At 44.6% G+C, this 144,179-nt stretch overlaps 1 protein-coding gene, 2 long non-coding RNA genes and 3 pseudogenes across 10 annotated transcripts; 1 reads left to right on the forward strand and 5 right to left on the reverse strand.

The window, feature by feature from the left end:
• Window positions 1-4,414: 4,414 nt before the first annotated feature.
• Gm42245 lies at window positions 4,415-19,427 on the reverse strand. 2 transcript variants are annotated; one of them, XR_880916.3, is made up of 3 exons: window positions 19,284-19,427; window positions 15,694-15,810; window positions 4,415-7,872 (listed from the first exon to the last, which is right to left on the reverse strand). It is a non-coding gene; the product is annotated as a predicted gene, 42245 (long non-coding RNA). The 2 variants fall into 2 exon arrangements; XR_880917.2 differs by lacking the exon at window positions 19,284-19,427 and adding an exon at window positions 10,851-10,961 and having other exon boundaries at window positions 15,694-16,090.
• A 19,392-nt stretch (window positions 19,428-38,819) lies between these two features.
• Gm43117 lies at window positions 38,820-39,352 on the reverse strand (annotated as a pseudogene).
• A 15,547-nt stretch (window positions 39,353-54,899) lies between these two features.
• Gm5129 (predicted gene 5129) lies at window positions 54,900-55,502 on the reverse strand. The gene has a single exon (NR_028426.1). It is a non-coding gene; the product is annotated as a predicted gene 5129 (long non-coding RNA).
• Window positions 55,464-106,044, forward strand: Dnajb6 (DnaJ heat shock protein family (Hsp40) member B6). 7 transcript variants are annotated; one of them, NM_001037940.4, is made up of 10 exons: window positions 55,464-55,682; window positions 67,911-68,001; window positions 70,504-70,613; window positions 71,963-72,025; window positions 73,108-73,218; window positions 83,965-84,096; window positions 85,072-85,213; window positions 85,891-85,961; window positions 100,696-101,016; window positions 104,597-106,044. In NM_001037940.4, the coding sequence occupies exons 2-10, from the start codon at window positions 67,937-67,939 to the stop codon at window positions 104,677-104,679; spliced, it is 1,098 nt and encodes a 365-aa protein (NP_001033029.1). In that variant the 5' UTR covers window positions 55,464-55,682; window positions 67,911-67,936; the 3' UTR covers window positions 104,680-106,044. The 7 variants fall into 7 exon arrangements, 6 of the variants coding, with proteins under 6 accessions (NP_001033029.1, NP_001346127.1, NP_035977.2 ...); NM_001359198.1 differs by lacking the exon at window positions 100,696-101,016; NM_001378835.1 differs by lacking the exon at window positions 104,597-106,044 and having other exon boundaries at window positions 55,545-55,682; window positions 100,696-101,270.
• Gm5552 (predicted gene 5552) lies at window positions 113,728-114,780 on the reverse strand (annotated as a pseudogene).
• On the reverse strand, window positions 126,025-127,726 carry Gm2213 (predicted gene 2213; annotated as a pseudogene).

The following is a 144,179-nucleotide window of genomic DNA, read 5'->3' on the forward strand; positions in this document are numbered from 1 at the left end:
AGGACATCATACACATAAAATATACATTTAAAAACTAGGGGGCTGGGGCAATGGTGGCTCACACTTTTAATTGCACTTGGGAGGCAGAGAATGGATTTCTGAGTTCGAGGCCAGCTCTAAAGAGTTCCAGGACAGCTAGGGCTATACAGAGAAATCCTGTCTTGAAAAACAAAAAAAATAAAAATAACAGGGGGCGGGGGGCAACTTTTTTTTTCCATTCGGGTTTTTTGTTTTTGTTTTGTTTTTCGAGACAGGGTTTTTCTGTATAGCCCTGGCTGTCCTGGAACTCATTCTGTAGACCAGGCTGGCCTCGAACTCAGATATCTCACCTGCCTCTGCCTCCCAAGTGCTGGGATTAAAGGCGTGCACCACTACACCCGGCGATCTTTTTATTTATTTTTTATGTGAGTGTTTTGTCTGAATGTATATCTTTGAGGGTGTAGGATCACCTGGAATTGAAATATAGACCCCTGTGAGCCACCATGTTGGGTGCTGGGAACTGAACCCAGGTACTTTGGAAGGGCAGCCAAAGTTCTTAGCCACTGAGCCATCCAGACCCCAATATTTGTTTGTATATGTATATATGTGATATGTTCCATGTATGGGGGGGGGGGTGTCAGGACAACTTCTTAAGAGTCAATTCTTCTACCTTTATTTGGGTTCCAAGGATCAAATTCATATTATTAGGCCATGTGGGAAGCACTTACCTATTGAACCATCTGACAAGCCTTGTTTGCTTTTTTCTTGCAGTGCTGGAACTAGAACACAGGACTTTAGTTACGGTAGGCAAGTACCCTACCATTGAGCTAGCTACACCCCCAGCCCTTTCTTGTTTGAAATAGTTCAGGCTGGCCCCAAACTCAAAATCCTCCTTCCTCACCATCTCAAGGGTTGTGTTTACAGGTATAACTTACCATGCCTGAGTATTTTTGTCCTTTTTATTATTATTCATTTGCCTATTTTCTGTATGTGTGTGACATATGTAATATAGCCATGTGTAGAGATCCGAGGTCAACATGCAAGAGCCAGGTCTCTTTTTGAATGAGAAAAAGAAAAAGGAAAGGGAAAACATGACTGGTCCAAGGCACCAGATGGATGAAAAAAATAAATAAAAAAGAAAGAATATGGTTAGCTGACCAAGCCTGATCAGTCAGTCAACAGGTTCTCCAGCATGGGAGTGAGAATTAAAAAGAAAAAAGACAGACAACATTGTAGCATGACTCCAGTCAATTCAGAGACTGAAGGCAAATTTTATTTTCCAATCCACTTTTTATACCATTTTAATTACATGCAAGTATTTTGGGTGAGCAGTACAATAACTAACAAAGCAGTAAGCAAAGTCCTGTGATTACTCCCATGACAGTTGTTTAAAAGGCCTTGTCATAATGACCAAAATACTTGAGCCCACTTCCTTGTTCAAGCCCAAAATCTTGCCTGAAGCCTAGTTCTTCTGTTCCTCCCTAAGACTAAACTTCCTGCCTTAACCTACTTCCCTATTATAGCCTAAAGTTAGATTCTTGCCCTGAGCTTACTTCCTTGTCATGGCCAATGTCAGATTCCTGTCTGAAGCCCATTTCTTTGTTCTTGGCCAATATCAGACTCCTGCCAAGTGGTACCCCAAAAGGCTTTCCACAGTTAGCCCCAAGTTTTGAGAGAGAGAGGGGGAGAGGGAGAGGGAGGGAGGGAGGGAGGGAGGGAGGGAGGAAGAAAGGAAAAGAACATGACTATTCATTCCTAGGTATGGTAAAGGAGAAAGTTTATTCTAGACCTGAAAGACCTCCGAAGTGGAGAGACACTCACTCAAGTCTCGGATGACGCAGACACCCAAGAACTCATGAGAGACCAATCTTGATGCAAACAGCAAGAGGTTTATTCGGGAAAGGCCATTGCACTGGGTACTACTCATATCCCATGCAGGGGTAGAGAGTCGACCCTGAGCTCAAGGGGTAGGGGGTTTATAAAGGCAGAAACCACAAACACCTGGCATTTGGGCTATATAGCATTTGGCAAGCTAGCAAGTTTGCATAATGGGTTCAAGGAATGGTTAGAGTATTCTGTACAAACATCCTGAAACAATGGGGCAAGTTAAACTTCCACTTTGTGGTTAGTACATCCTGGAACAATGGGGCGAGTTAAACTTTTACTCCCCGCCATTAGTGAGGTCTATTTTGGACACAAGTCTAGGGGCTTAAATAATTTTTCACTCTCTCTCAGGATCTTTCAGACCTATGGGAAAGCATAGCCCAAGGCAGGGACATCTGAGAGTCCAGAGTAGACATGACTAGACTGGGCTGTGCCATGGGGATGCGTTCCAGATGCAGCGGCTCAAAGGTACAAAGAGTGGGGTAAGCAAAATGGCTGGATTATATATAGGGAAGAGCACCCTAGCTGGCTAACACCCCCCTAGGCTAAAGACTTAAGGGTAGGGCCTAGGGTGTGTTAGCCAGGTGGACCCTGTAACAGGTTGGGACTAAGGGATGCAGGAAGAACCAGGGGGCCAGACCCACTTTAATATGTTAAATAGGCACCTCAGATATTTGTCCAAGGTTTGAAACCTAACACTTCTACCATATAGGTCCCAGAGGTTGAACTCAGGTTGTCAGGCATGGCAGAAGTGCCTTTACCTCCTATGCATTCTTGCCTACTTTTGTTCTTAAAAGACTAATGCATATTGTGGTTCAGAGATTACTCCCCAGGTATGGACACACATTACTTGCCCACTTTCAGATGACATGAGTGGCAGGATCTATTAAACTAACCATCCTCAGCTGGTCAGTAATTAGCAAATGTCTGCCATCCAGGAAACTGAAATCTAATACTAGTGTGAGTCTCCTGCCTCACTTTCCTGATCCAAACCTGGGCTGGGCAAACAAAAGAGACCATAGAAGAATGCAGCAAGGGCTGGTGAGATGGCTCAGTGGTTAAGAGCGCCGACTGTTCTTCCAAAGGTCCCGAGTTCAAATCCCAGCAACCACATGGTGGCTCACAACCATCCGTAACAAAATCTGATACCCTCTTCTGGAGTGTCTGAAGACAGCTACAGTGTACTTACATATAATAAATAAATGAAAAAAAAAGTTATCTTTAAAAAAAAAAAAAAAAAAAAGAAGAATGCAGCAAGTATCTGTGGCCACCTGGTGATAGAGACCAACATACTAGAAGTCAATAGGTTCTCCAGTCCAAAATGAATGACAGCTACTGTTTTTAAGAAGTGGCCTTCTTGAGCCAGATGGTGAATTCAAGCAGCAAGTTCCCCCAGGCTCTCTCGGCACAGCAAAACTGCAGGGGTCCATGCCCTCCAGAGGTTCCACATTCAGCACTTGGTCAGGTGAGGGCACAGTACTAACTGATAGAGTGATACTTGAACACCTTGCAGAGTGAGGTAGGAAGAAAATGTGGATCACAGTTACAATGGGCTAAGCCTATGGCTGTTTGTCCTTGTGGCCTTGGGTGGAACATTTTGAAAGCAGTAGTATGCAGAAGAGGCTGTTCACTGACTTGCAGACAGGAAGGATAGAGGAGAAGCCCAGGGAGCTGGTTCATCCCTGGAGATACTCCCCCAGAAACCTGCTTCCCACAGATCTCACCTTGTAAAGTTCCAAATCCTACTAGGATAGCCCAGTAGCAAAGGGTCATGCATTGAAATTGGAGAGCATTTCATATTCTAGTGCTCAGAGTTAGAACCACAGGCAGCAGGACCAAGACATGGAGTACTTTTTAAAGTGTGGGAAATGTGTGCCTCACCAGAATTCACACTCTGATGTTACTAGCTGACTGTGGTGCAACAACAAAAGGGGCAAATAGTGTAGGTTAGAGCAGGGTGTGGTGGCACCCAATTTTTACCCCAGCACTTGGGAGGCAGAGGCAAGTGGATCTCTGAGTCCAAAGCCAGCTGGTCTGCATAGTGAGTTTCAGGACAACCAAGACTATAGAGAGGGGCCCTGACTCAAACAACAACAAAAGTAGTATTGTTTAGTTGGTAGAGAGAGTACTTGTCTAGCATGTATGATCCCCAGCACTATATAAACTGGAGACCTTTGGAAGTGAAGAGGAACAGGAGTTCGAGGTCATCCACGGCCACACAGTGAGTTCAAAGTTAGCTTAACCTCAAAGAGCTTATCTTAAAAGGAAGAACGTTATTTTCTCACATTTCAGAGGCAAGAAGTTGGAGGCCTAGGTGTCTGTGGGCCACAATCCCTCTGTGGCTGAGAAGAGTTTGCATTTTGTCAGCTTCTAGTGGCTACTATATACTTCGATTTGAGGCCATATCACCCCAATACCTGCCTCCATTGCCTCGTGTGTGTGTGTGTGTGTGTGTGTGCGCGCGCGTGCGCGGGAGGGGGGGCGGGGGGGGTTAGAGAACTCCTGTCTCAGTCTTCCCATAAACTATGATGACAGACATACATCTCCGTGCCTGTCCCCCTCTTAACTTTGTATTGATTCTTTGAATTTCATATCATGCACTCCAATTCCATTCATCTCTCTGTCCTCTGCCCTTGCAACCTCCTCCTCAAGGTGGGGAAAAACCAAAAAAAAAGAAAGAAAGAAAGAAAGAAAGAAAGAAAGAAAGAAAGAAAGAAAGAAAGAAAGAAAGATAGATAGATAGATATAGATATAAACAAAAACAAAAAAAGAAGAACAAACCATCTCATCATGGAAGCCGTCATGTTCATGAATCTTGCAAATATTCATTGCAATGAGTCATTGGTCTGGTTCGAGGCCCCTGGTTTCTGTTATGCTGTCAATACTGGATCCTCACCAGGACTCCTCGTGGATATCCTGTTGTTGCTCTGTGTCATAGAGATCTTGCTGCTTTAGTTCTGAAGAACCAGTCTCTTCACATGCTCCAGGAGTTCACAGATAAGAGTGGATGTTGGAGTGGGCCGTCTCCAAGCCCTGGGTGGCAGCTGAGTTGATGAGTCTGAGAGTTGCCCAGCCCAGCCCAGTAGATGGGTGGTCCCTGGCCTCACTCTTAGGAAGTCAGGCATCCACCTGAATTAGCTCTCCCATCCACATTCTAATCCAGAATGGTCTCTCAAAATCATCAATGACATACACAAACTTCCACCCACCAAACACAGCCTCCTTCACAGAGCTTAAGATGTGGCCTTAAACTCCATCTGAAAACCAAAGCATGTGGCACCTGGGATATGAAAACTTGATTCCAAGCTTAGACTGAGGGAAGGGGGTAGTTTCCCACCATGTAGTTTTCAGTAAACCCTTGATAATCCTACCCAGGTCATTTCTAGAAAACAAATTTCTTTATAAGCTGGGTGTGATGGTACATACCTGGGGAGGCTGAAGCTCCTATTTGTACCTAGAAGTTTGAACCCAATCTAGGCAACCTGGCGAGACCTCATCTCAAAAAGAAAAAAGAAAGAGATCTTTTCAGTACTAAGCCCTTCTAAGGCAAAGTTACAAAGTGTTCTAACTGAGGGAATAGAGTAGGCTTCCAGTATTACTTCTGCCATCACACACTGGACCAGTCACCTACCAGGTCAGATGCCCAGGGTTCCTGGGAAGTTGCCAGACACAGTCTCTCATGGCCTCTGCTGCTGCTTAGGCAGCACTCCTGGTTTTCTCCTCCTCCTCTTTTTTAGAATTATTTATTTTATGTTTATGAGTATATGGTAGCTGTCTTTAGACACACCAGAAGAGGGCATCAGATCTCATTACAGATGGTTTTGAGCCACTATGTGGTTGCTGGGATTTGAACTCAGGACCTTCAGAAGAGCAGTCAGTGCTCTTAATCATTGAGCCATCTTTCCAGCACACTCCTGGTTTTCTAGCTTCTCAGAAGCATGCTGACTTGTATACTGGGCCATTCTTGCCTTCCATATAAGTTCCCTTTCTTATTGCTGTGACCAAATCCCTGCCCAAATCAAGGGGAAGAGGAATTTGTTTTGGCTCATAAAGAGTTCAGTCAGTAGTCACTTGCCCACCCATGCAGATTGTCAGAGAATCATTGTAGAATGTGATGCCATGAAGAACTCAGGAGAGGCAGCAAAGCGCCAGGACAGGATTGCTACCGGTAAGCTTCCAGTGACCACTTCACTGGACTGGCGCTCATGTCCCCACCCACAATGTTAGGAGCCCATCCAAGCATTCATCCATTTAGGGCTCCTGCATCATCCTCACGAACATTCAAAAGTTATGTTCTACTAATCCAGTGTTATATCTCAGTCCATGAGATTCATCACCACAATCTTCAGTTCCCACATTCAGTAACCACCCTGATGAGCCTGTCCTGTCCTAGAGATACAAGAGGCAAAGGGCTCTGTGCTCTGTCTACTCTGGGAAATCCTCTTGATGTCTGTCTCAGCCAGAACTGAGGCATACAGTGGCACTGAGTGTGACTTGTTTGTTTGCTTGTTTGTTTGAGACAAGATCTCAATATGCAGCCCCGGCTGTCCTGGAACTCTATGTAGATCAGGCTGGCCTAAAACTCAGAGATCCACCCACCTCTGCCTCTCAAGTGCTGAGATAAAGGTGTGTGCCATTACACCTGACCTCAAGCATGGTCTTAATTTGTCCTCAGCCTCCACTGCTGTGGCATTTCTGGTGGATTCTATGAAATTCCTGCCAGCTGTGCACTCTCTGGGTGGGAAAGACACCCAGATCCTCTGGAGACTGGGGTGAGAGATGCTTGAAGCTAACTTGACAACAGACTCTAGCTGAAAAGAAACATGAAACTCCACAGTTCTTTGGAGGGTTTTGTTGTTTGTTTCCTATATAACAGGACCATCTTCCTTCACTTCTTTTTATTTGTTTTTTCAAGACAGGATTTCACTGCATAACCTGGCTGTCCTGGAACTCACTCTGTAGACTAGGCTGTCCTTGAACTCACAGAGCTCCATCTACCTCTGTCTCCTAAGTGCTGGGATTAAAGACATTCACCACCATCACCCAGCTTCTTTCACTTCTCTAGCACTATTTCCTGCATGGTATATTACACCGTGTCACTCATCTCTTTCTTCCTCGTCCCACTAATATAAGTTTTATTGTGTCTGTTTGATACATTGCCAAGTTCTCAACACATAGAATAATATCTAGTGCACAATAGGTGCTCAGAAATATTTGGTGAGTGATTGATCTGTTCAAAGATGAAAGGCTTTGCTGGGCCCTGTAGATGCTTCTATTCAGGCTATCCCTTGGATCCCAGGATCCCACAAGGTGGCAGAAAAGAATCTACTGACCTCCATATGCAGGTTGTGGCATGTGCTCACCTGCACACACATTGACACACCGAATTTAAAGAAAGGCTTAGCTGAGTTCTTTTCAAGTTAAGACTTACTTACGTGCATTCATGTTCTCACTGATGGATGCTGTTTCCCACCCATCTCCAAGAGTGTGCCTCCAGGTCTGGCCTGCACAGATGAGTGCAGGGATGGGTGCACGCACCAAGGACCCCTGCTTGATATCTAAATGGGAATTTTGCCACCTAGTGGCCAAAGTCAGTTAGGCTTAGACTGAACAGGGAGCATGCCCCACTTAGTGGTCAGTGAGACTCTGCAACTTGACAGGCACAATGTCCACTCTCCATGCAGCCCCCTATCCAGCTACTGCTCAGCAGCAACTGATGAATCATAGCATTTTAATCTATTTACAAGCTGATCAGGCTTGTCTTTCTTGTGTCTCTTCATCACGTTGTGACAACCCGGTGGTAGGAATACAAGGCTGAGCAGCTCTCCAGGTCAGAAGTGGGAACATCACATCACACAGCATCCACATTAGAGAGCACACCGATGTCCTCAGCAGCATTAGTGAATTCACCGGGTGAGCCATGAGGACAGCACTAAGTGGAAAGCAATGGTGCTAACCAACAAATCCTGGCTGTTTCCCTTCAGTGAGATATGCAGAGTGGGCAGGCTCCTAGAGAAGATAAAGGTAGGTGGTTACAGGGCTGTCAGAGAGTGACAAAAGGTGACAACCTGTGAGAATGTTCTGGGATTCCGTAGTAGATCTGGTTGTACAACCTTATGAGTATTACTCAACGTAAAAATTGTTTACTTTTTGAAATGTTATTTATATTGATTTGTTAGAACAAAAACGTATGTACATGTGGCAGAGGACTTACGGAGATCAGCTCTTTCCTGCCACCTTGTGGGATCCTGGGATCCAACTCAGTTTGTCAGTCTTTGTGGCCAGAACATTAACAGTGAGTCATCTCACCAACCTCCCCATTCCGCCCCCACGCCCCCCCCACACACACACGCTTTTTTAAAGATAGGATCTTAGTAGGGTATGCCATTAATCCAAGCACTCAAGAAGCTGGGTTAGGTAAATCTCTGTGAGTTCAAGGCCAGCCCAGTCCAGCACATCCAGGGCTGTTACACAGAGAAACCCATTCTTAAAAAACAAACACACAAAAAGTCAGGGTCTCATTCTGTAGCTCGGGCTATCCTGGAACTCATTATTAGACCAGATTGGCCTGCCTCTGCTTTCCAAGTACTGAGATCAAAGGCATGTACCACTATATATGACAGCCCTTTAAATTTTTTTAAATTATGTTTATTCATTTACTTCGTGAGTGTGTGATGTATGTGTACACACTTGTGGAAGTCAAGGGACAAATTTCAGGAGTTGGTTCTCTCCTCCCCTGGTGGATCCCAGGGATGAAACTCAGGTTGTCAGACTTAGCAGCAAGATGTCCATCTCACCATCCCTAATGTTTTTAAAGACTTGTTTTTATTTTGTATATGTGTGGGTGTTTTGTCTGCATGTGTATCTGTTTCTGACCACGTATATAGTGCCTATGGAGGCCAGAAAAGGGCACTGAACCCTCAAGAATTGGAGTTACAAATGGTTGTTAGCTGCCAGCTGGGTGCTAAGAACCAAACTTGGGTCCTTTGGAAGAGCATTGAGTACTGCTAAGTATGGTGATATATGCTTTTAATCCCAGCAGTTGGAAGACATAGGTAGGTAGACAGATCTCTAAATTCAAGGCCAGCATGGCCTACAGGGTAAGTTCCCCAGCCAGCCAGGGCTACACAGTAAGACCCTGTCTCAAACATTATATATCATTTTCAATGTGTATAAATCTTTTTTGTATGTGTATATGTGCACTGTGTGTGTGTGCTTAGTGTCTGTGGAGGCCAGAAGAGGCACTCCATCATCTGGAATTGGAGTTATGAGAAGCTTGTGAGCCACCATATAAGAGAACTGAACCTAGTTTCTCTGCAAATGCACCAAGTGTTCTTAACCACTGAGCCCACATTTTTTTATGTTGATGTATTGATTTACTTCTGAGACAAGATTCTTTGCACATGAGACTGGCCTCAAGCTCACTGTGTAACCAAGGGTAACTTCTGATCCTCATTTCACAACCTGCCCTGTTCTGGAATTCCAAGTGTGCACCATAGCCAGTTTATGTGGTGTTGGGGATCAAACCTAGGTTTTCATCACAGGTAGGTATCGTTCCAATTGAACCATAGCTCCAGCCTCCAAAAAAACAGTATATTTTATTTTATTACTCTTTTTTTATTAGATATTTGTATTAGTTAGGGTTCTCTAGAGTCACAGAACTTATGAATAGTCTCTATATAGTAAAGGAATTTATTGATGACTTACAGTCTGCAGTCCAATTCCCAACAATGGTTCAGTAGTAGCTGCGAATGGAAGTCCAAGTATCTAGAAGTTACTCAGTCCCACTTGGCAAGCAGGCGAGGGAGCAAGAGCTTTGATCTGGGATTAAAGGTATGTTCCACCACACCTTTAATCCCAGATGACCTTGAATTTGGAGATTTAATCTGGAATCCATAGCCACTATGCCTCAAGGTCTCCATACCAAGATCCAGATCAGAAACTTCTATCTCCCAGCCTCCAGATAAGGGTCACTGGTGAGCCTTCCAATTGTGGATTGTAGTTCATTCCAAATATAGTCAAGTTGACAACCAGGAATAGCCACTACAATATTTTCTTCATTTACATTTCAAATGCTATCCTGAAAGTCCCCTATACCCTCCACCGCCCTGCTCCCCAACCCACCCACTCCCTCTTCCTGGCCCAGGCATTCCCCTATACTGGGGCATATGATCTTCACAAGACCAAGGGCCTCTCCTCCCAGTGATGACTGACTAGGCCATCCTCTGCTACATATGCAACTAGAGACACAGTTCTGGTTAGTTCATATTATTTTATTACTCTTACTACATTTTATTTACTGATTGTGTGTATGTGGGGCAGTGGTTGTGGGGCATCTTCAGGGCTCACTTGGGAGGTTAAGGAACAATTTTCCAGAATCTGTTTTTTCTTTTTTTTGGTTTTTCGAGACAGGGTTTCTCTGTGTAGCCCTGGCTGTCCTGGAACTCACTCTGTAGACCTGGCTGGCCTCGAACTCAGAAATCCGCCTGCCTCTGCCTCCCAAGTGCTGGGATTAAAGGCGTGCGCCACGACGCCCGGCCTGTTTTTTTCTTTCTATTATGTGGTTCCCAGGAATCAAACACAGGACATCAACCTTGGCAGCAAGCACCTTTATATGCAAAGTCATCTCACGGACCCAAAACTGTATATTTCTGAATTTTTATATCTTAATAAAACTGATTTTTTTACTTATTTATTTATTTATTTATTTTAAGTAAATGAGTACACTGTTGCTGTCTTCAGACACACCAGAAGAAGACATCGGATCCCATTACAGATGGTTGTGAGCCACCATGTGGTTGCTGGGATTTGAACTCAGGACCTTTGGAAGAACAGTCAGTGCTCTTAACTGCTGAGCCATCTCTCCAGCCTGATAAAACTAATTTTTAAATCCCATTTGTGAGCTGAAGAAATGGCTCAGCATAATAGTTCTTCTTGATCTTCCAGAGAGCCTAGGGTCAATTCACAGCACCTACATAGCTGCTTACCATAGTTTGTAACTCTAGTTCCAGGGTATCCAATATACCCTTCTGGTCTCCATGAATACTAGGCATGCACATGCTGTGCAGACATACAAACAAACAACCAGGTTTCCGTTGCTGCAAAGAAACACAAAGACCCAAGATGGTTGAAGTGAAACAGAAGAAGAAACAGATCTTCAATAAGTTCACCACCACAGCATTAACCTGGATCAACTGGTAGACATGTCCTACGAGCAGCTGATGCAATTATACTGCACTTGCCATGGGCAGTGCCTGAACCATGGCCTGAGGTAGAAGCAACACTTACTACTTAAGTGCCTGAGAAAAGCCAAGAAGGCACCACCCATGGAGAAGCTGGGATTGAGGGACAATGCTCATGCTGCCTGAGACAGTAGGTAGCTTGCCGGGTATGTACAACAGAAAGGCCTTCAACCCAATGCAGCAAACCAGAGGTCATGGGCCTAGGCAAGTTTTCCAATAAAGAAAGAAAAACAAAAAACAAAAAGCAAGCTGGGGAGATGTGGGACAATGGGCTACACACAGACAGCCTGGTATCCAGTCAAGCTTAGGTCTTGAAACCCGGTGGGCCCCGGTGGGTGGTAGATGGTTGGGGGTAAGGGACTATGGAGTTAGGCAGGGCTTCATCTGTGAGTTTACAGCTTGGAGAAGGGGGAGGACAGATACCTCTCTCTGGTTGGATGTAGATAGGAGAGTCTTTTTCCTGTAGGAGGGTAGAGACTTGTATGAGTAGAGGGGAAAGTGGGTTGGCATCTAATTTGATGAAGGATCTTGACAACCAGGGGAGCAAATTGACAGCATATACACTGTCTGAAAAGAGGTTAAGGGGGCCCTTGACTTCTTTTAGAGCTAAATAGATGGCATATAATTCTTTATATTGGGGGAGAGTGACTGGGTAGCTCTTTGAATCAGAGGATAGGGGTTCATCTTCAGGGAAGTAGTATATTACTGCTGCAGCCTCCCTCTTGGTAAATATTGAGGGGGCTCCTGCTATGGGCCCTTTTGAGAATAGTTTGGGAGATCCCTTATTTGTGTGTGGGAAGGCTTGGTGCTGCTCCTACATGACTGATAGCCACACAACCTCCTGTGGGGGCTGTGGGGTGGTAACTTCAACAGGAGCTAGGGGGTCAGGAGACATGATTAAATGCCTTCAGTCCCATGTAGGTGGAAATTACCACACACTGGGTCCCACCAGGTTTCAAGACCTAAGCTTGAGTGGAGACCAACCAGGCTGTCTGTGCATAGCCCTAGCCCGTTGCCCCACAGGGAGGAAAGGCAAGGGTTTATTTGGCTTACACTACAGTATAATGTGTATCACCAAAGGACTTCAGGACAGGAACTCAAGCAGGAAAGTATCCTGGAGATGGGAGCTGATGGAGGGATGCTGCTTACTAGTTTGCTTCCCCTTTCTTGCTCAGCCTGCTTTCTTATAGAACCAAGAACCACCAGCCCAGGGATGGAACCACCCACCATAGACTGGTCCCTCCCATATCAATAACTAGTTAAGAAAATGCCTTACATGGGCTGGTGAGATGGTTCAGTGGTTAAGAGCCTGGACTGCTCTTCCATAGGTCCTGAGTTTAGTTCCCAGCACCCACATGATGGCTCACAAGCATCTGTAAGGAGATCTAAATGCCCACTTCTGGTGTGTCTGAAGACAGCTATAGTATATACATTAGTATATACATATACATTTACACACACACACACATAAAATCAGAGAAGGTAGCCATTATGATGGAGACTGAGAGGGATGATGGGTGGCCAGCCAGACCTCACCACAACAAGGGTAAGGACAGGAACCATCAGGGGAAGCCACAGAATTCTCAAAGCCAGAGAAACTTATCCATGTTCCCTGAGTGTGGCAGGAATATAATCCCAAGAGCCCTAATCTACCCTCTCAGCAGACCCAAGAAAGGACATCAGAGTTTCTCTCATCCCCTCAGTGGGCTGGTATTATGTGAGTCTTAGGCTCAAAGCTGGCCATGAGTATAGAGATAATGAGAGCTGTCTGCAGGAAGAGTGTGTGTGTGTGTGTGTGTGTGTGTGTGTGTGTGTAGGTCAGAGGACAACTTTCAAAGTTAATTCTCTCCTACCATGTAGGTTCTGTCAGATCCAAAGGAAACTCCAGTTTCCCAAAGGCAGTCCAAATACTCAGAAATGACATTTCTTTATTATTTCTTTTTTGTTTGTTTGTTTGTTTGTTTTTGTTTTTTTTTTTTCGAGACGGGGTTTCTCTGTATAGCCCTGGCTGTCCTGGAACTCACTTTGTAGACCAGGCTGGCCTCTAACTCAGAAATTCACCTGCCTCTGCCTCCTGAGTGCTGGGATTAAAGGCCTGTGCCACCACGCCCAGCCAGAAATGACATTTCTGAGCTCAATCTTGACTATAGAAGGATTTCTGGTGGTTAGATAAAAGCCAGCATTCAGGAACTTGTGAAACTAGTTCCCCTCTGCCAAAAGGAGTAATTTCCCTTCCCTCTGACAGTGTCTTCTCAACATATCAAAGCACATTCTGTTATTACGGGTGCCTGCTACACATTTCAAAATCTCTGAAGAGCTAGCATTCCAGAGAACTGTGTCTCCTCTGCTCCCCTGTCCTTATGGGCTTGCCAACCCCCAGCTGCCCACTCTTTCTGTAGCCCCGCTGTTATCAATGTGCTCTCTCTGCCCTGCTCCCGCTTCTCTCACTATCTGCTCTATTCTATCCCCTGCTCACAGAGAGCCCTGGCCAGATCCACTCTGCTGACCATGTTCAGTCTACATCTTTCTCTCTCTACTCTGGACTCTCAGATTTCTTTGGCTGTTTTCTCTCACATATCTACAATAAAAACTTTCCCCTTAGGGCTGGAGAGATGGCTCAGCTGTTGAGAGCACTGGCTGCTGATCTGGCAGAGGACCCAGGTTCAGTTCCCAGAACCCACAGAGTAGCTCACAACCACCCATTGCTCCAGTTTCAGGTGTCTGATGCCCTCTTCTCCATGGGCTCTGTGCACACAGCACACAGACACACACAGAGAGAGAGAGACAGACAGAGAGAGAGAGACAGAGACACAGAGACAGAGAGAGAAAAGGGGCGTATGGGGAAAGGGAGAGGGAGGGAGAGGGAGAGAGAAAGAGAGAAAACAGAAACAAACAAAACTTCTCCTTAACCACACCAAGGAGTGGTCATGCCATCAGTTTATACAGGTCCCAGAGATCAAACTCAGGTTATCAAACCTGACAGCTAATGTCTTTTCTCCCTGACTCACCTTGTCTGCCCAAAATACTATTTAAAAGATGAAAGGTGAGTAATACCAGCCCTAGGATTGAGGCTGTAATCCATGCTAAGTGGGAAGACCACCTTACCCAACTGGGCCCTCAGTGAAGCAAGGGTCCAGAAACAACTCAAACAGCCCTCTCAAGAACCAGAGACAGAGACTGGAGAGATGGCTCAGTGGTTAAGAACACTAACTTGTACTTCCAGAGGTCCTGAGTTCAATACCCAACAACCACATGGTTGCTCTCAACCATCTGTAATGGGATCCAATGCCCTCTTCTGGTATGTCTGAAGACAGCTACGGTGTTACTCATGTACATAAAATAAATAAATAATTCTAACCCCCCCCCCCAAACAATTGAAAAAAAAAAAAAGAAAGAACAGAGACAACCACAAGGTGGTGGCACACACCTTTAATACCGGTATAGGACATAAAAACCGTGCCAGGTTGAGACCCAGAGACTCAGTGGGCACACACCTGAGACTTAGGCAAGTCCTCACTCCCTGACACTCTAGCCTGGAAACATGTCCTCCAAAACAGAGTTCTCCGTGCTAAAGATGTACCTAGCAGTCCAGAGGGTTTAGCCAATAAGCTTCCCTTCCCAGACATTCCTCCTTGCAAAACGTATTTAATCTCAGGTCCACCCGGAGAAATGAGTATAAATTATGCACCTGTTTTCCACATGAACAACCAATAACCTGTTTAGAACCATGGACTGTGTCTTTCATCAAGATCCGCTGTAGGGAGCCACGGAGAAGGCATTTGACTACAGAACAACCTGTAGAAGGCTCTCTGCACTACCAGTCACAACCATCACCAACAACTAAGGACAATCACCACTGGGACAAGCAGGAACTCCCATTTCCCCCTGCCCTAGACTAGACTCTATCCCCAGCCCAAGGGCCCATGACTCTGTTCTCAGCTCTTCCAGAACTCCCAGAGGCACCTGGATGTCCAAGAGTCTGAGAACCCCATGGCCCTGGTCTCATCGAACCCCCGAATCAGCTCCGGCTTTCCTGTATCTTAGACTGCACTTTCCCACCTTCAAAGTGATGTCTCAGAGCTTCCCTACAGCCTGGCACCCACCCTTGTGACAACAGCATGGGATAAGCACAGTCAAACTCCCCTCCCCAAGTGGCCATGCCCTGCGGTGGGATGGACATCGTCCAACATCCCAGTGTCTGGGAAACAGAGGCAGGCAGATCTCTATGAGTTCAAGACTAGCTTGGTCTACCAGAGATAAGACAGGCAAGGTGAAGCCAGGCGTTGGTGGTGCACACCTTTAATCCCAGCACTCGGGAGTCAGAGGCAGGCGGGTTTTTTAGTTCGAGGCCAGCCTGGTCTACAAAGTGAGTTCCAGGACAGCCAGGGAGAAACCCTGTCTCTAAAAACAAACAAACAAACAAACAAACAGACATGGTGGCTTTAGGAGCCAGCTAAAGTTACATAGAGAGACTATGGAGAGAGAGAGAGAGAGAGAGAGAGAGAGAGAGAATTCACCATACTTGCCCCCAGGGGTAGGAGGAAATAGAGAGGCCAGAGGGAGAAGGGAAGGCCAGCAGCAGCCCCACCTTGCATTTCTTCACCTTGGTTGCAGGCAAGAAGAACAAGACAGCTGTGTCCTGGCAGAGCTTCCGGCAAAGTTCCTGGCTGTCTTGGTCTCCAGGGCAGTGCCACACCACAGGGTTCTGAGGAAAAGGGAACCAGGACATTTGGAACCTGTTCAATAGTGCTGAGCTGCCCTGGCTCTGAACCTGTTCATCTTGTTTTGCTCTGCTTCTTCACGCCAACTCTTCTCAAACACCTTGGGTTTGGCTTTCTTGGACTTCCTTATGTCTCCATCTTGGAGCCCTTGCACTTCCTTCCTTCCTGAGGCTCCTCACCTGTCTTCTATTAGAGGTGGTAGAACAGGAGGGAGGAGATTCCACAACCCCAACCCAGTGCCTCACAGCTTATTATTCCAATCAACCTTGCTGCTACAACCTCTCATGTCCTTGGAAGCTACCAAAGGTAGCACTGGGAATTTGGCCTCTTGCCCAGGCTCAAACTTCAGATAGATAGGGAAGACTCTACAGTACAAAACACACCCCATGTGGGCTGAATATAAACTACATTTCCTTTGACCCCTTGAATGTAGTGTTTCACTTGTTAACCTGTATGTGGCACCCCTCTCAGGCTGTCTGCTTTCCTTTTAAGACAAACCTTTTTCACCAGCTTGGGATCCCATCAGGCACAGAGCTTGCTGTGAAACCCACAAAGGTGTTGGTTGTTTAGCTTTCACATCCTACCAGGGTCAACAACCACAGACACTACAAACATATAGATGGCATATGCTAAGCACCAGCTGTTTACATTGGCCATACAGGCATATAATGGTATATGTTATGTACCAACTGTTTACATTGGCTATCTGTATATAAGCTTCGACCAACCTGAGGAACCTATGTTATTTCCGAATTTGTGTGTCATACTAAGACTAAATCCTGTAGGAGGATATATTCTAGGGCTGAGCCTCTTCACAGGTTTTGGATTCCATCAGGGAAGTCAAGTACAGCTGGATGTCAGTCTAGGTGGGCACCCAAGGGAGGAGATTACTATTTTATTGGGTTCTTATACTTCTAACTTATTCTACCCTAATCCCTTCCAAGCCTCCAACACTGGGTAGGAAAGAAGGAAGGTTAGAGGAGAAAAGTGGCATAGACTGCTTAAGACTACTTCCTGCTAGTTAGGGACAATGAGTTCCTTGGCGCAAGTCCAATCTTTTTTGTTTGTTTGTTTGTTTGTTTGTTTTTTGCTTTTCGAGACAGGGTTTCTCTGTGTAGCCCTGGCTGTCCTGGAACTCACTCTGTAGACCAGGCTGGCCTCGAACTCAGAAATCCGCCTGCCTCTGCCTCCCGAGTGCTTGAGATTGAAGGCGTGCGCCACCACACCCAGTGGGGCAAGTCCAATCTTTGTTGTCAGGGTATCTCCAACTTCTTGTCAAACCACAAGAGCAACAACCAGGAGCAGCAGAAACCACATCAGTAGCCTCCCTACCCCTCTCTGGGCTCTGGCATTTGTTCCCTCTCCAGAGTCCCCAGAATTAAACTATCAGCACCTGGCAAAAAACACACCTCTGCTAGTGCATGAGGCAAATCATAATCACTTGCTGTAAAGCAGCCGCTCATCCCACACCTGGGATTAAAACAAAAATACAGGGGGCTGGTGAGATGGCTCAGTGGGTAAGAGCACCCGACTGCTCTTCAGAAGATCCAGAGTTCAAATCCCAGCAACCACATGGTGGCTCACAACCATCCGTAATGAGATCTGACTCCCTCTTCTGGTGTGTCTGAAGACAGCTACAGTGTACTTACATACAATAATAAATAAATCTTTAAAAAAAAAAATACAGCCAGGCATGGTGGCGCACGCCTTTAATCCCAAGCACTCAGGAGGCAGAGGCAGGCAGATTTCTGAGTTTGAGGCCAGCCTGGTCTACAGAGTGAGTTCCAGGACAGCCAGGGCTACACAGAGAAACCCTGTCTCGAAAAGCAAATAAATAAATAAATAAATAAATAAATAAATAATAAAACAAATATATATTCACATAACATAACTGGGTTTTTAAAGATTTATTTATTTTTATTTATATGAGTACACTGCAGCTGTCTTCAGACACACACCAAAAGAGGGCATCAGATCCCATTACAGATGGTTGTAAGCCACCATGTAGTTGCTGGGAATTGAACTCAGAACCTCCGGAAGAGTAGTTAGTGCTCTTAACCACTGAGCCATCTCTCCAACCCCCATAACTGAGTTTTTTAAAGAAACCAAAATTTTCACTACGTAGGACTGACCATGTAAAAAAGAGGAAGATGGAAGGGAAAGTGGCCTTGCAAAGGCTTTTGGGAATTATTCAGGTAATCCAAAGAGCTATTGAAGGACTGGGAGAAGGGTAGAGCTTCCAGGATCAGGTGTCCATTTACAGTGCAGGCTGGGAAAGATGAGAGGTGCAAAGTACATCAGGAGCCACACATTCCAGGGCACGGAGGTCACACGCCAAGCTCTGGGTGGAGCAGGAATGACTCAAGGAGCCACGCCCCATAAGGCAGGGACCATTGAGCTCAGTGTAGACAGATGAGCAGAGCTGAGTAGCTGGCCAGGCTACTCCTACCTTCAAGGAATTCAAAGAAATGGGAACTGCTTCCACAGCACCACACAATGCTAGCTCAGCTGCCAGCCCCACCCTGGCCATGTGGCATGGAGCTGCCCAATCCGTGAATGTTCTCATACAGGGAGGACCAAAGAACTCTAAGCAGCCAAGGTCCTTCACTCAGCTAGTGAAGGGTGTATACTGGGACAGGGCAAGTCCCACAGCATGGATAAGAAAGAATGTGCCAGCCTCAAAATGCCCCAGGTGCTTTTATTGCAGGAGGGAGAACGGAGGTCTTGGGATATGGGAAGGAAAATGGAGGAAGCAAGATGCAGCATGGAGGGGCTGAAGTAATGGCTCAGCGGTTAAGAGCACCGACTGCTCTTCCAAAGGTCCTGAGTTCAATTCCCAGCAACCACATGGTGGCTCACAACCATCTGTAACAATATCTGACTCCATCTCCTGGAGTGTCTGAAGACAGCTACAGTGTAACTTATATATAATAAATAAATAAATAAATCTTTAAAAAAAAGATGCAGCATGGAGGATAAAGGATACAGGATCCATGATGGAGAATAGAAGACATAGTATGAAAGGAGAATGCAGGATACGAGATGCAAGATGCAGGGTAGATGGAACAGGACACAGGAGGCAGGTTGCAAGATGGAAGATGAACACAGAGCAGAAGATGCAGGATGAAGGACAGAGGTGTTGCATGGGAGATGAAGAACACAGGACACAAGATGCAGGAAGGAGGATACAGGGAAGTAAGAGATAGTCCTGCTTGCCCATAGCTGCCATCTAATAGCCTCAGCATAAAAAATGAACAAATTATCCCTGCTCACTGGTTCAAACCCTGAACTGAGCAGTTGTCAGGCAGGACTGAGTCCATCCAGGGAGCAGGGATTTCCTGTGGAAGGCTGTGTGCCTGTGGGCACCAGTACCTTAAGGTAGTGCCCTAGAAAACCTCAGGGCTCCTGCCTGGGTGCCCTGCCCAGACCTGCTTTCCTGAAAACACTCAGAACTTACCTTTCCCCTGGAAAGGCCTCTGTCTCTGAAATGGCAGAGTTGGTTTGTTCTGGCTATCATGTAAATGACTGAGTGACTAGGAGCCTAGCTGAGAGCAGAGGAGGACCCAGAGAGCTCACAATCTGTAGGAACATCGTCAGGACTTTCTCAGGGTTGTTTGGAGGATGTTTCTTAAGGGTATCACTGGGCGGAGGCTGCTGCCCAGTCCCAGCTTGTCCTGGAGGAAGTGGATGGGAGGAATTAATGCAATGTAAGTGTGAAAGGTAGAGGAGTGTGGTGGGAATGAGTCATAGGTGGGTAGAGCAGACAGGTCTGCCTGACTGTGCTGGGAAGCAGGTCTCAGGAACAGCTGGTTGAGTGGCCTTGGAGTTCAGATCTGACTACTTGCCTTGAAAGGGCTGCTGTCCTAGTTATTTCTTTATCTGTCAGTCAGTATCTGAAAACAGCCACACAGCACACTGCATTCAGCATCAACAGTCTTAGAGAAAGACCCATGTTCCCAGGTGGGTGCACAAGCTATATGGCTCACCTGCAATACCTATGACCAGAGAAAGGCTGGACAGGTGCCACTGCCAGATGCCCAGGAGCGTGGGGAGAGAGAAGACACCACCTCATATAACAGGGACAGAGCTGGGTGAAGGAATAGAGGGGGTGTAACTACCATGACCCCTGGGGAGCCAGGGCCTTGACCTCCTACTCTGAGCTAAGTCACTATGAGGTTTCACAATCCTCAGGACTGCCCTCCTGGTGACTGGCATATGACCTCAACATATGGTCAGTTCTGCCCCTCTCAGTTCAGAGGTTACATCCCAGAAAAATAACAGCAAAATGATATAAAGACAGACTCCCAGGTCTCCTAGCCTTGCTGAGGAAGGACATTCTGAACAGGCTGCATGCAGATGGTTGCGTCCAAAGGAAACTCTAATTCCCCAAGCCCCAAAAGACAATCCAAACATCCAGAAATGGGCTCAACCTAGGCTATAGGAGGATTTCTGGCAGTTAGATAAAAGCCAGCATTCCGTGCTGGAGAGATGGCTCTGTGGTTAAGAACACTGACTGCTCTTCCAGAGGTCCTGAGTTCAAGTCCAGCAACCACATGGTGGCTCTGAAAGATCCTGACAGAATGTAAAAGGTCACAGAAGCCCTGAAATTGGCAAAATAGATTCCACTGTTAGCAGAACTAGCTTCATTGATTTAGAAACATAGAGGTGCACAATGCTCTGGTCACTCCTTGAACCTGTGTGTCTGCCAATGTTTTGACAGTTCCTTGAACCCAGGTGTGTGCCCACTGCTGCACCTCACAATACTGGTTTCTGGGAAAGAGTCAGAAAATCTCCCCAGCAACCACATCCGGGCCAATCCTGAGTTGCTACACCTGCACCAGACTCTTTCCTTGTACCCCTCCCATACCCATTTCTTGAGAATAGACATTGTTTAGATCTGGAAATCCCCTACTCTCCCTTCTCCTCCCCCCCCTTCCCCCCGAGGGCCTATAAAAACTGAGACCCCTTTCCCCTCGAGGTCGACTCCTCTACCCCTGCGTGGGATATGAGTCGTCCCCAGAGCTCTGGCTTTCCCCAAATAAAGCCTCATGTGGTTTGCATCAAGCTTGGTCTCTCGTGAGTTCTTAGGTGTCCACTATTGTCCCGAGACCTGAGCGAGGGGCTCCTCTAGGAGTCTTTCAGCTCACAATCATCTGTAATGGGATCTGATGCCCTCTTCTCTTCTGGTATGTGTCTGAAGACAGGGACAGTGTACTCATACAAATAAAATAAATAAATCTTTAAAAAAAAAAAAAAGCCAGCGCTCCTCAGAAATTGTGAAGCTGTTCTCCACTGAAAGGAGTCATTTCCCTTACCTCTGGCTGAAGGTACACAGGGCTACTCATGTTGCCTTTGGCATTTCAAAACTTATGATGGTCTCCAGGCTCCTCAATATCATAAGTACCTGTTATACATTTCAAAATCCACACTAGTACCCTGGCCCTTTTCACAGTACATTACCACTGTCTTCAGCTATAACAGGAGAGGGCATCAGATCCCATTATAGATGGTTGTGTGCCCATTTCATGTGACTGCTGGGAATTGAACTTAGGACCTTTAGAAGAGCAGTCAGTGCTCTTAGCCACTGACCCACCTCTCCAGCCCCCAGTCTACTAATCTCTTCCTCTATTCTGGATTCTTCCAGACGCCTCCAACTGTGCTCTTTTTCATATCTACAATAAAACACTCCCCCTTACCCAGGGAGTGGTGGGTCATACCTTTAATCCCAGCACTCAGGCAGCAGAAGCAGGTGAATCTCTAAGTTCAAGGATAGCCTGGGACACACAGAAAAACCCTGTCTCTAAATAAATTAATAAATAATCCTTCCCCTTTACTATATTGATTTATACAGAGATGAGTCTTGAGGACCCTGCAGTACTGCACCAGTGCAGTGCGTCAGTCAGAGAGGACAGGTCATAGAGGAGCTTAGGGGAAAAGTTAAGACTGTAATTTTACTGCCTGGTACAGTGTCTCATGCCTATAATCCCAACAGTTCTGGGGTGACATTTACCCAATAGAGAGAAAGGAGAGAGCAGCTGAGGCTTTTGGGGAAATGAAAACAGTGTCTTTAGTAGAAAGATGTGCCACATGGGTGTAGAGAGATACCCAGTGCAGCAAGTCAGAGCCAAGAGATACAAGAGGATGTCTAGGCACGTACTATTAGAAACCAGATGCTCCCCTGGCCCCTGCCCACCATTAGCAGCTCAGTGGAAGCAGCCAAAACCAAATGCAACACATCTCCACTATCATCAGGAGTTTCATATTCTCTGTATATGCATGAGATAGACCCTTTTAAAAGGGTCTGGCCACCACAGCCTGCTCTCTGTTTCCTGGTCTCTCTGTCTCTCAAGTCTTGGTCTCTCTGTTTCTGCCCCCCCCCCCACACACACACACCCTCATCCAGAGGCATCCTTTGCATACAGACTACCCTCAATAAATCTCTCCTGTGAGATCTGCTGCCTTGAGTGACTTTTCAGTATATCCTGGCCCAGACCTGCAAAGGTACTCCAAGGTTTTCATGTTTTTATACTTGATATTTCTTACATGTGAATGGGCAGGTATGCACAGGCATGAGTGTGGGGATATAAGTGTGTGTGTGTGTTCAGGCATGATAGTGATAAGGATATGTATATGTATGTCCTGTTGTGGGTTCACAGGGCTCTACAGCACAGCTGACCAGTCCATACATGGGGAAGCCATTTGCAGGTCCCAGAGGGAACATAAGGCTCCCATGTCTACACTGGTGTTAAAGCTTCCACGGTTAACCCTTAAGTCCATCATCTGTCTTTCCAGGTGTCCTCAGAAGGGCCATTGGCAGCATAGATGGCAATGTCATGAGGAAGTGCTAAGGGCATAGATGGCTGCTGGGGACAGAGCTGTAGCTCACTGGGGCTGTGAGAGTTCAAGAAGTGCTCTGCCTTGCCTGGTACACATGCTAGCTAGTCCAGGCTGGAGGCTATACAGGGCTCTATTTGACTCATCCTTCACAGGCAGGCAGGGTGTGGTTGCTCATAAGGATTCTCAGACCTACCCCACAAAGCCATTCTAGGCTGACGGAGGTGCCTCAGGGTATTTACCTAGACTGACATCAGCCAAGATGATCCATAAAGAATGAATCTCTTCTAGGAAGGTCAAGGGCCTCAAAGTTGGCCTTCTTTCCTCATGGGTTGTAAGTCCTTAAGCCTACTAACCCTTGATTAGGCACAGAAGGGTACCACACGTACTATATTCTGACTGTTTGAGTGCACTGCATCAAGGCCAAGTGGATTCTGGGAGAAGTGGCTGCTGGGCAAAGGAAAGCAAATACCCCATCCTGCCTAGCAATCTATTTGAAGCTCATATTCTATGGCTATATGTGATGTCTCCTCACATAAGCATTGGCCCTCATGGACCCTCAGTCCAATTCAGGAAATCTCTAGGGAGGCTCTCCTTTAGGAGAAGAAACTTCTTTTTGTTTTTTTGTTTTTTTCGAGACAGGGTTTCTCTGTGTAGCCCTGGCTGTCCTCGAACTCAGAAATCTGCCTGCCTCTGCCTCCCAAGTGCTGGGATTAAAGGCGTGCACCACCACGCCTGGCAGAGAAGAAACTTCTTAAGAATGCAGGGCTTTCTGGTCCTCAGGGTGAATATGCTACTCACAATGGGGAAGGCCTAGGTAGAAGCTGAAATCAGCCCTGTATCTGACAGATGTGCCTTTATGTGACTTGGTCACCCATTCATTTATTTACCACTGATCCATGTGCTGGGCATCTAATTGTGTACAGTACAGTGCCTACTGACAGCCAAGATCAGATTTAGCCTCTGGTACAGGAGACAGTGTTAGTATAGGTGATTCCCCTGGCTTGATCTCAGAGACCTAGCAACTGCTTATATTATCACCTACCATGGCCAGGTGTGTGCTGGGGATGAAAGAACCACCAGCTACCCCCGCTCTCCCTGCTCCCAGCTGTATGTCTGTCTGCACGTCCACTTACATGCCTCTATCTCTGTCCTAGATCCCCCTTCCCTCAATAAATCACCTTTACACACGATCTGTTGCACGGTGTAACTTTTTAGCAGTACAAGTTGTCATGGGCCCATGGGGCATATTTTTTTTTGTCATAACAGTGCTGAGCCAAGCTCCACAGGACACCTCAGTCATTCCACAAAGAGTGCCACAAAAGCCAGGTGTGATTGCACATGCCATTGGTCTCAGCACTCTGGCTAGCCAGTCAGACGTTCAAGGATAAGCTCGCTAGTAAGAATTAGCAAGTCTGGGGTTTATAAACTCTTGTTTCAAAAACCAAAATATTTATTTTTTAAAAATATGATTTGAGGGCTGGTGAGATGGCTCAGCAGGTAAGAGCACCCGACTGCTCTTCTGAAGGTCCAGAGTTCAAATCCCAGCAACCACATGGTGGCTCACAACCATCGGTAACGGTAACGAGATCCCTCTTCTGGAGTGTCTGAAGACAGCTACAGTGTACTTACATATAATAAATAATAAATCTTTAAAAAAAAATATGATTTGAGGCCGGGCAGTGGTGGTGCACGCCTTTAATCCCAGCACATGGGGGGCAGAGAAAGGCGGATTTCTGAGTTCGAGGCCAGCCTGGTCCACAAAGTGAGTTCAGGACAGCCAGGGCTACACAGAGAAACCCTGTCTCGAAAAAAAACAAAAACAAAAAAAATATGATTTGAGCTGGGCATGGTAGTGCACACCTTTAATCCCAGCACTTGGAAGGCAGAGGCAGGCAAATTTCTGAGTTCGAGGCCAGCCTGGTCTACAAAGTGAGTTCCAGGACAGCCAGGGCTATACAGAGAAAACCTGTCTTGGAAAAACCAAATATATATATATGATTTGGGGGCTGGAGAGATGGCTCAGTGTTTAAGAGCACTGACTGCTCTTTCAGAGGTCCTGAGTTCAGTTCCCAGCAACCATATGGTGGCTCACAACCATCTGTAATGGGATCTGATGCCCTCTTCTCCTGTGTGTCTGAAGATAGCTACAGTGTACTTATATACATAAAATAAATAAATGATTCTTTTAAAAATATATATGATTTGAGCCAAGCATTGGTGGCACAAACCTTTAATCCCAGCATTTTAATCCCACAGTTAGAGAGATAGAGAGATAGATGGATAGGTAGATAGATGGATGGATAGGTAGATAGATAGATAGATAGATAGATAGATAGATAGATAGATAGATAGATAGGGCTGGAGATGGAGAGATGGCTGAGCAGTTTAGAGCACTAGCTGTTAGCTGTTCTGGTAGAGGATCAAAGTTCAGTTTACAGTATCCACATTGAATCTGGCACCTTTTTCTCACCATCTTGAGCACTGACTGTATATGGTAAACAGATAGATAAAAGCACCTATACATATTAAGTAAAATGAAATAATAAAAAATAAAATATGAGCTAAAGAGATGGCTGAGCAGTTAAGAACACTGGTTGCTCTTCCATCTGCTCTGGATTGATTCCCAACACTAAGATACCATCAGACAATCATTAGTAACTCCAGTTCCCAGGGAATCAGACACCTTCTTTTGTCCTCCAGTGGCCACTGCATGGATATACATACAGGCAAAAACACCCACACACATAAAATAAAATAATGGTGACTCACAAACATCTGTAATGGGATCTGATGCCCTCTTCTGGGGTGTCTGAAGACAGCTACAGTGTACTCATATAAATAAAATAAATAAATCTTTAAAAAAATACAATAAAAAATGAATAGAGTCAGTATAGTGCTGCACGCCTTTAGTCCTAGCGCTTGAAAGGAAGAAATTATTGCATCTCTGTGAGTTTGAAACCAGCCTAGTCTACATAGAGAGTTTTGGGACAGATAGAGCTACACAGAGAAACCCTGTCTCAAACAACAAACAAACAAACGAACAAACAAATAATATTTGGGGTAAACTCTGAAAAAAGAGGGGAAGCTAACTAGTGGTGGGTCAGATAGGGAGGGGTCCCAGATGACAGACACACTTGTCCCAAGGAACAGACACTCAGAAAGAAGGACAGGAGGCCTGGGTGGGTGAGCAAGGCATCTGCTTGCTTTGAGGTTGACTGCCTGACAAAGTAGAATGTGGTATTTTAAGCCGGAGATTTCTGGGGCTGGAAATACAGCTTGGTAGAACATTTGCCTAGCATACACGAACCCTGGCATCATTCTCCAGCACTGTATAAACCAGGCATAGTGGCTCAGACCTGTAATGCAGTATAGACCCTACCTCAAAAAAAGAAAGAATAGAAAAGTGGGGCCCAGTCTTGCATTATGGTAACCCCTCTTTCAGAGTCCAGCTCCAGACAAAGCCCACCTACAGCACCACGAGCTAGGGAGCCACATCCCAGTTCACAAAGGGAGAGGCCCAGGCAACAGGAGCCTCTCACCCTGGACATGTTCAGCCAGGAACTGTCAAAAGTCACATGATCCTGTCTTCAGGCTAACAGCTAGAACCTTTCCAGCTCTGAGACCCACGGTGGGTGTTCAGATGTTAGCTTTCCTGTATACAGAGGAACCCTTGGCAGGAACCCTTCCCAGGCCTGATAGACTCCGAGTCACCAGGGCCCAGTCACTCTGGAGGCTGATGTCATCGGATCCAGGACTTGCTGGATCCCAATCCCAGCAATAGAGGCCCCCATCATGAAGTTGTTCTGACATTGCTGTTGGTCACTCAAAACTGTCCTTGCATCTCACTCCCCCTTGGAAGAACCTGGAGATGTGCGATTCTTTCTATCCCTCCTCTGGATGAGTTACTTATCACGAGGCTGCACTCCATTTCCAGCCTTCATGCTGGTAGCAAGACTTCCTCCACCTCACCCCCATTCCACTCACCTACCAGCATGCACTACCACCCCAGGGCCTAGCTCCAGACTCTCCAGAGATTTCAGGAGAAATTTGCTGGTCTGAAAACAAAGGTGCCAGCTCCTGGAGAAACCCCCAAAGGCTTGGCTGATGAAACTCTTCCCAGTAGTCCCACTGTGGCAACAAGCAGTCTGCTAAGATCATCAGATTCCAGGGCAAGAATGGGTTGCCATTAGGAGATACCTAGCCAGCAGAGGCCACATGGCAGGATGGGTGGCTACATGTGGTCTATGACCCAGTTGGCCTTGCGAGGTCATTGATTCACAATTGTTAGTCTATGTAAATCTCCCATCATTTGAGTATGAAAACCATGTTTTAACATTTGTCATAGTTAGCCTTGTCAACTTGGCACAGCCTCAAGTCATCTGAGAGAAGTCTTAGCCGAAGAATTACTTAGATCAGACTGGCCTGTGGCCACGTTGAGAAACTATTTTGATTAGTAAATGATATAAGAGGACCCAGCGCATTGTGGGAAGTATCAACCCTAGGCAAGAGGTCCTGGGCTATGTAAGAAAGCCTATAAGTGATTAAGCCAGAAAACTATTCCTCCATGATTTCTGCTTCAGGTTTCCGCCTTGAGTTCCTGCTCTGAATTCCCTCAGAGGTAGACTATCACCTGGACCTGTAGGTCAGGTGAAACCTTTTCTCCTCTAAGTAGCTTTGTGTTACAGTATGTTTTATTACAGTAACAGAGATGAAACTAGAATAACATTAAAAATTATTAAAAGGAGCTGGAAAGATGTCTCATTGGTTAAGAGCACTGGCTGTTCTTTCAGAGGACCTCTCCACTTACCCTAAACTTCAGTGACTAGACCCACCTAGACCCTGCCAAACATCCTTGGCCACCTGCCTATAGTGGAGGCCACAGGCCTCGGCTCCCACTGAGACCTCACACGGTTGCTGCATTCTTCTTCCTCCAAAGCATGGCAGAAAGACTTCTCTCCTTCCTCAGATCTGCCTTTTTCTCTTGGGACCTGAAAATCCTGCCTGTACCTCCTGCCCAACAATTATTCCCTGGCTTTTATTACTGACAAATCAAGAACCAATTATGGAACAAGACCTTAGCATCAGAACCACTCCCTTCACTAAACATTCCATGTCATACATTTGGAGACACTTATTATTCACCCACAGTCAAAGTTTGCGATGTGTGTGAGTCTGCAAAGCCAAGGTGAGTCAGCTGTGGGTCTTGGAGACTGCTGTTCCAGTGAGGGGGGTCTATCTTCCTGGTACTGCTGTGCGTGCTGAACCCAGACAGCCCAGGGGGGCAGCAGAGTCTTCGTTAGCTGTAAACAAGCCTCTGAAACCGGATCCTCTAAAAGTTATATTGATGTTCCAGTCCCACGTGGGAAATAGGGCTGTTGCAGAGTAGGCAGTTAAGATGAGGTCATGCTGGATTAGGGTGGCCCTGAGTACAATGACTGCTTTTCTTCTAAGCAGAGGGAAAGCTGAGGTGTGGCCCATCCGTGGAATGTTTGTCCAGCACACTTGAGGGCTCTGACCCTAGCTGTATCAATGTGTTAGTTACTTTCTATTGCTGTGATAAAATACCAGGACCAGGGCTGGAGAGGTCCTGAAACACCATGACCAGGCTCACAATGGTTAAAAGCACTTACTATTTGTTCAAGTAACCTGAGTTCAGTTCCCGGCACCCATGCTCACAGTTCACAGTCCCCTATAAATCTAGCTCAAGGGGATGGGATAGCCTTTTCTGGTTTCTGTGGGTATATGAACACAGATACACACATACATACTTACATACATACATACATACATACATACATACATACATACAGTGGTGGTGCACACCTTTAATCCCAGCACTTGGGAGGCAGAGGCAGGCAGATTTCTGGGTTTGAGGCCAGCCTGGTCTACAGAGTGAGTTCTAGAACAGCCAGGGCTACACAGAGAAACCCTGTCTCAAAAAACAAAACAAAACAAAACAAAACAAAACAAAAAGACCAACAACAAAAATTTTTGTCTTAAATGACCAGAACCAATTTAAGGAAGAAGAAATTTATCTGAGATGGAGAGTTCATGATGGTGGGGGACATATGGGAGCTGACAGCTAAAGCATGAAGCTAAGAGGTAACACCTAGGGGCTGGAGAGATGGCTCAGCACTGGCTGTTTTTCCAGAGGTCCTGAGTTCAATTCCCAGCAACCACATGATGGTTCACAACCATCTGTAATAGGATCTGATGCCCTCTTATTGTGTGTCTGGAGACATCTATAGTGTATGCATTCATATACATTAAATTAATTAATTAATTAAAAAAAAAGAGGTAACACCTAAACCCACACACAGAAGACAGAGAAAGCAAACTGGAGTAGGGCTGGCTATGAACTCTCAAAACTGACCACCAGTGACTGACTTCCTCTGATAAGGCTCCAACTCCTAAGGTTTCATAATCTCCCAAAATAGTGTCACCAATGGAGGACCAACCATTTAAATACGTGAGCCTATGAGGGACATTTCTTGTTAAACACCTGAATGAATGACTGAATGACTATGATAGGAAAAGAAGCTGTGAGGGCCATCTGGCTGTCATCTGTCATTCTATTGATGGTGAGAGGCGATTTGCTGATTTGACTGGCTAGACCTGTCTCCCTAGCTCACTTCATTTAGGTCCCCCTCAAAGCTGTTGATTAGTGGAAGATGGTGACCTTCCTCAATAAGGGAGAAGTAATCTTTGGTCAAGAGCGGTCAAAAGTATGTGATTGGCTGCACCTCCCTGATAGAACATCCAGACCAGCTCTCAAGGAAACAGGCTGTGTGACAAGTTGTTTGGAGAGAGGTATGTTTACTCCAGGGACATCAGTACTTATGCCTGAAGCAGGCCTGAGACAGACCGTCCTCTGGAAGGAATCGCCTGATGATACTTGGTTTCAAATGTCACCTTCTGAAGTGATGACAGACCATATTTCTTTACGGTAAGCCTCATGAGTGGGTCTTTTGCAGCCCAAGAAAACTAAAACAATTTTGTGCATTTTTAAAAAATAATTATGGGCAAATACACCCACTCTCCTTTCTTGAAAACAACAGGATTATTACAAGGAAGAACAGCCCCCACTGGAATCAGTACCCAGACACCAAATTCTCAGCACAAAGGAGATGTATTACCCTGGATAAGCCAGCAGAGTGTGTGTGTGTGTGTGTGTGTGTGTGTGTGTGTGTGTTGGGGGAGGGGTGCAGCAGAAGCAAGCAAGAAAAGTAAGAGAGAAGGTGTTTCTGCAGGATGGGTTTTTAAGGGGAAAAGAGGGAGTCTATAATAGGATGAATTGGCAAATTCCGACTGGACATATTAGTCAAACAATGAATTTCGATTGTTGGACGCCGATGTTTTGTCTCAGAAATGAGTAAGTAGCCAAATAAGGGAATAGACCTGAGGAGCTAGCTTAAGGAATGTAGCAGTTTGCAAGATGGAAGAGGGAAAGGAGTTAAAGGGCAACACCTATAGCATTGTTTGCTGTTCTCCAGCCAGCTAGAGCCCTTCAGGCATGTCATAGCCAGGTCTATGGACCCCCGAGGCTCACTTCCAACTCCCTAGTTATTACTATAGTTTGTTGGCTTGTTTGCCTTGAATGCACAACGTGCTAGGACAGATCCCCATCACTGCATAAACCAGATGTGGGATGGTACATGCCTATAATCCCAGTACCAGAGAAAGAGAGGAAAAAGAACTGAAAGCTGAAGGCCATTCTCAGCTCTATAGCAGGCTTGAGGCCAGCCTCAGCTACTTGAAATCTTGACTCACAAAAAACCCAGTCAAGATGGATAAATGAAAATATAACAAAGTGATTCGTCATCTAGTCAAGTGACTAGAGAAAAACACCAGGTACTATGGCAATGTTTGGATAGTTAACAAAACCACAAGAAACAAAACCCAGGGGCTGGAGAGATGGCTCAGAGGCTAAGAGCATTGACTGCTCTTCCTGAATTCAATTCCCAGCAACCACATGGTGGCTCACAACCATCTGTAATGTGATCTGGTACCCTCTTCTGGCATGCAGGCTTATATGTAGGCAGAACACTGTATACATAATAAATAAATAAATGTTTAAGAAAGAAAGAGGGGGCTGGTGAGATGGCTCAGTGGGTAAGAGCACCCAACTGCTCTTCTGAAGGTCAGGAGTTCAAATCCCAGCAACCACATGGTGGCTCACAACCATCCATAAGGAGATCTGACTCCTCTTCTGGAGTGTCTGAAGACAGCTACAGTGTACTTACATGTAATAAATAAATAAATCGAAAGAAAGAAAGAAAGAAAGAAAGAAAGAAAGAAAGAAAGAAAGAAAGAAAGAAAGAAAGAGGGCTGGAGAGATGGCTCAGCAGTTAAGAGCACGGGCACTGACTGCTCTTCTAGAGGTCCTGAGTTCAAATCTCAGCAACCACGTGGTGGCTCACAACCATAATGTAATGGGATCCGATGCTCTCTTCTGGTGTGTCTGAAAATAGCTATAGTGTACTCACATACATAAAATAGTAAATAAATCAAAGGGAGAGAGAGAGAGAGAGAGAGAGAGAGAGAGAGAGAGAGAGAGAGAGAAAGGACATGGTGCCCCACACTCCCACACCTTTAATCCCAAAACTGTAGAGGCAGAGATAGAACAATCTCTGTGAGTTTGAGACCACCTTGGTCTACATAGTAAGTTCCTGGCCAACCAGAGTTATATGATGAGACCCTATCTTTAGAGCAGGGTGGGAAGGGATGAGTCAGAGGCCACAGCTGAATATCTTACAGAGAAGAGAGCTAAGACTGTTAGTCAGTGAAAGAATCCTCACATGTGCTAAGTCATACCCAGCACAAAAAATAAAAGGGGATGGGAAGAGAGAATTCAAAATCCTTGAGGCTTTTAATTCCATGCAGCATCTAAAGTGTATTTTTTAGATTTATGGCAAGTATTTTTTTATGAGTGTTTTGCCTGCATGCATGTATGGGTACCATGTGTGAAATGCTCATAGAGCCCAGAAGAGGGAGTTGGGTCCCTGGTGTGGGCTGGGGGGGTGAAGGTGGGGATGGCGAGGGCAGAGTGTCTCTGTGTTTTTCCAAAAGGAAGCAAGAAGACAGTTTGTTACAACACAACTTAATAGTGTTGCTTCGAACACTTCTTTGTCTTCCAGGTGCCTAAAGTCTGACACTGAGTGATTTCTTTTAGGCATATTTAAGTACAGCACTATTTGGTGAAAACCATCTGGTGATAATTAACTCAATCTCATGTGCACAACAAAACATAGATTCTATAGATCGACGGAGAAAAACAAGTTCATGATAAGAGTCTGAAGCTAGAATGTCTCCAGGCCACACAGCACTAGAAAGCAAGTCCACTCCAGCTTTCTGGGTAGAAAACAAGTTTTACATTCTTTCCCTTGAAGGAACAACCCCTTGTGCTCAATATTCCAGGTTTCCATAGTGGCTGCCTGTTTGTAAGCACAAAGACCTCTGTGCCCCCTACACTCTGGAACTGGAGTTGCATATGGTTAACTGCCCTGTGGGTGTTGGGAACCAAACGTGGATCCACTGCAAAAGCTGCCAGTATTTTTAACTGCCAAGCCATCGCTCCAACCCCAGCTTAGAGCATCTATTCTGCTCTTCCACCGAGCCTAGATTGTCTAGCACACATGAGGGTATATAACCTGACCACATGACCACTTCAAGGTAGGGTTAAGGGTAAGGTTTGTGTAAATATGAGAAAGTAGACTTTAACAGCAGACTAGACATAGCCAGTAATATCCAAAAGAGAGGAGAGAATAGCAAGAAATAGAAAACAGAGGCAATAAAGTGAAAGACGCAGGAGGAGAGAACAGAGAGAAAAACATGGGAATAGCAGCATTGTAAGGATGATAGCTGAGGAGAGGGAAGCCCGTGAGCATGAGGGAGTATAAGGTAGTGGAGGAGGTGAAAAGAGACAGGGTGCTAGCATGGACTTTGAAATGTATAACAGGTATCTGTGATACTGAGGGAACCTAGAGAGCAGCCTGGCCTTTGACATGCTAATAGGCATCAGAGGTCACCAATTGTGGTAGTTTGAATAGGCATGGTCTAAATAGGCTCATGGATTTGAATGCTTGCTAATTATGAAGTGGCACTATTAAAGAGAGATTAGAAGGTGTGGCTTTTTTGGAGGAAGTATGTCACTGGGGGTAGGCTTTGGGGCTTTTTTTTAATCTTTTTTTTTAAGATTTATTTATTATTATATGTAAAAATACACTGTAGCTGTCTTCAGACACTCCAGAAGAGGGAGTCAGATCTTGTTACGGATGGTTGTGAGCCACCATGTGGTTGCTGGGATTTGAACTCTGGACCTTTGGAAGAACAGTCGGGTGCTCTTACCCACTGAGCCATCTCACCAGCCCAGGGCTTCTTTTTTTTAGAGGAAGTTGAGACAGGGTTTCTCTGTGTAACCCTGGCTGTTCTGGAACTCGATCTGTAGATCAAGCTGGCCTTGAACTTAGAGATCACCCTGCCTCTGTCTTGTGTCTTGTGACCACCATCGCCCATACCACCATGGCCCAGTTTCTTTTTTTCTTTTTTTTTTTTTTTTTTTTTTTGGGTTTTCGAGACAGGGTTTCTCTGTATAGTCTTGGCTGTCCTGGAACTCACTTTGTAGACCAGGCTGGCCTCGAACTCAGAAATCCGCCTGTCTCTGCCTCCCAAGTGCTGGGATTAAAGGCGTGCGCCACCACCGCCCGGCTCATGGCCCAGTTTCTAAGGCTCAAGCCAGGCTCAGACTCTCTCTTTTCTCTGCTGCCTGCAGATAGATCTGGATGTAGAATTCCATGTCTGCCTAAGTGCTGCCATGCTCCCTGCCACGAGGATTGTGGGTCTCCTTCTGCCCAGGGTCATTGGCCACCAGCCCACAAGGACAAAGGGAGCACACTCAACTAACGGGGTTTAGAAAAGCTAGACAGGGTTTAGTGAGCTTGAATGGAAATAATGACATTTCAGGATCAGCTTTCAAGAGACAGATCAACTTTATACAGGTGACTCAAGGGTAATATTGAAGGGCTATCAATATCCAGGGTAAGCAAACGTCACTGGTGAAAGGCTAGAGTACCTAGATGCCTCATTAGCATGGGGAGGCAGTCCCAGAATTCAGGTGCTTCCAATACAATCTCACCTAGGTTATGTGACATTCTGCTGGTAGCGGTTGGAAAGATTTCAGGCTTCTCACATAATTTCAGAGAAAGAGAAGTCCCACTGGTAAAAGTAGTCCGTCATTTTGCACCAAGCTCAGGGATTCTGGGTAGTGGCAGACTCAGATCTTAGTTAGCAGGGCTCAGCATAGGATAATGAACTTAACCTCTGAAACCGTGAGCAAGCCCCAATTAAACGCTTTCTTTATAAGTTACTATGATTGTGGCTTCTTTTCCCAGCAATAGAAGAGACTGAGGCACCACATGTCCCTTCTCTTCTGCTAGGGGTAAGGGAAATGATTCTTTTTTTTCTAAAGACTTTCTTATTTATTATATATAGGTACATGGTAGCTGTCTTCAGACACTCCAGAAAAGGGCATCAGATCTTATTACGGGTGGTTGTGAGCCACTGCTTTTATGTGGTGTGTGTAAGGGGCCTTCTGTTTTTCTGGGGCCTTAGGTGGATTTATAGGTCTGGTTTCTTTTTCCTTTTTCCTTATATATATATATATCCATGTGTCCCTGTGTTCCAGATATACTTTGGTAAGTATGTATGTGATAAAACTTTGCATGAAGCCCGGCAGTGGTAGCGCACGCCTTTAGTCCCAGCACTTGGGAGACAGAGGCAGGCAGATATCTGAGTTCGAGGCCAGCCTGGTCTACAGAGTGAGTTCCAGGACAGCCCGGGCTACACAGAGAAACCCTGTGTCTTAGTCAGGGTTTCTATCTCTGCACAAGCATCATGACCAAGAAGCAGTTGGGGAGGAAAGGGTTTATTCAGCTTATACTTCCATATTGCTATTCATCACCAAGGAAGTCAGGACTGGAACTCAAGCAGGTCAGAAAGCAGGAGCTGATGCAGAAGCCATGGAGGGATGTTCTTTACTGGCTTGCCTCCCCTGGCTTGCTCAGCCTGCTCTCTTATAGAACCAAGACTACCAGCCCAGAGATGGTACCACCCACAAGGGGACCTCCCACCTGGATCACTAATTGAGAATATGCCTTACAGCTGGACCTCATGGAGGCATTTCCTCAACTGAAGCTCCTTTCTCTGTGATAACTCCAGCTGTGTCAAGTTGACACAAAACTAGCCAGTACACCAAGTATTAAGAGATTGAAGCAACAGATGAGAAGAACTGGATAAGGAAGCCTCTGCTTGTATCCTCTTGAGGAGAAAAGGCCTGGTAGAGCCTACAGGCTTACCCTAAGGTCTTCACACCACTGTACTTCTAAAGCAAACTCTGCCCTGATCTGCTCACCAGGCACCTTACTAAGTCTTAAATTAAGAGGAGCCAGGCTTCGGGGGAATCCTAACAACAGCCAGTTTCAGGGCTGGTGTAGCCCAGCAGAACCCCTTGTCTATCATTCAGGGAACCCTTGAATGTGTCTTCAGTCTGACCAAAACAAAAGTGACTGCAGGCATGTACCTACTAGCCACTTCTGAGTCCAGAATTGTGGGATTGAGGACATGGGGCTGTGTTCCCTAAGGGTCCTTCCTGCTTGCCTGCAGATAGGCATGTGACAGTTCTGGGTGTTCTTCAAAGTGCAAATGCCTAGCTTCAAAGACTTCATATTGATCCAGGACTACCCCTGTCTCCACTTGTCTTTTGGGAGACACCATTCAGCCTTTGTTACCAGCCTGTGGAATGTCCTGAAGATGTCTCTGACTACCAGACAGAGGGACTTCCAGAAGACTTCTCATACTGGCTGGGGGAGTACTGCCCATGAAAGAAAGATGAAATTTCAATACCTGTAAGTCATATAAAGTACTCAGAAATTGCTGGTTGTTTGTGAGCTAGAGGCTGCCTGGGGCTGAGAAAAAAGAAAAACAAACCTGGGTATGCCCTGTTGTTAAAACATTCCTGGGAACATCTTGACCATAAGATAAAGAGGAATGTGAGGACATAACATATCTGAACTGAGTCAACAACTCACAGAACTCTGACACCCTGCACATACATGTAAATTTTCTGCTGATGTTTGAATAAGCCAATAGTGTGTCGCTATGCTGAATTCCACACCCCTAAGCCCCTTACCCCATAAAACCCCCTAGCTTTCGAGCCTCGTGGCCGACATCCGTTATCTCCTGTGTGGGATGCATGTCGGTCCGGAGCTCCCTAATTAAACGTTCTCATGTAATTACATCAAAAGATGGTCCTTTGTGATTTTTTGGGTGTACACCGAATAGGGAATTGGGTGGCGGTTTCCCCACTAGGTCACTCACTGCTCCTTGAATCTTGGGCTTAGGCTAAAGGAGGTGTCTGTAGCTGTTATTCACCTTCTGGGGGCAGATGAGTCCTATATCAGGCCAGAACAGTCTTGGGATCAGCAGTATGTCCTTTCACCTACTCTATCCCCCTCTCGTGTGTGTGTTTGTGTGTGCGTGTGTGTGCACATGTGTATGTGTGTGTTCTGCTGCACCCACATGAACACCCAAGAACAAGCATCCCCTCACTCCTTTCGTCTAGACCACACTTCAACCTTGCTCCTCAGGTTGACACTCAGTCTCATGTTGCCTTATGTTATGCCTCATGTTGCCTTATGGAACCTTCCTTCAATCCAGCCGCACCCTGCACTGTTTCATCGGCCAGGGCTCTCAGTCATGGCTATTTCATCAAGCTTACTTCTCTGCGTTGCTGGTCACTGTCTGAGTAGCATGGAAGGGTCTCCAGAACCTCTTCCATCTCCTCACACCCCTTCTCTACCTACTTCTGTTTGTTTGTTTGTTTTGAGACATGGTTTCTCTGTGTAGCCCTGACTGTCCTGGAACTCACACTGTAGACCAGGCTGGCCTCGAACTCAGAAATCTGCCTCCCTCTAGTATTGACTTGTTTGTTTGGTTGGTTTTTAGATTTATTTATTATTATACATAAATTCACTGTAGCTGACTTCAGACACACCAGAAGAGGGCATCAGATCCTCCCTAGTGCTGGGATTAAAGGGTTGTGCCACCACTGTGTGGTTTTTTGTTTGTTTGGTTTTTGTTTTTTTGAGACAGGGTTTCTCTATGTAGCCCTGGCTGTCCTGGAACTCATTTTGTAGACCAGGCTGGCCTTGAACTCAGAAATCTGCCTGCCTCTGCCTCCCAAGTGTGCGCCACCATGACCGGCTTCACTGTGTGTTTTTTTTTTCTTTTCTTTTTTTTTTGATTTATTATATGTAAGTACACTGTAGCTGTCTTCAGACACACCAGAAGAGGACGTCAGATCTTGTTACGGATGGTTGTAAGCCACCATGTGGTTGCTGGGACTTGAACACTGGACCTTTGGAAGAGCAGTCGGGTACTCTTACCCACTGAGCCATCTCACCAGCCCGCAAGAGGACTTTTTATTCCAAGTGCACTCTGGAGCCCACAGTCATACACCACACAAGGGTAAAGGACTGTGGCGCCCCAAGTAGCTGGTTAAGAGGGTATTTAAAGGAAGAAACCACAACTCAAGGGGGTAGGGAGGGCGTTGTTGGAAAATACCAAAAATACCAGTTAAGAGTCACGAAAAAGTTGAAAGTCTAGACAGTTTTCTATGAGCCTCTAACAGTAGCACACTTGCATAGCGGGTTCCAGTGATGGTCAGGGTGACTTTCTTTGAACGAACACTCCCCGAACCCAGGAATCAGGTGGGTGGAGGAATGTTGCTATCTGTTTTATGATAGCATGCCTTGCAGCATTGAGTCACAAAGGTCACATTCTCAAGCCTGGGCCTAAGGGCCTAGAATTTTGTTTTTACACTTTTTCAGGAGGCAGAGGCAGGCAAATTTCTGAGTTTGAGGCCAGCCTGGTCTACAGAGTGAGTTCCAGGACAGCCAGTGCTATACAGAGAAACCCTGTCTCAAAAAACAACAACAACAACAACAACAACAACAAAAAACCCATAAAATTAAGTTAAATGTAAAAAATCTTTTTGATTTTGGTGTGGATAATACATATTTGATATATTTTATACTGAAAGTATAAACTGTAAGGTGTAGCCCCACAGCTTCTGCTCTAATTAATTCTAACTGTAGAGAAGTTCATTGAGTTGTATAAACTTTAGGTCTGGTTAATTTTGGTGTGTGAATTTTTTTTATGTACCTGCAAGTTTTGCATAATAAAATTTATACAATTAAAATTATAGGGGCTGGAGAGATGGCGCAGCGGTTAAGAGCACTGACTGCTCTTCTGAAGGTCCTGAGTTCAAATCCCAGCAACCTCATGGTGGCTCACAACTATCCATAATGAGATCTGATGCCCTCTTCAGGAGTGTCTGAAGACAGCTACAGTGTACTCACATACTCACATATAATAAATAAATAAATCTTTAAAAAAATTTAAAAATTTTATATATATATATATACATATTTATAATACATACAATTCAATGAACATCTCAACAGAGTAAGCATACAGAGTAAAATGGAGCTAGATATTAAATTTTACATAATAATTTTCCTTTTTATTTTTTTAAGACAGATTTCTCTGTGCAGCCCTGGCTGTCCTAGAACTAGCTCTGTAGATGAGAACTCACAAAGATCCCTCTGTCTTGGCCTCTCAAGTGCTGGGATTAAAAGCATGTGCCACCACTGCCCAATTACACAAACTTTCCTTATCTTAATAAACTAGCCAATGCCAGGAACATAGCTCAGCCGTAGAGTGCTTACTTGTATATACTAGGTCTTTGTAAAGTTAACCTGAAAACCCAACCTGCACAAGGACCAGGTAACTTCCTGGAATACTGATAGCTGTTCTTGGAAAATAAGAAAGCTATATGGGAAATACAGTGATCATATGTTTTTGGATTTATGTCTCCTTGCCACTCACTTAGAAACTAGGGGTAGACCTGACCAGAGTCCATTTATTTGGTTAGTATTTAATTAAAACTTGCTTCAAATTTAGCTCAAAATTGTGGAACCAGTTTTTCTCTTATGAATCTCAGGATTAACACCCTGAGTTCAATCCCCAGGATTGCCAAAATTTGAAGAAAAGAAATAAAGTAGGCAATGTTGCTTCACTCTGCTTTGTCCTGAAGACTCTTCTTTTTTTCCCAGTTGATGGAAGGGGACTTTATTTGATCTCAGGGTCACTCCAGCTATGACCTCAGCTTTATTTGACCTTGTTTTGGGGGCGCAGGTTATTGGTATGGCCCCATTTCTTGCTGCAGTCGAATACACGAGGGTGCAGGCATGTGTAGTACTCGCAGCAGATCATCTTGTCACTTGTACTTCTGGGCAAGCTGACACAGGGAGGGCTCAATGATGCCACCGCGCAGTTGCAGCACCAGGTACAAGGTGGAATGGTTCTGGATGTAGTAGTCGGAAAGGGTGCGGCCATCCTCCAGTGGTTTGCCTGCGAATACCAGCCTCTGCTGGTCAAGTGGGATGCCTTCCTTGTCTTGGATCTTGACCTTGACATTCTTGATGGTGTCACTGGGCTGGACCTCAAAAGTGATGGTCTTGCCTGTCAGGGTCTTCATGAAGATCTGCATGTTGGCGTCTGCCAATTGGCCTCAGTCAGCAGTCAACTCCCAACAATGGTCAGCTGCAGATGTGAATGGAAGTCCAAGGATCTAGCAGTTGCTCAGTTCAACAAGGCAGCAGGTGAACGAGAGAGAGAGAGAGAGAGAGAGAGAGAGAGAGACAGAGAGACAGAGAGAGACAGAGACAGAGACAGAGACAGAGAGACAGAGAGACAGAGAGACAGAGAGACAGAGAGACAGAGAGACAGAGAGACAGAGAGACAGAGAGACAGAGAGACAGAGAGACAGAGAGCCAGCCTCTTTCTTCTTCTTAATCAAAGATCCAGATTTATTGAGTAGAGATCCTGGAGTGGGAGGGATGGCTCCTAGGTTCTTGTTGGCAGAGCTGGGACTGAGTCTTACCAGCAGCCATTGGCCATCTATGGATAGAGGCCTTCTCTTTCTTCCTCTTTCAAAATAACCAACATCCTTTCCAAGATATGAACACACATCTAGGGCCAAGAATCAAGAGGGCTGCTCAGCTGCTAGGGAATCTGTCTTTGAAACAAATCAACAAATGAATTATGGCAGGCTCTTGAAGCACACACTTTCAGTCCCTCAGGAGGCAGAGGCAGGTGGATCTCTGGGTTTAAAGGCAGCCTAGTCTACAAAGTGAGATCCAGGAAATTCCATGATCGTGGGAGGGGAAAGAGATAAAATGAAATTTTAGAAAATATCCACACCAATGCTGAGTGTCCCACAAAGCCGACCTGCTGAGGAGAACTTCTGTTTGATGGCGAGTTAGAATAAAGTTACAGGCTGAAAGCCAAAAATCTTAGGCTATCTTAAGTCCACCTAGAAGCCATTCAGTGGCCACCTCTGCATGTGACCTAGCATATTTTTAGAATGTACAAACAAGAAGACTACTAGCCTCCTCCAAACCAAAGGCTATGTGTCATCAGGCCTTTGACAGTCCTCTGACTTTGCTGTGTCTGTCCTACCTGATGCCTGTGTATTTTAAAAGTCCTGATTCATGACTTTATTTTATCTGATTACTATGGAAAACATCTTGAAACTGTTAGCCTGTCAAAACTTGGTATTTGTGAGAGCTGAATTCGTGTTCCCAGGCCACAATCAGTAATTATTTGACTCTAGAATAAACTATCCCCTTGAGGGGACAAAGAAAACCCTCTCCATTTTCCTATAGAGTCAGCCTCCTCCCAGAGCAGGAGATGAGGGAGGGAGTGTGCCCTAAGGAATGGTCACATTCTTCCTGTCCTTGAAGCCTCAGATTGCTCCTGTTTTGAGTGAGACAAAACATAAAGCATATTTATTTATTTACTTACTTACTTACTTACTTACTTACTTACTTATTTGTGGTGTGTGTGTGTGGTATGTGTGAATACCTTTGTAAGTGAGTCTGCAGGTCAGAGGATAACTTTTTGGGGTTGGTTCTATACTTCCTGGGTGTGATCCAGGGATTGAGCTCAGATTCTCAGCTTCAAGTGCTTTTACTTTTATACAAGCAAATCTGCCTTCTTTTTTCATCCATTGGCCCTTTCACAGTTGGGAGTGTTGCTGCCACTACCCCCAAAACAAAGCTCTTGGAGCACACCTGAGCTGATCTGGGCAGGTCAGAAACTCACCCTGCTGTGCAAAGATCTGCATCATCATAAATTGGTGTTCTTGCCAGGAGATTTAATTACCCTGCATCTTCTATCTGCATGACAAGACACCCTTCATTCACCTCTTAATTCCTTTTTGCCTGCTTCTCCAACTTCTCTCCACCACCACCCTGCCCCCCTCCCCCCAAGCCTCTTGATCCCTACTAGAAGGACTTAGAACCTCAGTCTCTGTTTTTCTCCGTTAAATAAGTTGTGTCAATTGACCCTAGGGACTAAAGCAAAGATGCAGGTGGAACCTAGATGCATTAAGTAAGGAATTGTTTTTCTTCCTGTTTAGCCAATAGTCATCACAACTCCTTGGGTTAGTCAGTACTGAGCCAACCAGAGGCAAAGATCTAAACTTGAGCTGAAATTCCCTCTGGAGACTGGGGATTGAATGGAACTCTCTGACTGTAGGGAGTTAAAAAGCTGCAAATTTAGAGCCAAAATTAAAACCCCTGAACAGCCAGTTGCTGTTCACCCCTGCTCCTGACCTGACATCCTGTGACTGAAGGCTGGATGTAGTGCATACAGCATTTTATCCCAACACTCAGGCGGCAGCAGCAGGTAAATCTCTGTAAATGTGTCAAACCTGGTCTACATTGCATATTCAGTTCCAGGAGAGCCAGAGCTCCACATTGAGACCCTGTCTCAAACCCAATATGATTTAACAGGAGTTTTTAGCCCAGGCTCAGAAGTTAGTTTGCCACAGAGAAAAGAGGAGTGCCCTGCATGTCCATCTTCACAGTGCTGCCACGGGCTTTGCATTTAGCAGAGGAGGAACTAAGGCAATGGAAGGAAGAGCCTGCACATAGAGCAGTTCAGGCTTAGCGAGCTCCTTCCCATCATAGCCACAGTTCTGTAAAGTGGTCCAAAAAATGCTTCTTCCTATCTTCACTTGCAGAAGGTCACCTTCTCTCCCTGCCCCCCACCCCCACCCCCACAGGGTTTCCAGGGTTTCTCTGTGTGACCCCGGCTGTCCTTGAACTCACTCTGTTGACCAGGCTAGCCTCAAACTCAGAAATCCGCCTGCATCTGCCTCCCGAGTGCTGGGATTAAAGGCGTGCACCACCACGCCCGGCTATAGAGAGGTATTTTACTTTTGTCTGATCTTCCTGAGGGAAGGAAAGCAGTGAATGTGTCAGAGCATGCTCACTCATAGCTGAAATTAAATAGGAGAAAGGTTATTGTGAGAGAGGGTTGGGATGGACCAGCTTGTTTAATGTTTGCAGAAACCTACAGAAAGCTTCCTATAAACAGATGAGTAAGAGTGAGGCCAGTGACACCTGGTTCCTACAAGATAATCACTTCTGTTTTAAGGTGGAGTGTCATCTTGGTGGAAAATTGTCTTTGTCAATGTGACCTCAGCTTTGGGACATGCTTATCTCTCGTTATCTGTGCCTTCAGCCAAAGTAAAAGGCCCAGACACAAAATGAAGACATGGCTCACTGTTTTGTTACAAAAAAAGAAAAAAGAAAAAGTTTTGTTTTGGTGAGTTGGGGGAATTCATGCTGTAGTCTAGGCTGGCCTAGAACTCAATGATCTTCCTTCCTCAGCCTTCTAAGTGCTACAAAGTGAGAAATCAACACACTTTTAGTGAAAACAACCGCTAAGCTAAGTGACTGTTTCAAAACCTTTGGGGTATACTAAATTAGGCCACCATTTTGCACCAACCCAAAGGCCACAACTATCATCAACTAACTAACCTGAGACCTTAGCACTGATGTACCCACTTAGCTGTAACTGTCCCGCCTGATGTTCCTGCATATTTGGTAAATGCACTGATTTATAGTGTTTTGATTTGTGATTATAAAAGTTTATGCCGGGCAGTGGTGGCACATGCCTTTAATCCCAGCACTTGGGAGGCAGAGGCAGGCAGATGTCTGAGTTCAAGGTCAGCCTGGTCTATGAAAGACCCACAATGTGAGGACTCCCCCATGTTCTGACTCAGGAGAGGCAACACCCCAAATCACTCACGAGAACTGGTCTTGATGCAAATTGCAAGAGGACTTTTATTTCAAGAGCACTCTCAGGCCCACAGTCATACACCATGCAGGGGTAGAGGCCCGTGGCGCACTGAGTAGCTGGGTAAGGGGGTATTTAAAGGAAGAAACCACAACTCAAGGGGGTAAGGAGGGCATTGTTGGAAAATACCAAAAATACCAGTTATGTGGAAAGTCAAGACAGTTTTCTATGAGCCTCTAACAATAGCATATTTGCATAGCGGGTTCCAGCAATGGTCAGGGTGACTTTCTTTGAACCTGAACCCAGGAAGCAGGTGGGTGGAGGAATGTCACTGTTTTACATACCTTGGAGCATTGAGTCACAAAGGTCACATTCTCAAGCCTGGGCCTAAAGACCTAGAATTTTTTGTTTTTTATGTTTCACTTTTTCAGTCTACAGAGTGAGTTCCAGGACAGCCAGGGCTACACAGAGAAACCCTGTCTCGAAAAACCAAAAAGAAAAAAAAAAAAAGTTCATGCAATCACTTCTACCTGATGGGACATGCCATTGGGGCAATTGAGTCTGGGTTCCAGTCATCCATTCTACTCAGAATTAACTCTTTTTTTTGAGGGGGTGGGGGAGGTTTTCGAGACAAGGTTTCTCTGTATAGCCCTGGCTGTCCTGGAGCTCACTTTGTAGACCAGGCTGGCCTCAAACTCAGAAATCTGCCTGCCTCTGCCTCCCAAGTGCTGGGATTAAAGGCATGCGCCACCACACCCGGCTCTTTTTTTTTTAATTTATTTATTTAATGTATATGAGTACACTGTCCAACCTTCAGACACATCAGAATAGAGCATCAGATTCCATTACAGATGGTTGTGAGCCACCATGTAGTTGTTGGGAATTGAACTCAGGACCTCTAGAAGAGCAGTTGGTGCTCTTAACCACTGAGCCATCTCTCTGACCCCAGAATAAACTCTTATTCCCTTTGAAGCAAGAACTGTGTTTTATTCTATGGGCAATGGTGGAACCCTGAATACAGCTCTGTCTCTAGACCACTATCCACAGAAGATATGCCTGCCTAGCCCTATACAACAGCAGGGCCTGACTTCAGACATACGAGTGTCTCAGTCACAAGGCAGCAAGAATACACTTTATCTAACTACTCTGTATTAAAGGCCACAGAAACATCAGAAGTTATCCTTAGTCATGGAAGAAGCTTAAGGCCAGCTTGCGCTATATAAAAGATTCTGTCACAAGAAAGAGAGGAGAAAAGGAAAAGAGGAAGGAGAAAACAGAGAGACAGAAAATGAAAAAAGAAAGGGCAGGGCAGTGGTGGCACACAACTTTAATCCTAGCATTTGGGAGGCAGAGGCAGGCAGATTTCTGAGTTCGAGGCCAGCCTAGTCTACAGAGAAAGTTCCAGGACAGCCAGGGCTACACAGGGAAACCCTGTCTCAAAAAAACAAAAACAAAACCAAAACAACAACAACAAAAACCCCAAAAAACAAACAAACAAAAAAAGAAAGAGAGAGAAAGAGAAAGAGAGAGGAAGGGAGGGAGGGATGAAAGAAGGAAGGAAGGAAGGAAGGAAGGAAGGAAGGAAGGAAGGAAGGAAGGAAGGAAGGAAGGACTGTGGTCTAGGGGGTTTACCCTGGGTTTAACCCTAAGTACCACCAAAACAAACAAACAAACCTAGTTCTGAAAACATTCCTAATTATGACACCTCCTCAACCTGCCCGCCTTAATTATGTGGCCAGGGCTGGCTACAGGAATGCTAGCTAAGAGCTCTGACCTGAGATTCTATTTCTGAGAATACAATTCCTACCTTATTCTTTCTCTAGAATTTAAAACACTCTCCAAACCAGGAAATCTGTGTCATGAGCTCCCCTAAGTCCCCACATCTACCCGAGGGGGCAAGGGCGTGCTGGGATTAGTTTACATCTATCTACCCTGGAAATCTGGCCTTGGAACCTGAGAGACACTGTAGGTCTTTGCCCGACACCTCCCTGCAGAGGCGTCTGCAGGTCACCAGCCCTTTCAGTACCCTCCACTGTCACACCACAGGCTGGAGTTATGTCCAATGTGTATTGCCCAGCTGACTGGCAGTTTGGGGGAGCCTGAACAGATGGGGGTGGTTAGAGTAGAGTGGTGTTGAAGCTCTGTGTCAAACAGTCACATGAGCCCGCCAGGAGCATCTTGGAGCGTAAGTATTCTCTTCAGGATCATTAATCCCAAGAGGGAATCCCAGGAGGTAGAAAGGATGAGACTCATGGTTGGGCTTCATTATTTGCCACCTTGGCACCCTAACAATGAGACCATCATGACTTCATTCTTAGGAATGAGAAACACAGCTGCTGTAATTTTCCTACTTCAAAACAATTTTACTCTGAAGTAAGGAAAAGTACCAAGCTAAGGGAAACAGGACTTTCCTGTTCTCAGGCTCCTTTTGGACCTGGCTTTCCTGAAGTAGACTTCTTCTTGGTTGTTTTAAATGATTTATTTACTTCTATTTTATGGGCATTGGTGTTTTGCCTGCACATATGTGTTGGATCTACTGGGACTGGAGTTACCATCAGTTGTAAATTGACTTGTGGGTGCTCCTGTCTGTAAGCATAACTGAGACCTTCAGAAGAGCAGTCAGTGCTCTTGCCCCCTGAGCCATCTCGCCAGCCCTATAATTTTCTTCTTCAACACAGGGCCTCATGTAGCCAAGACTAGTCCTGAGCTCTTGACTCTTCTGCCTCTGCTTCCAAACTCCAACTATGACAGGGAGTATGTGCCATACCCTGCACAAAGCCTCTCTCTCTCTCTCTCTCTCTCTCTCTCTCTCTCTCTCTCTCTCTCTCTCTCTCTCTCTCCAGGTCACAGCCCTGAGATGCCTACAACCACCAACCACATTTACCCAGCTTGGTGACCCTGCTGTCATTCCACCCACAGGAGATGTGAACAGGGCTCACATGACCCCACTAGAAAAGCAAGACTCTGAAGGCTAGAGAGATGACTCAGCAATTAAGAATGCATACTTCTAAATTGGGCGTGCTGGTGCACGCCTTTAATCCCAGCACTCGGGAGGCAGAGGCAGGTGGATTTCTGAGTTCGAGGCCAGCCTGGTCTACAAAGTGAGTTCCAGGATAGCCAAGGCTCTACAGAGAAACCCTGTCTCGAAAAACCAAACCAAAAAAAAAAAAAAAAAAGAATGCATACTTCTTTTCCACAGGACCTGAGTTCAATTCTCAACATATATTTTAGCAAGCCAGTCAGGCAGCTCATACGTGCCTGTAGAGATCAATGAATGTACAAACCCATGCACACTCATACACATAATTTAGAAAGAAGGGATAGGCTGGAGAGATGGCTCAGTTGTTAAGAACACATAGTGACATAGTGCTTACCTGCAAAGCTCCTCGATTAAGTACTCAGCATCCATGTGGTGGCTTACTATGGCTCCAGTTCTTGAGAATCTGGCACTCTCTTCTGGAACCTGAAGTGATTAGTTCCTGTAGCAAGGTAGAACTTCCAGTGGAAAGATAAGGACACCAACCCACCCACAAAACTTTCGACCCTATATTTGTCCTGTTTATAAGCAGGGATAAAGATGGAACAGACACTGAGGGAATTGCCAATCAATAACTGGCCCAACTTGAGACCCATCCCATGAGCAAGAACTAATCCCTGACACTATTATGATACTTTGTTATGTTTATAGACAGGAGCTAGCATAACTGTCCTCTGAGAGGCTCTACCTAACATGTGCCCTTCCTCCAGCCTTGAGTAAGCTAAACAAACCCCTGATGGTTTTACAACCTAGCTGGAGTCACCTGGCCTCACTGCCTTTGCAATTTCCTACAGGAGCTTTGAGAAGTTGACCATTTGCCGAGCTTGCTTTGCAACTCAGTCCAGCTAAAACAAAGGATGGGTCTGTGGGTTTTCCCTATATAAATGCAGACCTGAAAATTAAGCTTTGAGCCTTGATCAGAAACCTTTGTCTTGGCTTCATTCCCACCCCCCACCCCCACCCTTGTCCTTTTTTATTTCCAGCCTCCTTATCTGGTACCCAGTTCAACCAAAGCTGCTGGACAGCTACACCAACAGCTGACTGAAACAGATATAGAAACCCCATAGCAAAACATTGGACAGACCTTGGGGAGTCTTATAGAAGACTTGGGGGTAGGACTGAGGGACCCAGAGGGGATAGTAACTCTACAGGAAGACCAACAGAGTCAACTAACTTGGACCCTTGGGGACTCTAAGACTAAACCACCAATCAAAGAGCATACACGGGTGGACTAGGTCCCCCCACACATAAATAACTCTATCTTCACGTTGGTCCCCCAACAACTGGAGCAAGGGGAGGGGGGAGGGCTGTCCCTAAATCTGCCTGTGGATTCTGTTCCTCTAACAGGGCTGCTTTGTCTGACCTCAGTGGGAAATGCTGTAAGACTCAAAGTGAGCCTCAGCTACTGGGAGACCCTCAAGTGAGACTTGAAAATGAAGTTCAATACAAAAGCAAGAGGTTTATTTTTCCAGCATGCTGGCTGGGGTTGTCCTGCACCCAAAGGCGACCCCTTCTCTTTCTTTCATAAGCTGTTTGTTTGTTTAATTTTTTGAGACAGAGTTTCTCTGTGTTCCCCTGGCTGTCCTGGAACTCACTCTGTAGACCAGGCTGGCCTCGAACTCAGAAATCTGCCTCTCTCTGCCTCCCAAGTGCTGGGATTAAAGGTGTGTACCACCACGCCTGGCTCATAAGCTTTTTATACAATATTTGAGGGCAGATTATAGCAACAGCAACTAGGCATGTAATGATTGGTGGTTCTGGTGACCTTTACATTAATCTCAGCACTTGGAAGGCAGAGGCAGGCAAATTTCTGAGTTCGAGACCAGCCTGGTCTACAGAGTGAGTTCCAGGACAGCCAGGGCTACACAGGGAAACCCTGCCTTGAAAAAAAAAAAAAAAAAAAAGCAAAAATAAATAAATAAATAAATAAATAAAATAAATGACAACATTTAATTGAAGCTGGCTTACAGGTTCAGAGGTTTAGTCCATTATCATCAAGGTGGGAGCATGGCAGCATCCAGGCAGGCATGGTGCAGGCAGAGCTGAGAATTCTACATCTGAAGGCTGCTAGTGTAAGACTAATTTCCAGGCAGCTAAGATGAGGGTCTTATGCTCACACCCACAGTGACTACACCTCCTAACAGTGCCAGTCCCTGGGCTAAGCATATACAATCTTTTTTTTTTTTAAAGATTTATTTATTTATTATATGTAAATACACTGTAGTTGTCTTCAGATACACCAGAAGAGGGCATCAGATCTCATTACGGGTGGTTGTGAGCCACCAAGTGGTTGCTGGGATTTGAACTTCGGACCTTCGGAAGAGCAGTCGGGTGCTCTTACCCACTGAGCCATCTCACGAGCCCCGCATATACAATCTTATTTAACAGTCTTATTTAACCCAGGCTGGCCTCAAATTTGCTATGTAGCTGAGGGTGACTGAATTCCTGCCACAATCTCCCGAGGGCTGGGATTACATGTGTGTTCTACCATTCTAAAATTTATGTGGTGCTTGGAATTGAACCTAGGCCTTTGGGCATGCTGGGCAAGTACTTAACTTCTTTTCTCTTTTATTTATTAATTCTTTTGGTTTTGTATGACAGGGTTTTTCTGTGTAACCACCCTAACTCTCCTGGAACTCACTTTGTAGACAAGACTGGCCTCAAACCCACAGAGATCCACCTGCCTCTGTCCCCCTCCTTAAAGGTAAATGCCACCACCACCCAGCTTCTCTTCTTTTCTCTTCTCTTACCCCCCCAACACCTGCCCCCTTCTCCTCTCTCTCTCTCTCTCTCTCTCTCTCTCTCTCTCTCTTTCTCTCTCTCTCTCTCTCTCTCTCCTTCTTTCTTTCTTTCTTTCTTTCTTTCTTTCTTTCTTTCTTTCTTTCTTATAGGGTCTCACTGTGTAGCTCAGGCTGGCCTGAAACCTCAGATCCCCCTGCCTCAGCCTACCCACTATGGAGATACAGGGGTGTTTGTGACAGGGTCATGTTACTGGGTGAGTGGTGGGGAAGCTGCACAGTTTGGATTGAATACTTCCATGTTCTTAGTAGATGTCTTATTCATAAAAAATTAATTTCTGGGCTTGAGAGATGGCTCAACAGTTAAGAGCACTGACTACTCTTCCAAAGGTCCTGAGTTCAAATCCCAGGCTCTGGTCTTCCCACCTTCAAGTGAGTGACAAGATTTAGCATCAGAAACAGGAAATGAATCAGGGCTGGGTGCTGCTCAAGGATCCTCCTCAGTTCCTGTAAAATGCCAGAAGCCTTGGGACCCAGCCTCAGGCACCACAACCCTCTAGTAATAATAAATAATAACATAATTCAAAAAGAAAGAAAAAACTGGAGGCAGGCATGTGACTATGTGATGTCATGTAGAAGGGACCGACTTTTAAAGAGTTTATTTATTTATTTATTTATTTATTTAATGTAGATGATGTGTACACTGTGGCTGTCTTCAGACACACCATAAGAGGGCATCAGATCTCACTACGGATGGTTGTGAACCACCCTGTATAGTTGCTGGGAATTAAACTCAGGACTTTTGGAAGAACAGTCAGTGCTCTTAACTGCCAAGCCATCTCTCCAGTCCCAGACTGTACCTTTATCCCCAGCACCTGAAGCAAGTGGATCTATGAGTTTGAGGCCAGTTTGGTCTACATAGTCAGTTCTAGGACAGCCAGGGCTACCTAGAGAGAAACAAAAATAAACAAAAAACAAAACAAAAACAAATAACCAAGAAGTTGTGGCACACACCTTTAATCTCAGCACTTGGGAGGCAAAGGCAGGTGGATTTCTGAGTTCAAGGCCAGCCTGGTCTACAGAGGAAGTTCCAGGACAGCCAGGGCTACACAGAAAAACCCTGTCTCGAAAAACCAAACCAACCAACCAACCAAAAATAGAAATACCGCCGGGCATGATGGTACATGCCTTTAATCCCAGCACCCAGGAGGCAGAGGCAGGCAGAATTCTGAGTTCAAGGCCAGCCTGGTCTACAAAGCGAGTTCCAGGACAGCCAGGGCTATACAGAGAAACCCTGTCTCGAAAAACCACACACACACACACACACACACACACACACACACACACAATCCTACAAAAATAAACAATTAAAATATGTTGTTAGGTCCATCAGAGAACTCTCAGCTATAGGCTTCAACTACTATCTAATAGCATTTTTAAACCTTTGATTATTTCAGAATAGGGGTTAAATTAGGATATTCCAAAGGATTTTTTTTTTTTTTTTTTTTTTTTTTTTTTTTTTTGCTATTTATCACCATGTTAGGAATGTGACGGGGGGGGGGGGGGGAGTCAAGGAATGGCTATTTAGTGGACTAAAGAGAGCCTAAGATAAATTGTAATTAGGTTCTGGACTTGCAACTACTATCCACAGTCATTGAAGTTTTAATTAATCAGCCTTTGCAGGCACAGCTTCTTTGCAGGGATTCTCCTGCTATAAAAGGACACAAACTTATTAGGGATGATCCCTCCCCCCTCCCACATACCCTCTGATCTCAACTCTAGCAGAAGTCTTGCTTCTTGTCTCTGAGGAGAATTTGCACCAGGGCACAGGCAGAGCAAACTAATAATAAAGGTTTACTTCCGTGGATGAGAAAGCAAGAGTGGAAAGTCCTTTGAGTCTCCAGACGGAAGGCAGACAGGCTGGGCAACAAAAGCAGAAGCCTAGTTAGTGTGGTATCTGGGATCTTATGTCTTGGTCTACCATGTCTCCTCTGGGCTGTTCTCCTTCCTTGAACATTCAGAAGCTTTTCCAGAAGCTTCTTCCTCATTCATAGCTCAGGCTGTTACAGTCAGATGATTAACCACGAGGAAGCAGTTGACAGGGACTGTTTGTGGGACATTCCACAAGGTCTGAACTATCTTAGGATCCCGTCACATAGCACAGTGACTGGGAGCTTGAGAAGACTGAGACAGTGATAGCAGGTGAGGGAGGCTGGGAGATGGCTCAGCAGGGAAAGGTGGGGGTTGTGCAAGCCTACCCGATGACCTGGGTTGAATCTCAAGAACCAAGAAAAGGCTCCTCTGCAGTACACAGAGTGTGGGAGCAGCAGGATAGACCCTGCTTCAATAAGGTGAAAGAACACAAGAGACTCCTTCCCAAGGATACTGAGGCTCACAGAGGCAAGCATGAAGGAACACACACACACACACACACACACACACACCAAAAAACATAGACAAAGCAAACCAAAAGAACAGCTGGGCATGGTGTCCCATCCTTTAAGTTTGAATGAATCCAAGACTAGGGAGGCAGAAGCAGGTGGGTCACCATTAGTGAGTCAAGCTAGCCATGGCTTCATAGTAAGACCTTGTTTCAAAACAATAAAACTAGGGCTAAGGTGATGCCAGGTGACTGGTGCTGCCTATGAAGTGAAGCCTTTAATTTTAGGACTTCAGAGGCAGAGACAGGTGGATCTCTGCAAATTCAAGGCTACAGAGTGAGCCAGGCATGGTGGCGCATGCCTTTGATCCCAGCACTTGGGAGGCAGAGGCAGGCGGATTTCTGAGTTCAAGGCCAGCCTGGTCTACAAAGTGAGTTCCAGGACAGCCAGGGCTATACAGAGAAACCCTGTCTCGAAAAACAAACAAACAAACAAACAAACAAACAGGCTACAGAGTGAGACCCTGTCTCAAAACAAAAGAAAAAAGAAAAAGAGAAAGAGCAAGCAAGCAAGCAACCTGGGTGTTAAGTGGTTCGTGCCTGTAATCCTAACACCTGACAGGCAGAAGAGGCCCGTGCAGAAACACTGCTGTGAGTTTCTGCACATACTACAGGGCAAGACCCTGCCTGGAAAAAAGGTTCTTAATAGCTATGCTTGGTGAGACTCCTGCAATCTCAGCACTTGAGAGTTGAAGGCAGGAACATCAGGAAATGGTCTTCTGGCTACATAGGGAGTCTGCAGCTTCCCTGAGAAACATTGTCTAGGAAGGAAGGAAGGAAGGAAGGAAGGAAGGAAGGAAGGAAGGAAGGAAGGAAGGAAGGGAAAACATAGAAGGGGTATTCTACCAGGCAGTAGCTAAACAACGTTTTTTGAAACACTTGAACACTGAACTTTGAAACAGCTTGGATCACTGAATAGCTTTGATTTCTTTCTGTAAGCCTTAGAGCATGGGATTTTTCTATTCACTGGCCTGGTTGGAGCCAAAAGCCCAGTTTTCAGGAAGAGCTGGTTTGCTTGGAGCTCTGTCACAAGTGTGTTTCACTTTGGGGCATTTCCTATGAGTGACTGATTTACTCTTTTGGTGTCCTATGCAGGAGCTCAATACAAAGAACTTTATTAAATCTAGAGCAGCTGCCGGGCAGTGGTGGCGCACGCCAGCACTTGGGAGGCAGAGACAGGCAGATTTCTGAGTTTGAGGCCAGCCTGGTCTACAAAGTGAGTTCCAGGACAGCCAGGGCTACACAGAGAAACCCTGTCTCGAAAAACAAAAACAAAAACAAACAAACAAACAAAAAATCTAGAGCAGCTAAATTACAGAGGAACCACCCCTGTTCCTAAGTTATATGATAAATGCTTGGAGGGAAAATATAACATTTGCATCCTACTCTGTTTTCTTTTTCTCTCTTCCTTTTTGGGGGGGGGGGTTGGGGGGGGTGAGGTAGGAGAATTTTTTGGTTTGTTTGTTATCCAAGATAACCAGCCTGCCAAGATTCCACAAATCTATCCTACTTGTAAAACTTTGCAGCACATCTTTTAATCTCCCCAACCTGGTAAAATTTTGTTTGTACAAAAGCACCACTGCCTTTCTGGAACCTGTTGGCCTCCCATGTCTTTTTCCTTTCTTTGCACCAACTCTTTAAAAACTAGCCAGCTGCCGGGCGTGGTGGCACACGCCTTTAATCCCAGCATTCGAGAGGCAGAGGCAGGTGAATTTCTGAGTTTGAGGCCAGCCTGGTCTACAGAGTGAGTTCCAGGACAGCCAGGAGTACACAGAGAAACCCTGTCTCAAAAAAAAAAAAAAAACCAAAAAATCAAAAACCAACCAAACAACAACCCCCCCCCCCCCAAAAAAAAAAGGAAAAAAAAAAAAAACCCTAGCCAGCCACAAGACTGAGGTCAGATTGTCCCAGCCAAAGGGAAAAAGATACAAATCTGAACTTGTGTTATGCTTGCTAGCTTAGTTTGGGTCATGGCACACTATTCTGCAAAGAGAAATTAACTCTGTTTGTGTGTCTTTGTTGTCACTGAGAAAAATGTCTTCAAGAGATTGAACCCAGGAGCTGGTGCACACAAGGCTTGTCTGGAGCCCTGGCTTATACTCCCAGATCCATGAACACTTTTTTTCCAAATTGTTCAGTCAAGGGGTGTTGAATATGGTGGCTCTTACCTGTAATTTCTAATTTCTGGAGGTTAAGGCAAGAAGATTATCTCAAGGTTGTTGCCAGTGAGGTCTACACAAACAAGACAGTAAGACTTTGCCTCAAAAAAAAAAACAAAACAAAACAAAAAAAAAAAAAACAAAAATCAAAAACCAAAAAACAAAACAAAAAACCAGGAAATGGAAGTGATGCCTGAGGATTTCTTTTCAGAGACCTATATTTTTTTTTTCATTTTTTTTTCCGCTTTTTTTAAAAACAGAAGTCTCATTCTATATATTCTGTAGTCTTGGATGAACTGACCTCACAGAGATCCTCCACCTCTACCTCCCAAATTCTGGGATTAATAAGGTGTTCATTGGGGCTGGAGAGATGACTCAGTGGTTAAGAGCACCAACTGCTCTTCCAAAGGTCCTGAGTTCAAATCCCAGCAACCACATGGTGCCTCACAACCAACCGTAATGAGATCTGATGCCCTCTTCTGGTGCATCTGAAAACACCTACAGTGTACTTAGATATAATAATAAACAAACAAACAAACAAGGTGTTCATTCCCAGCCCCCAAAAGACTTTAATATAGATTTAATATCATGGGTCTTTTGAAAGCTCTGGGGAAAGATAAAACTAGGTCTACATGCAAACATGCACATGTCTGGAGTGAATCACATCCCCTGGAGCTGGAGTACTAGGCAGTTGTGGATCACCTGATATGGGTGTTGGGAATTGAACTCAGATCCTCTAGAAAGAGCAACTAATGTTTTTTACTGAGTCATCTCCTCAGACCCTGTGTTAGAATTCTTTTTTTTTTTTTTTTTTTTTTTTCTGAGACAGGGTTTCTCTGTGCAGCCCTGGCTGTCCTGGAACTCACTCTGTAGACCAGGCTGGCCTGGAACTCAGAAATCTGCCTGTCTCTGCCTCCCAAGTGCTGGGATTAAAGGCATTTGCCACCACTGCCCTGCGTGTTAGAATTCTTAAATGTCATGTGGCAAGAGGCTTCAGCCAGACTCTGAGGCGAGGGGACTCCTTTCCCTATTCTCTACCTTATAACTGGCTTTGTCTTTCGGCGCTGCTTCAATAGAAAGCTTGGGTTGCTGGGCTGTCAGCCCTGGAGTATGCAAGCACACACACCTTCCACTCGTCACTAGGCCAGACTCCTTGATTCCTGCCATTGAGGGTGGTAGTGGGTAAGATTGAGAGCAGAAAGGTGGAAGGAGAGGTGGAGGAAGGTAAAGGAAAGGGCGGGAACTTTTGTGCTTAGTTTTCATTTCAGTCTTGGACAGCCATCTTGTAGGGCTGAAAGTCAATTAGAAAAGAGATCTGGCCAAATTCTATGTTTCACAAAAGGGGAAGTGTAGTGTTTGGGAACCTTGGGGGCAGAACAGAAGCAAGGAGACAAGGAGCCATTCTGGAGGGTTCTATCTGGAGTTGAGTATATCCTACATGTGAGGGAGCATCCAAGGATCTGTGACTTCAGATCATGGGTCTCCACATCTTCTGTGCTTGTCCTTCTCAGGCGTTGAGAAGGTGGGCGTCCAACCATAACATTCTGAGATCAATATGTTCTCTTTCATTCTTACTTTCCAGTGCAGTGTTAGCTAACCTTTTGAAACTTACTGGGCAAGATGAAAAACTACTCATCCTATGGGTGTAAGTGGGGGTGGGGTGAGGATTTAAATGTCTATTTATTTATACAGGAGCTTATTGATTTATTGAGACAGGAGCTTATTGTGGGATCTGATGTCCTTCTCGGGTGTGTCCGAAGACAGTACATTCACATACAAAAAGTAAATACATCTTTAAAATAACCGTGTTTGAAATCTAGACCCTGGATTCAGCACTGCGAGTTGGTAATGATGAGGCCTCTCACGGTTCACTCTAAGTCGGGCCTGCTTGTTGGGTCGGCCGAACCTCGGGACCACAATTCTCCAAGTCCATAGGAGTGTGAGTCATACTACGCTATCAGGTCCTTATCTCCGAATCCACTGTGTCAGAGGCTGTGAGCGTCCTTCCTCCCAGCCTGCTTCCGGGCAAACGCAGGCTCCTTGGTTCGGCTACAGTCGCCTCAGGCTTTAGAGCCCTCCAGGCACAGAGCTTGCGCAAGGGGACGCTTCCCGCCCTATTCAGCCACCTTCGCCTATGTAAACCCTCCAGAATCCCACCGTCCTCAGCTCCGAGAATCTTCCGGAACGCTAGACCAGCGCTATCAAGTCCGACGCGCACGGAGGCTGCTGCGCACGTTAGCTTCAGGGCCGGGCGGAAGTCGACGTCGCCGGGCCGCGCCGCCACCGCGTGACGCACTTCCTGTTTGTTGTTGGAGAAAAGAAGAGAAAGGAAAGCGCGAGGAGACGCCGCCGCCGCCACCGCCACCAGCGCAGCTGTGCCACAGCCGCGAGGAGACCGGCCGCCTGACTTCCCTCCTCGCTGGCCGCCGTGTCCTCGGTGAGGGTCCGCGAGCCGCGGCGAAAAGCAGGGTTGACTACGGCGGGAGGGGAAGGCCTGCGAATGGGCTAACCCGCTTGGCTCCCGGAATACGGGTGCAGGAACCGGGTCGACAGTGGGGCCGGTACTGCTCACAAGGCCGAACGGGTTCCAGTCTAGGCTGTAGTCTTGTGTCTAGGTCTGGGGCTTAAGGTGTTCCTGGTCTGGGCCGGTTGTAGATTGGGTCTGTGGAGAGCGTTTGCCGTTCTTGGTCAGGCCTAGCTCGGGGCTTAGCTGCGGTCCGCTTCCCTAGTTCTCTGGTCGAAGGTGGCGGTTGGGTCCGGCACGCGCTAGGTCGGCCGCAGAGCTCCAGGAGTAGGCAAGGCTGGTGTCACCCAGTCCTGGCGTCCTCACTGCATTCTGCAAGCAAGGGGTCAGGTGGCCTGCGAAGAGCAGGACTCCCATGGAAGGCGCAATCACCGGCCCAGGCCTCCAGGCAGCGAAGGGGGCCGGGTGGGAAGGCCAAGGCGGTTTCCAGGGACTGTTGGGAAGTTTGCTAGGCGACCCGCCTGGCTCAGCTTACTTTTAAAACTAGTTTGATGTTGGCCTCGAAGGTTGCTTTGCTGTGGTTTACGTAACAAAGTTTATGTAACTGGAGTTTACACTAAGTCTTAATTTACTTCGGTTGTGTTGACAAGGAACTCTGCACTGCAAACTAAAAGGTCTTAAAAACTTTGGAGATGGAGTTTTTTTTTTTTTTTTTAAACAGGAGGGGTTTGTCAAGTTTTAAAAGCTTTGTTACCGAAGAAGTTGTATGTGAACCGTTGAAAGGGAATGGTGGGGATGGTCCCACCTTCTAAGGTGGGGAGTGCCTGCCCAGTGCAGCCACTTTGGTTTTTTTGTAACGTCTTTATTTGAACCTTAGATTTGTGGTTAGGGTTTACGCATTCTAGGCCGTAGAATCTCAGGACGCTCAGCTTGCTAGGGAAGTGATACCAACTTTAAGGCAACTGTTTTAGTAGAAATATTGGACATAAAAGCCAGAGGAGGGAACAACCTAAAGAACAAGCGCCCTGATATTTGAACTTAGTCTGTTCTTGTTTGTAAAGTAAACCCCACAGTAGACTTACTGATTCCTGGAAGGACTCCTTTGTTGTACTTTGGGATATCGCCACCACAGGCCGAATTGCCCTCCGGTGTGTGATTACGGTGTCATCAGTACACACACTTGGGTGGAGCTTTGGAATTAGGAAGAACATGAAAGAAATATGGGAAGAAATGCTGCCTTTTGTAGGTATGGTTGACTTGGAAGTTTCAGTCTTCTCTTCACTCTTGCCCAGGCAGACCATGCCTGTCTTTTTGTTTGTTTGTTTGTTTGTTTTTGAGACAGGGTTTCTCTGTAGCCCTGGCTGTCCCTGAACTCACTTTGTAGACCAGGCTGGCCTTGAACTCAAATCTACCTGCCTCTGCCTCCCAAGTGCTGGGATTAAAGGCGTGTGCCACCACGCCCGGCTTGCAAACTTTTTTGGTATTGTTTTGTGTACCCCTGGCTGTCCTGGAACTCACTTTGAATAGCAGCCTGATACCAAACACAGAACTCTGCCTCCTGCTGGGATTAAAAAAAGGTGTGCACCCTCTGCACCAGCCACATCTTTAGAATTGTAAAGAAGGCACTTTGTTATCCCTGTCCACTATTGGTGTGATAGCGTGTGCCTTTTACATTATTTAATACTCAAGGATGTGCGTGTACTTTTAGACCTTGTCTGATGCCTTTCTAAAGAACAAGCAAATAGAACAGAATTGTCCTTTCGACTTGGTTCTGCTTTGCAGGATTCTTAAAAACTGACACTTTGAAAATGATTGTATGTTAAGTCTTAAATTTACCCAGGACACCATCTGGTAGTGAAGGGCCTACAGTTAAAGGCAGGATTTTGTAGGAGGGATTAGAGTGGCAAATTAATATTATTTTCATGTATAGAGTTTAAGAGAGTAACTTTGGGAATAAAGTCACAGTGAGCTGTGTAGTGTTGTGTGGGTCCTTGATACCAGTAATTCAAGAGGGTGAGGTAGAATTTTAGGTAGAGGCCATCTTGGCCTGTAAAGTGAGACTCTACTTCAAGCAGTAAGCCTGAGGTTAACCAGAAACGAGCTGGTGAGAACAAGACGGAAATGTTACTGTTGTAATTGGGCTGGTGAGGTGGTTAAACACCTAAAGCATAGGAAGAAGGCCTGAGGACTAGAGTTGGAACCCAAATAAGGATGGCAGGAGGGCATTGACTCAAAGTTGTCGTGTGGACTCCACAGGTGTGCCCCTCCCCTAATGAGCGTGGGAGGGAGAAATGGACCATTTTCTCCTGAAGCCACAGTGTACTGTTTCTGAGTGCTCCCCAAGCATGTTTAAGTCTGCTAAAAATCCTTTTTTTGGAGGTGGTGGTGGTGGGGGAGCCTGGAGACTGACTTAGTAGATAAGCCAGCTAGTAGCTAGTTGGATTTGTTTGTTTCTTCAGAGACAGGGTCTCTGTAGCCCTGGCTGTCCTTGGTTGAACAGCCTGGCCTGGCCTCACAAATATCCTCCAGTTTCTGCCTCCCAAGAGCTGGGATTAAAGGAATGCACCACCATGTCTGGTCTAGGAATTTCGTTTTTATTAGATAGACCTATGGATAAAGTGTTCTGTCAAACTCTAATTTTGAGAGCTGGGTGTGGTCATGCACACCTTTAATCCCAGCACTCGGGAGGCAGAGGCAGGTGGATTTCTGAGTTCGAGGCCAGCCTGGTCTACAAAATGAGTTCCAAGACAGCTAGAGCTACACAGAGAAACCCCGCCTCGAAAAAACAAACAAACAAACAAAACAAAACAAAACAAAACTCCATAATTTTGGATGACCAAGGAAGAGCACATGACTATTTTCATATGTTGCTCCTACCTGAGAGTGCAAAATGCTAAAATACTTTTTATCTCCTAGGGTTACAGGTTCATCTAAAGAGGATTTTGTTCCATGTACTTCAGTTGGCTATAGGGTAGTTTTCTCTTAAAAGTACTCTCTAATCCAAGTCATAAAGACCTTTTCAGGCATTGTGAATAAATGCCATTGATTCTGGCTTCAACTGCTTAACTGTGATGTATTAAATAATAGTATTAAATGCTAGGGTCTTCAGAAAGGTTCCTTTATGAAACACGTGATTTTTGTCCCCTGTAAAATTTTGTATTTTGGGGGGAAAGGGGATGATATTGAACCTGAAAAAAGTTGCATGTGAGGTATAGGTGTGTGTATGTGAGGGTGTGTATGTGTGTGTGTATGTGTATGTGAGGGTATGTGTATGTGAGGGTGTCCTAGTGCTTTTGGAGGCCAGGGGTGGCCATTGGGTGTCCTCATTGCTTTCACACCTCCCCCCCCCCCAATAGAGGTTTCCCACTGAATCCAGGGGCTCACCAAATGGCTACATTGGCTGTTGAGATGTATCACACAGATTTGCCTCCAGCCCTCCTGCTCTGGCTAAATGTGGGTGGTGGTGATCTGGATCTGTTGTAACTGCTTGCTTTGCAGGCACTTTACTGCTACCACAGCCTGCTCTCAACCCCAGGGTTTTTCTCAGTAGTAAGTTTTGAGTCAGGGTGTCACTGAATTGTTCAGACTGGTCTCAGTACTTGTTCCTAGCAGGCTTGTGGTTGTGCACACCTTTGGGAGGCACACAGGCAGGCAGGCAAGGCGAATCTCTAGTTCAGAAGCTAATCTGGTCTACACAGAGAAACCCTGTTTCAAAACAAAACAACAAACTAAACCAAAACAAAAGTTGTCCCTAATCCTAGCTAAAATTCTCTTAACCCTCAAAGGTATGTATTTGTGTATTGTGTATCCCCTCACCCACTCAGGCAGATTTGACAGATGTTTAGTCTGTGGAGGTTGGAGAACAATTAGTAGGAGTTTTTCCATTTGGGCCCTGGGGATTGAATTGAGGCTTGGAGACAAGTGCTGAGGTCTGAGTATATTTAATATATTTTGGGAATTCATAAGATGATGATGATGAAAACAATGATACTGGACTTATAATTTATTTCCTTCCAAGTTAATTTGTTACTGCTTTGACCATTGAAGTTTTTGTTAATATTTCCATGGTTTGGAATTTTATTACTACCTCTGCCCCCTAGCTAGCTTTTTGTAGGACTGCCTCACCTGGCCTGGTTCTCTTCACATTTGTTTCCTGCTTCCATTGTCAAGAAAATAGTACTACATTTACTTAGTTTGATGCTACCACATAAATTGAACTCCCACGAGATTTTTTTAATCCTCCCCCCCCCCCCCAGGACAGGGTCTTGCTACAAGTAGTGCTAGTCGGCCTGTAATCGAATATGTAGCTTAGGTTAATTTTGAACTCTCATCTGCTGGACTTTGCCTCCCAAGTGCCTAAATTAAAAGCGTTTGCCACCATGCCCCGTGAAACTTACTAAAATTTTTTTTCTTGTTTTTGTTTTTGGAGGCAGGGTAGCCTAGGCTGCCTGGAATTTTCTATGTAGACCATGCCAGATTTGAACTTAACAAATATCCCCTCACCCCTGTTTCTATAATGCTGGAATTAAAGGTGTTTACTAATATACCTGGCCTTAATTTACTTTTAAGAGAAAAGATAGCTTTAGTCTTTAGTGCATATGGCCTTGGATTGTATTACTTTTCAATACTGATCCTCTTTTGTGGGAAAGGAAACGAGCTATTTTTGTTGGTGACCTGGCAAGACTCTTGCAAAACATTGTTGCCCAGTCCTTCATGGACAGAGAAATGTGTGTACATCAGGAAAAGTCTATCTGGCAACAACAGGGCCCAGAAATATGGCTGTAGAGTTCAAAGAACAACAGATGGAAGGGATGCAGTAACAACAGGTTTGCTCTGACAGGTTTCTGGGCTGCCAGTGGGAGTGGGTTTCTTAAAAGGAAAAATGTCTGAAGGACAGAGTTGGAGTTAAATCTTGGGGATTGAATCTGTTTTATATGAAAATAAGCCACTGAACCAGGGTCAGTGTAGATCTGAGATTTGAAAGATTTACACACATGTTGTATATTTCCTCTTTGATTTCAGCCTGCACTCCACCCTGCTCCTTCTCTCTCAGGATGGACAGACAGTCTGTCAATGGGGCTTCAGTAAGCTTCCCATCTGGCAGCTAGTACTGCTCTTGTGCCTAAATTAAAAGCGTTTGCCACCATGCCCAGTGAAAGAGAGTTGATCCCAGCATTCTTATCAGGCAGCTCACAAGTAAGTGCCTGTAACTTAAGCTACCAGGAAGTGCGACTTACGGCCTCCCTCCCTCCCTAGGCATCTGCATTCACGCATTAATTAAAAATAAAGCAATCTTTATAATTTGTTTTACCTGGAATACTACTATCAGAATGTTCTTTAAAATTAAAACTAGTTTGCCAATGGAGTTCCAGTTGAAGATCGACCTGTCTAACCCTGGACAGCCAGGGTTACCCAGAGAAACCCTGAGTGTGTGGGTTGGTGGGTGGGGGCAGGAAAGAAAAAAGAAAGCTGTGCGTGCTAGTGTATGAATTGTGGCACTACACACATGTAGTTTTCAGAGGACAACTTTGTGTGTGTGTGTGTGTGTCTGGTGTTTGGGGTTCAAAGGCAAGTAGGTCTTCTTGCTTGTGTGTGTGTGTGTGTGTGTGTGTGTGTGTATACTTTTACATGGTTTGTGGTCTTGCTGGCCCAAGAATGTTATAAATCAACAAGGAGTGGTTAGTGTTCCTTGTATTTACAGGAGATATTAAAAAATTAATTTCTTTTTTCTTGAGTTAGCAACTTGTGTAAAGTTTGTCTATTCTTCTTTTCCCATGCCCCTCCACACCCACACTCTGTTTTAGTGATATGTGGGAATTTCCTTTTGAGACTATCTTGTAGCCCAGGTTGTTCATGAACTCCTGATCCTATCGGTACTGTGGCTGTCACATATATGTATATGTATATATTTATTTATTTATTTAGTTTTTGTTTTTTTGAGACAGGGTTTCTCTGTGTAGCCTTGGTTGTCCTGGAACTCACTCTATAGACCAGGCCGGCCTTGAACTCAGAAATCTGCCTGCCTCTGCCTCCGGAGTGCTGGGGTTAAAGACCACACCCAGCTTAAAGCATAATCTTATATGTATGGATATTTTGCCTTCACTTAAATATGTGTTTGACAGGTGTCCAAGGAAATGAAGAAGAGGGTGTTGAGTCCTCTGGAACTGGGATTGCAGACAGTTGTAAGCTGCCATATAGGTGCTCTGAACTGAACCCTGGTCCTATAGAAGTGCAGCTGTGCTCTTAACTACTGCATATCTCCACTCTCATTCCCCTTCTTTTGCAGGCAAGGTCTCAGCTGACTGGTCTGGGACTAACATTGGAGACTATGCTTTGCCTCAGAATTTTTTTTTTTTAAAGATCTGTCTTGAAAAAAAGAGACTGCTGGACATTCTCATTGGAGGAAGTAAGAGTTTATAATGATTAGACTTAAGAGAAAGGTTTCACACTGCTACTGCTAGTTGAATTATATAATAAGACAGATGCTTCTGGCAGCAGTTTGGTCTTGGAAAAACTAAAAATGCTTCAAACAAGGTGTATCCTGGATTGACAAGACAAAGTATAACTAATACATTGGAGCTGGGTAGCTGAGGCCTGCAGTATCATCCACTCATGAGTCTGCGGCAGATACAAGGTCTTCCTGACCTTTTTTCCTTCTTTTTGTAGCCATGGATGTCCTGGAACTCAATTTCTAGACCAGGCTGGCCTAGAACTTGAGGTCCACCTGCCCCTGTCTCCTGAATGATGAGATTAAAGTTAGTTTACACCACACCCATTTGAATTTTGGTATTTGATAAATACCCAGTGCATTGGGTATAGGCTTCTGGTGGGTGTTCTGGATTCAAATAGAGTAAAACATGTTTCCTGTTAATGTCTAGTGTATATTTGGATAGTGGATAACATTTCATCCTAAGTGGATAAGCAACTTTGGCTTCACATTGTATGTGGTAGTCTGTAGTATTAGTGGTAGTAGTTGTCTGTAGTACCTGTAGTGTTAACTATGAGTACTTGTTTGAAGTGCATCTTGGTAGACACTATCTTGTAGAATTGGACCAACCAGTAGGTCCTTGAGCTTTCATTCTACTCCAGTGAGTGTCTTTTCTCTGTAGTCTTCCATCTTCATTTGTTTGTTTACAAGTGCTCTTTTTTTTAATCTTTGCAGTTCATTGTTGGCTTCGTCTTTCCTTTTTTTTTTGGAGACGGTTTCTCTGTATAGCCCTGGCTGTCCTGGAACTCACTCTGTAGACCAGGCTGGCCTCGAACTCAAATCCACCTGCCTCTGCCTCCCGAGTGCTTGGGATTAAAGGCGTGTGCCACCACACCCGGCATCTTTCCTTTTTTGATCTTAGTTCAGGTTTAAATGCTTGTAGTCATCTCAATAGAAGCACTGTCAACTGGGTCTCCCTCCCATACCTGGCCCTTGCTGGCATGCCTGTATTAAGGAGTAAAAAATGGAAGAGTCAAAGCTTGGTTTTTAATGATCTCAGCAGGAAAGACCGTTAGATGGAAAATAGACAAAGGTTATATAGTTAATCACTTTATAATAAAGCTGTAGGTCCTCCTGCCCTTAGACTTTATGGATACAAGCTTGTGATATATATCATGTGTGCAAACATGTCTGCTTGTCTAGGCTTGTGCATTGTGGGCAAGTGCTTTACTACTGAACCATATCCACGGTAGATGGTACTAATACAAGAAAGTGCTAAAAGAAGGGCATAAATCCAGCCTTTTATTTTTGAGATAGTCTAAAGTAGCATAGATGGGTCTGGAGCTGGTTGAGACAGGATGAGCTTGGAGTTCTTACTCAGGTTTCACCTCTAAAGGCCTGTGTGTCTTTACCACTCCGTTTTTGATAGCACTGGAGATTGAACTCAGGCTCTCCACTATGCCAGAATAACCCTCTCTCTACCCATGAAGTGAAAAAAGATGGAACAGCGACAGAATTGTTTCTGAAGTTGACAGTAGGGTCAAAATGTAAAGTGGTTATACTGCTGACTGTTGAGCTAAAATTTAGTGTTTTGGATAGAACTTGAATATTTTAGCCAAACACATGCTAGTCACTGGGGAGTGACCCCCCAGTTCAGAATTATTTGTTTATATAATATAGTCTTATTCTAAAGATCACTTTCTCTCCCCCAGAGCTTGAATTACGAGTCATGAGTTGCTGGGGATTAAATCCAGGGCCTTGTTCAAGCACTCTGCACCTGAATCATCTTCATTCCAAGGTCTAGAACATCTATCTCAGTGTAGGCAGGTAGCTAGGATTATAGGTCTGCACCACTAGCTCCTACAATGATGAAGTTTCTCTAGTCTTTCTTCCTTAGCAGTCCTGCTGCCACTCCACTGTTTCATCAACAACCCCCCCCCCCCAGGTCCAGAGAGTTCTTACTTGGGTTCTGCTGCCTTTAGGGACTCACATTATGTTTTCTTCTTTTTTGGGGGGATGTGATCTCACTGTGTACCTCTTGACTGCCTTCAACTCTCAGAGCCACCTGCCCCTGCCCTCCTGGTTTTGGGATCAAAGATATATGCCTGGCTTCTATCAATGTCTATTATAATGATCACAACTCAGATATATAGATCATTTAGTACCTGAAGATTAGAGGCCAGATACCTGCTAAAGAATCCTAAAGGAATACATAAGACACCACAGAGAGAGAGACTTATTATTTTTTTTTTTTAAGGAAAGAAAAGAGACAGGATTTTTCTTTGTAGTTCTGGCTGTCCTGGAACTCTATAGACCAAGCTGACCTCCAGTCCCACAGAGGCCTGCCTCTGCCTCCTGAGTTTAAATAAAATTATGCATTACCACTGCCCTGCCATAGAGAGAAAGAGACTCAAAGTGGGAGGAAAGGGCATGGATATGTTGACTCATTTGCTTAGGTATTTTTCAGGACCCTTGTATTTCAGGACCCTGGTATTTTTCAAAACCCTTGTTTGGATTTTGGTTTACTTTTGTTGCTTCCAGGCAAATCCAGTACGCTGGATACCTCAAAATAGGAATATGACAAGTGCCAAAAGGAATTGTTTGATTTGGAAAGTTATTTTTTTAAAGATTTATTATTATACATAAATTCACTGTAGCTGACTTCAGGCACATCAGAAGAGGGCATCAGATCTCATTATGGGTGGTTTTGAGCCACCATGTGGTTGCTGGGATTTGAACTCAGGAAGAGCAGTCAGTGCCCTTACCCGCTGAGCCATCTCACCAGCCCTGGAAAGTTATTAAGAAATATTTTGAGATAAAATCTCATCACCATGTAACTCTGGCTTGCCTAGAACTAAGATCTGTCTGCTTCTGCCTCACCAGTGTTGGAATTAAAGGTGTATGCCACTCTGCCTGCTTTTATAAAAACTTTGCTAACTTTCCTAAGCTTCTGTAGTAAGATTTGGTTGTACTGTCAAAGTAGAAACATTTGCCAGCAGGAAGAAAAATTGACCTTGGTCATTTCATCATTATTTATTTATTTATTTATTATTATTATTAATTGTTGCATCTTGGTCATCTATCATCATTATTTTTGTTATTACTATTATTATTAAAAATTTTTTGAGACAAGATCTCACTAGTTAGCCTTGACTGACTTGGAACTTGCTGTGTAGAACAGACTGGCTTTAAACTCACTGATATCCTCTTGGTCTCTGCCTACTGAGTTATGGGATTAAAGGTGTGTGCTGCCATGCACCCCAACTACAGTTTATTTTTATTTATTTATTTTTGGTGAGGCCGATGTACTTTGGTTTTTTTTTTGTTTGCTAGTATTGAACTTGTTTAGAATTGGAAGGTACCTTTATAGTTAAGTTGCCAGCCAGTGGTGCCACACAGCTTTAGTTCCAGCATGGAGGAGGCAGAGGCAGGTGGATTATTACTTGGAAAGTCAGCATCACACAGAGAAATCATGACTTGAAAAAACAAACAAACCGGGCTGGAGAGATGTCTCATTGGTGAAGAGCACTGATTGCTCTTCCAGAGGTCCTGAGTTCAATTCCCAGCAAACATAATGTGGCTCACAACCATCTGTAATGGGGTCTGATGCCCTCTCTGGTGTGTTTGAAGACAGCTACAGTGTACTCATACACATAAGTAAATATTTTTTAAAAAAGATTCATTTTAAAAAAAGAAAAGAAAAAAATCAAACCACCCAACCAAAACAAAAGATGATTCTTAAATTTGTTTTCTGAGACAGGGTTACATGTGTTTCCTGTTGTTTACAAACCTGTGTGAGATTATGATCTAAATTCTTGATCCTCCTGCCACGCCCAGCTTGATGTCAGTTTGGATAGTTCCTTAACTTTTGTTTGGTGATCTGTACCTTATTTCATAATTCCGTCCCTCTCATACCTGACACTTGTCAATACAATGGGTGATTCTTGTCTTAATTTCCTTGTAAACTTAGTAGAGTCCCTTGTGGCTGGTACTGCCTAGGGTATTACACTTTTTGAGTCTCTCTGTATTCATTGAAAAGAGGGTAGCCCAAAGGCTTCTTTCTGCAGGAGTAAGGACTGAGGGCCACGCTGAAGATGTTTTGAAAAAGTGATTTTCTTTATGTGGTATAGGTATAACAGCTTTGAGGTAATCAAGGTAGAGCTTACTAGAGAAAGTCATGGTGGGTGGCGTAGGGAGCTCAGGAGTTAAGCTTTGGTCATGTTCTATTTGAAACAACATGCTCAGTATCCCAGTGGCTATTTTGTGCAGTCATGTGCCTGTTTACTGGGTTAGGCTTCCATTTGGACTCAGGGTGTTATATAATGGGTTGTAGATGGTGAGATGAGGCTTTGAGCATGTTTCAGTGAGGGAGTTGATGATGGTAGATAAATGCACATTAAAAATAAAAAGGAATCATAAAATATTATAACTTTGTAAAAACTACAATTTGGCCAGGCGGCGGTGGTGCACACCTTTATTTCTAGCACTTGGGAGGCAGAGGCAGGTGGATTTCTGAGTTTGAGGACAGCCTGGTCTACAAAGTGAGTTCCAGGACAGCCAGGGCTACATAGAGAAACCTTGTCTCCAAAAACCAAAACAAAAAATCAAAACAAAACAAAATAAAAAAACAACAAAAAAACTCACCTCAATTTGGAAAGTAGAGATGCTATACAAATGGGATATTTGAGGTTTGGGAAATGGCTAAGTTAGTACCCCCACAGCATTAAGATTAAAGACATGCCACGAATCAGGTTTTATTTTGTGGGCATGTGCGTGCACTCATAGACAAGAAGAGGGCATTAGATTAATTACCTGGAGTTGGAGTGAGAACTGGGAAGCAAACTGTAAAGCATGAGTTTTTAACCACAGGCCTTTAGTCTTACCTCTGTAGAGTGACCAAGTGATTTAGACACTGTTAAATGAAAGCACATTATTTAGAGAACAGTAAGACCACATATCAGGTAGTTAGAAGCCGAATGGTTTCCTTGTGCTGCTCTGTGGAGACAGGTGAAGCCGTGCTCTGTCCCTGGATTTCAGCTAAAGAATTACTCTAGTCTGCATGATAGTATTAGATAGAGCAGTGTTGTGTTGGTTTGGTAGTTGGGTGCTGGACAGAGAGGTTATTTATATAAGACTGGTCAACTATATTTTTCCCTTTCTTGTGAGTAACTTAATGCAACAGCCGATGCCATTCCCATGAGAGAGCCATGGTGCTGAGGCCGACATGCTTCTCAGGCAGAGCTAGTGTGTGTTCATCTTTGTAATCTTGCCTAATACCTGGTGCAGAAATTCATCAGGGAGGGAAGTAACCAAATCTCCCCAAATGCATTGTGGTCTAGGAAAGCAGATGTAGCCAGTCCTTTGGTCAGGTGGCACCTGATCTCTGCCTCAGAGACCAGTGACCTGTTTATATACTATTATGTCATTTCCAAGCATTTTTTTCCTTGATAGATTTGGGGATGCCTCTCCCCCCATTTCTCTGTAGGCCTGGCTGTCCTGAACTTGCCCTGTAGACCAGGTTGGCATAGAAATCAGATCTGCCTGCGTTTTGCATCTCTAGTACTTCGAGTAAAGGTGTGCCCCACCACATGGACGGGAAATGATTCTTGAACCCAGTTTCTGGACAAAAGTCCTGCCTAAGATACAGGCTAGTGACTGGCTACCAGAAGTTCTCTCTGGGCCAGTAGGTGCTGAGAAGGAACCGACTCTCATCCTTCCTCTTGTTTTTCACTCATTGGGCAGTGTTATCATGGGCTGTATTTTTTTATTTGCAGGATTTATTCCAACAGTCAGTTAAAACATGGTGGATTACTATGAAGTGCTGGGCGTGCAGAGACATGCCTCACCTGAGGACATTAAAAAGGCGTAAGTGATTCTATTTCTGAGTTGATAATTCTGTACTGTGGTTCATTGGTAATTGGATAATGTAAAAATTAGGTTTATTTTATGTGTGAATGATTTGCTTGCCTGCATGTATATGTGTGCTCAGTGTTCAAGGAAGAGAGGAGAGTATATGATCTCCTAGAAATGACTTTATAGGTAGTTGCAAATCACCATGTGGGTGCCGGGAATCAAACTTAGGATCTCAGTAAGAGCAACAGGTTCTCTCAAACCCTGAACAAGGCACCCACCCTGTACTGGGATCTAATCTAAGAGACTCATACATGATAGGCAGACACCAGTTTACTGCCCAACACAGACCTAAAGTGGCTTTCAACCCTATGGTTTAGTTCTAGGTTAAAGTGCTAACATTTGTGATCAGACCTGGGGATCATTGGGCATTCTATCTAGTTGGTGATCTTTAGGTTCCTATGAAGAAAGACCCACTCAGTCTTAAAAAATGAGGTAGATGATTCTTCTCTCTTTTTTTTTTTTGTTTGTTTTTTTTTTGTTTGTTTGTTTGTTTGTTTTTCGAGACAGGGTTTCTCTGTATAGCCCTGGCTGTCTTGGAACTCACTTTGTAGACCAGGCTGGCCTAGAACTCAGAAATCCGCCTGCCTCTGCCTCCCGAGTGCTGGGATTAAAGGCGTGCGCCACCACGCCCGGCTGAGGTAGATGATTCTTAGGGTTGACCTGGCTTAGCTTTCACACGCATACATAAACATATTTGTGCACACACACACAAACACATACATCCCCCAAACTTGACAACTTATACTATGTCCCAAAATAGAAATATTAATATTGCCCTTGTGTGCTAGAGGTCCTGGGTTCTCTCTGCAGTTCCTTGTACTATCTATATTTACTTTGTGATAATTTATATTCTGCCTCTCCATGGTGTTTCTGAATTCCAACATAGGCCTGTTGTCTCCACTAAACTATATCTGTAGCTCTTCACCATTATTACTATTTTTCACCATTATTTTTTAAATTGTTGGTATACACTGGGTACTGGTGGCACATTCCTGTAATCATTGTACTAGGAGGCAGAGGCATGCAGATCTTGGTGACTTTGAGACCAGCCTGCCTGGTCTACAAAGTGAATCCAAGACAACCAGGATTCTGTTACACAGAGGGTTGGTGTGTAGCCAGGGGCATACATAACCAGTTGAGTCTTAGTGTTCTAGTTTATTTCTGTTGCTGTGATGAAATACCCAAAAGAAACAGTAGTTAAGGGGTTTATCATGATAGAGGTCAGGTCATATATTCATCACTGTGGAGAAGTCATGGCAGAAGCTTTATACAGCTAGTTACATTATATCTACTATAGTTAAGATTAATGAATGTGTAGATGGCTGTGTTCTTGCTTGTGCTCAGCTTGATTTCTTTGCAGTTTAGTGGTGCTGTCTACGGAATGGTGCTGTACTTAATTTTCCCACATCAGCCTCCTTGAGACCATTCTCCAAGTGATTCTAGGTTGTGTCAAGTTAACGATTACAGTTAACATCACTTCTGGGTTTTCATATGCTCCTTATAAGGTTTAATCAGGACACTGGATACTTGTTTTAATTCCAGTATTGGACATAACTTCCTCTAATGTTATGCTTTAGATTAAAGTTGTGTACATACTAGGTGCCCTATCACTGGCCATACTCTAGCCACAGAAGTTGATATTTCAATTTTGTTTAGACATTAAATCTACAATAGGTAGCTATTTAAATGTTACTAGGAGTCTGGCTTGTGCTATGGGAGATGTTCTTTATATTGATAAGTGGAATATTGGGATGGCTGGGAAAAATAGAAACATGAGGGAATTTATTTAAGTTGTATCTGTTTGGCTCAGAGGGCAAGGATTTGTCGACATTCTGTACATGCTTCACCTGATCACCAGAGCCTATAATTTGGACATTTGGATCATCCCACATACATGTTTTCAAACCAATCTTGCCAATTTCTGCTAGTATCCGAAATTAGAACTTGCTTATTTCATTCTCAAGAAAAGGTGGATTGCTAAGATATTCTTATACCTAATGGTGTAGCCATTTTCTGCTTAAGGGTAGGTGGTTTTTGGTGTTTTTTTTTGTTTTTTTTGTTTTTTTTGTTTTTTTTGTTTTTTTTGTTTTTCGTTTTCTTTTTTTTGTTTTTTTCTTTTTTTTTTTTTTTTTTTGGTTTTTTGAGACAGGGTTTCTCTGTGTAGCCCTGGCTGTCCTGGAACTCACTCTGTAGACCAGGCTGGCCTCGAATTCAGAGATCCACCTGCCTCTGCCTCCCGAGTGCTGGAATTAAAGGCATGGGCCACCACACCCGGCTTCGTTTTCTTTCTTTTTTTTTTTTAATTTTTTGAGACAGGGTTTTTACTGTGTAGCCATCTCAACTCTCAGACCCATTGCTAGAATTAAAGATGTGCTACTCCCTCAGCTAGCTGTTAGGTATTAAAATTCCATGGACTTCATATGTACTCATTATACACCCTTTTTATCTTTCAAGGTATCGAAAACAGGCACTTAAATGGCACCCGGACAAAAATCCTGAAAATAAAGAAGAAGCAGAGCGGAAGTTCAAACAAGTAGCTGAGGCATATGAAGTGTTATCGGATGGTAAGTAAACCTGAGCTCGTGAAGGGCTCTGAGAGTGCATTAGAACAGGGCTTCCTAGAGAGCACAGACACAAAATTTGTTTGCTCCTAGCTAGAGTGTTCCTTCTTCCCTAAAGTTTTAATTTTCTTGTGTACTTTGTATCTGGTACATCTAACCATGGGTGCTGAAGAGCTAGAGTTATAGGCCATGAGCTGTAGACATGTTCTACTGCAGCAGAGTATTGTTAATGGAGTTTTACCTACTTGCACAAGGAAGAGATGCTCCAATTTAGATTTTGACTGACAGACAGGCAGACACACACACACACACACACACACATATCTACCCACCCCACTCTGGGTCTAGATCATAGACATTAGATGCCTCTGTGAAGGTTTTTTGCAGTTTGATGAAGGGTTGGCTGTCAGCTAGGGGCAGCCATCAAATTTGAGTTTGTGGTAAAGGGAAGATTTTGCACCTACAAGGCTGGGAACAGTGCCAGAGACTGGAATAGTACTGCCCACACCCTAAGCACTATCCTGCTGGGTGGCCTGGCATGAGTCAAGCTAGAGGCATTTAAAAGGTTAGGTACTGATTGACTGATGATAGGAAATAATAGGTCACTGTCTTTAAAAAATCTATTTCTAGAAGGAACCTGATCTAAAACTCAATGAGACAGCTTATTGGCATATAGCTCCTTGCATTATGAATACTCTATAAGTCTACCTTCTCCCAGTTTTAAAAACAACCCTTGAAACTTGACAAATATCAATTTCTTTTTTCAATTAATGAAGACATCGCTAGCTGAAAAACTGCAAATGTGCCAAGGTCTTAATACAGTTTGAGCTTTTGAGCTCTAGTGGCTGGAGCCTGGGCTTCAGAGCTTATGTTCTTACAAGGCGGCTTCTTAGTCAAGATGGGGTTGTTCTTCACTTTTGTTTCCCCTGTTGTAGAATATAACATAAGATTTTGGGGGAAGACAGAGTGATGTGGCAGCCGTGCTGTGTCTGTCCTAGAAGCACAAAGGCAGCAAGCAGGGTTCACGCATACCAGCGTAGCACCTGTGAGCCAAGTGAGTGGTCAACTCAGCAAGCAGATCCTGAGTCTGAGCCTGTGTAAATGTAGTACAGGCCTGGCTCCTTTTATGGTATATGCTTATCCACTTCCCATTCTACCAGGGCTTAACATCCACCCCCTGAACTTTGTTGTAAATATTTGTAGCAGTTATAATTAAGTTTGCCAGTTCAGGAGACCTTCCTCCTCTTAAAGTTGAGGGCCTTCGAAATGGATGTAGATTTATAATGGGAAATACTGAATTTTGAGGGTTTGAAAACAAGAACTTACTCATACTGTTTTTCTCACATTTAAAGCTAAAAAGCGGGACATCTACGACAAATATGGCAAAGAAGGATTAAATGGTGGTGGAGGAGGAGGTATGTCAATTTTCTTTTTGGAGACAAAAGGTCTTGGACAAGTTTACATAAATTTTTTCAGTTCTTAAAGTTGTTTGTTTTCGAGACCGGGTTTCTCTGTGTTTTCCAGGGTTTCTTCACTGTCCTGGAACTCACTTTGTAGACCAGGCTGGCCTCAAACTCAGAAATCCACCTCTCTCTGCCTCCCGAGTGCTGGGAACAAAGTGCTGCGCCACCACTGCTTCCGCGTAGTTCTTATGATTTGTACCTGATAGTCAACAGGGATTTGCCTTGAAAGTGTTGAGTTTGTGTAAATGAGGAGAAATAAACATTTAAACATTTAATAAAAATAAACCTGCTTGTTGATCAGGCATGGTGGTACATGCTGAAAATCCTAGCACCTTAGGGGCTAAGGTAGTGTAGTGCCTGTGAGTTGAAAGCCTGCCTGGTGGGTTTTAGATCACTCTATATGATTGTGATTCTTCTGCAGTAAGTCTGCCTCCTTAAAGGATTAAAAATAATTAAAATATATAAAAACTGAACCAAAAGAGAATTTGACAGGAACTTTGAGTTTAAGGCCAGCCTGCTTTGCATAGTGAGGACCTGCTTCAATAAAAGGGAGGGGGGAGAACCAACTACACATTTGTCAGGTTAGGAGAAGTAAGTGGAGATGTCTGCTCTGATAAGATAACCTTACTATGCTTTTAGCAGTGACATTGCCTATTGTGTGGAAATGGTGCTCAGGAGATGAGCTGCCTCATCTTAAAAGGCTTGCTGGGATCTAATATTGTACCTATGGGGAAATTGGTGGAGTCAATATTCTTGGCTTTCATAAGCCTTTATAATTCATGACAAAAACAGTGGACAGTGATTTGATTATGTTAAAGCATCATTGCAGACAGAGACTGAAAAATTCATAGGCCTTAGAGATCTGAGCACTCATGTGGTCAAATGCTAGGCAAATAAGACTCTTGGGCTTTTAGAATCCCAGATGTGTGGAATATGTTCTCTCTCAGACCATGAAATATACAGTAATTTATGAATAAACAGTTGCTTTGAAATATCAGAATTCATAAGCTAAACACTTTATTGTGCTTGTATAGGTGGAATTCATTTTGACAGTCCATTTGAGTTTGGCTTCACATTCCGGAACCCAGATGATGTCTTCAGGGAATTTTTTGGTGGAAGGGACCCATTTTCATTTGACTTCTTTGGTAAGTACCTGCCTGGTCCGTCCTTTGGTCTGGCCTAGTGAGGGCTGATGGTACCATGTTAAATGTTTGCATTTAACATTTTGTTGTGTTACTGAACTCTTGTCTTTTTGGACTAGTGGAGTCGTCAGGCATTTCCTGCCAACCTTTTCAGAGTTTTTTGATTGGTGACTTCAGCAATAAAGATTTTAGGGCATTATTTCCCTCTTCCATGTGTATTATTCTATCCTAGTTAATTTGTTTTTGCTCTCTGGTGAATTCATGGTTGGGACAGGATAAGATGTTGGAAATCTGATCTTAAACATTTATTTCTTGCTTTTGATACTCAGGATTTGAAACCAGGATCTTGGATATACTGACATCTTTAGTATTCACCTACTTCCACTCTACAAGCTAGTTTATTAGTGAGTTTGCGAAACGCACTAAATATCATAGATGCTGGTCCAGAACACACACATGAGTTCCATAAACACACCTTTTCTAACTGTTATTGTAGTCCACTTTAGCGTGTGAAGAAAGGATGCATCTAGAACAAGGCAGATGGCATTCTGATAGCAGCTGTTGGAATTTGGGAAAGTAGATTCTCCTATCTCTTGCCTTTATTCTGATGCCTGACCCTGGACTCTTAGGGATCTTGTGCATAGGTGCAAACGTTTCCATGTCCTTGTCAGCTGTCACTTAGTTACTAGAGATCTTCCTTATGGCTGACCATTGGTGAGCACTGGACATGGGAGGTCAGCATTGAATGTGTTATTGCTGCCTTTCTTTTGTCCTGGTGCACTGAGAGGGAAACATCCTGTGTGGCTGAAGAGATTGAACATCACCAGCAAACCCCCAGGAGGAAAAAGACAGTTGTGTCTACCAGTGATAGCAAAGGGAGACAGGTGGGATCCCTGCATGGCATGGCATGGGTGTGAAGAGGAACAAGTCACCCTGGATCTGGTAGGTGTTGTGATACGAAGTTGACCTCAATGGGCGTGTGTGTGGAGGGGAGGGAGAGGCAGAGACTGATTTCCTTTAACCTGCCTTTTAGAGAGAGAGTTTTTGTTTTATTTGTTTTGTTTTTTTTTTTTTTTTTTTGAGACAGGGTTTCTCTGTATAGCCCTTGAACTCACTCTGTTGACCAGGCTGGCTTCAAACTCAGAAATCCTGCCTCTGCCTCCTGAGTGCTGAGACTAAAGGAGAGAGAGCGCCACCACGCCCGGCTAGAGAGAGGTATTTTACTTTTGTCTGATCTTCCTGAGGGAAGGAAAGCAGTGAATGTGTCAGAGCATGCTCACTCATAGCTGAAATTAAATAGGAGAAAGGTTATTGTGAGAGAGGGTTGGGATGGACCAGCTTGTTTAATGTTTGCAGAAACCTACAGAAAGCTTCCTATAAACAGATGAGTAAGAGTAAGGCCAGTGACAGGATTGTAGAGCATTTACAATCTCAGTAGACATCAGGAGTAGACAAGAACAGCAGCAGTAGTCTTGTCTAAATATGGCTCAGCAGGTAAAGGTACCTGTCACCAAACTTGAAGTCCTGAATTCTATGGTTGAGTATTTATTTGTACAGGAACACACTAATAAATGTGAAAAAAAAAATAAAGATCTCTTCCAATGGCTTCTACATATTTAAGATGAGCAAAAGTAATTTGTAGTAAGAGAAGATGAAAATGTGTTGTATTCTCAGTAACTCTTTAAGGAAACTAAGATACAGCTAAACGTGATCGATCATGCTTAGCTGAAGTACCGGCTCCGAGCATCAAGGTAGCCTACCCCACCTAGGAATAACCAAAATAAAGCAATACAATTGCTTCTATGTATTTTTTTTTCTTTAGAAATTAGTGTTTAGTAATTTACACTTTGGTTTGTCATGGGACAGCAGTGTTAAATGGGATCTGTTCTCATGTCTTAGCTGTGGGTTGATAGCTGAGTGAAAGACTTGTGTTCTCCAGTTTGGGAGTTAATAAGATAAAGTAGGCCGACTTTTCTGTCTTTGAGGAGTTCAGGTAACACTGCATTATCTTGCTTAATTAAAAAAAAAATTGAAACCTGTATTGTGCACATCTTTGTAATCTAGAACTTGGGAGCTTGGGACAGAAGGATCATGAGTTTGAGGTGAGTTAAGGATACATAGTGAATCACAAAACAACAAAAACTAACAACTCCAAAACTCACTTGGGGTGCAAGGTAGATAGATGCCAGGTATTTTGAGACTAGCCTGAGCTACTCTGAGATCCTGTCTAGAAGACAAACAAAAATTAAGGGCTGTGGATCTTGGTCAGATGCTTGCCTGTTATGTACAAACCCTGGATTCTTTCTGTCCCTAGCACTGTCACAGAAAAGAGGCCTGTGTTCCTTTTTAGGGAATTAATACTCAAGTGCTTGTTCTCCTTGAGAAAAAGAATCTGTCACTCTAGTCTAGACAGTTCTTTCTATGGAGCGTTTGATTAGATGTGCCTGTTTGTATCAGTAGTGCAAGAAAAAATGTAGTAGGCTTGCTAAGCCTGCTTCACCCCAGGGATGGCTCAGGTAGGCACTCCTTCCTTGCTTTGCCAACATAAGTGTGGCAGTGATAATTCTTTAATCCATTCTTATAGGTCTTCTAGGGGACTTCCATTTTCAGGCAGTAAGGATTTTCGCACAGGAAAAGAAGTTGCTCCATGGCTACTACGTGTATGAGGTGACCGTGCAGCCTACTGGTGGTATGTGGAGTGTAGACTGGGTCTTTTGTGCAGGGCTGGGGAACTTAGTGTATAGTCAGCAGTATCCAGAGCCCTTGTAAACCCAGTCACAATGTCTCTTGATTGTAGCCAGTTACCCAGTTACTTTTCAGTTTTTAAGTTTTCATGCAGCCAGCTTTTATATTCCGTTTTTTGTTTTGTTTTGTTTTTTTTTTTTTTTTGCGGGGGGAGGGGGAGTGTTTTTGTTTTTCAGAGGCGCTTACTCTTACAAATATGCTGGATGCAGTATAATTATTGTGCCAACAATCACAGCTACTTGGGAGGTTGAGACAGAGTCTTTTCTGGGTTTTATAGACCCAGTCCCTATCCCTTCTCTATCTCTCAAAAAGTCATTTTTAAGATTTTTGTTTTTAAAATGTAATCCATGCCGTCCCTGTATTTCTGGCTAGCATTTCAAGTGCTGGGATCGCATAATGTCCTCATGTCCTGTTGTGAGGTATTGTTGAGCTACACTGTGCTAAAAAAATTTCAGGTCTCTTCCCTTGGTGATGGGGTGGGCTTCCTAGAGACCATGAGAAGGGAGATGCTCTGGAATCCTGCAGAAATCTTGAAACACTGTTCCCTGTGACTGAAAACTTTTCCAGGAAGGCCAGAATATTGGCAGTTCCCACAAGGAGCTTAGTAGTGAAGGGGGTGTATATGGAATGCTGAGGTTAGCTAACCTTTACATTTCCCAGAATATGATCTTACCCATAACTGAACCTTTGTTGGAATGTTGATTGAAGACAGGGTGTGCATTATTAATTCATATTCGATTCATCTCTTTACTGGGTGTGCTTTACTAACTCAGGACATGATTACTTTTGTCCTGGTTCTGTAAACCTGATAATTTAAGACTGACAAGTACTTGGCAGTAGTAGGGTTTTTGGTTCTACTAGTTATGACAGGAAGTATCTCTTAGAGAACTGTGTGGGTTCACTTTGTCCTTATGCTCAGGAATGACCACATTGCCTTTGACATTGCTGTTGGCAGAGGGTCTTTCCTTTCCCTTTATCACCTAGTTTGCTCTTTCTTCACAAAGACTTGTGAATCCGGGGAAGGACTTGGTAGCCCACTGGCCTATGGTATGGAGAGCCTTGGAACAAGCCTTGTGGGGGAGGGTGATTGTGTGGAGGGTACTTCTTCTGAGCCATGAATTTAATGTAGTGAGTCAGTCATTTTACTCTCCAGGATTCGAGGAAGTGGCCAGTGAGGACTTGGAACCTAGTGAAGAACTAGACCAGCCCTGTTTTGAGGAGTCAGTAGAAGACGCCCTGAGTGACGAGCACAGTGAGGTTTTGGATGTGATATCCAGTGAGGAGCTGGACCTTAGTGAAGATGAGTCAAGTGAAGGCTGTAGCTGGGGCCAGGGCGGACTTCTCAGTGAGGACCTGGACCTCGTCTCCAGCGAGGAGGAAGCCAGTCTCGGGGATGCGGAGGAGCTCAGCGAGGAGTATGAGGAGCTGCTGAGCGAGGAGGAGCACAGTGGGCCGGACCCCGAGGCGCTGCTTGTTCAACAATAAACAAAAAGGAATGGCCTGGGTCTCTGTTTTATAAGAAGGTTTATTTTATTTAAAGTTTATCTAGAATAAAAAGAATTGCTTCTATCACCACCATGTTGTATTTGGTCAGATTACGAGAGTTGACTTGAACACCAAGGAGGGGAGGGGTCCAGATGCCCCAGGTCAGTCCTCTTTGTAGGAGGACTGAACCACCAGCCAGGTAGCACTGAGAGTACTGTAACAAAGTGATTTAGACAACAGAAACTTCCCCCAGAGTGCTGCAACCAAGGTAAAGGTATGCCAGGGTCCCTGTTGGCCTGAGGCAGATGTGCTATAGGCAGTTCCCAGCTGCTAAGAGGCCTCAGTGAGCCTTCATATCATCTCTGTTACAGCGTCATCCTGTGACCAGCGATGATCCCTGGCCCATAATTCCTTTTGATCTTGATTATTTCAGGGAGCTGGTAGTAAGCCCAGGATCATTTAAGATGAGGTGAGATTCCAGCTCAGTAAGATTTCTTAGCAGTTGCTTAGGTTTAAATCCTAGTCTATACAGCTTAGAAGCTAGTAGTGCATTTAGAAGTAGGAAGTCTTGAAAGCTGGGGATGTTTAGAGAGAAGAGTTGGGAGTTAGGAAAAATGTAATTTCAGAGATCAGTGGTGCTGTCAGAACAGATGGCTTAATCTTGCATTGGATTGATGACTGCATCTCAGGCTTGATCACACACATGTCCTTAATTGCTTTAAGGACAAAGTACCATTTCTCTTCCCAGTGGGATTTGAAAGAGAGAAGTAGATAAGATTTAAAAGTATGTAGAAACACGTTATAGACCAGTTTCCAGTTGTTACATTTTCAATGGGTTTTAGACCACAGCTTGCCTGCAACTTTCATTAGCTTCCTTGTTCTTTCTAAAACAAAGATGGTAGATGTGATATTGAGTTATAGACTCACTGTGCTCTCAAGCTTGTTCTGGCCAGGAAGGAGGAGGATGAGGCCACTTTGCTCCCCCCCTCCCCCAATATCTGGTTGATTCAAGATTGCTAATATATACTCATTTTAAAAAAATTATTTTTTATGCATTGATATTTTGTCTGCATGTCAAGGTGTCAGATCCCCTGGAGCCTGTTGTGAGCTGCCATGTATGTACGTTCTGGGAATCGAACCCTGGGCCCCCTGGAAAAGCAGCTAGCCCCTGAAGACATTTGTTCTTAGGCTTGTTTTTTGCATTGAGCAGTACAGTGAGGCTTTCATTTACTTTCTAAGGTTTTCCTGTAACACTTTTTTCCCCTCCATGCTCCCCCCCCCCCCCCCCACACACACACACATAAGTGACGAACACAAGTACCTTGCTTGGTTGCACAGTACAAAATTTGATTTTTTGAGACAGGGTTACTCCATGTAACCCCACCTGGCCTGGAACTTGCTTTGTAGATCCAGCTGGCCTCAACTCATATTAGTCTGACTTTGCCTCTTTCTCCTGTGTGAAGATTAAAGGGGTGTCCATCACGTCTGGCTCACTTTTATATTCTGTTGATGACAGTGGACAACTCACAGGTGAGCCCCACATCCTTGGTGGGCATATCCATGATGTTCTTCAATAGGAGTACTTTAGTGAACCCTAAGCTTCCTGGTATGGGAACAGTGCCAATGCATTTATCTTTTGGAAGGGGAAGTAGCAGGTTCACGTTTTTTAAGAGCAATTAGCACAGGAGATGAACTAAGTACTGAGTTGTCATCTTCGAACAGCAGAACGTACCTCCCCATCCTCCCAACAGAGCCATCGGATGTCCTAGCATGTAACCTAGTCTAGGTTACAGTTCTGATTACTGTGTTTCCAAGGTTCCTCATGCAGTAGACTAATTATAAACAAAATCACTTTACAAGATGGAAGTGACACAGTTTGTTTAACATACACAACACCCTTTAGTTCTGTCTATCCCGAGTGTCAATCTGACTCAGTGTGGTGCTGGGCTGTGGTTTTATTTCTATTAATTCCAAGGAGTCATTTTCCATTCTTGAAGTGTAAAAAGATAACCATTTGAAAAATGGGAGTTGTATGCAATGAGGGAATACTTTAAATTTAGCTCTGAGGAGTGGAATTAGTCCTTGCCCTGTATGTCTCCTTAGGGTGTTGTTTTTCTTTTTTCTGTTTAAAATTAATTTTGCTATATGTTCATTGTTATTTTGCCCGGATATATATCTATGAAGGTGTCAGATCCCCTGGAACTGGAGTTAGACAGTTGTGAGCTGCCATGTGGCTACTGGGTATTGAACTTAGAACCTCTGGAAGAGCAGTCAGTGCTTTTAACTGCTGAGCCATCTCTCCAGCCCTATTTTTCTTTTGTTTTTGCTTGAGAATTGGTTTCACCTTGTGGCCTTGGCTAGCTGAGAATTTATAGCAGTCCTTTTGCCTTAGGGCTAGGCTTAGGTGACATGTGCAACTGCTTAGCAGTTTTGTGAGGAGGTAGATCCCAGTGAATTGCCCAGGTTGGCCTAGTTCTCAAGTGCTGAGATTTTATTCCTATGTTGTGTTGGTAATTTGGTTTTAAAGTCACTCAGTTTTTAGTTGCTAGGAATTTCCATGGTGTATTCTGCCCCCACACTTAGTCCTCCACCCCTTTGCACTTTTCTGTTTTGGCTTTTGTATTTGGGAGTTGATAAGGAAGCATAGGAATATGGAGTGTTTGGGCCATGAGTCATTAGTATATTCTACCTGCTGTTTGAGTTGTGTTCAGTGCATAGTTTGCTCCTGGGCTTTTATTGGTAGGGAGCTCACAGAAACATAAGCTTTCAATTTAGCATTCTGTAATATAAAATGTGGACATTTCATTAGTGTTATATGTTTACCTCGTTTAGACCTTTTGTTACCTTCTCTGTACTCTGTTTTTTCTTTCTTTTCTTTTTTTCTTTCTACCACTTAGATATTTTTGTCAGTCCTTTGCATGTTGGTTACTTCAGTGTCAGAAAACAGGATCACACAAAGTTCTTCCTTAAAATATTTAAAATGTATGGGTGCATGCCTGGTGTTGGCAGACACTAGAAGAGGGAGTCTGATTCCCCGAGGCTGTACTTATGAATGGCTGTGAGTCCCCCTGTATATGCTGGGAATGGAACTCCTTGGATCCTCTGGAAGAGCAGTCAGTACTATATATACTAAAGTTTTGTTCAGTAAATTACACGCAGGTGTGTGTTTTGGCTGTTGGAGGTCAGAGGACATTCTGCAGTTTCTTTACCCACTTTTGATAATACCAAGGATTGCATTCTTGTCCGCAGCCATATACACACTGTTCTGTTTTCATTCCTTGAGACAGGCTCTTATTATGTAATAGCTCCACTGGCTTCAAACTTGGGATCCCATCACTTTCAGTTGCTATTATGAATGAATTTTAACATTGTAACTGAAATGATGTGTCTTGGTGATTCATGGGATGGAGCACATAGCCTAGCACATGTTAAGGAAGTGCTGCCACTGAAGTCTCCAAATAATCCAGAACAGTTAATAAGGAGAAATTACAGTGGCTCCTTTTGTATTGTCTTGGTATCCTTTAAAAAACAACAAAAAATAGACCACTAAATAAAACTTTAGCATTTGCAAATAAAGACATGGTTGGGTCGGGGCATATAATGGGGCTTAGCTGGTTAAAAAAAGCATTTGCTGTGCAAGCCTGATGACTTGAGTACGTCCATAGACAGTAAAGGTGGAAGGAGAGAACTGCCCTGTGTCCTCCATAACTATGCTATGTTCGTACCCCCACTCCAAATTGTGTACGTAGATATACTTCTAAAGATTTTGGAAAAGACACAGGCTTGGTTAGTTTAAGATTAGCTGTGGAGAATTTGTCATGATGATGTGGATTGTCTCTAATTTGTGAATTATCTTACAGTATGTTTTAACTGCTTAGAGCTGAAAGTCAAGATATGCGCGCCTAGGCTGGCTTCAAACTCAGCTATCTGATCCTCCTGCCCTTTGCATCTGCTGGGTTCACAGGTGCTGGGGATGAACCTGTGCTTTTTTAGTAAGCTCCAGCCCAGCCATTCGAAATACAAACAAACACAGCTCTGTAGTCCTGATTGGCCCAGAACCCAGAGGTTGCCCTTCCTCTGCCTCCTGAGTGCTAGGATTAAAGTATTATTCACCATACTGACTTAATGATTCTTTTGTTTTTAGTTTGGGTATTATAAATACAAGAATAACTATCCATGTTGTAGACCTGCTGTCTAGGAAACCTCTGTGGCATACATACTTGGTTTGTTGTCTGCTAATTAGTTTGAGAGCCTCTTTGTAAATGAAATGCCCAAGTTTTGTTTTTGTCTTTTCAGTTTTTAAAAAAAATTATTTATTATACACACAGTGTTCTGCCTGCATATATGTCTGAATGTCAGAAGAGGCCACCAGATCTCATTATAAATGGTTGTGAGCCACCATGTGGTTGAACTCAGGTCCTCTGGAAGAGCAGTCAGTTATCTCAACCTCTGAGCCATCTCTCCAGCCCATGTACAAGTTTTATTTACAGTCTTTGTAGCGACTGGGAAATTTTACTTAGTCTTTTTCTTTTAAATAATGGGAGAACAGGAGTCTGTTTATAAGGTGTGGCCTATACTGGAACATAGCAACACAGCATTCGGGTCAGACAGCTCACATATGGTGCCGCTTTCTGGCTTCTGGGCACTATACCCAAATGTACAAACCCATACACAGACATACTCTTACATATTTAAAAATAGATTCTGGGAAGAAAAAAGTAATTAAATACAATAAAACAAAATTCATAAAAATGACATCCCTTAGTCAAAACTCCCACACAGCTGTGGGTCATGTTGGTGAATACATAAGTTCCTTTCACTCAGCCACTGTCAAACCTTGGAAGAAGCCATCCAGGGCCCTTAGGCAGAGCTGCCTTGTTCAGGATAACCTTGCCCAGCTTGAGCCTCTTTTCTGTGCCCATCTCAAGCTTTCTGGAGCACTCCAGGCCTTTGCTCTGGTCCCTGTGGTCTACCCTGAAATAGCCTTTTGGGCAAACAATCCTAGACAGAATGCCTATTCTGAAACCAGGGCCTACTAGGATGTTGTGTTCATCTGAATTTAAGCAGGCCAGCTGGCTCTTGCTTTGTCCTCTCTTGTCATTTGTGCATCTATGACAACTTTCTCCATGCATTTATATTTGAAAGTATGTGATATATGGTTCTTTACAGATTTCCTACTTTACTAGGGGAAATAAAAGCACTAAGGTAAGTTTAAAAAGTAATAGTTATAAATATTATGTTGTTAGCTGCCGTAATGAAAAACTGAGCTTGCTGCTGCCTTTAGATTGTAGTGTTGATACTTGTTCTATGTAGAGTATTCCTTGCTGAATTATTGGTAAAGCGCTTTCTTTTCAGGGCCACCATGTTTCCAGTTAAGTGATGGTCACTTGTCCCAGTAAAAGTACTTCAGAAGTATAGTCCTGTGCCTGCCAATTAATGTCAGTTGAGATTCTGTTGGTCTCATAAAAATATAAGATTCTGCCTGCCTATGTGTCTGTATCACATAGGTATTGCCCATGGAGGCCAGAAGAGGATGTTGGGTTCCCTGGAACTGGAGTTGAGATGGTTGTCAGCCTCTATGTGGGTGTCGCTCCATGATAGCAACACTTACTTTTAACTTCTGAGTCAACTCCATCCCTATCTTGAGAGTTTTGAGCCATCAAATTGAATTGATATGAGAAAGGAATTATTGGGTCATAATCATCAGGCTCACCAGCAGTTATATTCACCTGTTGCTGTTTTGGAAATTTTGTAGACCAGGCTTGTCTCAGATTCAGAGATCTGTCTGTCTGAGTTGGGATATAAAGGTGTGGGGTACCATGCTGGACTCTGCTCCTCCTCTCTGTACAAGTGTCTAAGGTTGGAGGCTGGAGAGATGGCTCGTTAGTACTACCCTTGCAGAAGATCCCCTTCCAGAACTCAAGTCGGGCATCTTACAAGTACTTTTCTTTAACTTCAGCTTCTGGGTGATCTGATGAGTCTGGCCTCTGTGTACCTGTGTGCACATGCCCCTAAGCTGCACCTAACTATGCATAAAAGAATGAAAAGTTGGAAAACAGCAACAAAGCTGTCCTAAGATGGAAACCATCTTTTTTTGTTTTTCAAGACCGGGTATCCCTGGCTATCCTGGAACTTGCTCTGTAGATCAGGCTGGCCTTGAACTCAGAGATCCGCCTGCATTTAGGAGTGCTGGGATTGTGGGCTTGTGCCACACAATGCTGGGCTGAAACTGTCTTTTCTAATGAAACTAATTGTGTACTGAGCTTTGTTGAACAGCCCTCTGAAGGCTTGATGAGGTATCTGTAGATACACCGTTCCCATTAGGCACCTGTCTGGTCTTTTGCACTCAGCTTTACTTGAATGGTACCAGTAAGTGAACGTGCTCCAGAGTGCTAAGAGCTGTTGGGTGTTTGTGCCTAACAGACCCACGTGTTTTAAGGCATTAACCCATTTTTCTTCCTCTATGGAAAAAAAACCTTAAATATTTTCATAATGCATTTTTTAAAAATCTGTTTCTAGAAGACCCATTTGATGACTTTTTTGGAAACCGAAGGGGTCCCCGAGGAAATAGAAGCCGAGGTGCCGGCTCATTTTTCTCTACCTTCAGTGGATTTCCTTCTTTTGGAAGTGGATTTCCTGCTTTTGATACAGGTATTAAAGCGTTTCTTTTGATCTATCTTTTAGCTAGTATAGTTTAAAGTTTGTATGGGACAGGGCAGGTAAGTTTCTCTTTGGTTGGAAATCTGTTTCCTGTTTTGAGGTGGGTAGTGTAGACAGATTCTTCTTCACAGCTCTGTGTGAAAGACTAATCCTACCACACTGGATGCCAGGTTTGAGCCCAGTTATAACGTTATAACGGGTTTGTAAAGGCATCTTGTCAAAAGTCATAGCCACTAATTGTGGGTATTTGTGGGTGTGTTGTTAGTTGCCCCTGCATTAAGGTGCTCATAAGGTGTGGCCAAAATGTGAAATAGACTCAGGGCTCTCAGAATCTGTATATGAGAAAGCAGGACTTCATTTCCATCTTTAATATAATTCTGTTGTTAAGTGTATGGGCACAGGCATGCCATTGTGTGTTTGGAGGCCAGAGAAAAGTTTCTTATAGGTGGTCTTCTTCAACATGGCTTCTAGGGGTGGAACTAAGGTCATCAGGGTTTAATGGCAAACGCCCCCCCCCCACCCCCCCAACACACACACATACGAGCACACACGCACTTCCTCTTGGGAAAAGGTTGCTAATAGACTAGAGCAGTGATTTCTGGGTACGGTCTTGGCTGTTGACTAGCATGTCTCACTCTGGAGATTAGGATGGTCTTGAGACCTCATCATCCCACATGCTTGCATTAATTTAAAAGCACGTGCCACATTAGGACCTTGGAAAGTTGTTCTCTGGGGCAGCTTTTGGGAGAAAAATTAAAAATAACAGGTATTTGTACATTGTTGTTGTGTGTTGTAGGTACTTGTCTGCTGTGTAGGTAGAACATCATTTAGGCTGGAACTAGTTAGTACCTCACCCACTTTCAGCTCACTCAGCTCCCTTTGAGGCTCACAAATTTGGAATAAGGTAATTTTTGTGTGAATATTAAACTTTGTAGCTTTTAACTGTACTTTTCTGTTTCTTTATAGGCTTCACTCCATTTGGGTCACTAGGTCATGGGGGTCTCACTTCATTTTCTTCAACGTCATTTGGCGGCAGTGGAATGGGCAACTTCAAATCAATATCAACTTCAACTAAGATAGTTAATGGCAAAAAAATCACGACAAAGAGGTATCTCTCTCTCTGTTTTTTTTTCTTTTCTTTTTTAAAAAAGATTTATTTATTATATGTAAGTACACTGTAGCTGTCTTCAGCAACACCAGAAGAGGGCATCAGATCTCATTATGGATGGTTGTGAGCCACCATGTGATTGCTGGCTTTTGAACTCAGGATCTCCGGAAGAGCAGTCAGCGCACTTAACCGCTGAGCCATCTCACCATCCCGTGTGCTTAATTTCTAAATCAGCCAAAGCCGTAAAGCTTTTTGCTTTGAATATTTGCTTAATTTTTCCTTTGATGCATATCACTGTGTGGTCATTTGTCATGAGAATCCCTGGCATTGTCAGTGTCGAAAAATGAAAGTGGCTGTTTGAGCAGGAAAACCTTAATGGCAGAGTTGGGCTGCGACCACTTAGCCATACTCCAGCCCCACTCTTACTCTTTGTGGTTTATAACATCTCCTGTATTTGATAGTATTTGAGTCCACATTTACTTTTGGCAGGATTGGAATTTTAGGAAGAACTCTTGAGCTTAGTTTTCATGGATCTGTTATGTAAATCACAAATATTATATATATATATTATATATTTGTACTTCTAAGGACTGAGCTCAGGACCATAAGTTTGTTAGTAAAACTCTTGCTAAACATCCCGATTGAACAGAGGTTTCTAAATGGGTCATTTCTTACAGGATTGTGGAGAACGGTCAAGAAAGAGTAGAAGTTGAAGAAGATGGGCAGTTAAAGTCCTTGACAATAAATGGTAAGGAGCACCTGCTACGCTTGGATAACAAGTAACTCAACGCACGCATTTAACAGAAATGTTAAACCATAACAAGCACCATTTGAGGAATAACAGGAACTTTTTTTTTGAAGATTTGAAACGAACTCGACTTTCTGTATAACTGTACCTAAACTAAAGTATTTATAAAAAAGCTCATTGGAGCCTCCATCTATCAGATTTTTGAGTTTGTTGTTGGGACCACAAAATAGGACCTTATTTTCTATTTCTTTTGTCCTTAAAATTGTTGTAATCTCTGTATGCACTTTGCTTTAAACCAATCGTAATCTGAGGTGAGCCCTGTGACTTTTGAGTAGTGCTAGGAAGAGACTGTCTGTAACACCAGCATGGATCTGCTTCCCATTGTGGTGAATTGTGAGTGAGTAGTGTCAGCCTGCTGTGGACTTAACATTGCCAGATGAATCTACAGAAATACTTCAATTTTATTTTCAGTATTTAGTGATGAAAGCTATTACTGCATCAATGGTAATACATTTCTGGTTTAGTGTACACTAAGGATGTTTTCTAGTTGTGCATGGATGTCGGCAACCTCGTCAGTTTGACTATTGTTTAAATATGTAATGTTAAGCTTAGGTTTAAAAAAGCTGGTAATTTGGGTTTTTGTCATTTGCTTAAAAAAAAAAATAAATGCGAATGTGTTTGGTGCATTCTTTCATGAGTGGGGTCTGCAGCCTTCTTGTGTCTGTGTGATTTTGTGCCTGAGCTTCTAAGTGTCACCTCATTAGTGCTTCCTTCTGTCATGAGGGTGAATTCTGAGTGGAAGTTATAAGATAGACCGGTCTTCAGTGTGTACAGAGAGCATATGAATGAAGGAAGACCTGTAAACTATGAGCAACAACTTGGTGTGATTTGTAAGGGTGGGTATGGGAGTGGAGATTATATGGTGACCTGTATAAATAATGAGCCGTACTTTTGTGATATCTGTCATGGATCAGGGAGCACTGCTGGGGATTGAATCCAGGGCTTGATACATGCTAGACAGGTACCTTATGCCTCCTCTGTGTATTTTGAAATAATCTTAAGTGCTCAGTCTAGTCTTGCACTTGAGATCTCTGTTCCTTCACCTCAAGTGCTCCACCAGGCTTCATTATTACAGATTTTAGTTTAACATTTGTGTGAGGAAAGGAACTGGTTCTAATGTTTTCACCGAAAAGTATTTTGAAGACTTTTTTTTAGGGATATAGTTTACAGAAGATCAATTCAGGGCAGGGCATTGTGCATGGGACATCAAGGTATGATTAAAGAGCCAGTAAACAAACTTACTTCCCTCTGCAAAAACCATCAGTGATTATGACAGTTCTAACTAAAAGGTCAGTTATGTGATATTACACTAAATTTTAAACCACTGCTCCACCATTTAAGAAGTGAGTAGTGTGTAGATTCTGACACTCCTGGAATAAGGAATAGAAAGCTTTATCTCAAAGTGAATGAGTGGTCTAAAGATAGCACTTGAACACGTTAGGAGAGAGATGGCAACCTCGTCAGTTTGACTATTGTTTAAGTATGTAATGTTAAGCTTAGGTTTAAAAAAAGCTGGTAATTTGGGTTTTTGTCATTTGCTTAAAAAAATAAATGCGAATGTGTTTGGTGCATTCTTTCATGAGTGGGGTCTGCAGCCTTCTTGTGTCTGTCGATAACAGGATGATACAGAAGCACTCTGTTGCCTAATGATATGGGAATGGAAAGGAGTGAGACAGCAAGTACTTGGCCTCAGTTTTGCTTTTGCACATAGGATGTTGGAGCTTGAAGCATTGGAGGTCACACAACACACGCTGGCCCAAAGATGGTTGGTAGTGGAGAAGGAGGGCACATGGACAAGTGTTTGACTTTCACACTTGAGAGCAGTTGTCTTGTTCATTCTTTCTTTGCTGGCTGTGCAGACACACTTGTTCTCAGCTCAATGCCCAGGGTACATGCCACTCTTGGGAGGGTTGGAATTGCTGTGTAGTGATAGTGTTATTCAGCAGTGACTTGCTAACCCTTGCTACATTGGTTTTAGGAAATTTTTGAGGATGTGCTCATTTTCTGCACAGGGTCATGTCATCCTCAGTAGCTAGCTGCTGTGTGCAGAGCCATTGCATAGGAGGTAGCTGTGTTTTGTGAATTGTCTTTGCCTCACTCATTTTCTTCTGTGTCTTCCAACTTGGTTTGAGTGAAGGATTATTCTCCTTTTTTTAAAAAATAACAGTTCTAGGGTTGATTCTGGGGCTGAATGGCTTATATTACTGATATGTAATTATATGTAATTATAAATTATTATATACTGAATCTCAATACTATTACATGGCTTGCCTTGTGGAAGGATGTAATCAATCTGACCATACACCAAAGTTCTCAGCCTGTTTGCCTAGACCTCCAAAGTATAGGGTATGTCTAGGTGCTCACGGTTGGAGGACAGTGGGGTGCTGAGCTTCTTGGCAGCAACTCTAGTTTTGTTCATCACAATGCAGGTGGCCTCTTAAGAAATACCTCTTCCAGCCGGGCAGTGGTGGGTGGCGCACGGCTTTAATCCCAGCACTTGGGAGGCAGAGGCAGGCAGATGTCTGAGTTTGAGGCCAGCCTGGTCTACAGAGTGAGTTCCAGGACAGCTAGGGCTACACAGAGAAACTCTGTCTCGAAAAATCAAAGAAGAAGACAAATATCTCTTCTAGAATTATTTTCTGGGAGGAGGTGGTGATAGAGGGTCTTCTGTCCTTCCCTCCAAGTGCTGGGATGTTCTGCAAGCAGAGTGTCAGCTTTTTTCTTTGTTGTGTTTTGCTTTTGAGATAGCAACACACTATGTGTGTAGACTAGACTGTCTTGGAACGCAGATACACCTGTCTCACTCCTGAGTACTAGAATTAAAAGTGTACACCATCACTCCTAGCCTCTTGTTTGTTTGTTTGTTTGTTTGTTTTGAGCCAGGGTTTCTTTGTGTAGCCCTGGCTGTCCTACAACTAGTCTGTAGACCAGGTAAGCTCAGCCTCATCAGGACACTGTATGAGAACCTCTGTGGGTTGGGGAAGAAATACTGGGGAGTGTTGAAATACCTTTCTCAAAGACTTAAAAGAATTACTCTATATTTGTGTTTGTGCCTGTTTCTTCATGTGCACTGTACATACATAAAAATTAAAAATCATTTTTCTTTTCCGTTCTGTGGGATTTGAGGATTCTCCCAAGTGTTACTATTAAGGATGTGCTCTGTCACCATCCTAGTTAACATCATTCATGATGTTTGAGAGTGTTGTAGAAAATATTTAATCTCAGACTGGGGCTTCCTTCCCACCTTTGATCATTCAGTTCCTGGATAAAAAAATCACAACTTTTATTATGTACAATAAGCCTTAATCAGCACAAGAGCTGGGCAGATATCTACCCTCTATGCTATTAAAGTCTACTTTTCTAATGGTAACCCCTGAGTTCTTCTGCCTGGGTTGCTCTTAACTACTTGGCCAGTCCTTGTGGCCAGCTTTCTTGACCTTTGTCTGATTTTGCCTCTCTCCAGCTTTTCTTTCTCCTCATGGTCTCCCCTGATCCTAAGGCCAGGAACATCAATTTCCACCTACCTCAATTTGGCCCAGCTGTAGGCATCTTTATTCAACCAGAAATAACTTGGGTTGGGGCAAGGTCACATAGTGTCACTTGGGTCTCTGGGGCAAGCAGGTCTTGGGGGCCAAACATAGCATTAAAGTTCCCAACAACAGACCAAGTTTTAACATGGTGTGTACATGCTACAGCATATTTGTGGAGAACTAACTGACGTTCAGGAGTCTGTGTCTTTAAGCACATGGAAGGAACCTAGGCGTCCAACTTGTGATGTCTGGCTGCTCCTTTCATAAACTTGTTGCCAGCATCATTAGCATTATTAACTGCTAGATGCAACCTTATTTTATTCTTTAAAAAATGTTTACATTTTATTATGAATTATTGAGTTCATGCCACTGTGTGTGTGTGTGTGTGTGTGGGGGGGAGGTAAAGAAGTTCAGGACAATGTGGAGGAATTCTGGGGGTTAAACCCATAGAGACAGCTTGCTAGGCCAATTTTCACTTTTCTTTTTTAAAATTCTTTATTTACATTTTAAATGCTATCCTGAAAGTTCCCTATACCCTCCCCCCAATTTTTACTTTCATAATTGGTTTTTCAGGGTTTGTTTCTGTTCAAAGTGTGCCTTATAGTAAGGTCAGTGGGGGGTTTGTTTTGTTTTGTTTTCCTGGAAGGTCAGCTCACACTAAGCGTTTTTAGGTTGACTTACCTTTTAAAATTCACTGTTTAGGTTTATGGGTGTTTTCCTTGCATTTATGTTTGTGTATTGCATGTATGCGTGTTGTGCTGCTGTGTGAGTGGAGCTGTGCAGTCTCTTCAGAAATACCACATGTTTTCACACCCTTTCATTTGAGACAGGGATGGATGGAAACTTGCTGTGTAGACCAGGCTGGCCTAGAACTCCTAGATCAGCCTCCTGAGCCCTGGGATTAAGAGTGCTCTGGCCATTCCACTTCACTCCTTTAAGACCTGGGTTAAGGAGTAGAGTGCTTGTGATATTTTCTCAGGGGCCTGGCTGAGCAAGCTTTCAGTTATTTATTTTTTTAAAAATTGTTCAGTGCTGGGGTAAAACTTAGTGCTTACTACTGTATGTAAACTTGGCTTGTCATTGTTGATTTTGTGAGTGATGTCTGCATGTATGCTTGTGCACCATGACTATGCAGTGCATGAGGAGGCCAGAAGAGGGCATTAGATCCCCTGGACCACAGGACCATATGAATGCTGAGAATTTCTCTGGAAGAAGGGCCAGTGCTTTTGATTGCCGAGCCATCTCTAGCCTGTTCTTGATTTAAAAAGATAGAGTTCACATCTTTCATGTAGCTGTACACTGTTAAGGTGATAGTGGGATTAAAATAAATCTGTATGGGTGTTTTGACTATATATGTCTGTACTATGAATTTTTAGTGACTTTGGAAACTAGAAGAGGAGTTACAGATAGTTGTAAACTGCCTTGTGGATCCTGGGAATAGAATCTGGGTCCTCTAGAAGGGCAAGCACTGTAACTGCTGATCTTTTCAGCCCCAGGATTTGGTTTGGATTATATATTTCTCTCAGGAGGCACGTAATATAATAGTTCATGCACTCAATGTAAACTCAAGAGCCTGTCTGATTCCTTAAAGCTGGAGTTATAGGTGGTGATGAGGTGGCTGCGGTGCTGGGAACCAAACTCAGGCCATCTGGGAGAATACAAAATGCTGGAGAGCCAGCTCTCCAGCCTACTGACAGCATCATATTCTGCGAGAGGCTGCTTTTAGAAAGATTAATATACAAAAAGTCTCCTTTCAGCCAGCTGGAGGTGGCACATACCTTTAATCCCTGATTTTGGAAACAGAGGAAGGCAGATCTCTGACTGAGACCAGCCTGGTCTACAGAGTTAGTTCCCAGTTCCAGGACAGCCCCGGGTTTTGAGAAACTTTTTTTAAATGGAGAAACTTTGTCTCAATAAAACAAAAAACCAAAACAATACAAAAAAAGTCTTCTTTCTACCAGTTTCGAGGAAATAGATCCTGAAATTTATCCATTTTCTCTGGGACTTTTTGTAGTAATCGATAGCCCTGATACCCAGAACTGGGAGATAGGTGTCTGGGTGTGTATGTAGAGGATTCTTTTGGTTATTTGAGGTGAGAACCTGCACCTGTGGCTGGCACCGTTCTGTGGCTGGGACACTAATGGTCAACATCCTGTGCTGCTCTTTGTAACCGACTACTGCTCTTCTACCCTACTGTCTGTCAGAGTATTTCATCACAGTGGCAGGAAGAGAGACATACCACTATTGGGGGTGGCCAACCTGCAGATTTACTGCCTCTAGCTTTCCAGTGTTTTGAGTGGTCTAAGCTGACAAGAAATGACTCAGAAAGCTGGCATCTGCCTGGCCTTTACAAGATTCATTTCAGCTGTGTCTGTGTCCTGATATTTTCTCATCATTAATGCTGGTATCACTTGGTTTACAAGGTTTCTGGGGCTGAAAGGGGAAAATGCTGCAGATAAGCCAGCAATCACAGACAGATACAGAGACAGAAGTGGAGAATTCTATTTTGTTTCCATTCCTTGATGAACTATCAATGCAGTAAGACTCAAAAAAAAGTACCCCCCAATTTATTTTTGAGGTTTCAAGGCTGTCTTGGAACTCTAGAACCCCAACTTTAAGACATGCACCTGCCTTTACCTCCTGAGTGCTGGGATTAATGGTGTGTGCCTCCACTGCCCAGCTCTGGTTTGGATTTTAGGAGCAGATTTTTAACTGCTGAGCCATTTCCCCAGCTCCAAAAGAATTTACTAAGTGGCATCTGGTTTATGTCCACCACCTTTCAGCCCTGTTTGTCTTTTTACTGGTACTCATGTGACAGAGGGAAGTGAAGTCTGATGCTGCCTTGCGTTTGTTCCCCATAAGATCTGGCTCTGGTCCTAGAGGGTGCTACAGGAGTGGCCACGGCTGTGGGGTGCAGGGAGTTGCTATGCAGCACCATCTGTAACTAACAGCATTTGGCCCTGGTTATGGGAACAGTTGGTGTTTTTAAGATGCCCATTAATTGCCAGCCCTACTGGTCTGAGAAATGATTGACTATGGGCACCTTTACCCAGGGCTTTTGATGGGTATGAGCAATGGGATTTGTGTGCCACCACATGGAACTGACACGTTAGGGCATACCAACTACACTCGGCTGCTGGAAGTCATTTGGCTGTTTGTCTTGTCCACTGTGACTCAGTGAGTTCAGGATGTTTGTGACACAGCACCAGAAGAAGCTCAACTGGTGCTTTTCATAGTTCTTAACCACAGAGGCAGGGGCTCTACCCTGGAACTCATTTGTGGAACTCAGCTCTTGTCTTAGCATCCTAAATGCTGGGATTGTAAGTGTCACCCAGCTCACCAGTTATTTTCATAGTCACTCCATGTATCTTCTGACCCCAGAGGACATGGCCCTTTTTAAGACTGAGGATGTGACTCAGTGGTAGGGTACTTGTCTAGCCTGAGTTAGAAATAAAATTACTGTCCTGTTGAAATTAGTGCTTTCGGGATTCCCTGGTTTCTAGGTCTCCAGATGAAATGTGACTTTTGCCTACTTGTGCGCTTCCTAACTCTTCTCTACTAATGTCGGTTTCCTAAGATGACCCTGCTGTCACACCTTCCTTCATGCCAGGCTGGTTTTATACATGCCCCACTTGGTTTCTCACTTTCTGGCTGCTCAAGCGTGTCCTCTCACAGATGTCCTCATTCTGTTGTGTTCATTTGAGACCGACAGTGCAGAGTTTGTTTGAAACTACAGCACTAAGTCTAAGAACAAGAACCCTGTGTGCCAGTCCCAGTGCCTGGCACATGTTTTGACGCCAGTGGTGTGACTGACTTCATCTTGTGAGCCAGCAGGTGATACAGACGAAATATCAGGTTGATGGCATTAATGACCTAGTGAAATAGACTTCTTTCTCCTTGTGTACTTGGGGAGGAGCTTATGTGAAGTCAGTACCCACATTCAGCTGGACTCAGATCTGAAGCCGTACCACACTCTGTGACAGTTGCCAAGTCTTTCTGTCTCAGCTTCCGGGCGACCTCAGTGTCTTGGCTGGGGACACTGTCAGATCGTGAGTTTGTTTTAAATTTTCATTAGTTGTTTCAAGGCATATGTTTTCTGGTGTGTTTCGTTCCCCAAGTGGAAAAGAAACATGACCTCATAACCCCGGGTGTGGACCAGTGCTTGACTTGCCTTAGGCTCTGGTTTGGGTCACCAGCATCAAAACAAACCCACTTTTTCAAAAAAGGAAAGAAAATAGGTGAATATGGGACTTGTGAGATGGCACCGACTGTTCTTCCAGAGGTCCTGAGTTCAATTCCCAGCAACCACAAGGTGGCTGTAATGGGATCCAAAGCTCTCTTCTGGTGTCTCTGAAGAGAGTGACAGTGTACTCACATAAAATAAATTACATATATTTTTTAAAAAGTGAGTGTAAGGTGGTTGGGTGTGTTACATGCCCTTGATCCTAGCACTCAGGAGTACAGAGTGAGTTCCAGGGTAGCCAGCGGCACACATCTCAAAAAACAGAAAACGAAAAACAAATCCGAAACAACCACCCTCTCCCTCCCCATAAAACGCTCCAAACAGGCATCAAAGGAGCAGGAGAGACAGCTCAGCAGTTAAGAACACTGACTGACTCTTTCAGGTTCAATTCCCAGCACCCACATGGCAGCTCACAATTGTCTGTAACTCTTGATAATAAGCAGGCAAAATACAAATATAAGTTACGTTAAAAAGGCATCAGTGGCTGATTAGGTAAAAACCTTTACATCTATCAAAGTAAGGAGAAAGTTCAAAGCCAGCTTGGTCTGTGAAGAATTCCAGACCCTACTCTCATGAGTAAGTAGATAAAAACAAACCATAAGTATATAAAAATCATGCTAGCGGATGGGCCAGCCAAAATTGTGCCTTTTTTGTTCTGTTTTTGGTTTTTTTAGAGACAGGGTTTTTCTGTATATATAGCTCTGGTTGTCCTGGAATTCACTTGTAGACCAGGCTAGCTTCAGACTCAAGGGATCCACCTGCCTCTGCCTCCTGAGTGCTGGAATTAAAGTCGTGTGCCACTACCACCTGACTACTAAATTTTTTAAATGGATTTATGTTTGTGTGTGCATGTATTTCTGTGCACCATATGCTCATGAAAGCCAAAACAGGGCAGATGTGGACACTAGGAATCTCACCTCTGTCTCCCAGAAGAGCAGCCAGTGCAGGCCCCCTGGTAACATCCTGTCCAGAAAGACTGTGTTCCTGACTCTCAGATAGTTTCCCTAGTTTTGAAGGATTGCTAGGTGGACCTGGCATTTGTGTCAGTTGCAGAAAATATGATCTTCTGTACATTTCCAGAAAAGGCTTTTGTATATCTTTAATTAAATTTGTTTATATGTGTATTTGCATTCTGTCACACACTTGGAAGATGGAGGACAGTCGGTGGCTTCCAGAAAACTGGGTCATCAGGTTTTGAAACAAGTACCCTCGTTCTGAGTTTTCCTGCCAGCCCCACTTCTGTAAATATTAAAGATGAAGCTCATGATTGATGGTTTAATGCAGGTGGCTTTGTGTGTGAGATGATTTAAATGTAGCAAGCCCTAGGATCCTCACCAATATCCAGGGTGCACACACCCACGTTTCCTCCTGGTGTTAGAGCTGTCAGTGGTGAGCACTCTGAAACAAGCTGGCTCTGCGCCTGGCTTGTCTTCTATGTATAGCAGTTGACCCAGAGCTGGTTCTTCCTACCTGTGCGATAGCAATGGCATTTCCTACTGGAAACCCCGCCCCCCACACCCAGACTCTTTCAAGTCTTTCAAGTTAGGTTTTCAGGTTGGCTATCAGGGGCTTCAGATAAAAAAGATCCAGAGGCCCCTGGATTGGAGGTCTCATGCTTACAGACCTTGTGAAGTCATTCACTTACTCTGCTTCCAGGCACATAGCCTTAAAGGTTCCACTGACTTGTGTGTATCTGCTGCTGGGTGTCTGGGATAGAGCTGGTGTTTGTTTATCACAGGGTGGAGGAGGAGGAAAACTTGTGCCTTGTCTAGATGGGATTGTGGTGAGGTGAGGCAAGACACCTGTCAAGGACAGGTTCTTTCTGGAGACTGGTGCTTCATTCAAGTCATGCAGGTTTGGACAGATTGCCTATGGCCTTGAAGCTCTGGGACCCTCTGTGTTTCTAGGAACCTGAAAGGTATGAGAAAGTTTTGCTTCTCTTTGAGGTGAGGTTAATAAACTGCTGTTGGTGGAGTTGGGCCTGTCCTTCCCTAGGGTTCTGATGGGTTCTGTCTGAGTACTGTCCTTGTTGCACCTCTGCTTTTCTCTGTTAGCATGGGTTTTACTCGATACTTGTGATTTTGGGATTATTACATTCATCCCAGTCTGATATGTTAAATTGTGAGGTTAAACTTTTGTATAATCCATATCTGTTAAGGGAATAGAGCAGAGCTGGTCATTTGAAGGGTTGGTTCCTTCTGCAGTCTTTAAATATGAATGCTGTCTAATCTCAGATTATGCAGATCCATCCTTCATTGTGTCCTGGAATATTCTGCCTGCCTAACTGCGGTAGATACTAGCTAGACTCCTGGCATTTGGGTCCCTGGAAGAGATAGGCAGAGCAAACCATAGTGTAAACTGGGACCAAACCATCTTCACTATTAGAAAGCAAGCCTTGAGGATGTCTGTTAAGAGTTTATGGCAGTGGGTGTCAACCTTCTAATGTGCAATCCTTTAATACAGTCCTTATATTGTGGTATACCCCAATGAAATACAATTACGTTGTTGCTACTTCATAACAGCACTTTGCTATTGTGAATAGTAACATAAATATCTCATATGCAGGATATCTGATAGCCCTGTGAAGAAGTTGTTTGACTTCCCGCCCCCAAAAGGAGTCATGACAGACAAGTTGAGAACTGCTGGTTTATGATGCTTTTTTCGTTTTGATGGAACTTTCTTTTGTTTTGCTCCCATGGATATTAAGGCATTCAGCCTTGTTTATAGGTTTGTACTTGCATATAGGTTTTTTTTGGGTCCTAGGTATGGAGTCCATGATGTCACATTGCTGAATGAGCACTTTCCCCCACAGATAATGCTCTCAGTCCTTGCTCCAGCTTTCAAGATTCCATCCTCCTCCCAGCCACCAGATGTGTTTTGAGGGCCCTGTGGATTAGCTCTGTGTTCTACCCTCTGTGCTGTGGGCTAGCTCTACCTCTTACTTCAGGCCTGATTAGATGTTGAGGGATAACCACAGAGCATGGCAGTACCACAAATAATTTTACTTTCAGAAGGAAGCCCACCAAGAGCATGGCCAGGGCACACAGCCACTCTGACCTCGGCTCTGCCTCTCTGTCTCTTTGTAGTCTTTGCAGTGAGCAAATGAAGTCCTTTCTGTGGTAGGTGCTGGTCAGGACAAGTAGTGCTGCCTTACTTCTGGGTTCTGTGGACTCTGATTGGCTGCTCTGTGATGTGTGGTGTGGTGTGGTTTGTGTGTGTGTGTGTGTGTGTGTGTGTGTGTGTGTGTGTGTGTGTGTATACACCTGTCCACCTGTCCAGCTCTGATAGAATGTGCTCTGAAGGCTGTGGTTGGACCCAGTCAACCCACTGTAAATGAGGAGTGATGTGCTTTGGGGCAGGATATGAAGATGGCAGGGGTGGTCCTCACTCATCTGCCAACTTCTCAAAGCTTATAGGGCATCTCCACATGAAGGAGTAAGGCTGAAGATGCTTGAGCCTAGGTGTTTGCCATCATTTTGAAGGTGGTGGTGTAATAGTTATGTGTAGCTTTGTGGGTTTCCACCATAACAGGACTATGATAAGTGATCAGACAATTTCCCTGGGCTATTGTCAGTCTGGCCATGCTCCTGCACCCATAGAGTACTTACTTCTATCCCTCCTCATAGGCAGCCATGAAGACAGAGAACAGAGGACTGAGGTTCTCAAGCAAGACAGGAGTGTGAAAGTCACTGCGTGGCACTTGAGAGAAAATTGGTGTGCTGTGAGAGCTTCGAAGCTTGTAAGCACCGAGTAGTCAGTCCACAGGGCCATCTGTATTTGGGCTGGATCTAGGTTTGCGTGCTGAGGTCAGTAGCCCAGCCCAGATTCACCCTTCCACACGGATCGATCATCATCTTGGTAATGTCCCAGACACCAGTGGCCTTGCTGTGCCTGTTTTTGTCCAAATTGCCTTAGAGGTAGCAGTTGCTAAGTGGATAAGCGTCACAGGTCTTGTCACAGCAGCCACTTCATTATTTTGGGGTGCTGGCTGCCAGCCACTGCTTAGTATATTATGAGGACAGCAAGCTGGAAGGAAGGAGTACTTGGACAAATACATGGTGAGTTATTTCTTAGCGGGAGTGCCTCGTGAGGATGCCTGAGGAGAGGTGACCGAATATCTGCTGATTTCCCACCTTCATTTCTGACCCAGGTTGTGGCACCCTGTGTCCTGTGTCTCTATGATTTTCAGTGCTGGGCCATGGGCAGGGAAATTCCTAGTGAGGATGGTGGCACTCAGAGCAGCAAGGTGGCAACCATGAGAGGATTTGCTTGGCTGTCATAGGCCACCAAGAAGTATTGGACTTGTGCTGTGAGTCCTGAGCTCCTAGTTTACTAGTTATTTGTTATAAGAACGAGATCCAGGTTCTGAAAGGATTGTCGGGCACAATGTCAGCTTTCTGCTAGGTTTTTTTTTCTTTTCTAAGCTTAGTTCTTTCTAAAATTGTTACATTTATTTGTGAGTGAGTGGTGTGAATGTGTACGTGTGCGCGCGCCCACCACAGGTGCAGATTGGAGGACAGCTTGAGAATTGCTTCTCTTCCATTCGGGCCCTGGGGATAAAGTGCAGGTTATCAGGTTTAGCTCGTCCGCAAATCATCTTTACTCTCTAAGCCACCTTGCCATTTGCCAGTCCTGAGATAACAAAAGCCAGCCAGTTTACTCTTCAACAAGTAAGCACAGAACTCCTTGAAGGTGCTCTGAAGTCAGGTACACTCTTATTTCCAGGCTGGGGAATGTAGGGAGTACAGGTGAAGAGAACCTGCAGTGAGAAACATGCCGTCCTTGTGGCTGGCTTCCTGCTATAGATAACCCAGAGTGTGTGGAGCTTGCCCAACAAGGGCCAAGGCCTGTAAACGTCTGTTAGGACATTTGTTTATTTCCATTGGGGGTTGTATCTTGTGGGGTGCATCTAGGTGGAGCCTGCGGATGGATCCAGCAGGCCTTTTGGGATGGGTGCTCCTGGAGCAGAATGTGGGAGCACCCTGTCTCCTCTTGTGGCTGGATGGGAACTGGTTCTGCATAGACCTGAGGATATCTGTCTTGGCACTGAGGTAAGTAAGAAGATGAGCAAGAGGCTGCTGTCTGGAGACTCAGCACGATGTCCCCAAAATAAAGGATAAAGGTTTGGCAGCAGGTGTCACACATTTAAAAAAAAAAAAAGGGTTTCCTTCACAAGTTACAGTAGTGCTTAACCCTACCTTTCTCCTCAGCACTCCTTCCCCCCCCTTCCCTTACCGTGATGAAATATGGGGGTTGTTATATAGCTTCAAATTATGTAGTTCCAGGCTGGCTTAGAACTGTTTTACTGTTTTTTTTTTTTTTTTCCTTCCCTCTTTGAGACAGGGTTTTTCTGTGTAACAAGCCCTGGCTGTCCTGTCTTGCATTTGTAGACCAGGGTGGCCTTGAACTCATGGAGACCTGCCTGCTTCTACCTCCTGAGTGTTGGGATTAAAGGCAGCTGCCACCATGCCTGGCCTGTTTGCTTTTTTTTTTTTTTTTTTTTTTTTTTTGGTTTTTTGAGACAGGGTTTCTCTGTATAGCCCTGGCTGTCCTGGAACTCACTTTGTAGACCAGGCTGGCCTCGAACTCAGAGATCCACCTGCCTCTGCCTCCCGAGTGCTGGGATTAAAGGCGTGCGCCACCACGCCCGGCTTGCCTGTTTGCTTTTTGATAAGGTTTTGCTACGTAGTCCAGAGTGGCCTCCAGTGCGTAGTCATTCCAGCACACTGTCAGTGTTGAGATTACAGCACGGATGACCATGCCTGCAGGGAATTTACAGGCATGGTTGTCTGTTCAGCAGAGAGTAGTCTGGCTTGGAGTCTGTCTGGGCTTCCTTTCAGAGTGTTGGAGTGACTGGCCAGCTTTCCTGGAACTTACTTTGTGACCAGGTTGGCCTGCCTCTGCTTCTTGAGTGCTAAGATTAAAGGGAAGTGCGTGCCACCATTACCCCGTTAAGATTCTGGCAGGTTCTGTTGTTACCTACCAGGCTTCTCCACAGGTCTGGCTCCTGCAGGACTTGGGTCCACGGAAAATGTCCAGATGAGGGCTGATTTAAAATACTTACCACGTTGCCCTGAGCATGTACCTCCCAGGGATGAAAGAGGAACCTGCATGTGGGGCAGCTGCACCTTTCTTGCTTTACTACCAAAGAAAGGCAGCTCTTGCATGTCTCTGTCTGAGTTGACACCTAGGCTGCAATTGGTGGTTGCAGGTTTATCCTCTTGGTAAACTGAGGCCTAGAATGGAGAGTCACTGCCTCCAGTTTTATGCCTGGTATAAATGGTAACAGCACTGTTACTCGGTTACGGGGAATAGAAGTTAACCCTTTGTTGCTTTCTTGTTTTATTTTCAGTATCCGTCTAGTGTGTAAAACCTTGTTTCAGTTTTGTCAAAGATAAATGTGATGAGCTGCCTGGCTGGGAAATTTCTGGGAGAGTACCTGGGGCCTGGCTCTACCACCATAGGGATGGAGGGCAGAGTGAGTGCCTGAGGCTTCTGCAGTCCTCCTAAACCACTTTGTGCTTGCTTTTAGAGGTGATGCTTCCTTGGTTGCTGGCCTATGAACGTGCTTGACCTCTTTGCAGGGCCGAATTGTTGGGTTGGCAGGAAGCATGTTAAGTGGTATCTGCCAGGCCTATTTCTTGATTGTTCAACTGAGAATTTGCCTGACGATAATACAGCAGAGAGAGAGTAGATTTCTCTGGGATTGTTTTCATTCCCAATGTGGGAAGAGAATGTTCAGGCCCAGTAATGCAGTGGAGGGAATGGATAGTTTCTTCTTTTATAAATGTATGGTGGCTCTAGAGATGGAGCCATCTTTTGGGAATGAAGGTGTGTGAAGCCTCTTGCTCCCAAGGGAGGGCTGAGGCTCACAGCTCTCCCTGGTGTGCTGTGTTTTCAGGTGTGGCCGACGAGAACGCCCTTGCAGAAGAATGCCAGCGGAGAGGCCAACCCACACCAGCTCTGGCCCCTGGCCCGGCCCCAGCACCAGTCCGGGTCCCCTCCCAGGCCCGGCCCCTGGCCCCAACTCCAGCCCCAACTCCAGCCCCAACTCCAGCCCCAGCTCCAGCCCAGACTCCGGCCCCTTCTGTCAGCACCCGCCCACAGAAGCCACCCAGGCCTGCCCCAACGGCCAAACTTGGGTCTAAAAGCAACTGGGAAGATGACGAGCAGGACAGGCAGCGGGTTCCTGGCAACTGGGATGCCCCTATGACCTCAGCAGGTGTGCAGAAGGGAGATGGTGTGGAACACCCCCAAAGTGTTTTGCCCCCAGGTCCAGGACAGCAAACACAGGAGTCGGGCCTGTGTTGCTGCATTCTGACCTGAGGGGGCATGGGGAGCTGAGGGTAGGTGCCAGGCCTGCCAAGAAGGGACAGAGAGGATACCTGTGTCCAGCTCACCTCCCACAGCTGCTCTATGTATGGCCTAGCTGCGTGGCTCAAAGCCAACCCCATGATTAAAACAGGGGTCCCAGTATTCTGATGTGTATGGAGTATATTGTCTGGGTTAGGTTGACTGCTAGGGAATTGCTAGGTACTGCTTCTGTCTCTATAGACAGTTCTGGTCTATAACTGATCTGTTTGGGATCTGTCACTTAACCTGACTTGCCACAAGACCACTTGCACACTTATTAACTTCACTCTCCAGACAGAAAGCTCCAGCCATGCACCCGGTAGAGTTATCTCAGTTGAGCCACAGGTGGAGGTGGAGGTGTAGGCGGAGGCGGAGGCCTGGCTCCTCCCTCTGTGCTCATGGTGGGATTGTTCACCATCTGACTCTATCCTCAGCAGGTAGCTTGTGTATCTCTAGGAGTACTCCTCATAGAACATTCTGTGAGGTGGTCAGCGTGTACACATTGAACTTTCTAGTCAGGCCCCAGCCCTGTATGAATGTTGTTTTATTGTCTAGAAGCGAGAGTTTGTGCCTGTGGCTATACAGCTCCCTAGGCCAAACTACAGTGCTATGTTTTGGTGGTCTATGTCACATTGTGTTGCAAAGTGCTCCAAGCAGGAAACAGGGCAAAGGTCTATTCCTTTGTTTTTCAGAAGTTAGTATTAAAGTCAAGACCTCAAGCCCCTCTGGTTCTCCTCAGAGAAGGATGAAGCAGGTGTCCTTTAGGGTTCTATAAGCAGAAGCAAACATAGTGGCATTACTAGAATTTTGGGTAGCCAGCTTAGTTACCTTGCTGTGGAGAGATGCCAGCAAAACCAGATTGGTGACTGAGCGCTATGCAGCTGAGTGGCAGGTGCTTCCCTGACTGCCCTGGGGAGCTGCTTGTGCCTCAGTGGCTGTGGACACCTCCCATGGACACTGTCTCGGTGCTGAGTGAAACAGAATAGAGCAGCCTTGTAGAGTTTGGTGACCTCCCCCAACTCTTGTTCCGTTGTAAAGGTGCTGGAGCCTGGCCTAGGAGATGCCATGCCATTAATCTTCTGGTAACTAGAAGGTATATAGGGACAGGCCTGACTGCAGAGCTTGTTTATAGGTGCGTAGGGCTCCCACAGCAGGATCTGGACAGGAAGTGTGACTGCAGCACATGGCCGTTCTCTAGGCCCTGGCCGTGTCCCTTAAGCCAAAGGTGATCAGCCAAGGCCAATCTGGAGACAGGATTTATTAGTAAGAGCAGCAAAGTGCTTTCACTTTGTTGTTCTGCCAGTGCAGATCTAGACTCTAGGTGTGCATGCGTGTGTACAAGTGTGTAGTAGTGAGCTTGTGGACCCTGGTAGAAATCTCGCATGAGAGGCTGGAAAAGCCGTGCGTGAGGTGGTCTCCCTGTGTCCTGAGCCTGGAGTCAGCAGCACTGCCAGCATGGCTCTGGGCGTAACTGGCAGCTTCTCTGCTTTGTCCCTTTTACTCCCTTTTTGTTTACAACAAAACAACTCCCCATGTTGTAAGTTACAGAGCCATGCTTTCCTATAGGAAAGAAGATATAACCCTTCACTTACCTTCTCTCTCAGAGATGGTGTCCCGTTTTGAAGTGGGGTTCTCCAAACTGCCACCTGAGCTACACAAGGGTTTGGCTTAATTAAGTGAAAACAGAGGCCCGTTGGGAGGGACATTAGAAACAGCTACCACACAAAAGTGGTTTCAGTTTCCACAACAAAACTGTGACCTGGGCAGCATGCCTTGCTCTGTACAGCAAGCTACTGTCCTCCTCTGGCTAACACAGAAGCCTTTGCAAAGTCTGGCCGTCTGCTGTTGGGATCAGGGGGACCAAGTCCAGACAGACCTTAAAATTCTGAGAGCCACTGTTGAAGACCTAAGATGTCCCGGGCTTCCCACACTTCACCCAGTGCAGCCTTCAGGAGCTTTGCTATTATTATTGGTTTTGGTTGGATTGACAAGTCTTGGGCCAGTTTTGGTGCAAGCCATCCCAGTTGTAGCTCCCAGTGTCTGTCAGCTGTGGAGCTGATGGGTACAGTCTAGGTGCAGCCTGGCTCCTTGCCATCAGCAAGTGGAGTTTCTTAGCTAAAAACCATTCTCACTGAGGTCCCTTCCTAGAAAAGGATTTACTGTGCAATTTAAGCCACCAGGGGTTGTCAGGAGTTGGACTGTGGTCAGCCAGCATAGCCATGCTCCATATTGTGTTGGTGATGAGGCGAGAACTAAATGCAGTTTGAGTTGCTGGCTCTGTGTGTTTGCGTGCGTGCGTGCGTGCGTGCGTGCGTGCGTGCGTGCGTGCTGTGGACTGCCTACATGCTTGGTAAGCTCTTTATTGCTGAGCCATGAGTTCAGGATATGTAGCCCGGGCCCCCCCCCCCCCTGCCCCCTTTTTAAAATTTTTTTGCAGGCTATTCTGTGGCCTTAAAGTTTGTTCTGAAGAGGGAGCTGCATTTGGTAAAGGGATTAGTGGCATTTTGCATTTGTTTGTGGATTCCACATACAACGCAGTCATTAAAAAGAAATTATTCAACATGAGAAGAGTCATGAATAAAACAAACATTTCTTTCCTCCTCTTTCTTGCTCAACTTGACCCTGCCTAGTAGTGCTGTGGAGTGTTGCCCTTTTCACAGAGCATGGCTTGTCATTCCCAAAGCTAGAGCCTGCATCTAAGCCTGCTGCTGGCCTGCCTTCCTCACCGCCCTCCCCCACCCCCGCAACTAATTCATGTGTTGAGGTTTTGGTGGATCTCACCATGGGAATTTGAGGTATCTGTGGGCACGTATAGAAGCTGGGGTTCTGAGGTCTCTTTTGTGGCTCTTGTTCAGCACCAGACCCACATCCCACCTACTGCATGTGGCCAGAGTCTGAGCTTCTGTAGGCCTGAAGGCAAAGCCCATCAGCTTATTGGCAGTATCCAGAGCTGAGCCTCTGTCAGTCTTACTGTGGCCTTGGTTGGTAAGGTCATGTATCTGTTAGCTTTAATGACAGGAAAAATTAGAGAGGCTTTTTTTCAAGATAGAAAATGGGCTGCCAGAGAGAATGGACTTGCCATTTCAGAAGGCAGCTGTGGTGGGTGTCTGACTTGGCTGCGTAGGTGACAGGGTTGTACATTTTGCAGGTAGGGCCTTGGTAGGGCCTCTGAGGAGCCTGTTCTACAGAGATGGTTCTGTGGCTGGGCTGCTGGGTAAATGTAGGATGTTTGCTGTGGGTTGCACACTTCCCTGTGTGGTGGTGACATTCTGGGAGCAATATGGAAAGTTTTTAGCATGCTATTCCAAACAGTTCATGTTTTCTTTTTGATATGAACACCATAAATGACTGTTCTGTTGCTTTGTGCACGGGGAAGTGTCTAGTGAGTGACCCATCTCACGGGGATGCAGTTGCTGGTGTGCAGTGTTTCATAAGCCATGTTTCCTTAGGGCTCAAAGAAGGTGGCAAGAGGAAGAAGCAGAAGCAGAAAGAGGACTTGAAGAAGAAGAAGTCGACCAAAGGGAACCATTAGGCTGGACTTGGCGGCAGCCGCGGCAGCCACTGTGTGTGTGTGTGTATGTGTGTGTGTGTGTGTTGCGCATGTGCATGGCAGCGGCATCCTTTAAATGTCGCCCAGGGTCACTTGGCTTAGCAGGATTATGGACGTGTGCCCACGGATCGGTAGGATCCAAGGGTGTTGGAGACAGAGGCAACAATCCCGGGTAGCTGGTATAAGTTTGTGACACAGCCTGAGCCTTGTAACTCTGATTTTTCCCAGCACTAAATCCATAGCTTTTTCCTCGAGTTGTAAGGGTCTGCCTCATTCTTTTCAGCAGCCCAAGCCCTGCTTTGAGCTCTGAGGTATTTGTAGTTGTAGGAGTCCATAGGGTCCAGTAGGGAGCTAGGTATGTGTTGATGATAGACTACCTCCTGGCGGTGGTACAGTGCGCAGTTTTAAGTACAGCGGAACTTAGAGGTAAAGTAAGCTGTGCCTTGAGCCATGGGCGTCAGGATGCTTTTGATTCAGGGTACTCTGGCAACACTTAAGGCTATCAGGAGTCACTTCAGATAGAGTCTTTCCTTATTTATTGTTCAACTTTTAATCTTCTCCAGGTGGTCAAAAATTGACACCAAATATAGTTTAGTTTTTGGGAAACCTCATCTTTTCTTCTTGGAGAAATATTTGTCCTTTTTCAGTCAAAAGGTTTTGCTTAGCAATACCATTTCTAGTAATGATAGGTCAGTGTGCTACTGGCTATTAACACAAACACACAGCACACAGAGGCGCGTGCAGAATAATCAGCTAGGAAGCAAGAAGCTCATAAGGGCCCCTTCACAAGCTTCGACCCCATAGTCCATGCCGCGCTGTCACCTAACCTGTGGTTTACATCGAGCACCAGGGAATTCTGATGCCACCTCACTTCTGGGCTGCACGTGTCTCTTGGCAGTGTCACTTCCTTTTGGCCATGAGGATCTATTGTTCGAACTTTGTCCCCTTGGCAATGAGCACACGATGAACAGTGTTGGTGAGCTTGAGATGGGTCCGCGGTGTGGAAAGGGGAAGGGAAGCGTTGTGAGTTCTGGGCACTGCCGTAGCTAGGAGCCGGGACAGGACCCACCCGGGTTTTGAGGAAGTGACCACAAAGTGTTTGCTGAGTTTGCTTGGTTTTGGTGGGAGGTGGTGTGGGCACTTATGGAGTATGGATTGGTGTTAATGTGTGTTGTGAAAATGTGACCCTCAAGGAGGAATGTATTTTAGTGCTACTGACGTAAATAAAATGTAAACGTCACTGAGTCCAGCTCTCTTGTGGTCATTCCCTGTCTGTAAGTTGCACTGTTACTATGAAAAATAAAAGCAGGTCTTGTATTGTTTTTTTAAATACAGTTTTATACATTTATTTTTGTGTGTGTATGTGCAAGGGTGTGCTCTGGTGCATGGGTAGAAGTCAGAGGACAGTTTGTGGGAGTTGATCCTCTCCTACCTACCTTGTGTGTTCTGGGTGCCCATTTTAGGTGGTCAGACTTGGTGGCATTTTGACCCACTGAGCCAACTCACCAGCCCCTACATTTTCAATTATGGAAGATAAAGTGACACTTTAGGGGGTGGGGGAAATGTGTTGGTGTCCCATATAGAGGTCAGTTGTCATCCAGTGAGTGTGGCTTTTTGGACTAGCAGCCTGAGTGACTATGCTGGGAACTTGGAGAGGCTCCTCCTCCTGAGTATGACAATAGTGTGTGGCAGTAGTGTCCTGCCCAAGAATGCCGTACTGAAGAGCAAGGTATTCGGATGCATGTGTGAGAGGCCGCTTCAGAAGAGGCTCCTCGGACACTCAGACCCCACTCTAGCTGTTGATGTCATGGTCAACAGAGGTTTTAAGGACAGAGTCACTACTATTCAGCCATAGCAACTAAGGCCTGTCACAGGTGTGTAGCCAGTAGACTACCCTTGACTCTTAACCCTAACACTAACCCTAACCCTGAGTCTTGGCATGTCTTCAGGTAGCCTGGCATTCCAGATGAACTTAGGTCCAAGGGGAGCGCTGCTCAACATGATAGCTAGCAGGAATGACCAGTGTCTATTGAGGGCTTGCCGTGCGCACCTAGGCTAGTGCTTAGATGAGGAGACACAGAAAAGCCAGGGCTGCTGGTCCATACGTGGTCTGGCGCATCATGCAGTCAGCCCTATGTGTTCAGTAGTTTGCAGAATGCTAGCCAGGCCAGGCTGATTACTGACTGCCTCCTGATGTGACAGGTGCAGGATCCTGCCAGAGGGGCAATGAGTATAGGATAGGGGTAAGTAAACTCCTGTGCATCTCCAGTGACAAGGTGCTGGTGCACACGTATCTTTGTGATCTTTCACATGTGAGATGAAAGGTGGAACTCTGGGTGTGGAATACCCAATGGGGCTGGGGTGGGGGGGGGACCTGGAGAGATCAGTGCAGTTGTAGTCCCACATCGTAACACATGCCTTTAATACTAGTACTTGGGAGGCAGAGGTAGGCTGAAAATCTGAATTTGAGATTAGCTTGGTCTACATATATTTCTAGGCCAGTGAGAGCTATGCAGTAAGACACACCCTGCCTGTATACTCCCCATCCCCCAGAAGAAGAAAAGTTGCAATATATGAATTAAACAAGGTTTTACTTTGTTACTCATTTGGGAGGTGATCTAATTTATCCCATCGACTTCCAAATTAGTTCCAGCATCCCTCCTTAAGGGTCTTCACTGTAGTAGATTCTACTTGGCATTTGGGACCATCTGGTATCCTCAGATCTTGGTCTGGAACAGCTCCCACCACTTATCAATATTTTCTGTCTCTGTTATTCTGCCCTTAGAGATACCACTGAGAATGTCCAAAGGTGATTCTTGGTCTATAAAAAAACTGCTGCCCGACATGTCCCTGTCAACTGACTTGCCTAGTGTGGTGCCACCCTATCTGAGAGCCATGATGAAGATAGTGGGGCTTAAGAGGCTGTCAAATATGTGGTAGGCTCCATGTGAACAAGCTATGTGCATCTCCAGTGGTCCAAGATTGAGAGGAGTGCCTGGGGCTCTGACAATGGTCTCTCTATGCTGTCTTGGTAGTGCCATGGAGCTTTCTTTCTCTAGGCAGGTGGGTGGCATAGCCTTCCTTAGGAGTGCCTGACAGTATTTCATGCTCTCCATCTCAGTAAAGGGTACTTCTCCATCACTATGTTGCCTCTTAAACCCAGGGCTGCCAGTCAGTGGTGGGTAGCTCCTAGGCAACAATCAATGGCTTGCCAGCTGAGCTGGGTACCCGGCAGCACTTGGAAGAGCCAAGCCCTCCACTCACAGGACCCTGGCCACCCTTAAAAGTAAAAAGTCAGAACACTTCTCGTCCATAGGTGGAGAACAGATGACAGGCTGAGGCAGGAGGTCTGAGTCTGGGCTTTGGCTGAACATTGTAGAAAGCCTGGGGACCAGGAAGGCTTTACTGTACATGGCTTCTGTGTCTAGGTGACTGGGGGACTTTGGAAAGTGGAGGAGTGGGAGTGAGAAGGAACTGAGGTTACAGTTGTGACGAAAGGATATGCCCCAGGGAAACCCAGAGGTCTGCCATGTACTTATAACAAGGTGAAGCCAGTCCTAGCCCTGCTGTGTCCCTCTGTAATGGGTGGGATCTGTGTAGGTTTGCTCTGCTGCACTTAGCCCCTGTTCATCTCATCCCTTTTTCTTATGAGCCAAGTAAAAACCACAGAAGCTGGGTGGTAGTGGCCCATGCCTTTAATCCCAGTACAGAGTTGGAGGTCATCCTGAGTTCCAGGACAGCCAAGGCTACACAGAGAAACTCTGTCCCTGCCTCACCCTGTCACTCACCCCTCTCCAAAACAAAAAAATCCAACAACTAAATAAAGACTGTCTGACTGTCTGTGTGCCTGTCTTTGCCTTAAATGTCTTTCTCAAATAGCTTGGGCTGTGATGGATTCTCAGGGATATAGGCTACACACCTGCAAACCTTACAACAGCCACAGCCAGCTAGATGATCTTCCTTAGGAGAATTCTGGGAACCTAAGGCAGTCACTAAGACAGCAAAGGTGGGGTCCCTTTATCACCTATTTAAAAACGTTGCCGTGTGCAGAGTGAGTTCCAGGACAGCCGGAGCTGCACAGAAACACTGTCAAAAACAGAAAACCCAGCCGGGCAGTGGTGACGCACGCCTTTAATCCCAGCACTTGGGAGGCAGAGGCAGGCGGATTTCTGAGTTCAAGGCCAGCCTGGTCTACAAAGTGAGTGCCAGGACAGCCAGGGCTAAACAGAGAAACCCTGTCTCATAAAAACCCCCAAAAATTAAAGAATAAAAAAAAAAAAAACCAAACAAATAAAAAAAATTCCAAAACAAGTATTTTTAAAAATTTAGTTTTCTGAGACAAAGATTCTCTATGTAGCTCTGGCTGTCCTGGAACTCACTCTGTAGTCCAGGCTGGCCTCGAACTCAGAAATCTGCCTGCCTCTGCCTCCCGAGTGCTGGGATTAAAGGGGTGCGCCACTGATACCCAACTAAATAATTTTAAAATATGATTTCAGGGTGGTTAATAGCACTGGTTGTTCTTCAGAGGACCCAGGTTCAAGTCTTAACCCGTACATGGTAGCTCGAATCGTTTGTAACTCCAGTTCCAAGGGATCCAATGCCGTCTCCTCCACTGGAACTTTGGCAGACATGTATGTAGGCAAGTCACACACATACAATATAAACAAATAAGCTGGACAGTGTTAGCATGCGCCTTTAATCCCAGCATCGGGGAGGCAGAGTTCTAGGATGTCCAGGGCTATGCAGTGAAACCCTGTAAAAGAAAAAAAAAAGTGTGTGTGTGTATGTACTGTAAATGTGTGTGTGTGTGTGTGTGTGTGTGTGTGTGTGTGTGTGTGTGTGTATATATATATATATATATATATAATATAATAAATCTTATTATATATATATATAATATAATAAATCTTAGAAAGGCAATCTTCCTAATAAAGTATGCATAGCACAAAATGTATCATTTTAAGTCTGTAGCTATTGAGACTTAAAGGAGAGAACATACTATGAGGCCATTGTAGTGGGATTCAGATCACAGACTTATTTCTCATGTGCAAGAGGGTGAGTCCAAGTTCAGGGCCGGTTCATCCTGAGATATAATATAGAGATATAATAATGTAGATAGCATTATTCCCTAATGTCCCTCTGAGTTGTCTGTCTTGATCTGTTATTTCCTGATTGTCATACTCTGGGACTAGGGCTTAAAGTAGCAGACTTTGGGGCATAGTCCAGCCCAGTACAGCGTGTAAGCCTGGGCTAGCTGCTCTTCCTGTCCGCTGACTTAGTTCCATGTTCACTACATGGTTTGCTCTAGGGAGCCATACTCAGGCTTTACCTGGATCTTATAGCTTCTTTGATTGGTAAGGGGCTCCAGATGGTCAGCCATGCTCCTGGGCCTTGGAGCGGCCAGCTTCATAGCTCTCCTTTTGTCAATGGGATTTTGCTGTCCCACAATGTATATAGACAAGCAGAATTTGGCTTTTATGATATAATGACTGTTTCTCTGATGGGTTAGCCATTGCACAGTAACATGGGGTCTTGATGGTGACATTGGACAATGAGTCTTCCTGGTGCTGAGAAATCGACTTTGACTTGTGGAGTCAGATGCGTAGGTTTGGGCCGATGGGCTAAAGTGGCATCCTGGTTTTTGGCTGGTCTGGGTCTGTCTATGGGAGGCGGGCTTGCCTTCACCACAGGATGGCCTTCACACACAAGGTCTTTAGAATGTGGGTATGTGTTATGGAGCTCTTTAGCTTCTGTTTACTGGGTATCAAGGCTGGAGCTATGTAGGGAGTTTTAGGCTTCTGGCTGGCGACAGTGGAAGAGAGGAAGGACATGTACTCCAAGATGACAGTGAAGTCTGTGGGGTCCACAGACAGGTATGGAGGTTACCCAATATATCCCAGCCCTGTACTATTTGTGTGTGTGTGTTTTTTTTTTTTTTTTTGGAAGCACATTGTATCATTCATATTGGGGTTGGCAGCAGGCAGCCTGGGATTCAACTTAGCTAATTCTCCTGGCCCGGACACAGTCTATGTTGTTTTAAATTGGGGCTTTCCATAAAGTCTAGTCACAGTTATGTTCCCAGCACCTGCAGGTGCCCTGCTGGGGACTAGAGATCTTGGGATGACTTCCTTCCTGGAGAAGGCACTGTGTGTAGGTATGCAGCAGGCTGAATTGACAGGTCACAGAGCCTGGGTTCTCCCTTTGAGCCCATTGACTTAGGAAGGCATGGCTGGCTCTGAAGCATGGGACTCCATGTAGAGGTTTCCTTCTCTGTCCTTCATTCCTGGGACCAGAAAGCAGCCCTGGATGTGTAAGCTGTGGAGAGGAAGGGCAGCCTGCTTCTGCATCCTTTCTGCATCCTGTTTGTGCTGCTGTATGCTTCACACCTTCCCATCAGACCCCACAGATTTGGGAGGTAAGAATGAAGCCAGGTGAATAAGAGCATTGTTTAGGTGAGGACCACCCCAGATAAGAATAGGCAGGAATATATATATATATATATATATATATATATATATATAAAATGCCGTCTCTGCCCCTCCCTGAGGTGTTCTGGTTTCTGCACAGATTAAAAATGGCCCTTGGAGCCGGGCGTGGTGGCTCACGCCTTTAATCCCAGCACTCTGGAGGCAGAGGCAGGCGGATTTCTGAGTTCGAGGCCAGCCTGGTCTACAAAGTGAGTTGCAGGACAGCCAGGGCTATACAGAGAAACCCTGTCTCGAAAAACTGGGAAAAAAAAATGGCCCTTGGGAAACTGCTCATCCTGGCTGTTGGGCTCCTGGATGTGACCCTATGGGTATGGGGAGTCAAGGCTTTGCAGACAGACAAACATCTAGATGAGGCTTTTGTTTGCTTTAAGGTGGACACTGTAGTGCTAGGTTGCTAGGTGTAAGAGAAGAGGGCAGGAATTGAGACACACAGACAGCTACATGAAGACAGCAGCAGAATGTGAGTTTGTGGCAGGAGCCAGGCCGCCTGGAACTCTCTGAGACCTGCCACTAGAGTTAGAGCTTTGAGAGACTAGGGGTAACCTCCAAGTTTGGGGCCTGTTGTTACTGCAGCCTAAGATACAAGGAAGTGTAAGCCTTTACTCTCAGTACTTGGTAGGGGGAGGGGCAGAGGCAGGTGGATATCTATAAGTTAAAGCCAGTCTGATCTACAGAGTGAGTTTCAGGACAGCCAAGGTTCCACAGAGAAGCCATATATTGAAAACAAAACAAAACAAAACAAAAACAACAAAGATACAAGGCACTGATTGTGCTCAGGGCATGCTGCTGTCACTGCTATCAGTGTATCTATCCTCTGTGTCTCCAACTTCAAGCATCCCAACTTAACATTGGTTATTTAATATTGTGTATGTCTAGTATCTGGTGTGCTTATGGGGTATACTCATGTCACACTACACATAGAACTGTCAAAGGGATGACCTTGTGGGTTATGTTCTATCCCTCTGCCTTCTTGTGTGTTCTGTGGCTCGAGATAAGGGTGCAAGGTTTGTGTGGCAAGAGTCTTTAACCACTGAGCATCTCACTGGTTCTAGCTCTGGATGGAAACTTTGAAGTGGGGTTTTCTTTTGCTTGGTCTGGCCTCAAGTACTTGGCCTCACTTTAAAAAAAAATGTGTGTGTGTGTGTGTGTGTGTGTGTGTGTGTGTGTGTGTGAGAGAGAGAGAGAGAGAGAGAGAGAGAGAGAGAGAGAGAGAGAGAGGAGAAAGAGGCAGAGACAAAGGGGTGCCCACAGGGATCAGATCTGGAACTGCGGCTGAAAGTGATGGAAGGCTTACTAACATGGATGCTGGGGTCTGCATTTTATTTCTCTGACAGAATAGTACGTGTGCTTAGCCTCCAAACCTGGTATTTAGCCACAAATAAAATGTGAGAAATTCCCATATGCCTCATGTACTTTTTTTGTCTTAGTGATAATTTTTATTTCTACACCGAGAATCTGAGAAATCACAGAGGATCACAGAGAAAAAAAAAGACTCTGCTCAGTCATTATATGAGGCAACAGTTTCAGGGGTCATAAGAGGGCGCCTCAACAGAAAGCAGGACCACACAGATCATCTCTTGCATACAAGATGCATACAAGCATGATCACACATGTGGGAGCACAGTAATACCTGTATTCACATATGCATACTCACAGAAATGCATGCATGCACATTGAGTTTCACACACATTCCCACACAAACATGCATACATAAACATATGCTCACAGATAGGCATTTGCACCCCCCATACATACATGTGCACATAATGCACATGTGAACACATGCACTCACATATTTGTTCACACAAAGGAACACACAGTATGTTCAAATTTGTGTGCATACACATAAATGCTTGCACGCATGCATGCATACATACAGAAGTAAGTTGGTTTGCCTTGATTATGTTCAAGCTACTTGAGGTTAAAATTGAGGATGACCCATCCCCTTCATAGTTTTCCTGAAGAGTCGGAGGTTTGCATCCAAGAGTCACCACTTAGCCATTATGACCCTATAGGTGGCACATAAAAGGAGTCCCAAAGACAGTGGTAAATGATAGAGGGTCATTCTGTTCTCACACACTCATGACTAATAGTGATTTGTGTTTTCCCGGTTAATAGCAAAAAGTAAAACCCACCAGTATTTCCATGCCTGTCTACCTAAGATAATCTGGTCACTTGCTGAGCTCTCACTACCTTGGCCCTAACCAGTACACACAGAGCTGCTGGAGGTAGCCTTTAGCCGTAGGGACAGGATGGCATTTATCTTCTCATGCCAAAAATCCCATTTCAGCATGATTTAGGAAGTGCTTAGTGGGACTGTCTGGCCCAGAATTATACTTCTCTGAACATTCCATTCTTTTTTTTGAAGATATATTAATTTTATTTATATAATAAGTACACTGTAGTTGTCTTCAGACACACCAGAAGAGGGCATCAGATCACATTTCAGATGGTCGTGAGCTACCATGTCGTTGCTGGGAATTGAACTCTTAACCACTGAGCCACCTCTCCAGCCCCTGAACATTCCATTCTTTTCTTTTTCTTTAATCAAAGAGTAGTTTATTTTTAAAAAAAGAATCAAAACAGAAACTCTAAGTACCAGTGTGTACATTGTACACATTTAAATGACTCACAAGAATGAAGTTTTGTTTTTCTTATATAGTAAGATCATACCACCTTGTTCTTCATCAAAAGATGTTCAAGAATTCTGCCTCCAAACCACATACATGACTGCCACTTTAAACAGACTGAATTTCAAACATGCAACAACGTCACTGGTAATAAAGCTTTGGAATGGGTGCTTGATCTATTATTTCACTACACACAAGATAGAAAGCAAGGGAAGCTGAGAATTATTCTAAAGCACAATGGAGGTTGTCATTGTCTACACTGGCACGCCTCACTCCTCTGCTGCCATTTTTAGCAAGTACTCTTTGTCAATCTTGAAGAGCCTCTATCCCTCTTCACTGGACAGATCCGAAGCACCTCTTCTTTTGTAGAAGTTGATGATAGATGGTTCATTCCATTCTGCTACCAAGAAGTGCATACTGTTGCAGCGACACTTCATGGCAACCTGGCTTAGATTCTTCAAAATTTCTGATCCTATACCAAAGCCTCTGTAATCACTCATCACGAAGAAGTCTTCAAGATACAGTAACTTGCCAATCCATGGGTCACAGGTAAAATAGTACATGCTGAACCCAACAATGCTATGTCCTTCAGGGTTCCAGTGCTCTTTAGGCACTTCTGCAACCAGGCAGTGGTAGAAGTGGTGTTCTCCAAAACCATCCTCTAGGAGATCTTTCTCAGTTAAAATGACTTGATCTTCTATGTATTCATATTTAGCCAGTTCCTTGATCAGTCTCAGGATGTCACTGCAGTCAGAGGCAGTGGCTGAATGGATCTTAAATTTAGCCATTTTCATCTTTTGCTTTTCTTCCCTTTGCGCACCAGGCCCCTGTACTTGAACAGCAGGAGGAGGTGGTTCCTCATTCGTTTCCCGGGAGCGTCCTCTTCTCAGTCAGGCTGGCACCATGACCCGGCGAACCTCAGTATAAGACAGAAAACTGGCAAACTTACTTCGGGGAAACTGCGCTGAACATTCCATTTTTGACAGTACAGTAAACAGCCTAAGGAATAGGGTTGTTGAGGTAGATGGGAGTCTCTTTACTCCTGGTTTTCAGACCTTCCTTTCTGGATTGTCTAGTGTGAGCCAAGTGTGTGCCACCTTGTATCCCTGACTCTCAATAAATTGTTGAGTTGTAGAATAAAATGAGAGAACCCCAAAATATCCCAACCCTAGTTCTATCTGAAAGAAAAGTCATCACCCCTCATGTGATGCCTTTGCTCCCTATCAAAAATGCAAGATCAGGGAGGGATGCAGCAGATAACCTCTGACCCCCACAAAGTGAGTCTCAGAGTCAGAGCAACACAGGAAGTCAACTGGCTGAGGGGACTTTTGTTTTGTTTTGTTTTTTTTTGTTTTAAAAAATATTTATTTACTTATTATATGTAAGTACACTTGTAGCTGTCTTTAGACACTCCAGAAGACAGTATCAGATTTTGTTATGGATGGTCGTGAGCCACCATGTGGTTGCTGGGATTTGAACTCAGGACCTTTGGAAGAGCAGTCGGCACTATTAACCGCTGAGCCATCTCACCAGCCCCTTAGTTTTGTTTTTGCATTAGTCAGTCTCTCTCTCTCTTCTCTCTCTCTTCTCTCTCTCTCTCTCTCTCTCTCTCTCTCTCTCTCTGTCATTTTGGTTTTTCAAGACAGGTTCTCTGTATAGCTCGGACTGTCCTGGAACTCACTCTGTAAACCAGGCTGGCCTCCAACTCAGAAATCTACCTGCCTCTGCCTTCCAAGTGCTGGGTTTAAAGGCGTGCACCACCACTGCCCGGCCACATTAGTCTCTTTATGTGGACTGGCTTTGAACTCTCAGTTCTCTTTAGTCTTGGCTTTTCCAGTGCTGGAGTTGCATGTTTATGCACTATGAGTAGCTCCAGGCTACAATTTTTTAAATTAAATTACATCAAACTTTACTATATGTACATATATTTATATTTTTATTTTTCATTCAAGGTTTCTCTGTGTAGTCTTCACTGCTTGGAACTCACTCTGTAGACCAGGCTGGCTTTGAACTCAGAGATCTTCCTGCCCCTGCCTCTGAGTGCTAGATTAAAGGTATGTACCACCACACTTGGTAATAATAATAATAATAATAATAATAATAATAATGATGTAATAATAATAAAGTAGGGTTTCACTATGCAGCCTTGCTGTCCTGAAATTCATAGACCAGGCTGGCCTCAAACTCAGAGATCCATTTGCCCCTGCCTCCAGAGTATTAGAATTAACACTACATCCAATACCAGGTTCTGATTTTTTTTTAAATCTTAGACTATTTTCTGTGTGTGTGCATGTGTGAGTATATGTGTGATGGGTAAGCAGATATGCACAGTGGTCATGTAGATCAGAGGAAAACTGAGAGCTGCTTCTCTTCCACCAAGTGGGTCCCAGGGAACAAATGCAGGTTGTAGAGGTTGGCAGCAAACATCTTTGTCCACTGACTATCTTGCCAGCCCTCTGGCTTCAGTTTTGAGGAAGGTCAGTTGATTTATGATTGATATGAGACTAGTTAGACAATTCTCACCTGAAGTTTATTGTTAGAACTGAAAGAAGCAACAGTCGACAGTAGCAGTGGGCTCTCCAGCACCTCTCTGGGTAACTTCAGAAGCCATGCTATGTAGTGGTAGTTGGTTAATCTGCTTTAATCTCCCAGGCATTGGTGGCAGCAGTAGGTGTAGTTCCTCACTACTGCTCCAATGTTGTAGGTTCTTGAATGAAAGACACACACACACACACACACACACACACACACACACACAGCCTTATATTTAATATGCCTCAATCAGTTTAATGCTTGGGCATAAACTTCCACATTGCTAACTCCCCCCCCCCCTCCGATATTCCTGAATTATTATTTACTAAAGTGGGGGGCGGGAGGGTTGGGCCAAATTTTCCAGGCTCTTCCATAATTGTAAAAGCTCTCTTATACAGCTCTCAAGCCTGCATCTACTTCCTTTTTTGGTCTCCTTGCCTGTGAATCCTAAAGTCCTGCCTCTGTCTCTCTGCCCAGCCATTGGCTACTGGCAACTTTCAAATCAAAGCTAACTGGGGACAGGGACCCTCAGCGTCCTATGTGCAGACATTCAGGTTCCTATGTAATTTTGGGAGCCAGACTAATACAGGTAGAATTAGAACCAATCCACAACAGTGCTGCTCTGGGAGGAGGCTCCTCTTAGGCATCCTCCAACTGCCTTCCAAGAGTAGGCTCAACACACTCAATGGTTGCTGTGGCCTGGGAAGGGAATAGTTAGAAGGAGACACGCGCTCTTACAGCTCACCCCTTAGTTCTTAGCTGTAGTGATAGCTTTAAGTGCTATATGCCTTAGAGACCATAAGCCCAAGACAGACTCAAGCCAGGGTTATTTCACAGCCAGAAGCTGCTGGCTTAAGGTGGTTTGATTCTCTGTGTCTCTGTCAAGCACAGCTGTGTATCCAGCTGATAGCATCAGGATCTGGCTGGGCCCTGCATGTGGAGACTCTCCTGTGTGTACTTCACCTCTGGCAGCCTCTTATAGCTCTCCTCTTCAAAACTGGTTCTGTTTACCACAGCCAGTTTAGTCAGAGTTGGCGTTAATTAGGGTGCAGCTCAAATTAACATTAAACGTTAAACAAAACTATAAAAAATAAATTGTTGTTATAAAATATGACCACTTAGGTAAAACAGTAATTGCTTTGAAATGGATAATTTTGTTACCACTTTCTTTCTTTCCTTTTTTTTTTTAAAGATTTATTTATTTATTATATGTAAGTACACTGTAGCTGTCTTCAGACACTCCAAAAGAGGGCGCCAGATCTTGTTACAGATGGTTGTGAGCCACCATGTGGTTGCTGGGAATTGAACTCAGGACCTTCAGAAGAGCAATCAGTGCTCTTAACCACTGAGCCATCCCTCTAGCCCCTTGTTACCACTTTCAAAGATACCTTAATAAAAATTTTCAAAATTGATATGAATAGCAGATGATAATTGTCACAAGAAATCATGGAACTTGATTCTAAAACATTACCAAAGGCTGATTCAGTAGTCAATTAAAATGCAGTTTTTGCTAAAGGAGTGCTTGTTTATTTAACATAAGTCCGTTCTTTGAATTCTAGGACATGGGATAAGATTGAAAGCTCAGTCTTGTCAAAGATTGAGTGAAGAGCAAGACTCTTCTTTGAACTGAAAGATAAAACTGGAATAGAGTCTCCTGGGGCCATCAGTACTGAATAGCAGAGTCACATTGGCTGGATGTTTCTGTCACACACCATTTGTGGCCATGAAGGGGAAAAATGGTTACCAATAATTTCAGAAGTTTCAGAAGCTATGAATCTCACCTTGTTCCATGGGGACAGATGATCCAGATGTAGTCTGTTCTGCTGGCTGCTGTGACTCATACCAAGCTCACTTGGGAACATGTCCATCTTAGGTGCCTCCTTTCTAGGTGTTAAGCAATGCCTAGGTTGGGTGGCTGGGAGTCAGGGACCCATCCTCAGGTCAACAGTACTCACATATGGATACAGAATCTATGCTAGGAGAACATAGGCTAAGAGAACAGGCTATGAGGCTGTATATGGGTTTGACTTCTGTTTTGGCTAGTTTTGTGTGTCAACTTGACACAAGCTGGAGTCATCGCAGAGAAAGGAGCTTCAGTTGAGGAACTGCCTCTCTGAGATCTAACTGTAAGTTATTTGTCTCAGTTAGCAATTGATGGGGGAGGGCCCAGCCTATTGAGCGTTGTACCACCCCTGGGCTGGTAAATGTAGGAAATACTCTCTTAGTATTTGAGAGCTGTTCATGGTGTAATCACTGCAGACCTTTCTACAACTCTATCTCCACCCCCACCCCCACCCCTACCCCCAACCCCCACTCACATGCCAGAGCTTCCTCAGCCACAGCCTATGGCAGCAAGACAGAGCTGCAGAAGCCTCTCCCACCTCAGGGCAATGGGTGTCTCCAGAGGAGGCTGAGCTCTCTACCTGGGATGGTATAGGTACACCCTACTCCATTCCCTATGCTGATAGGTGCTTTTCATTCCTCCTGCAAGGCTGGATGGGCATCCATACTTCTTTTATATTATTATATGCAAGCCTTCACCATTTGAGCTTTGCTGTGCAGCACACACACGGTGTGTCCTGTGAGCTGTATAAAGTCCTATGAAGTAAACAAATTACAGTTTCCACTTTGTAGACAATACTTGAGCTTCCCTGATATCCTTCAGTTGGTAGCTGTCAGGGCAGAGACTGGTACTTTCTTCACCTGTATGTAGCTCCTTAGATTAGCCCTAGCTTGCTTGATTCTGAGGGATTGTGGGTAGTAGTTGAAGACAACTCTTAGGAAAATAAATAGGTAGAGGCAGGAGCAGCTCCTTCTATTTCCTCTTCACCTGTCATCCTTCAATCCACTCTGTTGTGTACTGAGTTGCCAGGAGAGAAGCAGACTGAATCTGGCTATGCAATCTGTCCTTTAACCAAAACTGTAACAATTTGTGGCTCTCAGTCCTGATTGTTCCTGTTCACAAGTGCCCTAATTCTATGCCTTGTTTTAGGACTTAAAAATTTCCACTCTTCTTTCTGATTTCTTAGTTCTAGAATTAGAAACATCCTTGCTTACTTGGAGCCAGCTAGGCTCTAGGTGCCGCAGACCCTCTGGGTCCCTGTCTGCTGGTGGAACGGGTCTCTAGTCGCTGGTGGGCAAAGTGTTGGATGAGATGACAAACAGATGCACACAGGAGAGGTTGTGTAGAATCTGAATGTATGTGACAGGTCGAGCATCAAACTTTTTATAGTACAGAGAATACAAGGGGTTGGAAGTCACAGCAGGCAAGGTACATTGAAGTTACCAGGCACAAAACAAAGGAATGACTTCAAAAGGAATTACAGGAACCAGATAAATGTTTACAGAAAAGATAAAGCAGTCCTGCCTAGGATCAGCTTAGTGACAGGCAAGGATTTCACACTCTAGTGTTATACCTTTGAACCTTGTGAAGGCTTAGCACCAGGGGGTTCTGCTCCTGGCAGACCTCAGGAATAATGCAATATCACAACCCCCCTAATTTCCTAGGCCTTGCTAAATTCTTATTAGTGTAACTTTTAAGTATCTGGAGAATCTCCATTTGTCAGGAGAATATACCAACTTGTTTTTGATATGCAGTGTAGCCTGTACTGAAGATTTCTATCTCAGTGAGATTCCCTGGCTCTTTCTGCAGACCAGTTGAGCCACTGGCTCTGTCTATTGTAATGCTTAATTAGTTACTGAATAGGTTAACTTCCTTACTGCCTTCTCACAGGATTCTAAGCTCAGAGGCTTCTGGGATCTTGGAACACTGGGGAAACTAACAATAACAGAATTTAATCTTAAAGGGCAATTATTATAATAAAATATTAAAAGAGAGCTCATAGATCTGTACATCAGACTAACGTGGGAATAGAGTATGAGTATGAGAACGCCAAAACTCCAGGAGGAGAGCTTCCTTGAAACTCCCTGCCTCGTGAGTGGCTTTTAGGCTTCACAGCCTGTCAAGCTGACTCGACCTGAGTACATGGCATCTAGGGATGTGGGTTGTGTCAAAGGTCATTTAATCAGCCCTGGCTGGAGAGAACTAAAAGCTGCCTTCTCACTTTGTGCATCCTTGAAAGCTGCATCTGGGAAAGTCAGTGACCCCTTGACCCACACACTGTGTGCTTTGAGCTGACTGACTGTGTGATTGGGATGCTGGAGAGATGACTCAACAGTTAAGAGCACTGGCTGTTCTTCTGGAGGATCCAGGTTCAATTGCCAGCACCCACATGGATGCTCACACTCTGTAACTCCAGTTCCAGAGGATCTGACACTCTCACACAGCCATGCATGCAGTCAAAACACCAGTGCACATAAAGTAAAAATAAATAAATTATGTAAAATTCCTTGGGGTTTTGATCCCTCCTGTGTCTTTGGCAGGGGATGGGGGTGGGGTATGTCACACCCCTCCTTTATTTCTATGTCCTTTTGGAAAGAGACAACCCTGGACTTGCTGCCTGGCCCTGGTTAGGGACACCAAGCCATGTTCCTTGTGTATAGCAGGACTTTATTGTAACTGCCTGTGGCCAAATAATGACACAGAGACTTATTAATGTTTATTATAGCTGAGGGCTTTAGCTGGGCAGATTCTCAGCTAGCTCTATCTATATTATCCTGACTATTCTAGTCCTGCCACATGGCTAGTTCTTTACCACTCTTTCAGCCCTGGTTCATCTGCTCCTCTCCACATCCTGATGGCAAATCAATTCTACCAATTCTTCCAGAGACCTTTTCTCTGCCTGAAAGCTCTGTCCTCCCTTCCTGCTTCAGCTATTGGGTATCCACTCTTTATTAAGCCAATCAGCAAGTAAGGAAGGTGAATCTTTACAAACTAGAAAACCTGGTGATGGGCCATAGCTCTCTGTCAGTCAGAGTTAACAACTGAATATACAGAGAAACACCTTCACAGAATGTACAAACCCTTGTGTTCTTCCTTGAGTGGATTCTGAGGAAGGGGCTTGTCAGTGACACCCTCTGCTCCATCGTCGTCTTCAAAGGTAAGGATAGGTGTCCTCAGGAAGTGAGCCTGATACTTACATCTTCTAGGTTTCGGATTCTTCTGAAAACCTTATCTAGAAGCTTTTGTGTCAGTCTCTACCAACAACAATGTTTTCCAGAGCCTTCTAGTGGAGGCAGGTTTTTTGAATTATAGCTCTTCCTACTTACACATTGCTCTCACTAAAGCTCTGGAAAATCTAGGACCATTAAAGAAGTCCCAGGGCCACTAATAACTGCCTTGCTCAAGACATCAATGCAGTTCCCTGGAGTCTCACCTACTGTCCTCACACCACACATGGTATGAGGTGTTTTATAAAGGACAAATGCTGATTCCTTGTATATATGTAGTTTTGAACCCTGGCTTTCTGAGTATGAGTGGACATTTTTCAGGTCTTTTATTTAGAGCTAAGGATATAGTTTAGTTGTAAAGTGTTTTCACAAGCCACAAGTTAAGTCTCTAGTAACAAAAAACCAAAAACCTATTTTTCCACGTATGGCATGGCATCAGACATTCTGGCCCTTGGCAATTGGTGGTAAGGAGATTAGGAGCTCAACGTCATTTTTGGTACATTTTGAATTTGAGGCCATCATCTCAAAAAACCAAACCAACCAAACAATACAACCCAATAATGTGGCCTGGAGAGATGGCTCAGCAGTTAAGAGCACTTGCTGCTCTTGCAGAGGGTCTGGGTCTTACCACCCATGTCAGGTAGCTCACAACAACCTGTAAGTCCAGCTCCAAGGGATCCAGAAACCTCTTCAGGCCTCTGTGGACACATACATGCACATGAACATACTTGTATGTTCACATACAATACACATACACATAAATTCACATAATAAAAAATTTAAAAAAAAATCTTAAAACCAAAACGCCACCATGACAAAAACATTGTTTAGAGACAGAGCTTTGCTCTCCTCTAACTTGTAAGTAAATCTTGGCCTAGAGGACATTAAAAACATTATTTATTTATTTACTTATTTATTTTTATTTGTGTGTGTGTGTGTGTGTGTGTGTGTGTGTGTGTGTAGGGTACCTCCAGAAGTCAGAAGAGGATATATCAGATTCATTGCAGCTGGAGTTACAGACAGCTGTGAACCACCTAGTGTGGATGCTGGGGTCCTCTGGAAGAACAGTGAAGACTTTTAATCACTTAACCACTTCTGCAGTCCTATAGAGGACATGTCTGAACACACCATGTCTTACATAAGCACATTGCTCAGACATGAGGCCATTTTATGATTGGCCTGCAAATACTGATAAGTGACAGGTAAGTACCCTGTTGGTCTGTCTCTATCTCACAAAGTAGAGAGGCAGTTATCTTTAGGCACTAAATTCAGAAGGTAGAGAAATGAACCATGTGTATGGATGTATGTGGCATATGTTCCTGTGTGTGCACTGTGCATACATGATACCAGGTACATGACAGCAACCTTAAGATCCATGTAGACAGGTACAAGGGATTGTTGGGGTCCAGCCAGGGTTTACCTTGCTTCCAGCTCCTGCTGTTGTCATAGAAGGTCAACTAAGAGTTCCTCCTGGAACAAGCTATGAGGACTAGTGATACAGCAGTAGGTCATAGCTGGGGACAGGGAGCCATGGAAGCCTGCATTTTCTGGGCTGTCACCTGTGTGGGAGTAGCCTGAAGGCCAGCTCTGAGAAGTTTTAAGCAGTGGTTTGTCTAAAAAGGAGGGCTCTGGGGAAGAGGGGGAAGGGGAAGACCCACACCCCGCCAGAGTTCCACCTATGCTCTGGTCTGTCAGGCATGGGAGGGCTGCTATCCACCTTCCACTCATCCCTGGGTGGGCATCTAAGCCTCTGACCCACTCTTTGGGTTATAGGAGAGAGGGATGAGGGAAGAGGTTACCAACACTGACGACAGTGAGTGCATCAGATCTTGACTGGAGCAGAGACTCTCTATGGTTTTAGAGCTTTATTATAGAAAGGCAGGGGGAAAGAGAGAAGGGAGTGGGGGGGGAGAGAGAGAGAGAGAGAGAGAGAGAGAGAGAGAGAGAGAGAGAGAGAGAGGAGAGAGAGGACAGGAGAGAGGAGAGAAGACAGAGAGGGTGAGAGTGCGGGGTAAGAAGCAAGAGAGTGAGAAGTAAGAGAGTGAGGTAGGGCCTAACAGCCCCTTTTATGGTCTTTACTGTTGCTAGGTAACTGGGGAGGAGTTTAGCCTGAAGGTCAGAAGCTTGGGCCATTGCCTACAGGACTTCTAGCCATGCTTCTCTTGTGGGGCTGTAGGGGTGGGGCGGTAACTTAGGCAGGGGCCAGAGTTCCAGGAGACATGAGAGAACTTCTTCCATCCCATGTAGATGAATTATCACCACAGGGTCCCAGGGTTTAGCATCTCAGCTCAACTGGAGACCAGCCTGTCTGTGCATAGCCCAATTCCCCATAGTCTTATACTACCTCTGATTTTATTTATTAACAGTTAATGTTAAGGGAAAGCCATGACCTGATCAATTTGGCTGCTGTTGACATTTGCATGGTGATTCCCATGTAGAAGGCCAGGTCAGGCTCAGCTATTTGTTCTGGGAACCTTGCAGGATTTTCCTGGGCCTGTGACTTTGTGGGGCATGCTCTCTTTTCTCTCTCTGTACTGAGAGAAGTGGGCATAAGCACTAGACATGACATTTTCTAAGTGCATGGCCTACCCCTCTGGGGTATAGTGCAGACATTGGAGGCCAGGTCTTAGACCCTTCCTCTTTCTCTTTCCCTCATTCATTGTCTCCTTTTCAAGCTTCTACCCTAGAAGGCCCAGGCCTCCTGTGTGCACAGATGCCTGCACGGCTGAAGGCAAGGCAGGGCCTGTGTTGCAGGGTCACTGTCAGCACAGTGGCCTTGGTTCCACCCCATTGCCCCGACTTCAGGGCTCTGTTCCCTATCTTCCTTTTCTTTCCAGCTTCCAGTGTCTATATCCACGAGAGTGGATGTCAGGAGGAAGCCTCAACCTTAAGTCAGCAGCCTATGTGTCCCAGGGAGCCAGCTCCAGGCTCTAGCATGTTGCAAGCATAACAGAATATCATTAATACCCGACGGGATGGGCCTTAGTCTCTGCTCCATTCCCAACCCCTGTATCTCTTCCTTCTTTCCTTCCTTCCTCCCTCCCTCCCTCCCTCCCTCCCTCCCTCCCTCCCTCCCTCTCTCTCTCTCCCTCTCTTTCTTTCTTTCTTTCTTTCTTTCTTTCTTTCTTTCTTTCTTTCTTTCTTTCTTTCTTTCAGATTTATTTATTTATTTCATGTATGTGAGTACACTGTCACTGTCTTCAGACACACCAGAAGAGAGCATCAGATCCCCATTACAGATGGTTGCTGGGAATTGAACTCAGGACCCCTTGAAGCAGTCAGTGCTCTTAACCATGAGCCATCTCTCCAGTTCCAATCCCTGCATTTCTTGTAGACAGGATAAGTTTTGGGAGACCTTGTCTTTTTTGTTTTGTTTTGGTTTGGTTTTTTAGTTTTTTGGTTTTTCGAAACAGGGTTTCTCTGTATAACCCTGGCTGTCCTGGAACTCACTTTGTAGACCAGGCTGGCCTCGAACTCAGAAATCCTCTTGCCTCTGCCTCCCAAGTGCTGGGATTAAAGGCGTGGGCCACCACGCCCAGCTGAGACCTTGTCTTAATAAGATATTGAGGAAGACACCTAGAGTCAGCCTCTGGATTCCTTATGTGCACATACATGGCTCCATACCCAAGAGAGGGATGGGGAGAATATAAAAACTAAAAATAGGAGCTGGAGAGCTGGCTCAGCAGTTAGAGCACTGGCTGCTTTTGCAGAGGACCCTCTTTCCATTGCCAGCCCCAACATGGCAGTTTCCAACTGTCTGAAGTTCCAGTTCTTGGGGATCTAATGTCCTCTTCTGACAATGTGACTCTTCCACAGTCACCAGGCATGCACTACATTACATACATGCAGGCAAAACACCCACACACATAAACATAGATTATTTATTTATTTTTAAAAAAAACTTTAAAAAAGAAGGCTTTCCCAATTATTCATGTGGCCAGGGAGCAATAACCAGACTATGAAATAAAGAACCCCAAAAATTAAATACCAAACTCTCTTCCCCAAATTATCTAATCAACAAGTGGGCGACTGAATTGAGTAGCCAATTCTCTAAATAAGAAATGCAAATGTCTAATAAGTATATGAAATTATAAATATCCACAGAATTGCAAATCAAAAGAACGTGAAGATTTTATCTTCTGCCTATCAGAATGGTCATTGCCACAACAACAGCAAATCCCTGGCAAGGATGAGAAGGGCACCGTTATCCACAACTGGTAGGAATGCAAAACAAAAACTAGAACTTGGAGCTGGCAAGATGGCTCAGCATGTAAGAGCACTGACTTCTCTTCTGAAGGTCCTGAGTTCAAATCCCAGCAACCACATGGTGCTTCACAACCACCCGTAATAAGATCTGATGCCCTCTCCTGGTGTGTCTGAAGTCAGCTACAGTGTACTTATGTATAATAATAAATAAATCTTTTTTTAAAAACTTAGAACGTTATATTGTCGGGGTCCAGCCTCGACACAGGATCAGGGTTCTCAACTGGAAACAGGGATATCTGTCTGGAAGACAACTTTTTGGGTACAAACTGATAGGCAATTTTTTAAGGCTTACAGTTGTTCTCTCTCTTTCTCTCCCCCACCCCCCTTAATTTAAATTTTTTTGAGCTGCTTCTCTTTCCACTGTTTATTATTAATGTACAAAATATACAAAACCAAAAGAAAAACTCCTCAAGTCCACTGTGGTTCTAACCCAAGACCCTGCACAAACAGGAACCCACTGTTTTCATAGAAAACAACTGATGCCAAGACAGGGGGAGGAGACGACTGGGAAGGGCCCTACTGCTGAGTCTGCCCAGGAAGCCTCACTGGCGGGCTCCTCATGGGGTAAGGAAGGAGCAGGCGCACTCCCAAAGGCAGTGCATGTAGTGCTTCAGGCCCGCTGTACCCGGCTAAAGTTAATGAAAGCTGGTCTCACGGAGTCTCTAATACCGCTGTAGGCAGGAGTGGCCCAACACTACAGGATGCCCCTCTGCCAGATAACAAATTCCATGGATACAGATGTGAATGTGCCATCACTGAACCTAGCAGACCCACGATGACGTGGGAGGTAACAGTTGCAGATTTTCTTGAGAAAGGACTCAACAGTGACTGGCCCATGTGGGGCACAAGTGGGGGTGGTTCCAGAACTCAGCTTCAGCCAGCTTGAGCCCTCAGTGCAGTGTAGTGGGATAGATGGTACCCCTCACCACCCCCTCGCCCTGTGAGGATAATGAGCTTAGTTTGGATGGTTTCCTAAGTGCAGCTGACCCACTTAGTTCCGTGTGCATGTGGAGAGCAGAGGTCTCCAGAGTGACCAGCTTTAGGTTCTCAGGCAGCGGGGCTAATACTGGAAAGGGTTTGGGGCACACGGCAAATCTCCTCACGGAGTGAAGCCAGCTGTCTCGGCAGTCCAGCATCTAGAGTGTGTCCAGTCTCCTCTCCAGACTGGAGGGGACTATGTACATCAATGCACACCAGGAATCAGAAACCCCCAGAAACCCAACCAGGTGGGAACTGAGGGACCGGCTCCTCATCAGCTGAGGAAAAGGACAGTGGGCCTCACAGAAGCCATAACCAAGTGGAAGGATCAAGGCTGCAGTCCACAGGGGTGCCGGTAGGGCAGGCAGGCCTAGGGCAGTGGGGGCCCATTGACCCCTGGGTGGTAGAAGGCACAGTTGTTCTCATAGCAGCAGTTGCCCTTCATTATGAAGTGTGGGCAGACAGGGCGATTTGACATGTCTCCTACATGACTGTGACCTCCATCATGCCCTTGGTTGCCGCCTCCCCCATGGCCATCATGACCACGGTGTTCATGAGGTGGTGGCCCTCGATGGTCATGGCCTCGATGGCTAGGGACATCATGTGGCCGGTGGCCATGGGATCCTCCGTGTCCAGGGCCTTCATGGGAACGATGTCCACCACTTCCACCCATGTTCCCTCCAGGGCCCACATGGGAACGATGTCCACCACTTCCCCATGTTCCCTCCAGGGCCTTAATGGGGCCGGTGCCCACCACCTGCAACCATGCCTCCTCCACCAGGACCCCCTCGGCCATTTGGGGGTCCTCCTCCGGAACGACCTCCTCTGGCTCCTCGGAACGGAGGTGGTGGCAGTGGCTCATTTCCTCCTCGACACCCTAGGCCTCTGTGGTATGGTCCAGGGCCAGGTCCTGGACCCCCACGCATTGGCCACCTCGCACGGGATCACCTGGGCCATCCCAGAATGGATCACCTCCCCGAGAAGATGATGGGGGACCTAAGAGACATGGACCCACTGGTCCACTAGGGCCTCCATGGGGACCTGGCATGGGCCCTGCAGGACCAGTCCCCCTCTCTTTTAGCTTGAAGGTTGTATGTACTTTTGCTCTCTATTAAGGCTGGGGTTGTGCTCTCTCGCTCTCTCCCTTTCTCACACTCTCACACTCACACACTCATTCTGTGTGTTCTTTTTCTTCTTCCACACACACTTCACACACACTCTTCATACTCTTTCACACATTCCAATTCTCTCCTTACACACTCTCTTCACTCTACTCTCTCACACTCTCTCCACGCATTCTCCACACACTCTCCACTCACCTCACATTCATCTCATGCACACCTTACTCTCTCTCCACTCGTTCTCTCACCTTTTTCTTGCCCAAGTCTTTTTTTGTTTCTCCAAAAGCAGATAGAAAAAAAGACATTGTATAATCATTGCCAAATCAAATTCAAAAGAATGACCGCATCCCACAAAGAATCAAGAATTACAATTGTTCCCCAAAGTTTCAAGCTTCCTCTATTCCCAGACCTGTGGCCAAAATAATAGTAACTGCAAACTTAACATTATTTAAACTTTGAGTTTTGACTTATTATACTTCAGAGCACAGAGCTCTGAGGCCAGCTGCTTGCATTTTCCTGTGACGCTCTAATGATAAACGACATGGGCTAAGCTGCCAGGCAGTGGCCAGAGTCAATTTACCCTTAACTCAGTAGTTCTGCTAGCTTTCTGCTTCTGCACATTGCACACAACTCTTCTACGAGTCCCAGTATTTTTATTTAGTTTTACAAATATATAATTTTATGCATTCTATACTTTCTTATCCATACATATCCAAAGGAGACCAGGAACTACTATCAAATGTTGTACAGAACTCATTTCACAACTTCAATAACTTTTTCCTTTCTTGGAGTCCCAATGTTGGCTCTATTTCATTTTCCTATAATTTCTTCAAACTTTCTTTGCAAGTCAAACATTAACCTGGAACTACCATTGTGCAGTTATTGCATTATTGCCAGATAAGAGTGCACAGCACACACCTGGGCCATTAGGACTGTGCTGTGCTGTGTCTCAGTTTTCAATTGTTTAAGAATCATTACATCAAGGAACATCTAGTTTCACAGAATTCACCAGAGCTGCCATGGGCTAAGGAGATGTCTCCATCCCCGCCTACTGCAGGCAGTCATTGTCATGGTATGCTGTCTGTCTTAGTTAGGGTTTTACTGCTGTGAACAGACACCATGACCAAGGCAAGTCTTATAAAAAAACAACATTTAACTGGGGCTGGCTTACAGGTTCAGAGGTTCAGTCCATTATCATCAAGATGGGAGCATGGCAGTAACCAGACAGGCATGGCACAGGCAGAGCTGAGAGTTCTACATCTTCATCCAAAGGCTGCTAGTGGAAGACCGACTTCCAGGCAACTAGGGTGAGGATATTAAACCCACACCCACAGTGACACACCTACTCCAACCAGGTCACACCTAGTCCAACAAGGCCACATCTCCAAATGGTGCCACTCCCTAGCCCAAGAATATACAAACCATCACAGTTGTTCCTAGCAGAAATGAAATAAACGGACAGCCAACCGAATTTTATCTTGGAGTATTGAGGGAGAAAAAAATATGTAAATTTTTAGGCAGAAACTTAAATCAACTCGTTGTAGGGTGATGCACAACTACAAAGCAACCCTAGGTTATGAGAATTTTCTCCAAGTTTCCCGAGTACTAACCATAGTTGTGATAGGAGAAAGGGGAACAGGGAAGCCTCCCAGAGTTAGTTCCTGCCCTCAACTGACATGAATGCCAAGAAACATGAGATTCCCACTGAATGAAAGCCCCTGAAGTCAGCGATGGGCTTCCTTACCTGGCCCTTTTCCCACTCTCTATAGTTGTTTCACTAAGCTTGGGGTTTGTAGGTAAACAAATTGACTTTGAAATCAGCTGTAAATGTTTACAAAGGTTTATTTTATGTAGATTGGTCTTTTGCCTGTGAGCACATCTGTATGGGTCCCAGATTCCCTGGAATTAGAGTTACAGACAGTTGTGAGCTGCCATGTGGTTGCTGGGAATTGAACCTGTGTCCTCTGAAAGAGCAGCCAGTGCTTTCAATTGCTGAGCCAACTCTCCAGCCCTGGAATAAAGCCTTTTTTATAGGTGAAAGGGCCATGTGGGTAGTACTGGGAAATAACTCTGTCAAGATGGTAAATTGAAAGCAGTGCCATACCTCTGGGGCATCGTGTTTTGTAAGATCAAAGAGTGGTGATTTCTTATGTCCTCATGGAAAATCTTCTTAGGGCTACTGCAAAGTTTGTAATGTATGTTTCTAGTTTGTAAGGAGGGGACAGGTTTCAGTGTATGCATGCAGGCATGCATGTGTATGTGAAAGTCAGTAGACAACTTTGGATGCTGGTCCTCAGGACTTTCACTTTTGTTTGAGAGAGGGTCTCTCTTATTGATCTGGGACATCCTCCTTCCCTCCTTGTTTGGTCACAGCGAGTCTCCCCTGCTCCCTTTCTTTCTCCAGATTAGGCCATGCCCCTACTGTAGCTCTTCTGCATGGGTAGTTGATGAGCAAGCCTGCTGTGGCCTAATAGTGCCCCACTCCATCTTCTGTAAGTGCAGTCCCACCCCCATACCCAAACAAAAGACCACCTTGAAATGCCTTGTGATACTGGCATGGTAGGCTTGGTCACGTGGCATGGAACTCCCCCAGCCCTTATACAGGTACAGGATTCCCTTTGTTTATCTGGAAGTGGAGTGTCTCCCTTCAGGACGCTTGTGTTGCTATCAGTGGCGATTGTCTCTCCTAATGCAGCTCCTAGTTATATCTACACACAGATTAGTAGGAAGTACCATGATGTCATACGCAAAGAACTGAGGATCAGAGTTTAAGGACATCTCCCTTGAATGCAGGTGAATAAAGAGGCAGAGCTCTGCATCCTTGAGCTGTACAGGTATGTTGTGTCATGTCCCTTTTGAAATCAGAGGCAGATAGAATGTGTTGAGCACATTTTTTTTCTAGATTTTTCAAGACACTGGAGCCTGGGCAGTCAGGCAAAGCTGAGGTACACACGCTTTGCTCAGGAAAGGGAAAGACACTTTCAGAGGTGTTCTTATTTGATTTCTTCCTAATCCAGCAGTATCTCATTGTTGTTAGAACTCTTAGACTACATGTCTCTTTTATCCAACCACTAGCCCCTTCCTGGCCTGGTAACTGGAGATACTTGCTCAACTCCAAAGTCTAGAAGTCAGACTTTCTGTGTCAGGATCAGCTGGCAGCAACAGTCTATTGTCATGTGGTCATGAGTGCCGCAGACCCTCTGGGTCCCTTTGTCTGCGTAGGACAGGTCTCTGGGTGCATATGGGCAAGGAGTCAGCGAAATGACAGACAGATGCACACAGGAGATTGTGTAGAATCTGAATGTAACATCAAGTCGAGCATTGAACTTTTTATACAGAAGAATAACAAGAAACCTGGCGAGTCACAGTGACACAATACAAAAGGAATGTATACATCAAAAGAAGGCGGAGACCAGGCTGCTGCCACAAAGAAGGGAGCCAGGTGTAAAGCTAGTCTATTGTGAAGCCCACCACCAGGGGTTCTGCTCTAGCAGACCTTCTCATGAATAATGCAATACCACAACCCGCCTATTTCCTGGGCCCTGATAAATTCTTGTATGAGTGTAACTTTTAAGTATCTGTGGAGAATCTCCATTTGTCAGAAGAATTCACCAACTTGCTTCTAACATGCAATGTAGCCTGCTATACCTGGCTGTACTGAAGATTTCTATCTCAGTGGGATTCCCTAACTCTTACATGGTAAACCCACCTATTAGCTAGGCCATTGTGTATGGGTGAGACTGGCTACTGCCTCAAGTAAACACTCTGCAGACCAGCCCTGAGCTATTCCAGCTTGGTTCTTTGTAATGCTTAATTAATTTCACTGTCTCTACTAGAAGTAAATTTGAATGTTACTGAATAGGTAACCTTCTCACTGAATTCCTACTGAATTCCCAGTTTTTCGGCTTCAAGGGTTTTCTGGGACGTTGGAACACTGGTGAAGGCTTAGCTATGTAAGAATTCAATCTTAAAAGGCACTTATAATAAAATAATACTAAAAGAGAGCACATGGATCCATACACCAGACTAACGCAGGGATAGGGTATGAGTATACAGGTTATGAGAATGCCAAAGTTCCAGGAGGTGAATTTCCATGAAAGTCTGCCTTGTGAGTGCCCCCAGGCCTCTAGGCCTGCCAAGCAAACTTCACTGGAGTGTGCGTAGCACATGAGTGACTATGTGGGATGGTTATGTTTCTTCTCTCAGGTCAGGAAAGGGTATCATCAGACCTTCATGGCATTTATGTCTTATGCCTTCTTCACTGCTCACTCTAGTAAATCTTGCCTTTCTTAGGGGATGTAAAAGGCCAGGGGATATTCTAGTGAGCTTTTTTTAATGGTCTAGCAAAGCTCCCTCAGAAATCCTGATGGTAGGAACATTTTTTTGGGAAGCATTATTGAGAAATCCAGGGAATGTTGTAGCAGGCACGCCTATCTAGCCTGAGTGAGCTAAAGGTTACAGGTGACAGAATGTCTTCTGAGTACTGAATACTTCTTTTTCTGTTCCTCAGAAAAAGTTGAGAAGCATTTGCCAGCCCCACGCCAAGCATGCATGTTCTGCACAGCTCAGGGCTGATTTACCACGTATGATATCAGTACTTGTGTATATATGTCTGCTTCCCCCTTTCATGCTGCTGTTCTGAGTTATGCTGGACTCTTGCCCTGTAATTTTTTTTTCTTTTTCTTTTCTTTTTCTTTTCCTCTTTCTTTCTCTCTCTCTCTCTCTCTCTCTCTCTCTCTCTCTCTCTCTCTCTCTCTTTCTTTACCAGAAGTCTCAGTGTTAAGCTTTGTTAATAGAGGATGTTAGAAGGCCCTACAGGAGGACAGGGCTTCAGTAACCTCCCAGGATGCCCCTAATTTGTCCCTATTCCTAGCTATCTGGGTTCGGTCCAGCCCCAATTAATTTTTTTTCCTTTGTAAGAGTTGCTGTGAAAATGCTATCTTTTTTCCACTGGATGGTTTTAGCTCTCTTGATAAAGATCAAGTGACCATAAGTGTGTGGATTCATTTCTGGGTCTTCAATTCTATTCCATTGATCTACCTGTCTGTCATTGTACTAGTACCATGCAGTTTTTATCACAATTGTGCTGTAGTACAGCTTAATGTCAGGCATGGTGATTCTACCAGAGGTTCTTTTATTGTTGAGAGGAGTTTTGCTATCCTAGGTTTTTTATTATTCCAGATATATTTGCAAATTGCCCTTTCTATCTCAGTGAAGAATTGAGTTGGAAGTTTGATGGGGATTGCATTGAATCTGTAGATTGCTTTCAACAAATGGTGCTGGCACAACTGGCGGTTATCATGTAGAAGAATGCGAATTGATCCATTCTTACCTCCTTGCACAAAGCTCAAGTCTAAGTGGATCAAATAACTGCACATAAAACTAGAAACACTGAAATTTATAGAGGAGAAAATGGGGAAAAGCTTCAAAGATATGGGCACAGGGGAAAAATCCCTAAACAGAACAGCAATGGCTTGTGCTGTAAGATCAAGAATTGACAAATGGGACCTCATAAAATTGCAAAGCTTCTGTAAGGCAAAAGACACTGTCAATAAGACAAAAAGGCCACCAAGAGATTGGGAAAGGATCTTTACTAATCCTAAATCTGATAGGGGACTAATATCCAATATATACAAAGAGCTCAAGAAGCTGGACTCCAGAAATTCAAATAACCCCATTAAAAATGGGGTACAGAGCTAAACAAAGAACTCTCTGAAAGACCCACAATGTGAGGACTCCCCCACCTTCTCACTCAGGAGAGGCGACACCCCAAATCACTCACGAGAAACGGTCTTGCTGCAAACTGCAAGAGGACTTTTTGTTTCAAGAGCACTCTTGGGCCCACAGTCATACACCACACAGGGGTAGAGGACCATGGCACGACGAGTAGCTGGGTAAGTGGGTATTTAAAGGAAGAAACCACAACTCAAGGAGATGGGGAGGGCATTGTTGGAAAATACCAAAAATACCAGTTAAGAGTCACAAGGAAGTGCAAAGTCACAAGAATCACAAGGAATACCTGGTAATTGTGCAGGTTATTTCTCAAGACAGTTTAAGAGCCCCTAACAACAGCACATTTGCATAGCGGGTTTCAGCAATGGTCAGGGTGGGTCAGGGTGACTTTTTTTGAAGGAACACTCCTTGAACCCAGGAATCGGGTGGGTGGAGGAATGTAACTATCTGTTTTATGATTAGCATACCTTGGAGCATTGAGTCACAGAGGTCACATTCTCAAGGCTGGGCCTAAAGGCCTAGAATTTTGCTTTTACGTTATACTTTTTCATTCTCAACTGAGGGATACTGAAGGGCTGAGAAGCACCTGAAAAAATGCTCAATATTCTTAATCATCAGGGAAATGCAAATCAAAACAACCTTGAGATTCCACCTCACACCAGTCAGAATGGCTAAGATCAAAAATTCAGGTGACAGCAGATGCTGGCGAGGATGTGGAGAAAGAGCAACACTCTTCCATTGTTCGTGGGATTGCAAGCTTGTACAACCATTCTGGAAGTCAGTCTGGAGGTTCTTCAGAAAATTGGACATAATACTACAGGAAGATCCAGCAATACCCCTCCTGGGCATACACCCAGAAGAAGTTCCAACTGGCAATAAGGACAAATGCCCCAATATGTTCATAGCAGCCTTATTTATAATAGCCAGAAGCTGGAAAGAACTCAGATGTCCCTCAACAGAAGAATGGATACAGAAAATGTGGTACATTTATTTACACAATGGAGTACTACTCACCTATTAAAAACAATGAATTTATGAAATTCTTGGAAAAATGGATATATCATCCTTAGTGAGGTAACCCAATCACAAAAGAAGTCATTAGATATGTACTCACTGATAAGTGGATATTAGTCCAGAAACATAGAACACCCAAGATACAATTTGCAAAACACAGAAAATCAAGAAGAGGGAAGATCAATGGTGGATACTTCGTTCCTCCTTAGAATAGAGAACAAAATACTCATGTAAGGAGTTACAGAGACAAAGTTTGGAGCTAAGACAAAAGGATGGACTATCCAGAGACTACCCTACCTGGGGATCCATCCCCTAATCAGCCACCAAACCCAGACACTATTGCATGTGCCAGAAAGATTTTGCTGAAGAGATCCTGATATAGCTGTCTCGTATGAGGCTATACCAGTGCCTGGCAAATACAGAAGTGAATGCTCACAGTCATCTATTGGGTGGAACACAGGGCCCCCCAATGGAGGAGCTAGAGAAAGTACCCAAGGAGATGAAGGGGTCTGCAACACTATAGGTGGAACAACAATATGAACTAACCAGTACCCCCAGAGCTCGTGTCTCTAGGTGCATATGTAGCAGAAGATGGCCTAGTCGGCCATCATTGGGAAGAGAGGTCCCTTGGTATTGCAAACTTTATATGCTCCAGTACAGGGGAATGCCAGGGTCAAGAAGTGGAAGTGGGTGGGTAGGGGAGCAGGGCGGGGGAGGGGGAGAGTATAGGGAACTTTTAGGATAGCATTTGAAATTTGAAATGTATATAAAGAAAATATCTAATAAAAAAAAAGAAAGGAAAAAAAAGAGTTGCTGTGGTTATGGAGTCTCTTCAGCATACAAACAAAACATAACCCCACACTTTTTTTTTTTGTATTGTTACTTTTTATTGAAAACTCCAAAACTTTTATCTTACTTTTTTTTTCAGTCCCAAACAGACTGAGTCAGTTCTTTGGATGCTTTAATTCCAGCCTGGCTGAGTAATAGGTTCCAAGTGAATACAGATTTTCTTAGAAAAAAAAAAAAAAACAGATAGGAAGCCAAAAGTTCCAATCTCACAAAACAAATGCATACATCAAATGTTAATGTAGATAAAATATGCTAACTACATCTCATATTTATAAATAAGGAAACAGTGTGCAGACCTAAAAAGGTGAATCTATCAGTTAAAAACAACAACAACAACAACTTAAGCTCTGAGTCAAAAAGTAAAAGAAGTCTGTGATTATCGAATCCAGATACTTCTAGAAAGCAGTTGCATCCCATAGGAGAAATGCAATATCTCAGACACATAGCATGCTTCAGGGCTTATCATGATTTCTCTAGGGAACCCCAAAGTAGAATTAGGGTTTCCCTTTCTCATGCCAATAACAGAGAACTCTCTAAATCTGCCAGCTTCCCTGTGCCCTGTACAACTTGGATTGGCAAAAATAGCACAAAGCACAAATAAACCAAACTTTCTCTTCAGATAGTTCAAATAGAACCCCAAACTGGTTCAGTAGAGGATCCCCAAATCGGCTCACAGGAATTCTCAAATTGACTCATGAGAATACACACACACATGCATGCACACACACATACATGCACACATACATATGAACACATACATGCATGCACACACATGTACACACACGTACACACATGCGCGAGTGTGTGCGCGCACACACATACACACACACACACACACACACACACACACACACACACAGAGGAGAGGGTGCTGGCATGCTCCACCACTGAGAAGACAGCTGGGAAACAGACACTTGGGCTTATGGTTTCCAAAAGACTCATCCACTCCACTTCTCATCACAAATTGCAAAAGTCCATATGTGTTAGCTCAGAGAGAAAGAAGGAAAGTTCCAACTAAATTAGAAGTCAAAAGTACAGGGATTGCCTCCATTCTCTCCTTTTGTTCAGGGACAGTGAAAACCCTGTAGTTGTGGTGTACAGTGGTGCTCCTTAATACCTGACAAAGTCTGTTACCAAAGTTCCTGCCCACAGAGGCCTGGTCCTGGGGGTAGTCATTCAACTGCATAAAGAGAAATCAGTGTGAAACATATAAAACAGGAAGTGACTTACAGTTTGGGTAGGAAATGGGGAGCAAGCCATGCTTAACCTGCCTCTGCCTTCATCACAGCAGTATAGAAGGGGTGAAGGAATGGCAGGAAGCCAAGAAATTTCTAGATCCAGCTGTGGGTCCCAGTGGGCCAAGAAGATCTTATTCCAGAAGAAGGGGCAAGATCCTGTCTCTACTCAAAGCTGTTGTTTCCTGTTGGAATGGTTTGTTTGTTTGTTTGTTTTTAATTTTCTTTTAAAATTTTTATTACGTGAGTACACTGTCTCCTCTCTTCAGGGACACCAGAATATGGAATCGGATCCTATTACAAATGGTTGCTGGGAATTGAACTCAGGACCTCTGGAAGAGCAGTCAGTGCTCTTAACTTTAACCACTGACCATCTCTCCAGTACCTCCAGCACCCAAGAAAGACAGTTTTAAACAAGTGAAGGAACAGTGCAGCACTGCTTCAGCTTGTGCTGGTCGTCAGCGTGAGGGACATCCGGGGTGCTTGGCTAGCAAGCCTGGACAGCCCGCCTGTGAGCAGCTTCTTGTACAGTTCCACTGGCAGCCTGGCACCTGCAACTGGCATCACAAGCTTCCCAATCATCTTTTTGCACCGGCTCCTATCCAACAGAAGTTTCCTGCCAAGTTGTTTCTTCCCTGGGTGATCTGCCTCTCTAGGCTGCTCCCTAGGTTGCTGGGTTTTTTTGGGATGGGGTGGGGTGGTGTGGGGTGGGGTGGGGTGGTGGCAGTGGCAAGGGGTGGGGTGGGGTGTAGGGCAGTGCTAGGAAACCAGGGCCCAGTGCATGTGCTCTCTTACTGAGTGACATTTCCATGCTCTTCTGTTACCAGTTGTTTGTTTGTTTTTTTTTCCCCTCTTCAGTCTTTCCTATTTCAGATTGCTTTGTAGTTTGTGATGGACATGTCCTGCATTAGTCAACAGTATGCTACAAAGAGGATTCTACTGTATCTCCTCATATTTTGGTTGTGAGCTCAACTTTAAATGGCTGGGCCATCTCTTCATCCCTACTATATTTTCTTTACGTCAGATTAACACCTCTTTTTACAATTAAAAAAATAATCTAATTAAAAAAATAATTTATTTTATGTGTATGTTGTTTTGCCTTCATGTATATGTATGTATATAGCACATGCTTGTCTGGTATCTAGGGCAGTCAGAAGAAGGAATTAAATCCCTTGGAACTGGAGTTACAGACAATTGTCAGCTGCTAGGACTTGAACCCAGGTTCCGTGGAAGAGCAGAGGCGATACTTAACCACTGAACCATCTCTCCAGCCCCCAGATCAATGCTTCCTTTAGTGACCTGGCTGCATGGGTCAGAACAAAATTAACCCCAGTGGTGGAGATACATTTGTTTGTAGGGCTGCCAAAAGAAAATGCCACAGACCGGGGGAGCTGCCAATGCATATTTGTTTTGTTATACAGTCTGGGGAGACGTCCAAAGTCAAGGGGGTGTCTTTTGTCTTTATGTCACCTTGGCAATCTCTCTCTATGTCTGTGCCCAAGTTTCTCCTTCTAAGGATAAGTCATATTGCATCAGGGTCTAATCTGACCGCATTTAAACCCCACCTCCCAATCATCTTTTGAGGTACTGATGATATTTTAGCTTACAATGTAGGGGAACACAAATCACCCCTTAGGAAAGAGATATAAAGATAGGGTTAGAGAGATGTTCAATAGTTAACAGTACTGTCTGCTCCTCCATAGGACCCAGGTTAAAGCCCCATCGCCCACATGGCCCCTCACAGCTGTCTGTAACTCTAGCTCCAGGGGATCTGACATCTTCACATTGACATACATGCAGGCAAAACACCAATGCAAATAAAAAAAACTTTTTAAAAAGGTGCTATTGTGCTCTGTGCCCTCTGAAAACACCTAGAGTCAATTTGCTAGTATCTCCCAGGAGACCTGAGCCTGCTGAGCATGGCGTGATGAAGGGGAGGCTGAAGAATGAGAGGGAGCAGAGGAGAGAAGATCTCAGGGCGTCTCTACAGTTTTAAGGACGACTGGACAAGGGATACTCATAAGAACCTGGCGGGTCAGAGAATGACTGGATGCTGAAAAGTCTAGTGAGGAGGGGGGCTGGTGAGTGGACTGGCAGTGAAACAGTGCTGCCTGAGGGTAGAGTGGGTATGCTAATGAGCCCATAGGCTCATCTATTCAAATAGTTGGTCTGCTGGTGGTGGAACTGCTGGGGAAGGATTAGGAGGTGTGGCCTTATTAGAGGAGGTGTGTCATTTGGACTGGGCTTTGAGGATTTCTAAAAGCCATTTTCCTGTGCCTCTCTCTCTCTCTGCTTCTTGCTTGCAGATGAGTATGTAAGCTCTTAGATGCCCCTTTACTCTGCCGTTATGCACTCTAGTCCTCAGAACTGTGAAATTAAGCATTTTTTTAAAAAGCTGTTTTGGTTAGGTTGTTTTGCCATAGTAACTACTATAGCTAAGATGGGACATAATGAAATCAAATATGTAATACATACCAGGCAATGGGCTCCAGAAATTGCCACCTACCAGCCTGGGGCATATTAAATTTTATCTACATGTTATCCTTTCACCTGAGGGGTTTTTTTTTTGTTTGTTTGTTTACTTGTTTGTTTTTTTAAGTTATTTTTTGAGACTGAGAGTCACATAGACTGAGAGTCACATAAAAGACAGACTGACAACCACATAGTAGACAGACTGAGGGCTACTGAGAGCCACATAGGAGACAGACTGAGAATCACATGAGAGACAGACTGACAACTACATAGGAGACAGACTGAGAGTCATAGATACTCACTCCTCTTTCTCAACAATGAGAACAGCACACCTCTAGGTTCTTGTTATTTTACTGTACTCCCCCAGCAGTCATTTATTTGTATTATAACTTTTTTTTTTCTGGGACAGGGTTTCTCTGTATAGCCCTGGCTGTCCTGGAACTCACTCTGTAGACCAGGCTGGCCTCAAACTCAGAAATCCGCCTGCCTCTGCCTCCCAAGTTCTGGGATTAAAGGCATGCACCACCCCACCGGCTGTATTATAACTTTTTATAGATGAATTAAAAATCAAAGCGTAAGGATGAATAAGAAACTGTCAGAGTCATCATGTATTCTTCTTATAAATACAATAAACAGAAAGATATGCACAATGAAATGGTAGGACCACACATTCAGTGATGAAATTTGACTTCAAAATGTGTAACTGTTTGGACATGTAGCTCAGGGTACAGTGCTTGCCTCTCATGGGCAAGGGCCTGGATTATATTCTCAGCATTGCACACACATGCGCGCACCCCCCCCCCCCCCGAGTCAGTGCTACAGAGTAAGGGCGTACACAGAATGTAAACACTGACTCCAAATACTATAGTATGTTTTATCTAGGAGACAAATCCCAGAACTTAATCCTAAAAAGGAAATAACAGATGAAGAATTACAGCAGTCCCTGTCCCCTTATACATGGGATACACGTACTGAGCCTAACTAGAGAGAGCTGAATCCTCTGTACTAGTTTTCCTAATAAACATATCTTTAGTGAAGTTTAATTTATAAAGTAGGCTCAGAGGTTAACAATAACAACAAACAACAATATGCTATAATAAAAGTGTGAACATTGTACCGTCTCTAAAAACAAGACAAAGACTGGAGAGATGGCGCCGTGGCTAAAAGCACCTACTGTTCCCCCAGAGGACCTACGTGGCAGCTCATAACCATCTGCAGCTCTAGTTCAAAGGATCTGATGCTCAACCCTGGCCTCTGAGAGGACCAGCCACGCATGTGGGGCAAAACACAGGCAATTTTAAAAAATAATAAAAAACTAAAACATTATAAAGATGAGAACTGTTTATATCTTTGGGTTTTTTTTTCCACTTTAAATTTCAGGCCAGTTGAATGCGACTCCTGAAATGCTGCATAATGGAGGGTCTAGAAGGTAATTTTGCATAAGACAAGAAAGATTTGAAAGTTCAGTTATCCGGACTATTGCTCCTATGTTGTCTTGTTAAACAGGTAACAGCTATCATCCAGTGGCTTACTTCCATATGTTCACAAACGGGTGGAACGATGAGTTTACAATAGGAAAGTCTGCATGTTGAATAGGCCAACTATGAAAACTGCATCTCAACAAAATAGTGTGAGGGACACGGGCAGTATAAAGCTGGGCATACATCTGAAATCAGTGAGTCCGAAAGGAAATCCTCCAAAGCCTTCTGTGTCTTTGATGGAGATTTCTAAACGGTTGCTCTCTTCAGCTACATGAAATACAGAAAGAAACACACTATAAAATATCAAACCTAAATCTAGAGCAAGATTGAGTTAGAGGAGCAATATGGAATACTAATTCCAAAACTTGATGATTTTTATGAATATAGGTTTAAGTTTGATTTTTACTCAGTACCAATTTAGGTGACACTTTGCCCCTTCTTAGAATTGGGAACAAAACACCCATGGAAGGAGTTACAGAGACACAGTTTGGAGCTGAGACGAAAGGTTGGACCATCTAGAGACTGCCATATCCGGGGATCCATCCCTTAATCAGCCTCCAAACGCTGACACCATTGCATACACTAGCAAGATTTTTCTGAAAGGACCCAGATATAGCTGTCTCTTGTGAGACTACGCCGGGGCCTAGCAAACACAGAAGTGGATGCTCACAGTCAGCTATTGAATGGACCACAGGGCCCCCAATGGAGGAGCTAGAGAAAGTAGCCAAGGAGCTAAAGGGATCTGCAACCCTATAGGTGGAACAACAATATGAACTACCCAGTACCCCCCAGAGCTCGTGTCTCTAGCTGCATATATATCAGAAGATGGCCTTGTCGGCCATCAGTGGAAAGAGAGGCCCACTGGTCGTGCAAACTTTATCTGCCTCAGTACAGGGGAACGCCAGGGCCAAGAGGTGGGAGTGGGTGGGTGGGGGAGTGGGTGGGGGACTTTTGGGATAGCATTGGAAATGTAAATGAAATAAATACCTAATAAAAAAATTTAAAAAATGTTACAGCAACAAACCTATAATATATACATAATGTTCTTTGTCTCTCTTTCTCTATCTCTGTCTCTCTCTCCGTGTGTGTGTGTGTGTGTGTGTGTGTGTGTGTGTGTGTGTGTGTACAGCTTAAAGCCTCATGATCAGCTTAGCCACTGGACCCCAAGATGTAGTGCTTTCATTATTCATATGAATTATAATGCTGAATGAATGGTATATCCATTCATTTTTCTTGGCACAGATAATAGGAAATTAAAAGATAAACTATTTCAACTACATTTACACATGAAATTAGACCTTACAAACATATCATGTACGAGATGTGCTCCTGATGGGCAACTGATGTGTGAGGAGCTAAAAACTTTCTTTATATTTAAAAAAATTTAATATCTATCATCTATCTATCTATCTATCTATCTATCTATCTATCTACATCTCTCTCTCTCTCTCTCTCTCTCTCTCTCTCTCTCTACATACCTATCTATCTATCTATGCACCCATCCATTTATCTAGTTATTTACTTGAGACAGGCCTCACTGTATATCCCTGGCTGGCCTGGAACTCCACATGTAAACCAGGCTGGCCTTGAAAGATGAGCTTGCTTCTGCTTTGAGAGTTCTGGGATCAGAGGTGAGTACCATGACATCCATCTAGAGAAGCTGAAAATGTAAAGTGTTTTCCAGATTCTAATATGTGTATCTCTTAGGAGTTCTCAGCTGAGGCTGGAGAATTGTGACCCCCCCCTTCCCCGACCAGCCTGAGCTACAAAGTAGAGTCCTCTCTCAAAAAATCTGAAATCAATTCTGAATTTCCTTCAGGCACTGAAGTTTGCAGCAATAATCTACCAGAAATCTCCAAGCACCATTGTAATTTTAATAGCTATATTAACCAGTGAAGAACATAATCAGAATGAGAGATAGACTCTCAAAATTGAATTTAAAAACTACTGTAAATTTATACTAAATATAAGGATTGTGCTGGCACAGGAAAGATTGTTAAACACAATAATAATAATAACTATAGAAAGTGAGATATGAGTCAGGAGGCTTTGGAGGCAAGAGAAGGCTATCACCTCCCAAGGAGACTGAATTCCACAGTCTTCTGAAAAATATTTCTCTATTACTTTACAATCAGGAATTTGATTTGCTTAATATTGCCTCCCAGGGTGACTGAATTTCACAATATTTTGAAAAATGTTTGTATATTATTTTACTGCCAGGAATTTGATTTGCTTACTTCATATAAAACTAATTTAGTTGAAAATGGTTACTATTAAAATCTTTTTTTTTTTTTTTTTTTTTTTTTTTTTTTTTGGTTTTTCGAGACAGGGTTTCTCTTTATAGCCCTGGCTGTCCTAGAACTCACTTTGTAGACCAGGCTGGCCTTGAACTCAGAAATCCACCTGCCTCTGCCTCCCTAGTGCTGGGATTAAAGGCGTGCGCCACCATGCCCGGCTCTATTAAAATCTTAAAACTGCTAAGTTTAACAGTGATTTTACTTGGGTAAAGGGACCTGTTCTGGGACCAGTGAAATGGCTAAGTGGGGAAAGGTGCTTGTCTCTAAGCTGACAACTGAGGTTTGACCTCCACTACCCACATTATGGAAGAAGAGTACAACTCTTGTAAGTTGCTATCTACACACACACACACACATCCCACACACACCATGGCATTCATAATTTTCTCCCACATGATAAATAATATGTAATAAAATGTTAAAGTTCTTTTTTTTAAATCTGGAAAAAACACTATGAGTTAGGCTCATAACGGTTCTTAAATCCCAGCACATCAAAGCATGACCTGACTCTCAGACCAGAGCCAATCTCACACCAGATAGCAGAAAGACATTCTCCTCTTTGCTGGTACCCATATCCTTCCCCACATCCATTGTGACCAGGCTCATGGCAAGGTCAGGACTAGGAACACTGGCCAGCTTTGTGTGGTCGCCAAAGTCTAGCTATGTATGCTCTTGAAATTTTGTTTCAAGAGATATTCTTGATCCAGACAAATAACCAATTATAATGAACATTTGCAAGTAAAACTGTTTGGGCAAAAGGGTATATACTGTGTGACATACCGCAGCTTTGACAATGAGTTGCCCCACCCACACCCCATGGGCTGGGTGGGGAGCTTGCAAGGGCAGAGGACAGATCTGAAGGGACATGGAGATGAGTGAGACTGGGGTACATGATTCACAAGATGATTACTAGGGGCTGCAGAGATGGTAGAGTGCTTTCTAAGCAGCCATGAGAACCTGAATTCCAACCCACGTTTAATCCTAAGACTTGGGAGATAGAGGCAGGTGGAATGCTGTGAGTTTGAGGCTAGCCTGGCCTACAGAGCTAGTTCTAGGACAGCCAAGGCTATTCAGAGAAACCCTGTTTCAAAAACAAAATTAAACCTAACCAAACCAACCAAACCAACCAAACCACCAACCAACCAACCAACCAAAACAAAACAAAAAGAAAGCTGGGTATGGTATGCTCACACGCATCTGTAACACCAGCATGGGAGTTCTGGTTGCCAGCCTAGTTCCAGGTTCAGTAAGGGACTCTGTCTCTAAGGAGTATGGTAGAGAATGATAGAGCAGGCCATCTAACATCCTTCTCTGTA

This window comes from Mus musculus, chromosome 5 (assembly GCF_000001635.26).
Source record: "Mus musculus strain C57BL/6J chromosome 5, GRCm38.p6 C57BL/6J".
Classification (NCBI taxonomy): domain Eukaryota; kingdom Metazoa; phylum Chordata; class Mammalia; order Rodentia; family Muridae; genus Mus; species Mus musculus.

Coding starts and splice junctions, on each gene's coding strand:
- Dnajb6 (NM_001378835.1), top strand. CDS start 67,937: ATGGTGGATTACTATGAAGTGCTGGGCGTGCAGAGACATGCCTCACCT. Junction 70,614..71,962: donor ATATGAAGTGTTATCGGATG/GTAAGTAAACCT, acceptor TCACATTTAAAG/CTAAAAAGCGGGACATCTAC. Junction 85,962..100,695: donor AAAGTCCTTGACAATAAATG/GTAAGGAGCACC, acceptor CTGTGTTTTCAG/GTGTGGCCGACGAGAACGCC.